This window comes from Anas acuta, chromosome 1 (assembly GCF_963932015.1).
Source record: "Anas acuta chromosome 1, bAnaAcu1.1, whole genome shotgun sequence".
In the NCBI taxonomy this organism is placed as follows: Eukaryota; Metazoa; Chordata; class Aves; order Anseriformes; family Anatidae; genus Anas; species Anas acuta.
The window spans coordinates 143405990-143547703 of NC_088979.1; the positions used below are offsets into that span (position 1 = coordinate 143405990).

Below are 141714 nucleotides of genomic sequence, written 5' to 3' on the forward strand. Positions count from 1 at the left end.
CTCAAAAGGGAAGAACAGAAGACAGTTCCTCTCAATAATAGAAATGTCTTTCAAATTTACTGATTTTCCAGATGCAAGGAAAATAAAGAATGAAATTAATAAGGAAAAAATTAGGAAAAGGTAAAAACTCAGCTACGGTGCCTGATATTCCAAGTTTTACCATCACTGCATCATTTCTTTCAACAAATTAGTGTGGTTAAAGTAACAATTTCTTAACTACAAATTTCTTGCCAGCTCTACTCTTACCACATAAAGAAGATGAAATATTTTGTTACCCTTTAGTAACTTAGATGTATAGTATTAATTAGAAAAAATGTACACGTGGCATTCTATAAGAATTTTCTGTGAGAGCTGTGTTGTTTGTTTTTTTTTTTTTTAAAATTCATCTGAAAAATCGTAGAAGTACGGACATGCTTCATAAGAGTGGAAGATCATGATGGCAGAAACTAAAAATGGCATCTTTTTACCTGGTTTGATAAATAAGCTGCAAGCTTAACATCTGTCACAGGTTAAAACAGGACTAATCTGATATACTGTTGAATTTTTAAGGGATGAGATCAGAACAGTGCAATTAATGTCAGTTAATATAATGTTGCATCAGATCTATGGCGGTTTATATTGATGACTGGGAAATAAATATGACATCAAAGCTGTTACAGTGTGTGGAAGGCACAAAGAGACCCTTGGAGGAGTGAGAACTAAGGGGGAGCAGGTGGTTTCACCCTTCACTCTTGTTTCTACAAGATATTAAAATCCTTGGTGATCAAATGCATTGGGTAGGGCAGACTTTGAGCACTAATAAGACAAATCTGTACTGGAACATTCTTTGCTTTCTGCTTCCCAGATGACCTGAGTTTTACATAATCACTTGGTGATACAGGGAAGAGGTGTAGCCTCCATTCATAGAGAAAAAGCAGTGTGGATGTGGGGGTGGATCACTCCATGTACCTCTTATTAGATAAGCTGGAAACAGAGACAAACTTTGCTCTTTCTTTTCTCCATTTACTCTTGCACAAAAGAATCCTCCAACAGGTTCCCAAAACATCTTATTTCTTGTGGCCTTAGCTTTAATATTGAAGAGCAGAGAAATGAACCATAAAATGGATATTTTACCTAGAAAATTGCAATGAAGTACCTGAAAAACAACTCTATCTATAAAGTTTATTACAAAAATACTGGAAGGTTACTTGCTTATAGTGTACATGTATCTTCATGGGGAAACAAATAAACAAACAAAACATTAGGAAATAAAGGAAGTTCTATAGAAGAGCACAGTCAGAACTGGTGGCTAGAACCTGAAGTCAGACAAACTCAAGTTATAGACTAAAAACATATTTTTAATAGAAAGTGACTAATTCATGAAACACCCTATCCAGGAAAATTATAGATGATTCATTTTAAGACTTCTCCATACCAAGAAATATCTTTCTGGCAGATATGATTTCATTTGACAGAATTTCAGCATAGAAATGACCAGTGAAGTGTAACAGCCTAAATTGCACTGAAGATTGGAGTGTTTTTTCTGATTGTTACTTATGACATTTATGAGTTTGGGAATCAGAGTCCAAGCTGCTGTGGTGTATACAACTGCAAGATAGCTATGCGATAAAAGATGTGCTGAACATTGAATTTTACATTCATGGACAAATCTATCTTTATTCTTATTCTTTTATCCTTATTATTTTATCCTTATTCTTTTATCCTTATTCTTTTATCCTTATCCTTATCCTTATCCTTATTATTTTAAATTGAACTCCAAGAAAACAAAAACAAAAACACCCCCCAAAAAAGTCACTTAAGTTAATTAAAAGTAAATTAGAAAACAAAAACAAAATGAACACTCTTCAAAAACATCATTCTCAGTTTTCCTGTGAATTAGCATTTCCCATGCAAAACCTCACTCATATCATCTGAGATGGATGTTTTTATACCCAGGCTCTGAGTGCACAGTCCTGAAGTCCCAACCCTGTAGAAAGAGTGACTGGGAATATGGAGATCTGTGGCTGCTTAGGGTTCCCAGGACTTCCAAGACTTTTGGGATGCTGCCTCTCCAAGGTATGGCATCCAATAAGTAACCCATGCAGAGCTCCCCTGAAGCCTGCTTTATATCTAACAAAGATTACATCAGATGAAGATATCTTGGCGCCAGTGATTTGGCATTTCCTTGAGAAACTTTGTCTCAGTAGAAATTTTATGGACAGCTTTAATATTAAAAATTTACAATAATAAAAAAAAAAATCCAGCCTATAAGCCCCCATTATTTTATTTTTCTTGAGCACAAGTCTTTCTCAAATTATGAAGAATGCAGCTAATGTAGCAAATGTGTTCCAAGCTCAGAATGTGTGCTCAAAAATACCATTTAATGAAAAGAACACTTGATGTATCTGTTGCCATAGCAACAAGCCATGTTTACACAGAAGCCAAAATGGAAAGTAATATTTGTGATTGGGGTTCCAAGAGCTGAGTGGAATACTGGAATTGCATGGTCTCTGCACCTTTATATATTCTGGATTTCCTTAATTAATTCTGTGCAGGGATGATGTATGTGCAATGCTGTAGTCAGTTGCACAGAACTGTAGAAGAATACTAAGTGCAGATGACATTAAATTGTGAGAGGCTGTTGACTTCATCAACGGTAGAGAGCCCTTGCAGAGAGATCTAGACAAATTAGAGAGCTGGGCAATCACTAACAATATTAAGTTTAACAAGAGCAAGTGCCAGATTCTGCATCCGGGAAGGGGCAACCCTGGGTATATATATGTGCAGACTGGGGGATGAGAGACTGGCGATCAGGCCCGCAGTAAGGAATCGGGATTCTCTTTGATGGCATGTTGAATATGAGCCAGCAGTATGCCCTGCCAGCCAGGAGGGCCAACCATACCCTGGCACGCATCAGGCACAGCATTGCTAGCCAGTAGAGGGAAGGGATTGTCCTGACAGCTCTAGTCTGCACTGGTGCAGCCTCATCTTGAGTGCTGTGTGTAGGTTTGGGCACCACAGTGTAAGAAGGACATAAAACCATCAGAGTGTGTCCAAAGGAGGACTACAGAAATGGTGAAGGTTCTAGAGTACAAGATGTATGAGGAGTGGTTGAGGTCACTTGGTTTGTTCAGCCCAAAGCAGAGCAGGCTGACAGGAGGCCTCATTGTGGCCTGCAGCTTCCTCACGAGGGAAGTAGAGGGACAGGTGCTGATCTCTGCTCTCTGGTGACAGTGACAGGACTCTGGATATCGGGGAAATATTCTTCACTTAGAGGGTTGTTGCACAATGGAACTGGCTCCCCAGTGATGTGGTCACAGCACCATGCCTGTCGGAGTTTAAGAAGCATTTGGACTGTGCTGTCATATGGTCTGAATTTTTGTGTAGACTTCTGTGGTGCCAGGAGTTGGACTCAATGATCCTTATGGGTCCCTTCCAACTTGGGATATTCTATGATTCTATGACCCAAGGGAATGGCATGGATGTGTGACGGGGAGCGTCAGGTTGGGTGTTAGGAAATAACTCTTCACCCAGAGGGTTGTCAGGCACTGGAACAGGCTCCCCAGGGCAATTGTCACAGTATTGAGCCTGCTGGAGTTCAAAAAGTGTTTGGACAATGCCCCCAGACATACAGGTTTGTTTTTTTTTTGGTGGTTGTCCTGTGTGGGGCCAGGAGTTGGAGTTGATGATCCTTGTGAGTCCCTTCAACTCAGAATATTCTATAGTTCTATGATGCTATGATAAAATAACGTGCAACCAACTACATAGTAAAATGCCAATTACTGTAACTCAAGATTTCTGCTTTTTGCAAGGTAAAAAGTATTAGCAATCAGTCAGGCTCTTACTTGGCAACATTTCCAAGAACTCTAGTACTAGCATTTCATCACTCAGACTCACCACCAGAAGTACTGTCATGTTTTTTTGGGTACCAAAATCAGAGGCCAGCTTCTAAGATGCTCAGAATGTCAGGTCTTGAGAGACTGCCTGATTAAAAGATGTGGAACAGGATGAATTTAAAAGTTCAGAAAAGAGTGGATTTAAAAGTTAGCTATCTTTTCTGCCCTTCATGAAAATATCAAATTTTAATTTAGTAGGTTATTTTTTTGCCAAATACCTCTATCTTTGTTGGAAAAAAATCATTCACCTACACTGCCAGAGAGAAATCTTGTATATGCAATTTACCACTTAATCCAAAACAATCTTCACGGTCTACCTTGAAAACTACAAAAGAGTTATGGTATTGTAACCCAGCTGAAGACTATACACCCCAGCATGTTGGGACCAGCCTCATGGTCCTGCAAAGAAGCCTCCAGATCTCATGTTCTGACCAGTTATGCTGTGGAAAGAGATTTATTTTTTAATTAAAGCTGAGCCAAGTAGATCCACTAGAGGCAGATCTGTGTCTACTTGCATAAAGTGATAATCTTATGTATTTACTTCCTTCTTGCTATCTTTTATGACTCAGTGCAAATATATGATCATGTCATCTAAATGCAGGCCTGTGAAGTTAAGAGTTTTTTGTTCTTACTGTTTTCCCTGAGTTTAAGAGCAGAGGTTATTGTATGTCACCATTCTTTTTTAAAGCCACCTGATCTTTCAGTGAGGGGTATATCTACATGCCTATCAAACCCATAAGACTCAAAAAAAACCCCAAACCATCTAGCTACTATTCATAAAATACTCAAAGAGAAAACTGGTACACACTGAACTTGGTTCATTACTGCATTTCTTGTCTAGCTCTGTTGATGGAGTAACAAGATGCTGAAGCATGATCAATATGGTCAACCTCAAAAATTTCCCTGAATAAAAAATAATTAAAAATAAAAATAAACTTTAAAAAAGCCCACTCCAATATGAAAAAAAAAATAAAAGGAAGAAGAAAAGGTGGTTTCTTTCTTGGTTAACTCAGTTGTTCAGTCATTAAACTTTAGAAGAATAAGAAATGCTGCAGAATATTTGCATTCTGGATACCAATCAAAAATCAGTTTTTAACTAGAAATGTATTTTGCCCATTCTTCTTCTTTTTCTTTTCTGAAACATGTTTCATCCAGCAGTTGGTTAGGTCTTCTTGCTTCAGACATTAACCATTTCTTTATACTTCTGCTTATTCAAAGCTTCAAGTCAAAAAGTGTAATGTTTTTTCTTGATAACCAGAAAAATCAAGAACCACTGTTTGATTAACCTTTGAAACCTTTGAAACTTTTGTCCCCACAGCACATTTGGGGGCTTTTTGTACTACCTGCATTCTAGTACGTTCTAAGTTCTTGTGGATTTGTGCAACTCTGGCCTTTAATTCCTTCTTGTTCTATATGGCTTTCTCCAAAAAACTATCTTTAGATTGAGGAACTTATTGATCCAGTCCCTGGTTTCTTAATGATTCTTCTGGAAACATTTCTACATAGAGGAAACACCTAAGCAGATCCCACCCTCTCAATGCTTTCACTAGCATCTGACTTGGGAAGAAAATAGAAAAAAATCAGGACAACATTGCTATGATTTTCGAATCAGAGGTTCACAGAAAGCTGGATTTAGTTCATATTTGTTTACTTCACCTTTTTCCAGGGCACAGTTAAGTTTTTCTTGTTGTTGTTGTTTATTTTCCTTCTGATATGTCCTTAAAAGAATTTGATGCTTGGGACTGCATCACTGCCTAAGACAGCTTAGTACTTTGTCATTAGAAAGTAGTCCTTAATAGATAAACTGATCTTGCTGACTTTTCCTTATTTGTCCTTAAATGACTAGTCATTCAGTACCTTCATCAGCTTGTCATTCTTTAGCATATGTCCCATAACTTTCCTATGTTTCAAATAAAGAATAACACCTCCTTCAGAAGTCCTCAACTGGTTCTTGATTCTCCTCTTTGCTCTTCTCTGGACGCTTCCTGATCAGCTCAATCAATATCTCTCCATAATTGCAGTGCCCTAGTCTGGTCATCTTTCTCTAGCTGAGCACAATTAGAACAGTATGATTGATTATTTTTTTTTCTTATTTTTTTCTGTGTATCTGTGTTTATATTTCCTTTTCTCCATATAGATTTTCAAATTTCTCAGCATCTTCAAAAAGTCATGCTCAGCTTCTGATTACTAAAGGCAATAATCCTGTTGGCCAGTGATTCATAGTCCTCAGTAGAGGTGGCTGATTATTCCCACCAAGGTGCAGTACTTTGCTCTTGTCCCCATTGAAAAGCATCCTTTTTTGCTTCTAGTTGTCAGGAGAAAAGAGTATGTTTTTATTGTCTCAGTATGTTAGGCCACAAAGTCTTTGAGTGGCCTCCATTATGGCACTAAATGGTTGAACCTTCCCAACACCATCAACTTTTATTTTTCCATCTGGCTGAATAAAAGAACAGGCCTTTCCTTGATTTTGCTCTTATTACGCCTGCTAATATTTTATTGTTACTTTGCATTTTCTTTTTGAATATTAGTTCATTTGGTACCTATTAAGGGATTATTATTATACTACAATATAGATAGGTAAAATAGATACAATAGAACAATAGATAAAAAACACTATTATTTATTTATTTATTTTTTAAGTAGTAAGTTGAGGTGCAAATAATTGTTGTTATTAATAAGCTAACTGCACTTCTGGTACTTGATCTCCTTTCTAAGATCTTGGTATGTGGACTGTTGTTTTTCCTCAGAGGGGAACACTGTGTCTCTCCCACTCTGATGCACAGCCTTGGGCCGCAATGGCCCAACACTAATTGAAATTGTCTCAGCAGGTCTAAGTGCTGTTTTGCACTTTTGTTCTTTCCAGAAGTAGTAACGTTTTAATAGACTGACCAGACAGCCTTCTTAAAGACAAGTATTATTTCTTTAGAACCAAAGCTTTTCAGCGAAAATCAATCTTTATGCAATAAGCTGTCTACTCACATCTTTAGCTCACTGGTTGCCTACATGTGGTTATCTCGATAGGATAAAGTTTACAACAGACCCTCTCAGAGATCTGGGCACAATGATATCTTCCTCTAGATGGAAGATCAGCTACCTTATCTTGGGAATAAAGACAAGTATTTTTGTACAGAGAAAAAACAAAACAAAACAGAAAAAAACTACATCGTCCTCTTTTTCAGAGATGAAAATACTTCATAAAATATTTTTTACTAGCTTTTGATTCATCTGTTTATAGTATGGGCAAAACAGTTTTCCAGTTTTGGGAGATGCAGCACAGAGAGTAGCATGGATCACCCTCCATCTTCCCATTCCCATTGTGCTCATTTAGAAACAATTTATCCAGATTCAGTTTTTGCTTTTCTCCTTGATCATTATAACTATTTTTACCAGTGGCCTACTAATAAGAAAAATCAATACCTTCTTTACAGGATATGTGTCTCATTGGCAAGATTGCATATAGCACTACCAGTATTTCTGATTTCCGTGTGGTACTTATTCAGCTCCTCATCTTATATTATTCTTGTTTTCTATGTTATGAGATTAATTGTAATGACAGTAAGTTTCCTGCTCCAGGGAACATGTTACTACTGTTCCAGAAGACTTGTTCACTTTAATGCCTAAAATGTGTCTACATTTTAGTAAGAGATGGAATAATTTTTTTATTTTTTTTGTTGTCCCAGGTCTGAATATGCATTTTCCCAACTGACTTTTCAGGTACCTCTGGCATCTCAAAGGCAGGGAAAAAGGTCACATTGAGTTTCTATCAGTCAATGCTTTGAAAGGGGAAAGGCTTCTTCAAAGGTTTAATATCACTTAGGTGACTCCTCTTAAAACAGCATCATTAGACTTTATTCATCAAAGAGGAGCTGTAGGGTGTGTGGTAAAAAGGCCACTCAAAAGATCGTGATGACCCACTACATATAAAGAAAAAATATCAACACATCAAAGCAGATCAATCATATCAAATACATGTATTGTACTGGAATTGTAGCTGGTGTAGTAAGTCCATATGCAGAAGTTGGCTATACATTGAGAGATAACGTGAGAAATGTGAGACGAGAAGCCCTAGCTTACTAGAGAAACTACTGAGAAGCTGGGAGTTACAGCTATAGGTGTGTAAGAATTATTATTACCTTTTTTTTTTTGGGGGGGGTGCGGGGAGGGTGAGGAGTGTGGTGGGAGGGAGGGAAGAAGGGAGATACCAAAATCACACAACAGGTGAGTAAGAGGATTTATGGCTGGACAGCCAAATTCTCTTTGAGTGAAAAATGGTGGTGGAAATCTGAAACAAAACAAAACAAAACAAACAACCCCCCCCCCCAAAAAAAAACAAAAAAAAACACATGAAAATCAGACCTGCAGCTATTAAGTGAAAGTACAAGAATATAGTGGGAGACCCCAAACTGATTAGGAATTAGCTAGGGGTAATCCTGAGCACATCTATACCATTGACAACCTGCCTCTCTCTGTGCCTAGGCCTTCCGTCTAAGTATTAAACAGGATATATATTTTTTTTCTTCTTTAACTATAATCTTCATGTGCTAAAATATTCTCAATTCTCAGACTTAACACTTCAGTACATGTGAATAATGCAGCCTTCCTGGGATTCTCCTAATGCATCTAATTTATATAAATGAAATATTGTGATGTTAAAAGGGACTTCCAGCTGACTGCATGAGGTTAAACAGCTGCTGCTTGTGAATGGAAATAGGCTATTTAAACATCAGACGTTGACTTCATATGAAAATGTTAAGGCAAGCCATAAACACTTTTTGAGACCACTGCTTATTCCTAGTATTTAGCCTAATCTGAAGGAAAATGGAAGTTCCTATGGTATGATTTTAGGCTATTTACAGGGAAAAGCAAATGCTGCTGCTTTCTACTAAGTAATTTGCACCTTGAATTTATATATATCTGTGTATTTACTTTATAAATTTTTGCTACCACTGACTAACTAGTGCTCTTCATGCCAATTTTTAGTGTGGATGCGCTTATTTTTCATTGCATTTGAATAGGATCTGGATTTCTGTGATGTTTACTTGCAGTAAACTCTATGGTTCATCACTGTGAATCTGGTTGATTCAGCTGGGCTGTGACCCTGAATGAAAATTACTAAGTGAGTAACACCAAATAATAAATTTCATGAATTTTGAGCAATTTTCTGTTCCACAGAGTAAAACGTGGGACCTGTAAAACCTGCATATCTTTTATCAGTGGTCCTAATCTGGCAGGGTGAAGGACACATACAGCTTTTGAGACGCCATTGAGAAATCTGCCAGAGGACATCTCAAACATATTTACTGCTTCTTCCTGATCTGCTGCAGTTCATCAAGATGACAGCCTGTATTACAGAAATTATACGCTGAGAAGAACTTTTGTAAATGGACTGACTATCTAGTCTGCCTACTCTGAACTCACGGTATTTAGACAGGAAGTACCACATGATTTACTGTCTTCAGGGATGGTGAGAGGGGATACTGAGAGGACAAAAAGAAAGAACCAGAGCTCCCACCAGAGTTTGGAGGGATACAGATGCAATCCAGTATTTGGGAAACTGTCATCTTCAATCAGGAATTGTGGAGAGAGGCTGATGGGATGGACATGAAACTATAGAAAACATCTCTCTCTATAGCCCGATCAAACCAGTCAGAAGCCTTTCTTCTCCTAATTTATATTTAAGTTAAAATTCTGCCCTTTTGTGCAGAATTGAGACAGATTCTGGAAAAGGTGCATTTGGTAATTTGCAAATGTGATGGACTAACACATCAACTGCTTGTGTTGTAAGCTAGTGGTTGCTGTTTGCCATTAGGAAAAAATCCTGACTGCATGCAAGGTTATTGAGATATGTTTAGTGCTACTGTCTAGAAAAGCCAATGGAGACTACCCCAGGAACGTCATGGTGCTGGCTGCTTACACTGCTGAGGCTATTATAACCTTGAGATACAAGCTATGTAGCAGTGAATAACATATATTTGTCTAATAGCTGATACTTAGACCAAACACTTGAGTACAAGAGTAGAACTGCTCACTGGGTGTCATTGCAAAGATTGTACATCTTAGCCACTGGTGGCAGCTTTTTGTATATAAGCTGCACTTTTTATCCCTGGGTAGAATAAAGATCACACAGCAGCCAACATGCTATAAAAGCTTAGAGAGCAAATATGTATTTGGCTTTATTTTGCCATTCTTCCATTTATATTGTGATCAGTACAAAGCCAACTTTAAAAGATTAGTGTGAGAAAGTCATACCACTAATGTAAAGTGTTAGTATATTGTCTAAACCCCTGACTGACTGATTTTTCTTACTAAGAGTCCCATAATTATTAGCTTGCACAGAACATTGTGCCTATTGTGACTGACGAGGAAATGCCTATGAAATATTTTGTTGTCAAACAAACTCCACCACCCCCCCACCACCCCAGCTCCCAAATTTAGGCAGGAACAAAGTTTAAAAGGGTCACCACAGGCTTGCCTGGAGTTATTCACTTGGTAGTTCCTCAGTCAGGATGGCAGAGGCAAAAGTTTTGCTGAACACAGGCACCCTCCATCCATGGGAGAAACACATGCATTATGTCTACAAACCTCCCCTAGAGAACAAGCACAAAACTGTGTACAGATCAATGCTTTGCACTCAGCAGTGGCTCTCAGATCAAAATTAGATTTTAAGTTCCTCCGAAAAGATAATGAGGAAACTATATGTCCTTCTTTGCTCCACTCTGAAGGAAGAACTTTGCAAAAGTGCAGTCTCTGGCGGAACAAAGAGGAACAAATGTACAAGATATGTACCTGTAGGCTTAATTTAATTTTATTTGTTTATGATTGATTATATGAAATGATAAATAGATCTTGGACTTTTTTTAAATGACAATAATATGATTCCACCTACCAAAACTGTCTGCCACATTGTTTACGCACTAAGGCAGTTACTTTTACCTCATAGACTGTCATGTCCTCAAGGTTGCATGGGTTGGATTGCTGTGTATGAACAATGAAATAAAGTGAATATATTTGTTTGGATTGATCATGATAAGAGCTGTCCTGTTGTTTTTCAGTATGATTTGTGGGTGATTATACAAGAAAAAACAAACAAACAGATAAACTTGCATTCAGATTTGCTTCACTGTCAGAGGATTTATGAGCTTATGCACCTGATGGAAATTTGGCCCTAAGAGACCTAAAGCAGAATTAATGTTTCAAAATAAATCTTCAAGTAGCACTTTCATCTTTAAAACTCCTACGCTGAGCAACTGACACTCTCTTTCACATTGCACCTAGAAGCAGAGTAAGTTCTAAAACAGAAGTGACAATTTCAGATGATTATATAATTCTTCTTCATTTCATTTCATGTAAGTCACTGTTATGTTTTATGCCTAACAGTCACTTACTCCATCTTGAAACAATTAATCTTGGTTATAGTTCAGAAGCAAGTGTGTGATCCTTGTAGAATGATAGGTGAACGTAAACAGAGAAGATGCTTACTCACTAATGGTGTTCAAACCACTCAACATTATATTGGGAACATTGTGCCAACTGTTGCAACAAACATTTCTGTAACATGAAGCAACGCTTCACAGCAATGCCCTTATCAATACACCAAAAGGGAATCTAGAGCACTCTTTTGGCAGTTCTCTAACAAAACTTTCTATCATTCAGTGCTCTTTTTCGAGACACACATCTATAAAACTGACAGGAAAGAAAACAAATTGTCTTAATTCCCCTCTGTACATATATAGAGATCATTGTGTTCCTGGAAATTCTCCAATGCCATCTCTTCCTCTTATCGCTATGTCTGCCTTAGAGACAAGTACTGCCTGGAGACTAGTTGGTGTTTTTACTACTTTTTATTAAAATTAAAAAATGTGTATTTTTAAATATTTTGCTTTCATATTTTATGAAAGAAGACTCTTTTTTTTTTTTTTTTCTACTTTGATCTGAACTCTTTGGTGTCTGGAGGAAGAGGCAATACTGTTTCTCTCAATAAATTTTGATGAGGTAATGCACCATGTTTCTAAACAGATCTAACGTCAGGCTTACAGGACTCTTTCAATATAAACCATAACTCAGGATAAATTCTCCTTAGTTTACCCATTGCAGTCTGCAAAGTCTTTGCAATCCTCTTCTTATTTGCCCCATGATAAGAAAAAATAAAAAATAAAAAACAAAGTACAAAATCACTATGTCTTCCTTTCATTTGAAGGCACAAAAACCACCAGGAAAATCTCAAGTCTCTCTTGCTTTTGAAAGCTGATTCTTAGTTTTTTAACTCTCACTGGACAACTGACAGAAGCTGTGATGAACAAAACCTGTCTTTCAGATTCTGAGTATTGGTATTACCAATTCAGATGCCTTTTGGTCTAAATATGCTATAATGAAGGTGAAAAAAATAATTCAGGGCATCTTCCTTTTTAATACCAATTGAAACAGCAGTCCTTGGTCACAGGACAGGGGGTAGGTCAGGCAACTTTGGGGCTAAAAAAATCCCATTATTTCTATACATTTATATTAAACAAGAGCTGATGGAAAGGGCACAAAGTTTTCCTCTCCTATAAAAGTTTGCATTTTGGTAGTATGAGAGGCTTTGCAAGGGGGCAAACTTCCATCTCACTTTTCCACATCTTTTTCTGCTTCCTCATTTGTAGCTTTATGATAGGAGCCTGATAGGGGCATTTAACTAATGCCATGAAAGTGATATGTGCTCTGAAACGTTGCACTGCAGAAAGCGTCAAGTTGAGCTAGTCAGAATATTTTAATAATTGCACAGCATTATATTTTTTGTCCAACTCAAAGCAGTTTGTGGAGTCTTATCTTACAAAATTTCAGAAGGGCAATGACTAAGGCCTAGGGTTCTCTGGTCATTTCTGTTGAGAGAAAGGAAGTATAGGAAAGCTTAAAACTAACCTTTCAAATCTGGAAATAAGTTTTTGTTGTATTTTAATTTTGTCTGAGGATCTTTTTTTTCCTCATCAGGAAACTATTTTTCTTGAAACATCAAAAGCTGTAAAAATTGGAATTAGTGTTCTTAAGACATCTTAGTTTTCAAAATCAATGAAACATCTTCCTTAGACACTAATGGGCTCTTTAAAAAGTCCCCTGTGCAACAGAGTTGAAACACTACATGAAAATTATTTCTCTCCCACATTAAAAAAACAGTTTTCTCAAATACAGCACAAAATGAAGCGGTAGTGTCAGATGATGAACATCAATGACAATATGTCTCTGTGAAACCATGGATAACTAAAAATTCTGTATTTAGTGAATCAGTATAGATTCATTATCAAAATGCTTTCAGCACAGGAAATCTGAAGTTGTTGCAAGGTGCGAAACCTGTGCATTGTAAATGAGCATCACAGTTTATCTGCCAGATGATGTTTCTTATTTTTATTTATTTATTTACTTATGGTTGGTTGTTTTATCTGGAGCTACTTAAGCCACATCTAACAGAAAAAAAAATATTTCAAGACTCCTCCCCATACACATTTTTTTTTTTTTTTAAACAAACATGGTCATAAGGCAGTCAGAACACTGTGAAAAGAATTATCTCTGAGATGTAGGAAAATCAATTTGAGCCAAACTCTCAGTTTGGTGAGATAAATCTAAGCATGGGGCTTCTGTCTAACACCTGTGTGTCAAAAGAATGCCCATAGGACAAACTGAAAACTGATACTGGAGAAAAGTAAGGCCCACATAGGTAAGACATGCAACCCAATGAAGACAGAGCAGGTCCAGCCTCTGTACAGTATGAGCAATGACTCCATTTGAGGATTTTGCTCACCCAAACCAGCAAGCTGGAGAAGCAGTATGCTTTTGGGGTGGCCATAGGATCCTGACTAGAGCTATTTGTTTACTTGAGGATTTGGGACTTGGTTTGAACAAGTGTTGTGATGGGTTCTCAGTTGAATTCTGCCCTGTGAGGCACCATCAGCCTTCACAACATATGGTCCTAATCTGCGTCACTGTGAAAAGAATCCCCTTTACTTTAATTTCTCTCCCTCACTCCAAACTCAAGGGAAAGGATAATAAAAAGGATAATAAAGATAATAAGAAGTGTTTTGTTTGTTTGTTTGTTTGTTTGTTTGTTTAAATATATAAACAGTAAAAGGAAGACTAGAAATAGTGTGTGCCTCCTGCTGAATGATGGGGGTGTCCTGGTAATGGGGGATGCTGAGAAGGTGGAGATACTGAATGCCTTCTTTGCTTCGGTCTTTGCTATTTAGACTACCCTGTGGGACTCCTGGACTCTGGAGGGAGGAGAAAGTGTCTGGGAAATGGAAAACTCCCCCCTGGTTGACAAGGGAGTGATTTGGGAGCATCTGAGTGGGATCAACACACACAAGTCCATGGGCTCTGATGAGATGCAACCATGTGTGCTGAGGGAATTTGCGGAGGTGAACGCCAAACCACTCTCTATCATCTTTGAAAGTTTCTGGAGAACAGGAGAGGTGTCTGAAGACTGGAGGATAGCCAATGTCACTCTGGTCTTCAAGAAGGGCAAGAAGGAGGATCTGTGAAACTACAGGCCAGTCAGTCTCACCTCTATCCCTGGAAAGGTGTTGGAACAGCTTGCTCTGGATGCCATCTCAAAGCAATTGGAAGAGAAGAAGGTTATGAGGAGTAGTCAGCATGGATTCACCAAAGGGAAGTTGTGCTCGACCAACCTCATTGCCTTCTATGATGGCATTACCAGCTGGGTAGATGGGGGGAGAGCAGTGAATGTCATCTACCTTGGCTTCAGCAAGGATTTTGATACTGTCTCCCATGACATCCTGCTAGCAAAGTTGAGAAGGTGTGGGATAGATGAGTGGATGATAAGGTGGGTTGAGAACTGACTGGCTGAGCTCAGAGGGTGGTGATTGGTGGCGCAGGGTCCAGATGGAGACCTGTGACTAGCGGTATTCTCCAGGGATTGGTGTTGATCCAATCACTTGTTCCGGTCTTGATCTGGTCTTGTTCAACATCTTCATCGATGACCTTGATGAGGGAATAGTGTCCACCCTCAGCAAGTACGCAGATGATACAAAGCTGGGAGGAGTGGCTGACACACCAGAAGGCTGTGCTGCCATTCAGCGAGACCTGGACAGGCAGAAGAGCTGGGCAGGAAGAAACCAAATGAGGTTGAATAAGAGCAAGTGTAGAGCCCTGCACCTGGGAAGGAACAACTACATGTATCTGTACAGGCTGGGGGATGACCTGCTGGAGAGGAACTCTATGGAGAAGAACCTGGGGCTCCTGGTGGATGATGGGTTGACCATGAGCCAGCAGTGTGCCTTGGTGGCCAAGAGGGCCAATAGGATTCTGGCATGCATTAAAAGGAGTGTGGCCGGCAGGTCAAGGGAGGTGATCCTTCCCCTCTGCTCTGCCCTGGTCAGGCCTCACCTGAAGTACTGTGTCCAGTTCTTGTCTCCCTGGTACAAAAAAGACATGGATCTCCTGGAAAGAGTCCAGCAGAGGGACACAAAGATGATACAGGGCCTGGAGCATCTTCCCTATGAGGAAGGCCTGAGAGACTCGTGTCTGTTCAGCCTGGAGAAAAGAAGATTGAGAGGGGATCTTATTAATGTTTACAAATACCTGTAGTGTAGGAGACAAAGGGATTTGGCCAACCTCTTTTTAGTGGTTTGTGGGGATAGGACAAAGGGCAATGGCCACAAAATGGATCATAGGAAGTTCCACACCAACATATGAAAGAACTTCCTCGTGGTGAGGGTGACGGAGCACTGGAAGAGGCTGCCCAGGTAGTTTGTGGTGTCTCCTTCTTTGGCGATATTCAAGGCCCGTCTGGATGTCTACCTGTGCAACCTGCTCTAGGGAACTTGCTTTGGCAGGGGGGTTGGACCCGATGATCTCTTGAGGTCCCTTCTACCTCTACAGTTCTGTGATTCTGTGAGAGTGATGGCATATTCCAGGATTATCTCTGCAAACCCATTTCCATTAAAGCCAAGTGGGAACTTTTTCCTTTCAATCCCTAAACTCTTCAGTTCTGGAAAATGGAAGTAATCTTGAGTTTTTCTGGTGTTATTAAATGAGGAAATATGTAGCAGAATGATACACTGCCTGTCATTTTATCTGAGTTTAAGACACAATATGTTTTCTAACCCTATGACATTCCTTTGTGTTCTTCTTAATTAGAAAAAAAGTTGGCATTCAGATTCAGCACAGTTTTGGATATCAAAAATTGTTCATTTCTTTTAAAATCTTTAGCTAACTAATTAGTTTCCAAGGCTGAAATCAGGTGTTTATAAGACATTTAAGCAGAAGAAATCAGTATTCTATTGAGAATGTTGTTGGCCAAGCTGTTCACCAAGCTAAAGCTATTCACTTTGCAAATCCGGAAAGTAGCATCTTTATAAATATGAGATCTTCTAAAAAAAATAAAGTTTCTATTTAGTATCATCCCCAAGTCCCTATACCTTTAAATAAATAAACACCTTCTAAATATTTTTTAGACAACCTCAAAGGTAATGTTTACAATGGAAGGTGTGAAAGCAACAGAAAAAGTGACCAAATAAATTCCTGAAAGTTATTTGAAATAAGCCTATTTATACTAGAATGCTTTCCTAAAAAGTAGATTTATCATTGATTTTGTGGTGATAAAATATTATTTATCCTTGTCAAGAGCGGCCAGTCTTTTCAAATTTATTTTAAATGAAAAACACAATAAATACATTACTGCAGGTGATGTAAACTAAACATTATTAGTTATCGTCATAGCAGAATAGAAAATATCTGAATAACCTGAAATATAACTAATTATTGATACTAGTTGATCAGGATGTGGTGGAATGATATGGCTGGAAATTATCATTTGAATTCTCTGATTCCTGCAGGCTTCATTGTCCTTGAAACTGTCAGCCAACTCACACAAATGAACATATGCAATTCATACCGTACCTTGAGAAAATACTGTAGGAAACTTTTGCTACACATTTCTGCTTTTTTCCTGGGTTTCATTTCTTTTCTCTTTGTACTGAACTGGAGCAGAATAGAATAAATCAATTTTCATTCTTTTCTTCAGACTTTTCAGTCTTTCCTCATTCATTGCTCCCAACAGAACTATGAGAAAATTTCTCATAGTTTCCAATCACCAATGGTGTAGAAGAGAGGACTTCTATCCTGCGACCTCATAAAAGGAGTTCCACCTTGTTGACTCAGGCATGTATGGGAGTAAAACAGTGGAATTTTCAATTCACTGGCTAAAGAAAAATCTCAACATTTATTAAAAAGAATTGAACTTAAGTCAAAAGGAAAATACCATGCTTTTTATTATTATTATTATATTATTATTATTATTTATTTTTTGTATTTTTTAATTTCAGCAAAAACACATTATATTTAAAATAAAATTCAATATCTCATTTTCCTTGGATAGAATGTAACATTTTTATGGATATAAAAATTATGATGATTTTAAAATGAGAACTAAACTTTAAAATTTACTTCTGAGAAAGAAAAAGAATAGAATTAACATATTTTTTTCCTCATTTAAAATTCCAACATTTGACAGAAAAAATACTTTATTGCTAAGTATATGAGTAATGTTATTCTTTCTGAAGTTACTTTAGCTAGCAAAATTACTTTTCTCACAGTTAAAAAATATCTCCTTAGCTCTCTTTTGAAAAGTACTTTAGTGGTTATGGCTGAATCTTCAATGAACAGCACTGGGAGAGCTATCCTTGCTGTACTTGCAATAAATTATTATCAGAGGTTTTCCTTCACTTAGTGCCTGTTAAGGAAATGATGTACAACAAAGGAAAAGTAAACATACCCTGGTCCATCTAATTCCTATTAAGATAGTCCAGAACATGTCCAATTTTCAATTCTGAAATTTCACAGCTTGAGTAACAAAAGCAGGTCATCTAACCTTTTTTTTTTTTTTTTTTTTTTTTGGCTAGTGTTATGATGGATAGGCTTGCTGCTAACAGGGACTATGGTCTACATCAGGATTAGTTCTCATGTATTTGGTTATACCTGCTCTCTCCTCTCAAATAAGGTCTGCTCTTTTTGCTTCTCTAGGAGCATTGGCTTCTCTTGGGAGCAATCACCTTATTTTCTGATCCATAAAAATGCATTGGTCTTATCAATGTTTTCCTCTGGGAACATCAACAGAGAAATATTGTGTGCTAGGAGCTTAATTATTCATTAGTTTATGGCCAGCTTCTTCATAAAACTTCCTCTTTTATAATCATCATTTCAGCTGATGTAATAATAAGAAGACAATAATATTGTGCCTAAAACAACTCCCCTACTAAGAAAGAAGTGGAAGCAGATGTTTAGAGTGGATGGCTGGTGGATTACTGAAGTTCTTTTCCATTGCTATAGAAGCCCTGGGTAGACATGCATTCAATTTAAGTCAAATAATACACCTTGCTTTAAATTACACCCCCTGTGCATTTTGATGCCAGGGAACCAATTCATAAGGGTTCATCATGTGTCTACAAAATAAAATCATTTTTCTCTCGTGAGTTTCTAAAGCTTAAAATATATATTCCCAGAACAGGCCCAGTAGCATGAATTTTTTAGTACACTTAGTGTAAAATGATAAATGATACAGTATCAATGACACCATGCATCCTATTTTTCCTCAAATCACATATGAATATGAGTTTATCCACCTGGATTTTTGTTGTTGTAACAGAATCACACTTACATCTGTTTCCCATCACGTTTGGGTTTTAGATCTCACAAAGTATTCAGTGGTGATAGTTTTATCTAACAGATCTTCTTTTTAAATTGCTCTGTTTATGCAAGCTCTATATTAAAAGCATATATATAAGTGTATATACGTGGGTGTATATACATATATATGTGTGTGTACACATACATACATATAAATGTACTTGAAGTTCTTACAGGCATTCTTTCTCTTCCAAAATGGTGATCTATTTGACTATGGAGCAGGACTGTATCATCAGGTATTATGTATTATCTACATTAGTTTCCTTTCTACCTGCAAGATTATGATAGATTTTCAGCAAATTTATATAAAATGCATATTCTAATGCATCAGATATTTTATTGTTTAGCAGCCATCCAGTATACAAGAGACAAGAAAGAGGACAGAGATTGGCTGTTTGCTGGATATGGAATTGGAAGAGTTTGGCTTAATTTGCAACAAATAATCAGACTAGGTATTGGAAAAATACTCAAAGGCAGTGAAGCTCTGGAACAGGTGAAGTGGAAATGCTGCTAAATTTTGAAAGTTTACAGAACAGGTTAATTAAAATTTGTCATCTGTGGTGCAAACACAGCTGACCATTTTTCAGGACAAAAGAGGGAGCTTACAGGTATCCTGATGTTCTTTCCACAGACATAGTATTCGCATGTATGGTAATCTAAAAATCATTTATGGTAACCCCATTATATCCCTGGTTTCTGCTGGTTACATAAAAATTTTATTGTAAATTTGCAGAATTAATCATCAATAACTGATTACCCGAATTTAGAAAGTGCCATCCTGAAAAGTTCAGTAATTTGAGGCATGCCACTATTCAGAGACTCAATTTAGTTAATCATCCCATGTATATCAGGGAGATCTAAATTTCCAGAGTTTCTGGTGCTTCCCTAGTAGCTCAGACTCATCAGGACATGTAAAAATCAGGATATAAGTGATCCATAATGGTAACATCTAATATTAGAGACCTATCCAATCTTAAAAGCCTAACTGATGTGTTTGCTACTTTCTGGCTCTTACCTGAAGCCCAATAAAAGGGAGTCTTTCTGTATTTTTGTTTGACAGCGTTACAGAGATGAAAATATGAAATAGTTAAAGCATATTTTGAAAACTGGCATATGTTTCCATAGGTAAATCAAGCATATCTATGTGCTACAAAATATATTACTATGTGGCTGAAAAGGAGAACGAAGATGAAATCTGAGATGGCAAACTGTTCAGGTACATGTTATATACTTATAGACTCATAGAATCATTTAGGTTGGAAAACACTTAAGATTATCAAGTCCAACCATCACCTAATACTACCAAATGCTCCACTAAACCATGTTCCTAAGTGCTACATCTAATGCCTTCTGGGTTGGCAACTCCACCACTTCTCTGAGCAGCCTGTTCCAATGCATAATTACCTTTTTCATAACTAAATTCTTCCTGATAGCCAACTTAAACCTTTCCTGGCACAATGTGAGTCCATTTCCTTGTGCTCTATCACTTATCACCCCAGAAAAGAGACTGACACATTTGCTGTAATCTCCTTTCACGTAGTTGTAGAGAGCAATGAGGTCTTCTGTCAGCCTTCTCTTTTGACTAATCCCCAGTTCCTTCAGCTGCCCCTAATAAATCTTGTTTTCTAATCCCTTTGCTAGCTTCATTGTTCTTCTCTGAACGTATTCCAGCAACAGAATATCTTTCTTGTAGTGAGGGGTCCAAAACTGAACATAGAATTCAAGGTGGGCTCTCACCAGTGCTGAATACAGAGGGACAATCACCTCCCTGGTTCTGCTGGCCACACTGTTTCTTCCGCAAGCCAGGATGCCACTGGCTTTCTCGGTCACCTGGGCATGCTGCTGCCTCATGTTCAGTTGGCTATTGACAGAAAAAGACAGGTCCTTTTCTGCCAGACAACTTTTCACCATCTCTTCCCCAAGCCTATACCACTGCATATGGCTGTTATGTACCAAGTTCAGCCTTGTTGAATGCCATATAATTGTTTGTAGGCCATTGATATAACTTGTTTTTTTACAGATCCCTCTGCAGGACCTTTCTATCCACAAGCAGATCAACATTGCCACCCAACTTGGAGTCATCTGAAAAGTATTGAGGGTACGCTTGATTCCCTCATCAAGATAGTTGATAAAAATATTAAACAAAACTGACCCCAATACTGAGCCCTGGGGAACACCATTTGTGACTAGCCTCCAACAAACCCATGTGGATCAGGTCAGATCACCTGGTTGCCCTTTATGTACTGTGTCATAACACTCAAGATGATCACACTTATACATATGCATTTTATTGTCCTCTGTTCAAAGCAGTTAAATGACCTGCACAAATTGCTCCAGAGCATTGTATTCCTCGGACTATAAAAATATTATAATAGATAAGCGTTAATGAAAGAGAGGTGACTGATCTTTTTGAACTAGTTGTTTTATAATTAGAAGTACAACTTGCTTAGGAGAGTTCCTTAGTTCTTAGTTCCTTAATTATTTCATGTCCTCTGATGACCCTCCTTTCTCATCCTGTAAATAATTTGATTTTCTTCTAAGTAAAAAATAATAGAAGAGATGCATAAAATGAAACCTGTAATGCAGCCTTCAAGCAAGAATGTCTCAAAGCACCAAAGAAATCAAAGCATTGGTTGCCATCTGTGGCAATTCCATTGTTTACAACTGATATGATCTTTGAAAGCCTTATCTGTCAACACCAAAATGACATAACGATAATTCAATAGGGATATTCAAGTTCAACAGATTTATTTGAATGTGATCTGCATGGGGCAGCTGTTCCTAAAAACTGGCTTATCAGATGATAATATTAGTGACAAGCTCATAATACTTCATCATCATAAAAAGTGTATGCTTATTGCTAATACAGCAGTCTGTTTCTTCTCATTCACAGTAATTTCAGTGATGTGATGTGTGCTGTCTCTGCTTAACATTTTTTTTAAAGAGCCATTAGTCTACAGGGGAAACTATACCACAGCAAAAAAGTCCTCAGTTGGAAGTCAACTATCCTGAACACAATTTCTAACTGATATTCTAGAGGATTCTGATGAAGAGACACAATTGTTAATTTCCCAGGAAAATAATTTAATTTAGAAAAGAGTGTAAGCAAGTGGAAATAGGATAAAAAATAGTAGCTAAAAATCTTGCCTTCCTGTACAGTTTTGAGGATTAGTTGCAAAATGCTCAGCTAAAAACATTTAAAAATCATCTTGATTTTTAAATATTTAATTATTCGTCAAGGTCAACTTAAACTTATTTATTTAAATAACAGTCAAGATCAACTGTTTTCTTGTTCTTTTCAATTCTCTTTACTGCCATCGAATTCTTTCTCCTGCTTTCTCAAGGTATGTACAAAGGCACTGAGTAACCCCTAATACGAACACACTCACTATCAAACTGGAATATATCTATCAGGAAACAAATAGTGATTGGGAAAGTTATGGTGTCTGACTTGCTCTGTTCCTCCATGTAAGCAGGCCATTTTTTCTGTCTGATTAGGCTAAGAGACATGAGTGTTACTGCCTGCTAGCAGAAGGAGCATTCCCAGAAGTAAGAAGTTAATGTGGCCAGGTCTGTTGTACCTACAGCTTCAGTTGCTTCCTGTGAAATTTGTTCTGCTTGTGAATAAAGGAACTCAGCTGATCGGAAGGACTGGAAAGAAAAGGATGTTTTATGCAGTGATTTTGTCATGCTGTGCTTGAAAGTATGCCTAATAGAACAAAAGCTTATAATTTCTGTATTGGTTACCAAATCAGTGCCTGAGAAATACTTCTCCGTTGCACTCCACTCCATTCCATTGCCTGAATGGAATGTTCATTCATACAGAACCTTGTTGGTATAGAGCTCATATGAACAGGTCTTCTTTTTGCAAGCCCCAGTTTTAATTTTTAAATTAAATTGAACTATAACCCAGAACACCTAGCTCAGATGTCTGGCAGTGGTATGCACTAGACAGTTTCTTATGCTGCAAAAGCAGGTAGGGAAGAACTTCAACATAAACTAAAACTACAAGTTATTAATAATACATTTTTCGTTTCTTTTCTGAGGACAGGTCCATGCACAGCTGTCTGCAGGCTGCATAGGTGCCCAAATCATAGTAAACTTGGAAAGATGGAGAAAGAATGTAGTCATATTTAACACTGTTTCCTGTATATATATTTCTTCCCCCTGAAGACCTTTCAAGCTGTCAATGTTTCTAAAAATAATCAAGCTTATGAGCAATGTAGTAATGCCTTTATGGTTGGTGATGAGAATGAGTGCCCAAAGGCAAACAAACCCCCTAGGCTGCTGTCACATTACACTGTTAAATTGGTGAAAGTAGACATTTCTTAACCCCAAAATGTTGACCTATGGATGAAAAAGAATAAAAACTACAGTTTTGTAGACAAAAATAATACTTCAAAGAAATGTGGGAAAAACCCTAACTCCTGAATCAAATACTTAAGATGAAAAACAATTGGATTAATTAAAAGAGTAAGAAAAAAAAATAATAATTTAGACTGAAATTAATGTTGTATGTGGCAGATGAAACAAATCAGGATGAAAAACAGAAAGTTCTTGCTACATAGCAGCCAATGCCTTCTTCAGCTTCAGCTCTGAGGTATGAAACATGGGAATTAACTCTATTTCAAAACAGAAAATATGATTCCTAACAGGAGCAGTCCTGGAGAAGTGGATGGATATGCTTTGTAATTGCTTAAGCAGTAACATTAATTTTAATCTTTGTATATCTTATAAAGCTGCCAAAAACTTCCTGAAGAAACCATAATGCAATTGGTATGCAAATGAGGTTGGAGATCTTTGACTTATTAAGGTCCAGAGAATAATAAACCTCTTTTTTTTTTTTTTTAATTTTTCTTCCTGACCCAGAGGTCAGACACAACCTTTTGCTCTTCTTAAAAGTGTTTCTATTCAGCTCTCTAATCTAAACTTCTCTAGACTATCCACCGTTATTGCTTCAATTTTTTAAATAGTTATATTTTATAAAATGAACAAATTCCCCACTTCAGGATCCTCCAACATTTTTTTTTCTTTCTTTTTTTTTTTTTTTTTTTTTTTTTTTGTCTTTGACACTTTAAACTGGGGCACCATGTTACTAGCCCAATGAATAACCAATGCCTCTTTCAATTTATTTCATTCTCTGGCTTTAGAAGACATTTTATTATCCAGAACACAAGAATGCATAGGTAATGTCAAGTGAAGTGAGTTTCTTAGTCTGGACAGCTTGGTGTAGTCTCTCTATGTAGGATGATACTTCTTGAGTAAGTCTGGTAGCATTAGCCTATGAAAAAGTCTTTGGCTCTGTATATGTACTGCTCTTCAACAACTGAAACATCAGCATATTATCAGCATTTTTCTCATCCTAAATCCAGAACACAGCACCACACTAGCAACTAGAAAAAAAGAAAGAGAAAGGGAAAGGGAAAGGGAAAGGGAAAGGGAAAGGGAAAGGGAAAGAAAATAAAGAAAAAGAAAAAGAAAAAGAAAAAGAAAAAGAAAAAGAAAAAGAAAAAGAAAAAGAAAAAGAAAAAGAAAAAGAAAAAGAAAAAGAAAAAGAAAAAGAAAAAGAAAAAGAAAAAGAAAAAGAAAAAGAAAAAATTAACTCTACCCCAGCTGAAACCAGGACACCTGCTCTGCAAGAGAGGTTTCCTTCCTCCCCAGATGTACTTTGTGTTGCTGGCATTAAGTTACAGATTACAGTTCTAGCTAAGACTGTACATTTTAATATAATTATTCTCTTCCTTCTGGTTCAATCATCATTCCTGCAACAGCAGTGACCAAAGCATTTTCAGAAAATAAATCAGTTCTAAAGTCCATGTTCTCATGAGAAAAAGCCAGGTGAAACACTCTGAAAGTCACCAAGAGTTTAATTTCTAGTGCATATTGTCCTACTGTTAGATTTGAAGATCAAGTATATCTCAACTGCAGAAAAGTGTAAAACTAGCATAGTTATTTAAATTTAGTTTCTGATCTCTAGGCTTGATCTTCCTCTTCTTCATTAGAGTAATTTAATTGATCTCATCTGGGTTCTATTTCTAGACAGGATGACAATGGCAGTCAATGTCCAATCCTGCCAATCTTTTTCTCAGATTGAAACCTACATGTATATATTTTGTTTATATAAGATAAATGAAAATGAACTGACAGGCAAAACTGAAGAGGAAAGCAAGGCAAAATAACAAGTAGAAATCCAAGTGAAGATAGCGGTGTGCTTATGCAAAAGATAAGAAATTAATGAAGAGAAAGTAGGTATAGATACCATCCATCAGTTGAAACAGATTCTAGAAAATTTAATTTTCATACTCATGGCAAATGCAGGTTTGTGTATACTTAAATGATAGATCTGAGGCAAGAGTGGTTGCTAAGATCTCAGTGGAGTGATAAAGCTCTTAAGAAAATCATTTGAAAGAAGAGCAGCATTGCTCCAGCTCGTGTTTGACTGGTTTTATGAAGGAATAATAGGTGAAAAATGTTAAGATATTGTCTTCCAATTTTTGTTCAGATTAAGGTACTCTGCAGACTTTTAAAATAATATTAATAAAAAACAAAACAAACCAAAAAAAGCACAACTATATTATTCTAGCTCATAACACATTTGTGCTTGTTCATTGTTTTCATTATTAATCGTTATTGATTAGCAATGCACAGTGTGTTTTAGAAATTATCCAATAGACATAGTATTCCAGTTGAAGGTTCAGGCTCAGCTGTGTCTGCTTACAGTACATAGCTTAACTGTGGTTCAGACTATATTTGGCATAGCCAACTCATGCCATGACTTCCAATGTGCAGATACCACACCAGCAAGGGCTAATGGGGACAGGGGAAAAGAGCTTTTGGAAACCTAACTCACCCTTTATTACTCCATTTCAGTCAAGCTAGGGCTTTATTCCCAAAAAGCGCACCAAGTCTGATTTTTGTTTTCTTTTTAGTGATTACTTAAAAGGGTAAAATAATACATGTATATACATTTTTTTTTTTCCCATGTTGCTCCAGTTTTCTAACAGTGGGAATGACAAAGAACATTCTGTTTCAATATGTGAAGTGAGTCTACTTTAAGTAAGATATTACTCAGTGGGGCAAGTCCAGGACTTTCATGCTGTCCAGCAATTTTGTGGTTATAGAATTATTAACTTTAATTTTTCCTGCATGTTTCCAGATCTTCCTAATTTTTCTGTCCTTGCCATCCCTACTTACAACACATCCATGACTACCAATGCAGTCTTTGCTTAGCTTTGAAACATGTTGTAATGAAGCATACTGACATAACATTATATTATTGGCAGCCTTTCATAAATCATGCACCAAACTGTGGCATTCATGGACTATGGGTTCTGTAAAAGCATACTTTTTATTATCACTATTATCAACACTGCAGATTTATGGATGCATTTGAGTTTATAAATGCAATTTGTTTTGTTACTTTAAGCAGTTAACTGCATCTCTTCAGTCCTATCATGTGGTAGACTCAGAAATTTTAATCATGAAAACGAATAAAATTATTTTTATTCACTTTATACTATGCTGTTTTATATCTGTATGTGTATTTCTTTGTGACAGCTACTTTCTTCCATTATTTAGCAACATGTTTATAAAACTGTGATTTAATGATAATAGATTTTCCTGATTCCAGGAATACAGTTGTCTTCATGGGAGATTAAATAACAGGCAGGCTATGTTATGAATGGGCCATACCCTTTGAATCTTCCATGTAGCTGCTAGGATATATATCACATCTTAAATGAAGATCAAAGGACTGAACAGACATATTGTAGCAATGTGAAGGGTTTAATTATATGCATGGCTCTTAGAGATGGTTCAATAATATATTATAAAGGGTATTTTAACACAAAAAGCGCTTGGCGGAAGCTTCAATTGGTTTAGGACTTTAAATATTTGATAGACTGTCTGTTGGTGAAACCACAGAAGAAAAAAGGCTGCTCCATTTTAGCTGGATATGGATTCCTGAACAGTAAAGCAGAGACACTTATTTCAGATCCTGAAAAATGGACAAAGATGAAATTAGAATTTGAATCTGTTATACCACAAATCAATAACATAACCAGATTTCTAAGGAAGAAATTTTCTCAACATATGTAATGCAATTGCACAAAATGGACATGGTGGTAGGCTCATACACTACTATTGCTTCCTGCTCAAATCTAGTATGAAATGTGATGGGCTACTTCTCATTGACAGCTGCAGCTGTAAATATCTTTTCTTTTTTTTTTTTTGATATTCCACATTATGAAACAAGAATATTTTCTAAAACAGAAAGTAATTGGAAAAAAAAATTAAAAAGGAAATCAGGTGATGTGGAAAAAAAAATCTGAACTGATAATAAAATTGTCAGCATGCCTGTTTCTGTTTTGTACTAACTAGAACAGGTTTGTGTAAATATTTCTAGCAGAAGTCCAGTGTTCATGGTGGAAAAGACAGCTTTATGTTTCTCTGTATTGTATAAAATCTGCTTTAAAGTGCCCTCACTGTGTCTGGTTACTTACTGCATTACATTTAAGCTTTTCATTCTTGCTTTCCAAGCTAAGCAGAATTCCACAGTGTCACCTACAGCTCTGTTCCTCTTTCATTTTACACCCACTCTTTTTCTGCCTTCATTAACTCCTAACTTCTCTTCATGTGTCTTCTTTGTCTATTTTAGCTTATCTTAGTTGTGATTCATTCCTCAGATGCTATGTCTACTTTGTATTTGTGCTTGTGTGTACAGTTGTAATTATACAAATCCCAGTGTACTGTACAATCTTCTGGGTAGGGATCTGTCTTCTAGGAAGCCACACACATACGTTGTACCACAAGTAATGACTAATACTAAAGAAGCAAAGTAAGATAATTTTAAAATGTAGTATTGGAAGTAAAAGACTAGCATGCAAACTGTGTGGCTGATTGGAACAAAGTATGACACTCAACATTTGGTTCTTCCTAGACCTGTTCACCCACTTCAGATTTCAGATGTATTTGTGTTTGTACTCAGACATTATGGCTTGCAGACCTTTATGCTTGAGAAGAGGAAAGATAAATGTGGAAAGTACTGAAGAAGGCAAGCCCACTCTAGTGTTATCAAGTGTGAAACCAAGTAGTCCTTTCATCTTTGTTTCAGGTGAAGTCTTATCTCTGTATAGCTAGGTAGAGACTTATTCTCTATTAATTTCTTCTTAAATTTCATCCAGGAGAGAAGGAAAAAGTCCTGGGCTGGAAAATATAAAATGGTAAGCAGCTATTGTGAAGAATATGGTTCCTGAAATCCCTTAGTAAAAGACTTCATGCTTCAGTTTGGTAGTCAATTAGTCTCTCCAATTAAAATACAAGTTGTTTTTTTTTTTTTTTTTTTTTTTTTTTACACAGTGGTGATCAGATAAAACCCACAGCTGGCCCCTGAACTCAGCTGCATACATCAATGGGGTGCTGAGAAATCCCCAGGAGAGTATGAAAGCCAAGGGCTGTGAGACAGAGCAGACGTATGCTTTGCCTACTAGTGAGTGAGGGTGAAGCTGCAGTGATCATAGCTACTACTGAACAGCCTCCACAGCCAGATACCCAATTTGGTGACAGCTACTGCAAATTACTGATGATGAATCAATGGTCTGCAGATGAGTTGTTTCCAAGCCTCTCAGCCTCTTGCCCATCAGAGTCCCCTTGTATTGCTTTGTTATACAAATATGCCTGGTTCCGGTGTGCCAGACAAGTATCACCAAGTACTCTTAAAAAATGAAATAATTACCAGTTGTCTACTTTGATACAGATGCAATTTTTGTTATTGTGAAAAGACATGAAAATCTTGCTATGCTTCCAAAGACCAACAAAGCAGCTGCTTTGTTGTTGTTGTTCTTAGTTTTCCCTTCCCTTCCCTTCTCTTTCCTTCCCTTCCCTTCCATTTTATTTCATTTTTATTTATTTTATTTTCATTATTTTTATTTTCATTATTTTTATTTTCATTTTATTCATTTTTCCTTTTCCTTTTTTTCTCCTGCCTGTATAGAGAAGCAGGAGGATTTCTCATTTAGTGTATTCAATGTTATCTCTATTTAAGAAGGATCAGGAATCAAGGGAGAGGACACTTCAACACAGCATTCTTTCACATTTTAAAACTGATTCATCCCATAAGGCACAACAGAGACAAAAAAGATGTTTTGATTAAAAGAGGTAGGTAGGCAACAAGGGAGCATGGGGGAATGGGAGTTTGGTTCAGTCGTTTCCTAAGATGAAAGGCATATACAAGATCATTTATTCAGTGAAAAACATGCTGGACCAGGCTGACTGTTGTCTTTGTGGCCCCATGGATGTAAGCACGCCCTTTTGGCAAGGAAGTCACCTGTTGGCAGAAAAGGTAAGGTTCCCTCAGAACATGGTCCATATCTAAGTGGGCCACATCTTGCCTCTCAACTCCAGATAGTTATTTCAAGTGGCAGTTAGGTGACCTAACAAAACTGGATATTGGACTTAATTTCCCTGCAGTCAGAATTTTGAAACACCTGAATTCAATTTTTTAAAGAAAGGCAAAAATGTTTGAGCTTTTATGTCCCAGTTACATTTAAAAATAGGCTTGTACTTAGTAAGCAACATAAGCACTAGAGGAGCTTCCATGTTCCTAGTTTTCTGAACTTCATATTATGTGTGGGTATTTGTTGTTGTTGTTTGTTGTTGTTTTGTTTTGTCTTTAATTTTCTCTCAGATCAAGAGCTGAGGCTGTGGTTCAGAATCACTCGTTCAATACCACAGGCTAAATACCTACAGAGACAACGTAGGACTTCCTCACAGCTCTTCAAGTGTAAGAAGCTGTCCGATGGGATGAAGTCAGTCTGTCATAAATGGATGTTGAGTGCCGCGATGTGACAGATGAGCTCAAACATTTTTATTCTGTCAGTTTGAGTGATATTGCAGACCTGAAGGCTTCCAACTGGCTGCGTTTTAATCACTGAAGTAATTTTCCACATGTGTGTTTCCTTGCAATGTTGCATTGGAAATTCCACAGCTCTTAGTACAGACTGTTGGTGATTCCATTTATGAGAAAAATCTCTGTCTGGTTTAAGACCCTAGCGGTTTACCAGAGACATAAAGTACAAGACTGACTTCACCCTCATGCCACGCACTGAAATCAATGAGTCCTAAGAATTAGATAAATTTGGTGGGATTTTTAGGGATGCCATTTCTGGTTGACACTTGAATGGAACATATGAGCAAAGGTATACACTGTGCTGTATTTCTGCTGTAGCAAGAAAAATTGTGTAAGTTTCCTTACCATAAGGATGTAGGATGGTCAGTGACTGCACTACTGTACTAGTCTTGCCATGACTTAGAGAGTGTGAACAAGGATTTACAGGAGCACAACAGCCCTGTACAAGGGTGAGGTACATACGTACACTCCTGAGTCCAAAGTGCTTGGTATCTTGTGGACCATGTCAGGATCAATCTTCTGATTCTCACAGAAATTTAGCTTTAAATGGGTAGAAATTATTCTTCAAGGACTTCCTTTCAGATGGCTAAAATATATTGTTTTGATTGGTCTTAATAGCCTGTTAGAAACCATTCAGTTGCTATATTAACCTTGTGACTCAATACAATACCTCACAGATAACGGGAAGAAGAGGAGAAAATACCTTGACACATGGTATGGAATTGAACTAAGAAGTATTTCAGGTTAATGGGTTCTGGGCTTGCTTACTTTAAAAACTCTGCAAGATACGAAAAAAAAAAAAAAAAAAAAAGCTTTAATTATTATTCATTATTGACATTCATACGTATTTCATTTTGGAAAAGTCTCATGAGAACCTTCTGTTACAGAATAGGCAATGCTGTCAGACAGGGTAGGCAACATGACAGCTGGTTAATGGTCAAAGTTGGCTGATGGCAAGAGTTAAATGATCCAAGATTCACTGAAGTTTCTGTGCTCTCCTGTCAGCAAAGGTTTTGGGAAGATGTGCATGGGTCTCAGTACAGAAAAGTAGGTCGAGCGACCACTGAAACACAGATCTATGGCCTAAAGCTGGCTCTCATGGCTTATTAACAAATGCTACTCAACATCATCCCACAAGTGCAAGTGGATTAGAAAGTTACTGACTCTTTCTTTCAAGCCCCCGGAAGTCAAGGTAAAATTAAAAAGTAAAGCTTGCATAATTTTGATGACTAATATGGCTAATAAGTGGTCCATGAAATGACAGTGAATTGTAGACCATAATAAACTGTTTTTAATGCTTATTTTCATTCTCATTTGCATCAGCTGATGTGAGCAGTGAGACTGCTATTATCAGGCTAATATGAGACCGGTGTTCTCAAACTCTGAAGGATCAATCTTTACCTTAGAAACACTCCGCATTTTTTCTTTTGTTTGTCCATTTTTGCCAAAGAGACGTTTTAATTCCCAGTGGTGGACACTAGAATTTCTCAGATTTCACCTATTCTGATCTTCTAAATTCAATGTGAGAATAAGGTAAAAGAGCAGAAAAGTATCTTCATGTTGGCTTAGAAACCCTGAAAGTCTCTACACACAGAGAAGAAAACAACTTACTTGTCTTTCCAGTGACTCTTCAGGATATGTAGCTTCAATTAAAATATTGATTCATATATTAATATCAGCTGATTTTTTCCCTTTTCTAACTGCAAACAGTATATATGATGTTATCATCTGCTGTCATTCAGAAGTAGGTAAACAGTTCAAACCATGCAGCCAGCTCAGTAAGTTTACAGAGTACTGTTTCTTCTTAGACAAATGTGGATTGAAAACAGGGCTGTCAGCTGGCTGTATGGCAGTAGCACTGAAGGGTACTAACAAGAATCTGTGGAAAATGTGATGAAACTGCACCCTGACAATGACACAGAGGAAAAGTACTGTAACCCAAGGAAATCCACAATGTGGAATGAGGTCCAACACTGAAAGACGAACATAAATAAAAGTGGGGCAAAGACACACTAGTGGTGAGGGGGTGGAATACTTGGTACAAAACACCTCAGTTACAGCAGATTCACCTGGAGACTATTGTTCAGTCATAAGTTTTCATAAAGGTTGTCCAGTGGAAGTATGGCTGCCCAACTCACTACCTTCCCATCTAGTCATAGTCTGGGCTTCTTCTGTAAGGGAAATAATGTGCTCACTGGCAGCATAAAGAATGATTTTCTCCACAGTGGGCAATCCCAGGTGAAATCCCTGAATGGCCCTATGAATGGTCAGGAGAAGGGCCCCTTCTGACCTGAAGATATGTGCTTATGTTATAGTAGAACTCCATATGAATGTAGGTTTCATTTTCCTTTATTCTGACTCATTTCATTGAAAGAATTTTAGAGCCATCTAACCTCTGGCTGTTCTTGAAAGCAATATAAAGGAATGCTCTTTCAAAGAAGCATTTCCATAGCAGCCAGATAGATAAGGAATAGGAGTAATTTCTGAAGCCCTCCCTGCATATTCTCCCAGGACTTGCTATTTTTTATATATAGTCTGATTTTCTCTCTGGTGTTCTTAAGCTGGTTTTACTACCATTTGCCATGCTTTAGATAATTATTTTTTTCCCCTTTCTCTCTTTTTATTTTATTTTAATAAACGTTGTATCAATTCATTAAAATAATACAATAATGTCTTTATATCTCTTGAGAATCTGCATTCTTCTCTGAAGATGCCTTTGGGCTTTAGATAGCCCTGTTTAGAAGCCAAATATTTTTTGTTGGTGGTAGTTTGGTTTGGTTCAGTTTTACGCCTTATACACTAAAATGCATGGTGCAGTACCATTACAAAAGGCTACTTCAACCTTTCTAAACATTATGAGGATGAATACATGAAGAAAAATAAAACAAAACAAAACAGCTGTGGGTATTCTCCAGACGGTAGTTGACTAATTTTTCCTTTTTTTTTTTTTTTTTTTGGTCAACAAGTGGACAATAGACAAATTAAGTATCATTGATATTCTAGATTGATGTTTTGAACACACACCAAAAAGCCCACCCTCACCCCCCCCAAACATTTTTTATGATGCATTTACCTCTGTATTTTTCTATTCATTTAATGTATCTGTAGGCATTATAGAAGCCCTCGGACCCTTTCATTTCTTGTTCCAGTATTATCACATTCTGTCACCAGTATTAATACCATGAAACTGGCAGTGAGCACAGAGATATATTTGATGCTTTAGAAATAATGAAATGTCACTCGCATTACAGAACAATGTGGCATTTAATGATTTAATGGGACTATGCAAAGTTTATTTGCATTATTATTCCACTGCAATGATTTTTGGCAGTCAAAGCTTCCAAAAATATCACTGAATATTAATTCAGATGAACTTTAAAGGCAGCTACATAGGGAGTGACCTGAAATCAAAGCTCTTGGTCCTAGCCTTCAAAGGAGTCTACTCTGGAGGGTGTCATTAGAATCCTCTTTTAGCCTCACAGACTTCAAAACTGAGAAGAGGACATGGAGAAAAAGACCCCCCCCACACTGAGCAGGATCTGTGTCATTCTCAGAAGCAAAAATTAGAAAGCTGTAATTAACTGGCACAGGTAGAAATTCTGCTGGATTTAGATATCATTACCAGAGCTAATTAATTATTGGAAAATGTTACTTGAAAATATTCTGGGAAAAAATAAAGTTCCTATTTCCCAGTGATGGCAATTTTAGCAGATTTTGCTCATCTTCCAGTGTTAGCTCTGCTGAACACTACCAATTCTAGTTGTGTTGACCCCTTAGTTGTATGAGTGAAGGTTGTTAGAATGCATTAATACAGGGCATTGCATCATTCATCATAAAAAAAATACAAATAAGCTTTTTGGAATGTATATGATGTTTGTGGCTGAAGCACTGAACCTGTTACTTTGGAGGTCCCTGTTTTACTTTGCTCTCTGAACATATATCATAAATGAACTAGTGCACATTCCAGAGGAGGGGTTTAGACCAAGGGCTTTCATTTAGCTCCCCGTTCCTCCCCAGCCCTGCCTTCCTTTCCCTTCCCCTTCTCAGCCCACCCCTCGCCTCTCTCTTCTCTAGATTTTTATCCATTATCTGGATGCAGGAGTGCAATGCATCCCTAGTAAGTTTGCTGATGATAATAAAGTGGGTGGTGCTGTTGAATCCCTGGAAGGACAAGAGGTCTTACAGAGGGATCTAGATACATTAGAGCATTGGGCAATCGTCAATGGCATGAAGGTCAACAAGTTAAATGCCAGGTACTGCACCTGGGAGAGAGTAAACAGAGTAAACAGAGCTACAGATTGGAAGCACAGTGGCTGGAGAGCAGCCTTGCAGAAGGGAATCTGGGGATGCTGGCTGACAGCAGGCTCAACATGAGCCAGCAGTGTGCTTTTAATAAAGTTAATACTAAGAAGTTAAACTGCATATTGGGGTGAATTAAAGAGATCATAGTCAGCTGATCACAGGAGATGATTCTCCTGCTATTTTTAATGTTGGTACAGCCTCACCTTGAATATTATGTGCAGTTTTGGTCACCACAATGTTAAAAATATATTAAAATGCTTGAAAACAATCAGAGGAAGGCAACAAAGAAGGTAAAAGGTCTGGAATGCATGTCCTATGAGGACACTTGGGTTGTCTAGTTTGAAGAAAAGGAGGCTGAGACACAACCTCGTGGCTCTCTGCAAATTATTGAGGAGGGAAAGTGGAGAGGGAGGTGCCAGTCTCTTTGCCCTGGTCACCAATGATAGGATGTAAGGGAACAGAACAAAGTTGCACCAGGGGAGGTTTAGACTGGACATTAGGAAAAAAAATTTACTGTGAGGGTGGTCAAACACTGGGACAGGCTTCTTAGTGAAGCCTTGTGGTTGATGCCCCATGCCTGTCTGTGTTCGAGAGGCATTTGGATAACGTCCTTAGTGATATAGTTTGACTTTTGCTTAATCCAGAAGTGATCAGATAGTTGGACTCAATGAGCTTTATAGGTCCCTTCTAACTGAACCATTTAATTCTAACTCTCCAGTACAATACATAGAGAAACAAAAACAGATTCACTAACTTTCTTTTTATTCATTTAGCTTAGAAAGCAATTAGGACCAGCTCTACCTAAAAACAAAATAAAGCTCACCCCAAAAAAACAGTCAAACAAAACAAGACTGAATTTTTATCTCCTTAGCACCAGGAAACCAAATGAGTCTTAAGAACACAAATCTGAAAATGGTATGCCAGAATTATTATATAAAGAAGACCAAAAAGAGACAACCTTATTGCTGCAGTGAGGATGTGTGTAAAAGTCAGAAAGAAATGCAACTGGTGCATTCTTTTTAACATTTATTTATTTACCTATTTATTTATTTTATTTAAAGCAACTTCTCAGTATCTTGGTTGGAAGGCTAATTATCTTAACAGCAGGATCCAGGCTGAAATCAACTGTTAATCCAGTGTATTTGTTAGGATCACAGGTTTCTCAGGACCTATAGAAAGCAGCTCAAGCAATTTAATTAAGCTCCCACATACACATGCATACTGACAAAGTCTTTAATTAAATGTTTGCACAGTATTTTCCCAACTGGAGCTGTGGTAAATCAATGGCTTTTGGAGAAGGAAAGGAAGAAATTCTTGCCAGCAAGGCCTCTACCTGTCTGGCTGCAGTAAGGAAGACACTTAGAAAATGCAGCAGGGAACATCAAGAAAAGCTGATTTTGTGAATGGGGAGCAGGATTCTTTCCTCATCTCTGCTCATGTGGTAGCAGCAACAGCCTTTTGCCAAGTTCTGCATTTGTAGTTGTAATACTGTATCTTTACAGGCATCCACCTGAAGTGTTGCTTGTCCTAGGGGACTTGAGGAAGCAAAAAAAATAAAATAAATAACAGTGTGCATTTTTTGGGTCTAGATACTGAATTGATAAATATGTGCAGAGTCCCATACAGTCTGCTACTAAGTACTCACAATAGGGTATCTACAGTCATTAGTCTACACAGTTAAATTAGTACATTTGCTCAGAGAGTTGAAGGCAGAATTTGCAAATAAAAATGGGATTGTGAATATTTCAACAAAAAAAACAATACAAAAAAAAAAAAAACTTGACCCTGCGCAGGATTTGCAATAGATCACTACTTTTCTATGGCATTTAGCACTGTAAAAGATATTAAAGATATTATTTTTCACCACTTTACTCCTGTTTCGAAACAGGGAGATGGCTGCAATCAAGTGATAAATAAATTTGTTGTAACATCATTAGAAATAAGACCCAACCCCAACATATATACATCAGTATATGTAACATAATTCAGTTAGCTATTACATTACAATAACTTGTCCTTGGATATTACACTGTTGTTATATCAAAGATGTGGAATTTATAGAAGGTGGTGGTTTTTTTTTTTTGTTTTTTGTTTTTTTTTTTAATACTTATATGTATCTGATCTACTTTGGAGACTAAAAATTACTGGGTACAGACTTATTAAAAGACATAAAAGACAAAGCAAAGAGTCAGATGATTTTCCAGATTCAGGATAGTCACTAAAGATTCACTTCATCTAACTTTAGCCATTTAAAAATTAGGTCTTTCTAGCAGGAGTTAAGGCAACTAGGCAATAGCAAGAGATCTGTACTTTCATGGAGTGATTCATTTTGACTATTTTAGAAGCTTCTTTAAGAAGGGATGTATTATACTCTTTAAATGCACTTCTGTATGCCCTGACTATAGCTGAGCCTAGATGACTAGATTGCATTAATCACCTACATTTTGATAGCTGAATTTAGATTAAATGATTCCTAAGTGTGTGTATCCTTGGTATACTGTCGTGCTCAGGCACTGCAGAGTGTCCAAGAGAACGTCACCTTCAGAAGAATGAGACCCATTTATTTTAGAAATTATTAAATCCTGAGTGCCTCAAACACACAAAGTAAAATTAGTATGAACTATGGTGAATTGGTGAATTTGTAAAAAGCTTTCCATCCTGTGTTTTGTAATTAACAATTCTTGTCCAGGGGTCTGCTTGCAAAGGAAGATCTAAAAATAAAAAATAAAAAAATTCCCCTTCCCTTCCCTTCCCTTCCCTTCCCTTCCCTTCCCTTCCCTTCCCTTCCCTTCCCTTCCCTTCCCTTCCCTTCCCTTCCCTTCCCTTCCCTTCCCTTCCCTTCCCTTCCCTTCCCTTCCCTTCCCTTCCCTTCCCTTCCCTTCCCTTCCCTTCCCTTCCCTTCCCTTCCCTTCCCTTCCCTTCCCTTCCCTTCCCTTCCCTTCCCTTCCCTTCCCTTCCCTTCCCTTCCCTTCCTTCCCTTCCCTTCCCTTCCCTTCCCTTCCCTTCCCTTCCCTTCCCTTCCCTTCCCTTCCCTTCCCTTATGTTTTGCAAGGTCACAGGTCTATTTAAATAAAAGTTTCTGTCAATAATTTCTGATAAATTATTACTTTAAATTGAAAAGGAAGGAGCATGAGAAATTGAGCAATCACAGAAATGCCTATAGAATTTTTAAAACCATAAACTCTCCATATGAAAAAATATATATTTTGCTATGACATATAAAGCTTATTGTTATTTCTGCCTCCAGAATCTCTCAATCATATAATGAGAATCTATTAAGAACAGTCATGTAGTGCCTCCCCACACCCCTCTTAACTGGTAAGAAACAAAACAAAAACAAGAACTGCAGGTTGGTTTACTTGTATATTCTGACACTTTTATCATGAAGAAAGTGTTCTTCACAGAAATAAGGAAAACTAGCCCATAAAGCATAGAAATAATAATCTTCCATAGTAATAGTTTACTTTTGGGAAACAAATTTAAAACTAACAAACAAAGCTTCTCTCTACCACTATATTTGTGCCTCTATTAATAAAAAATATGTATCACAGATCTCCCCAGATTCTTTGTTTCTGAACACACAAACAGGCTAATGAAAAGGTAGATTATCATCAAATAGGACTTGGTATATCTCTACTGAGGTCAGTGGTGTGTTCCTTATATTTATTTGCAGAAAAATTGGCTCAGTCTTCTCTAGCCACATGTGAATCCTTTTAATAACCTGTTGACTTATATTCTTATTATGCTCTGCAGTGGTGAAAACCTCTGAGAGATGTTATAATGTGACCCATAATTAACATTTGACATATAAAGTAAACTCTAACAGGACAGATCAAATACAGTTCCTTGACGTCTTGCTTCTAATAACTTAAAGAGAAAGATCAAGTGCCAAGTTTCCTTGATCCTTCTCAAGCAGCTGAAACCCATGGAGGGTGGTGTTGGCTGACAGTAAAGCTCCTTTTTGTGCAGCCAAACACAAGGTCTGCATATCACTCTAGTCCTTCATTTGCCACATTTTCGAGAGTAAAGTGAGCTTAATATGGCATAGTGGCTTGCACAAAGGCAGGCTGCCTGGGTAGATTCTGGCATGTTTTCCCAGCATTTTTACTTCTCTGTAATTTGCCAGGTGTTTTGGAAAAGCTGAAATATATCAAGGAACAATGTTTAGCTTTGTATTCTGACACAAATTGTAAGTCATGATACTTCAGTTTTGCACAGAAACCATTCATACCGATTTGAAATGTAGAAAAGTTAGTCAAAAAAACAAAAACAAAAACAAAAACAAAAATGAAAAACTTCTGTTTTGAGATCATTTCAACCAAACTACCCATTCAGATACTCATCTGGCAAACACTAGTTTACCCTCACATGACATAACTGAGAAGCTCATAGATTCTCACCTTCATTTCACACAGAGAGCCTGAACTATGGGAATAAAGGTTTGGCTCAGCTGCTCACTCATAGCCATTTAGTGCCATTTGAGATGCTGCTTGGCCTCCAATTACTATTCCTGGTGGATGTGTACTGCCTATAGTTATATATTATATCAAACAAGCCCCACAAAGATGGTTTCACACAGCTCAAATGGAACTTGACACCAAAATGCAAGCAGCTGAATTAAACCATGGGTGACTTCATAACTGATCTCTGTGATGGAAGTGGAAAAAGACCTGCATTTCATGATGTGTAAGACAAACTCTTACAAATGTTGTATGTTCTTTTCTGTAACTATTCTAAAATTCCAGATTGCTTTTAAAACTCGTGTGCTGTCTTGTAATTACTGAGTTATGGGATGGGGGTCAGCTCCAGGCTCAAAAACCTCAGATTATGTGACATGTCAACAAATTAAGTGTCTATACTTCTCAAAGACAGTGGGGAGCTAGTGAATACTGTCAGTGGAGTCCAAAGCACAATTAAAGTGTGCTCATGCTAAAGCATGTATTTAGTCAGCTGAGCCCTCCCCTGTATTATAGTTAATGCAACCAAGACTACAACCAGCCTTCCCATATTAGACTAGTTCTTATTTGGGAGCACCAGGTTCAGCAAAGACTTCCCCTGATCTCCTCCATTACCTGCATCACAAATTGTCCTTAACATACTCCAGAATCCCACCAGAGAACTCCTCTGGTCCCCATGCACTTCCCCCTTCCATGCATATCCCTGTAGTCACTCATACTGTGATAAAAGTTTACCTCACTGTTATCATTGATGATGAGGTTTCATGGGCTGAACAAGCCCTCAGCAACTTCTCCATAACAGACTGGATCTGGATTCCAGGCAAGGAGCAAACTTCAAGCAACAGCAGGTCTGACCAGTGGATGAATGCTTCTGTGCATTGACTCTTGTGGATCAGTTTGGCTCCCTCAGATATCTCTACCACCAGTGTTTTTCCCTCCTCTCCTGTTGCCAGCTGACATATTCCTTCCATGATAGCATGTCTGGTAGGAGATCACAAGCTCCCAGACATCCTCCACCATCATGGGACCCCCACCTGCTGCTCCCAGTTCTGATCAGCATAGGGGACTATATCCTGCTGCATGCCTGCATCATTGCACTGACGTGTATGGTCTCATGCAGTTTCTTGCAGTGCCTTGGGGCTCAGGGCATGCCCTGCTCCAGGCCAATAGCAACATTAACTCCTTGGTACCCCTCTGCACTCCCTGGTGCCCCTGTAGAAGGCACAAGGCTGAGCACAACTCCATGCCATACTCTCTTAGAAGATCACCTGCCCAGTAATTTAATTTTCATGTGTGATATTTTTACTTGGTATCCATGGCACCTGGAGTCTTGGTTAAGTGCTTCATCTCTGTATTATGCAGAGAAACAAAGACATAAATATTGCTGCAGTCTCTTGCTGCATGCTCTGTGGGGTTTACAGAGACATGGGTACATTTGCTGACAAGAAGATTCGCTGCTCTGTTTGGTCTTGGTGTTTCTGTTGTTGTTTATTCCCTGAATAGCAACCAGTGAACCTCAGAAGTGAAAGAGGCGCATTGGAGCTACTTCAGTTAGAGCAGAATAAATACTTAGTTGTGACTGCTGCCTGCTTGTGCCATATTAACATGTAAATCATCCTACACCTGTGCTTAGGATTGCCCTGGGGCCCTCAGTCTGGGAGTGGGAAAAGATAAAATGAGCACTCATTAAAAGAGAAGAAAAAAGTCACCCTGTCACAATCCATCACTCTTTTTCACACAGCTCAGTGTTGCACTAATTCAGTATACCTGCCTCCAAGAGGGACAAGCTGCCTCTGGGAAATGTGGCAGTTTCCCAGAAAACTTCCCACAAAAAGACAGTGTCGTATTTGTGGTACTTCTGTGGAAGGGTTTAAAAAAGGACAGACTTTGTGCATGGCTCTTCTCCAGACTGGGCTGGGAGATAGCCACTTCATTCCTTCAGCAGAAGAATCAAACTAAATGAGTATGATTGCCATAATCAAGACATTAGCAGGATATAAGGGAGGCAAAGTTTGCAGGGAAATGAAATATCCACTCCCTAAAATGCTCAGCCAGTACTTCATAATGAGTAAGTCACCTGAGACTTTTTCCAACTTTTCCTTCTTTGTGAATCATCCCTAAATAGATTGAAAATTTCTCAAGAGGATTAGTTAAATAAGAGTGCTAATCTTAGCACTGTATCTTTATAATTCCTCTTCTGTACCTGATTCACCTGACTATGACTATCTGTTATTAAGTATTTCAAGGAACTTTTGCATTCTTAAAGTATCAGTAGTCTGTTGATGCTCATTACAATTTCAATTTTTACTTTCTACAAGCATTTTCCAACATTTTTTGTACAACTCACTACATTATTGAACATTCTTGCAAAGAAATTTGGTTTTTTTTTTTTTTTTTTACATTTGGTAAAATTTTAACTGAAAAGACATCTTCACTATAAATTCTGTGCATAGTATGCCAGCTGCATACAGAAAAGTGTTTTAAAGGAAGATTTAAGTTACAGAGTTTTAAATGTTTGGAAATGTCATATTCGTGGCTATTCTTTGTTCGTTTTGATGCCTTAGAATTTTATTATTATTTACTATTATTGGTGTTGTTGTTATTTTCTATTATGTTTTCCTTGTTTTTATTTTTTTTTCTATCCCAATTCATATTTATAAAAATTACAAAGAATTAGACAGTCGACCTGGTCACATTCTTTTAATTTTCCTCACTTCGACTTATGGGACTTATGGTTACCAAAACTGTGTAGGCATCAGGGAAAAAATAAAAATAATTTTTAAAAAGTACTCAATGATTACTAGGAATATTATGATGCAGGCATAATCAAGAGTAGATCTTTCACATAAAATTATTAGTAATGCAATCAATGAAGGAAAAATGTAGCAATAAGTCATATAAACTTTTTTTTAGACTAAGAATTATGAAATGTTTGTCCCCCAAAATTATTAATTAATCATGACCATGAAACATGGTGAAGAATAAAGGATTATACAGGAAAAGATAGTTAAATCTAGAAAAATAAAATAAAATGAATGGGAGTCTCAGCAACACTGCTGTAATAAGTCTCATAGGGGTTTCCAAGAATATCACATACAAGGGAGGGACATTTTTCACCAAATTGTCCAACTATATGTGTAAAATGTTCATTTCCATGTGTAAACTGGAGTTACAGAGCAAGTGCTAGCTCATTAGAAGTTGCAATTTCATGTATCTATTTGTGTATTGAACAACCTATACTTTAACTCTGAACTTTCATCTTCTACATGGAATTGCCTCTGTTTTTTTTTTTTTTTTTTTTTTTTTTGTATACTACATATAAGAGTTCATTTTAGATTTCTGTGGGAAAACTTTTCCTTGGATGTGTTGGATGTGTTTTGGAAAGGACCAGATTATAGTTTAGTTAACCAAATATTTTCTGAAATCACCCACATGCATAAATAAATTAATAAACAAATAAAACACAAAGATAACTTCATATACCTATGAAGTTATTCATATGCCAGCAGTCAGCTGCTGCCATCAAAAAGAAAGCAAAAATCATAGGAATACAAGAGCAGTAAATGTGTTATGTTGTCATGACAACTGCCATTTCTAGTCTGGAGAGCTGAGAGAGAAAACATGCATGCACAGTGGAACAGGAGAGAAAACTTTATAAGCATAGATATCCAGGCCAAAATTAGAATTGAGTCAAATCTTCTCAAGTATTTCCAAGGAAAGCCAAAAAGCATTTGCTCAATTTATTGAGTGATACTTAAAAATGCTAAGAAATATGTAAGTGCAGAAGAAAAATCACTATCTTGAAATGTTAAGTAGTTGTGGAGTGTTTGAAAGGAAAGGCAATGTTTTTGTGAAAAGAAACAAATCTGAATAGAAGTTTCTATCTTTCCAGGTTTCCTGAAAGCAAAATCATTCTAGTTATCAAGGTTTAATCAAGTCATGTATGCAGTGCCATCTTTATCTAACATGCTGTTTGTTAGGACAAAAATATCCTTTGTGCATTTCCAGAACTTGTCTTAATTATGGGCAGATACTGTAACACAAAGAGGGGTCAATTTGATATCCAGTAAGGGAGATGGCTTCCATGGTTGGTGTTTATCATTTCATTTGTTTCACTTAGGTGAAGCACTAATGAGTTACTTTTTTTGGCACCACAGTTCTTAGAGTCACCTGAACTTACAGATATTCCTATGAAGTTGTAACACTGAGTCTAATGAGACAACATCCTATTGATCACATCTCATACTATGAGGGAAACTTGAAAAGTGAAGATCATGTCTGAGATACAAGATTTATTTTTTTTTCCATCAGTCATTGAATGTATTAAAATTATTTGTAGTTGGTAAGCTTATACTGTAAAGCTCAGGCAAATAAGCAGAAAAAAAAATCTCAAAATTTAGACATATATCAGACACAAGCCATAAGAGGATAAAGTATGCCTAAATCTACCTTGCAACTTCATGGTTTACAGACATTTATTCATGTAAACAAATAGTACTGAAAAGCAATGAAAAATTACAAAACAAAAATATAGAGAATAATATGAATACTTATTTTAAAATACTTTAAAAGTGACTTGTGTGTTGCCTCATCATTAAGCCAGAATAATAAGATCTTTCAAAGAGTGCCAAACTGAATTGACATTACAAAATACCTTAGTTCTCTCCCACTTTCCAAAATGGCATTAGGAAGATCTTTATTTTGCTTGGCAATTCATACATTTTACATGAAATTTCATATACTTCTTCAAATTGTGCCTCAAACAAAACATTTCCCTGTGCTAAAGCTAGTCTTACTGATGAGGTAAGGAGAAAGCTAGAGGTATTAATAACGAAACAGAGGACCTCTGGGAGCAGGAGGGAGCCAGGAAATCACTGCAACTAGTTTTAGAATCCAGAAGACAATTACAGCTTTGATAATAATAAAAGATTCATAAGTAGCAAGGTTTCTGAAAGGCTTTGCAGATAGTTCCAAAGTGAAAGGAAGGAAAAAGAAAAACAAATTCATTACTTAATAGGACAGGAAACTAAGTAGGGAGTGATGCAAGCTTATGTTCTCAGTGAACTCCCTGATTCAATTTTTACACAAAGACATTCAGTTGCAACCAGATGCTTAATGCAATTATATTAACAGTGCACAGGTGTGCAGATCAGAGTAGGAGAAAGGAATAGATAATTTCAGTCTATTACAGAATTTATTGTAGAGTGTATTCTAGTTTGTGGGGCCTGATGAAAATCACTGATGGGACTAATTAAAACAAACTTTCTTCCTCTTCTTCCTCTTCTTCTTCTTCTTGGCAGGAAGGAAGGAGGGAAGGAAGGAGGGAAGGAGGGAAGGAGGGAAGGAAGGGAGGGAGGGAGGGAGGAAGGAAGGAAGGAAGGAAGGAAGGAAGGAAGGAAGGAAGGAAGGAAGGAAGGAAGGAAGGGAGGGCCCGAAGACTGGAAAAAGGGCTTTTTAAAATCTATTTCTATATAGTGGGATAAAGTATGAGAATTAAGACAATCTTCTCCAAGTATAAATTGATTTAAATGATTCAAAAAATAAACAAGTACAAGCATGTAGGAGAGACTAAGGAATAATTAAAAGAACAAACAGCTTTTTTTAGAATCAAAGCAGTCAAGAAAATCATGTTGCCATGAGTCTGCTGTACACATCAGAGCGGAGAGCAGAAGATGGCCTAGGTGCTTCTCCCCGGGCTGTGAACCTCTGACTTGAGGTTAACAAACCCCCTTCTCTGCTTCACAGCAGCTAAAAGGAATCACCCTGTTTCCAGATGTGTGATCAGGGGCTTCCCACCAAAGGGCAGGGAACAATAGTTCTCCATGTCGTTGTAGCAGCACTAGGCACAGAAAGGCACTTTATTGTTGGTGTAGATATTTTTATAATGGAGACTGCTGAAAAAGGCATGGTGAAAATTATTCAGGGGGTTCAGACTAATGATTTATTGGAAAGAATTAAAACTCTGATTCAAGAAGATGCTTACGCAGTATGTGGCTTGAACACTTGAGTCCTCTCAAATTATGTTATATTCTAATTCTTCATTAGAATACAAAGACTTCCATTATATTCTGGTAAATACCAAAATTTAGAGTAGAACTCTCTTCCCTTTTGTATATAAAGTCTGAAGAGGCAGAACATCAGAAAACACACTTTTGGAAAATATTATTTTTTTAGGAAGTTGGAATAGACTGCCAGAAGTGTCTCTACCCACCTCAGACTTTCTCTATGCCTGTGTGCTATGCTCTTATTAATTCTATAGCTCCATCAAATACTTGCATATGACCATTAACATGCAGCATCTTTCCCTATCCTTTTTTTGTACAGATATGTGTCTGTACCTTTCACCTCCCCTTTCCTGCACCCTAATTATGTACATACCTTTTATTTCTCACTCAAACTCAAAAGGACTTGCTATTCTACAGTAACAAAGCAACAGTGATTTATTCATACAATATAATAATGAATATTTTAAAAACTCAAAGAAAGAACCAAATAGTTCTCAACATTCTAAATTTAACTTCTTAACTTCTTAACTTAACTTAAATTCTTAACTTCTTAAGCTTCTCCTGGATAATATTTTTCACTGCTTTAATTCTTGCTTAATCATTTATGCCTTTTGGTTTGATAGAGTTTGATGTCTACTTTGGATCATTGTAAAGAAAATGCCCATTGTAAAGAAAATGCCCAATATTCTGCAGACAGGAAGGAATGTGAGGTGCCTTAAAAATAATGTGAGTTTATAGTAATAAATGTACTCATTAATGAACTGCATGGATCCAAAGCATGAACCTGCTTAAAAAATCAGAAAAATTTGTTTGTATATTTGAATAAAAAATGAAATTCTAACTTCAAGTTATATACTGTGAAAGCAATAGTAATTATATTTACTTTGCAAGGGTAATCATCTCATTTAGTTTTCTTACCCTTTCATCCTTATTGCATGGAGTATGTTGAGCCTTCCTGTGTTTTGCTTTCAGATGTACTTGATAGAAAAGAAAAGGATCAACGAAAACATACTCTGAAGTACTATGTGACACATAGCTCACTGATGTTTATGTCATAAAATTAAATGTATTTCCTAAATACAGAAGTTCAATAGTTTTTTAAATAAATGACAATTTTGAAAAAGATTTTTTGTCAAGATGAAGAACAAGGAATGATAACAGTTCTCTAATTCACTGTGAATGTACATGCCTGTTAAATAGTCCCGGTGAATGTAAAAAACAGCCACAACAGCTAAAGAATGAAATGAAAGAATACAGTATTCATATTTATGGCTCATATGAGGCATTAACACAGTCCTTAAGCAGGAGAAATACATCATCATTCAAAATAAGTATCTTACAAAAAGGTATCTTATAGATAGAAATGTTGACTGTGCTTTGCCTGGTCTGATGAATATTTGGCCATTTGAGAGATAAGGGGAATTAGACAGTAGTTTGACAGCTCTCTCACAAAGTTTTAGGATATAAACCATATATCACATATATTTGATTTATGTAATGACCAAAATGCATCAAAATAAGCACAGGGATAGACATTTCCTGCTCAAGCAACCTGTATTGGAACCAGTCAAGAACTTCAGCATGATACAAAAGCTATGCAAGTGTAGGCATGCTGTTCTGAGAACTGAGCTGCTGTGCAGTATTCCATTGTGAGGCTTCATGAACTAGCTTGGTTATGTTCTCAGGGATGATGGAGACTTTTCATAGCGTGGACAGGTTTCCTTACAGTAAAAATTATCATTAAATATCAAAACAAGTTCAAGGTTTTGGTTCTAATCTTCAAAAGTCTGTCCCCAAACAATCAGCAAACAGGTCACACTGAGTATGACCTCCCATAGTAGCTTTGTGATGGCACTGTAGCTTGTGACGGCATAGTAGCTCCATTGATGGTGCTGTTTAATATATCAGAAAAAAAAAAAAAAAAAAAAGCAGGTCTAAGAGACATGAGAACGAACCTTATGTACTTATAGAGAAGTAAAGAGCCATGGACATACATGGACCATTCATGTCTGAACAAATGTAAAAGACACTTCTTCATCTAAGCTTTGTGTAATACAAATTTCTTCAATATAAATGGAGGAAAAAACATATTCATTTATAGAGTGATAAAGCCTGTGGAATTATGATGAGTAGAAGAGTAGAAGTCTTTCTACACAAAGCTGATGTGAAAAATCTTTTATTATTCAGGCCAAAATTGGAAGGCCTGGAAATGTAAAATGAGGAACTATCATTAGAAACATTAATTTTCAGTGATTGCATCCACTCTTGCCATTGATTTATTGGGTTGAGCAACTGAAAACAGCTTTTAACAGCATATTTTTGACTGTAAACAATTTATTAAATATGAAGAGAGGGTCTCAAAAAAAATTAAAAAATTAGACCTAGAGCACAAGACATTACATCAGAGTTCTATAAATTTGCAGTGTGTGTGTTCTGTAGGCAGAAAGAACATTTATGACTAGAATTAGAATGACATCTATTTGGTGTTGTGAAGTGTATTTTTATTTTATGTTCTTGTCTTGTGTGGGAAGTAGGTATCACAAAAAACTGTGTATTTAACAATATGATGCAGTTAATACATATACATGTAAGTTTTAGGGATTTTCTTGTACATCATTCTTCATCATTTCTGATGATGAATGGTTAATTGGATAATGTGCTCTAGTGAGATCATATAATGATAGTAAACTCTCCTCTCCTCTCCTCTCCTCTCCTCTCCTCTCCTCTCCTCTCCTCTCCTCTCCTCTCCTCTCCTCTCCTCTCCTCTCCTCTCCTCTCCTCTCCTCTCCTCTCCTCTCCTCTCCTCTCCTCTCCTCTCCTCTCCTCTCCTCTCCTCTCCTCTCCTCTCCTCTCCTCTCCTCTCCTCTCCTCTCCTCTCCTCTCCTCTCCTCTCCTCTCCTCTCCTCTCCTCTCCTCTCCTCTCCTCTCCTCTCCTCTCCTCTCCTCTCCTCTCCTCTCCTCTCCTCTCCTCTCCTCTCCTCTCCTCTCCTCTCCTCTCCCCTCCCTCTCTTCCTCTCAAGAATTTACCTTGATCAAGGCAACTTACAATTGATTATTTTTTTAACGTTCAATGTTTTATTAAACAAAATGTGAGATGTTTTTTAGGTATTAGGCAGTTCTGTAGAACAAGATACAATGCAGTTCTCACAGTTTTTATAATTATCTTTGCAACCTTATGTATTTTTTAAAGCCCAGTTCACAAATCCATTTGCTTAATGAGCTTTGAATCAATATTCATCAATGCTGTAACAACTGATGGTCTAAGTCAAAGAATAACCGAAAATATGTTTTAATGCATGGCAATCAAACAGAACACAACCGTTTAGAACAATTCCCTATCTGAATTTTGTATCTGATTCCAAAAACATATCTGCACATCTTTTTCTCAGATCTCAGAGCTTAATATAGCTACATTTCAATACCAGAACACTTTACTATATGTCATTATACATACATTGGAAAATATTTGAAAAACATTTTGAAAAACATTTGAGAAATATTTTCAAAAGAGGGAATTTTGATATGGATTCTCAGCTGCATGAGTGGAATGAGAATAAATTCCCTAATACATATTTAATGACAGTAAATTCTCATTTCATTCTTCCCCAGACCCAGAAATCTACAGAAGTTTTTGGAGTTATGTCAGTTTGTATTGGTTCTGATTCAGCGTTTTAATGTAGGTACTTCTGTTCATAAAGCACATAGTGATCCCGAACACATTAGTACATGCTGGATGCTTAAATTTAAGTCTTTTTAAAGTACTGTGGGTTAGAAATTCAAAAGCTGAAGAAGAAAAAAACAATTTAATCATGCAGTGAAGTGTAGTCTGTCCATTCAAAGTTTTGTGTTAAGGGTCATTCTGTTTGTTTCCTGAAGAGAGAAGGTACTGCAGGAAAAATCTAATAGAATTTAAATACATTGCCTTTCTATTAAGTATTTCAGTGTCAGCTTCTCTTTCTAAAGAACAGAGCAGTGTGAAATAGGAAGCTGTAGTTTTTTATGTAAGATAATACTGTATGGTTTGTTTCTGTTATTGTTCCAATTCAGCCTGTCTTCATTAGAGAGCAGCCCCATTGATATCTGTGGGAAATTATATAATAACTCCTTTGTATGCCTTCTCTTAAATGTTAAAAGTAATTATCCTGTCCCTTCACAAATCATTCTACCATTATTCAGGAGAGATCTCAAGAAGTCATGGCCTTATCATAGAACGAACTATGTTTTGTGACCAACATACCTATTATCTGTGAAGGAAAAAAAAGTATAATTTGTCCTTTTGTCTAGGGCTTTCTGGCATATTGCACAGCACAAACTCTGAGGGAATAACTTCATTTGTACTACCCCATTTTGCCTTCAAAAATAGGCAAATAGAAAAAATGAGACCGGAGTAAAATTAATCTAACCTACAACTACTCTTTCACTCAGGCACTGAATTCATTCGTATTCCTCTTTAGTATAACAACATTTTCATACAAGACAAAAAAAATCTTATTATTAATATGTATATCCTGTTGCAATATGATTTTCTCTGTTGAATTGATCTCGGTAGAGCATTCCACAAGGTTCATAGTACTGATTCTTTGCTTTTGTTTTGGACTTTTGTGATTGTGAAGTTTGCAGTCCAACTTAAATCACAGTTTTCGTGATAGAAGAAAACTGAAGAATTCTTTTGTTATTATTTTGAGAAATATTTCCAAATTCTTGCAGTAGTCTAACATACGTTAAATTGTCTGTGAGAGTTTTTGTGTATATGCATGGGTTGAATCAATGGTTTTCAACCTGAAGCCCTAGGGGCACTTATTGAACTGTACACTAAAATTCATGGTGAAAAGCAAGACAATCACAGTAGGCTTAAATTTGCTGTGCAATGGAAACGTCTACACATTCAGTAGAGCTTTTTTTTTTTTTTTTTTTCATCTATATATAGTTATTAGAATAAACTTTTCTAATGACCAGAATGACATCTGGATTTCTCACCCTTTCTTACAGTTTTGGCATGCTTTTTGAATTCTGATTTCCACCATTATTTTGAATGTCTAAAATAACACTGTTTGTTAGACCTTAGGCCTGACTTATTATGGCAGCTTGAAGATAATCCCTAAAGCAACGGGAGACAGTTTGCTTTAAAAGTGATATATGACAGCATATACTTGGGCTTTCTTCTGCTCTTATGAGAGAGGATATTATAGGTGTAGAGGGCTGGTGAAATTGGTGATCTGGCAAATGGGCCATGCACCTGATAACAATTTTATTACTAGTGCAGACCCTGGAAAAAATAAACAGTCTATGTTTTCACATATAAGTTTGAAAGAAGGGAATTTCTGCTATTGCCATTGCACCATGAAATAGTGACAGGACTGCATAAAGGGAAGGTTTATGAAGAATGCAGCCCAGTAAAATGATTCACCTGTCTAAATGGTCATTCAGAAATTACAGAATACAACAGATTGCTCACAACTGTCTCAGAACACCATTCCTCAACCTTTCTCAACCGAAAGACTATCCAACCCTTTTAGAAAAATGCCCCCAAACTAATCTTAGATGAAACATGCCACTGAAAGAGGAATGACAAGGAAAGGAGAGGGAAAGCTTGGCTGGAAATGACCTGATAATGGCTACCACGATCTCTGTGACCAGTGAGTACCTTACACTGATATGGTGTGTGGAAATGGGACCATGAAGGTGTAGCCCAGAAGGAGATCCCTAGACATTGAATCAGTAAAGGTTAACAGAAAAGACAGTGATGCACTAAATTAGACTGGCCAGGAAAGTTGCTGGAAGACTATTAGAACAGGAAAACAAAACAAAACAACAACAAAAAACACAAACAGAGCACAAGTGGACGTAAGTGTGTTAGTGTAGCTCAGACAGGAAGATACACACCTCCTCTTTCAGTCTTATTTAGTGTGATTTTGGGGGGTATGGTTTTAACATATACAATGCTTACATTTTTTAGACAGCTGCCCAGCAAAGTGCTCTGAAAGAAGTAGCATACACAAATCGATTTAAAAATCACATTCTGGTGTGTTTTGAATTTATCTACTGACAAGGAAACAAAAGTGTGATAAGTGTAGTATTTATAATTAAAGGATTCTCTAAAACGCTTTGCTGATTCTTTTTAAGTCATATCCATTTATGGAATAGATGGTTCTGGTTCAGGATTCATCAAGACTGATCCATGAGAAAGGACAGCTTGCGAACTGAAGCATGTCAGAGGCTCTGTCATTTACAGGAGATTTCTGGAGTAGAAAGGTAAAACTTCTCCTATGCTGCTTCCTGTCCACTATCATCTGAATGTCTCTTCCTAGCTATAGGGAATATATTTTAGGAATAAGGGATGTCCTTATCATGAAGCCATTGCCAAGACAAGTCTGGGGAAGTCTAATATTCAACCATTACTAATAATGGCAGTTAATGTTAACACTTTTTGAGCTCCCTTCTTCCAGATTATGTTCTTTCAACTTCCTTTTTTTTTTTTTTTTTTTTTTTTTTCCGGTGAAATCTTCTTCAACACAGTTGACTTCAGATCTGAAATTTGCTTCAAGATTGTTTGTTTCTGTTTTATTTGCTCTTTTTCTTTCTCAGTGATCCAAGTACATATTGTTTTGAGTATAATTAGAAAATCAAAAGTCACCATTTATCTTTTTCCCATTACGTATTTTCTTCCTCCACATGTCAACAAGAATTCCACAATTTTAAGATTAGAGTTTAATCAATCATTGTATTCCTTAAACTGATAATCATGAAAGCACTTATGAAATGACATTTTACTTTTCCAGTAGCATGGCAGCAGGTATTTGGACAATGCTAAAAATGCCCTCAATAGTGTTTTTGTATTCATTGCTTTCACAGCTCAGCTATTAAATGTTTCAGTGGCTGGAACAATTTCATGAACTTTCTGAGACAGCTTAAAAGGAGTGTTGTTTCCCAAATTCAGTGGCTCTATTCCCAATACAGTAACTACAGATGGGACAGTTAGCATGTGAATGATGTAGAAGTAGGACTGCTGCTCATTGACCTTAAACTTTTGTGCCAGTGTATTATTTGTTCAGTTCATCTTGGAGTTTCCCCAAAGAACTGCTGGTTTTGAACAAACTGTGATTTATTTTATTGTGGAGAAGAACATCACATGACATTCCATGACAGATAGGAAATAAATAATAAATTAAAAATAATAAAGAAGAGTCATAAAAGAAGAGTCTTTTTTAAAACAAACAAATAAACAAATTTTGCATTTGAAATAAAAGTACTTCATTATTAAAATGCTTAACAAACATAAAAAAATCTTGGTTTGCCTGGCAAAACAAAAATGCTAACATTGGTAATTATGTCTGTCTTTAGTTGCCTTTAGTACATCCTAAACCATTCCACAAGGATGATTTCTGTTCCAAATAACCCATAGCTGTAGAAAAAAGTGGGCAGAAAAGGAGACAAAGAACAAAGGTAGAAAGATTTTAAATAGGCAGAAGCCTTACTAATGAGTTCATTTAAGGTGTGATGGGCCAGAGAGACCTCTTTGGGACAGAACAAGGCTAAGCTGAGCAGTCATAACAATGCACTAAGAGTAATCTGTGGTTGTCTGGTGTATTATGTTTAAGGCCAAAGCATTTATATAGAAACATCATGGATTACTCTGTTTTCCACAAAACTAGTTTCACAACAGCAAAAAGCCTATCACTGTAATATAATTGATGAGTTTTTCTTAGTAAAATCAGGGTGTTGAGTGAAGCAAGGAATACATTAACAAAAGTAGATGTAGTCTACTGAGGGATGTGGTAAGAGAACCACATATAAACTGTAATAGATATTGAATATATTTTATTAGCTTACTGTCACTGAAACATATGGTCTGTGGAATATAATCACACAGTAAAGAGAGTTTTCTTCCAAATCCTATGTAGAACTACAGAATTTTGCTACCATTGGTAGCTGGATTTTTCCTCCTTTGTATAACTTAAAGGGTACATATGCCTTAATTTGGAGACTGGCCAGGTGAATAGGAAGGGGGCATGGTTAGAAGCTTTTATAGTCAATGAGAGATCAGAGAGAAACAAGAAAGCTGATGAGTCTGGAAGCCTTCCCTGTAAAGGATGAATAAAATGTACTGCTGCAAAAAGGTAAAGGTATCTGTCTATCTTTAAGAAAGTCAGTATGTTTCCATCAATTAACAAAGTTCCAAAGAGTAAATTTTGCTGTCAACTGACATTATGTCTTCCATACTTGTTGGAGAAGGGGCTATTCTTTGTAACATGAGTTTTAGTCACATATATTGTAAATCTCTTGTGAAAATGACAGTCACAGAAATCTTTCTTACATGTTAACCTCCAAGGATTTGAGCCCATAGTTGTCCCTGTGTTCTCCCACTCCCACCCAGTTGAGGACAGAACAAAGTGACAAAGAGGGGGAAAAAAAAAACACACACACACAAAAAACAAACAAACAAACAAACAAACAAACAAAAAAACACAATCTGTTAAGGCACAGGGGAAAACACCCATGCTATGACACAAAGAGTACTTTAATGTAAGGAAAATGTAGCCAAATCAATCTGCTCAGTGCTGCAAGAGGCTAAAGAAAAAGGCTTTTTAGCAATTTAATATAATTTAGAAAACATCCAGAACCTACTTTAAATAGTTTATATTTTAACAGTAGCAACAGTGTTCCAGAGCAGAGGGATCTTCTGTTCACCTCTGGAGCTCTCAACAGTTTAGCTCTCAAAATCTTCCCTGGGTTGCACTATTGTAAACTCACCTCTATTGTGAAAGCACTGTTGTTCATAGCACTTTAGTTAAAGGCATACTGAATGCTGCCTTTCCTTATTGTGAGGAACATTTTGCCTTAATGTGTCACACGAGTCATAGACTCCACTTAGAGGTACCTTAGAGGTAAAGATTAACCATTAATTGGTTAATCTTTAGAGACACTTTTTTCCTATGGCTCAGATGCAGCCTTCCTGTGGATATACTGTCTGCTGACTTGATATTCTTCCCTCAGGCCAAAGAGATTTTTACCTTCCTGATTCAGAATATCAGAGCAAGTGAATAAAAGTCAACAGGGATCTGATGTTTCAGGAAGGAGACGGTGACAGTATGAACCACTGCTCTGTTTCATGATCTTGAGAAGTAGCTATTTAGGGAATAAAATTAACTTGAAACTACTTTCTCACTTTTCTCATATTTCACCTAGTTGTTTTCAACCATTAACTTTCTTAGCCTGTTAATGTCAGTAAAGAATATATGTAAAATATGTTATAAATAAGGTCATCAAGTTTGTATAATCTAATAGAACAATGGCTTCTTGTCACAAAGAACAAGATGTCAAATTGTGATGGGGCAGGCTTGTATTAACACTTGGCTCTTTCTCCCTTGTCAGCACAGTGATATATTTGACTTTTTTTTTTTTTTTTTTTCAATGACAACTAAAAATATCTGATTAAAAAATGTCCTGACATTTAACACTTACAAAAACAGGTTAAGGAGAGACAGGGTAGGTCAGTCATATAAAAGGGTGATCAGGTGTTGCAGAGAACACAAACTCTTATTTGAGGCTTGCCAGGCTGTTTAGAAATCTTTGCCATACCAGACACAAAAACAAATCATCAGGTAGAGACAAGGAAGACAAGCTGAAATGAAAACAAGAGTAAAGAACCACCATCCTATGACAGAATTTCTAGCAGTTTCTGAGTTCTGGCACTACCAAACCAGTGCAAAAAATTTGCACTCAACACCTGAGAGATATTTCTATCCCATTGAAAATTTAGGCACAGAATAATGATGTTCTAGATATCTTTGCTTTTATTTTATTTAGATGAAAGGCAGTGATACTCCTTCTAAAAGTGGCCAACACACTACATGTGGTTGTCTGGTTTACTGCAATGGCTGATTTTGAAATCCAATTTTCTGCTTTAGTTTGCCAGTTGTTTGAAAGGAAAGCTGCTACTCTTGCTTGGCTTAGAGGTACTTTACACTTGAGAAAGGTCTTTTTGCTTGTCTTAACCTCATTCTAATGTCTCATCCAGTGGGAAGGTGCTGTTGGCAATAGATGATGTATTTATTTATTTATTTATTATTATTTTTTTTTTTTCCAAAAGACATAATCTAATGAAAGTTTGCAATTAAGCTTCTAGGTGTTTATAAAATGGAGGAAGTAACCCAGTTTAGACCCTTCCTTCCTTCCTTCCTTCCTTCCTTCCTTCCTTCCTTCCTTCCTTCCTTCCTTCCTTCCTTCCTTCCTTCCTTCCTTCCTTTCTTCCTTCCTTCCTTCCTTCCTTCCTTCCTTCCTTCCTTCCTTCCTTCCTTCCTTCCTTCCTTCCTTCCTTCCTTCCTTCCTTCCTTCCTTCCTTCCTTCCTTCCTTCCTTCCTTCCTTCCTTCCTTCCTTCCTTCCTTCCTACCTTTTTTTCCTTCCTTTCCTTCCTTTCCTTCCCTCCTTCCCTCCTTCCCTCCTTCCCTCCTTTTCTCTCTTTCTTTCCTTCTTTTCTTTTCATTCTTTCTTTTGAAAAAGCTTAGTGGAGGAGATTTTTATTCTATGTATTTGGGACCAAAGTGTACAATGGTACATGTACAATGTCCTGACCTATTTTATTCAAATAACAAAACTTGCCAGACTGATAAAAGTTTGTAGCTTTAAATGCTTTAAATGCTTAAATGCTAACGGGCAGGGCCCAAAGGGTTACGGTAAATGGGGCTGCATCAGGCTGGCGGGCGGTCACCAGTGGGGTCCCTCAAGGCTCCATTTTAGGGCCGGTACTTTTCAATATTTTTATAAACGATCTGGATGTAGGAATAGAAGGTATTTTGAGCAAGTTTGCTGATGACACCAAACTTGGAGGAGTTGTGGACTCGAATGAGGGTGGAAAGGCCTCGCAGAGGGATCTGGATAGGTTGGAGAGCTGGGCGATCGCCAACCGCATGAAGTTCAATAAGAGCAAGTGCCGGGTCCTGCACCTGGGATGGGGAAACCCTGGCTGCACGTACAGACTGGGCGATGACACGCTGGAGAGCAGCCTAGAAGAGAGGGATCTGGGGGTCATGGTAGACAGCAAGTTGAATATGAGCCAGCAGTGTGCCCTGGCAGCCAGGAGGGCCAACCGTGTCCTGGGGTGCATCAAGCACGGCATCGCTAGTAGGTCAAGGGAGGTGATTGTCCCGCTCTACTCTGCGCTGGTGCGGCCTCACCTCGAGTACTGTGTGCAGTTCTGGGCACCACAGTATAAAAAGGACATGGAACTGTTGGAGAGTGTCCAGAGGAGGGCTACGAAGATGGTGAAAGGCCTGGAGGGGAAGACGTAAGAGGAACGGCTGAGGGCACTGGGCCTGTTCAGCCTGGAGAAGAGGAGGCTGAGGGGAGACCTCATCGCAGTCTACAACTTCCTCGTAAGGGGGTGTCGAGAGGCAGCAGACCTTTTCTCCATTAACACCAGTGACAGGACCCGCGGGAATGGGGTTAAGCTGAGGCAGGGGAAGTTTAGGCTTGACATCAGGAGGGGGTTCTTCACAGAGAGGGTGGTTGCGCACTGGAACAGGCTCCCCAGGGAAGTGGTCACTGCACCGAGCCTGTCTGAATTTAAGAAGAGATTGGACAGTGCACTTAGTCACATGGTCTGAATTTTTGGGTAGACCTGTGCGGTGTCAAGAGTTGGACTTGATGATCCTTAAGGGTCCCTTCCAACTCAGGATATTCTATGATTCTATGATTCTAAAACTCGACATTTACCATGCACTTATAATGAAATTACCTGGAAGAATTACAGCAGCTTCTAGCAGACAGAATATTCAATTCTGAGAATCCATTTTAATTATGATTAATAACTTTCTGGTGCCAGTTAAAGGTTACCAGGCTAAGCCTTCTAGTACTTCAAGGTAGATAATCATATTGCTTTAATGTAGACATTTAAGTTAGGTATCTGAGTAAGGAGTCTAATCTCCTTGAGGTGTATCAATAACCCTCTTCTGCAGTATAATTACCCTCCAGAGGGTAATTGTAGTGGCAAGGTTTCAGTTGCAGGGGGCCATAGAGGTGGCTTCTGTGAGAAGAATCCAGAAGCTGCCCTATGTTAGATAAGGGTCCTGCTGCTGGCCAGATCCGGGCCAATAAGCGATATTGTTTGTGCTTCTGTAAAAGCATATTTAAGACAGGGGAAAGAAAAAGAAAGAAAGAAAGAAAGAAACAACAACAACAACAACACTGGGGAACAGCAGCTGGGAGAGAGAGGAGGGAAAAACAGCCTTGCAGGCACTAAGATCAGTGAAGAAGGAGGGGGAGAGGAGCTCCAGGCGCTGAAGCAGAAGTCCCCTGTGGCCTGTAGTGAGGACCATGGTGAAGCAGGCTGTCCCCCTGCAGCCCATGGAGTACGACAGCAGAGCAGGGTTCCACACTTCAGCCTGTGGATGAGACCACAGTGGATCAGGTGGACCTGCACTGACAGAGAGTGTGGCCTGTGGAGGACACTCGCTGAAGCAGATCCTGGGCTGCACCTGTGGCCCGTGGAAAGGAGCCCACGCAGGAGCAGGTGACCTGGCAGGAACTGCTGCCCGTGGGGGACCTGTGCTGGAGCAGTTTGCTCCTGAGCGATGGACCTTGTGGTATGGACCCATATCTGGAACAATTCTTGAATAGCTGCTGCCTGTGGGCAGCCCACACTGGATCAGTTTGGGAAGGCTGGGGAGGGACCCCACGTTGGAGCAGGGGCAGAGAGTGAATGTGAAGTCGGAGATGAAGTGCTATAGACACCAAAACCCCCATTTCCCTGTTCCCCTGTGCCTCTCAGGGGGAGGAGGTGGAAGAGGGTGGAAACAAAGTGCTATAGACTGACCACAACCCCCATTTCCCCATTCCCCTGTGCCTCTTGGGGGGAGAAGGTAGAAGAGGATGGGTGGGGAGAAGGTGTTTTTGGTTTCCTTCCTCTGTTTCTCACTTCTCTAGCTTGTTAGTAATAGGCAATAAATCTTACTATCTGCCTACTCTGAGTCTGTTTTGCCCGTTACAATAACTGTTGAGTGATCTCAACACTTATCTCAACTTCCTTATCTCAACACTTGAGGCCTTTGCATTGTATTTTCTCCCCTTTTCTCCTTTGAGGAGGGGGAGTGAGAGAGTGGCCTTGGTGGAGCTCAGCTGTCCACCAGAGTTAAACCACCACAGTAATTCAGAGAATCTGAAATTTAAGAATTCCAGAGAGAAACTGAAATTAGATGTCTAAGTTAGGCAGAATTCATCCATCCACTATCTTTGCAACTTGTTAAGGGAAGAAGAGAGGAGGAGAGGAGAGGAGGTGTTTCAAGGGAATCCAGTCATAAAAAATATTGCCCAGAAAGTCTAAAGCTTTTAATATTACATGAATTATAAATTATGGAAAGTAACAGTCAAAGGATTTCCAGACATTTCCCTGCTGATGTACAATCTTCTATCAGTCATTGTCACTTTGTGTTTATATCATCCCATGCATCACAGAACTGGCTTCATCCCACAACAGTTAATTTGTTAAGTGCTTTTCTACCAAAGATTCAGCATTGTTGTAATCAAAATGTAACAGAAAAAAAATGTGGTAAAAGAGAAACATATTTTATCTGTAGTTCATCTCAACACAGCTTTTGCATTTCACCCATTTTGTAACAAAATAATATATTGAGAAATATCAATAAATTCTCAACTTTCATGGTGATCAGCAAATTTACACCACTTGCAAAATAACTAACAAAATAGAAGATTAGCATTTACATGCTTCTGAGTTTGCTGTTATAGATCCACAGATGGAGTTAAATGAATCAGTTGTGATAGTTTATATCGTTGAAGGATCTCCTTGTGCTTCTTTTGTTTCTTCTCTTTCTGTTCCCTTTAGTCCAACAGAGTTTTCACTATCATCTTTCATCCTAATAAGAACAGCCTAACAAACCTGCATTTGCTCACCTAATATAAATGTCATAGTTCTTTTGATCTGTCCTATTAGCTGTTGTACAAATGACAAAAATTTACAGTGATGACTTTAAATCTGAAATATCCTGTCTTTCTTGGGTAATAAATATGCCAAAATGTTGAAGCAATTTAGATCAAACAAAATGTAGATCTTCTTTCTAAACAATCTTTTAATAACCACCTACTCACTTATATACAAGGGACTTCCATTTCCTTTTTGTCTTCTTCTTTCTGTTTACTTCAAAGTATATTAAAGTGGTAGTGCAGTATACTATTTTCTCTGTTTGCCTTTCTTTAAAGATTTCTGTCTTTATTGATCCTCTTGCAAGCTGGCTACCATGCTTAACTAGGGAATTTCATAGCCAGCCTTGTGCTCTGATGTTTAATGGGAGTTCATTAGAGGAACACAGGCAATTTAAAAATCATAGTTTTATATCACTCAGCTTCACTCCAAACCCTTTTGTGACTATTCTGTTCTAGTAACCAAGCTGCTGAAAGAAGAGAGAAAAGATAATTCTGCTTCTGGTTCTTGCTCAGTACCTCTGATGCCTTAGTCAGTTCTTTGTCCTCCTAGCAGGAGCCTCCCATGTGTTATAGAGCTGCTCCTATATTTCAAAGTAGTCACTTCTATTTTCTTTCTGTTAATAATTGCTTCATAGAACAGCTCATAGATAAAATAAGCTTGGGGAAAAATCCTGCTAAATACCACATTTATTTTAGGAACCAAAACTTTTGATTTCCCACTGGGAGGGAGAGGTACAGAAGGGTACTTTGACACTGCATCTGGGCATCAAATGGCAGATTCAAGAAAGAAACACTGTACTGCAACATAAGTAAACATTGCATCTGTGTTTGTTTTTCAGAAAAGGTACTATCTGATTCAGCTTATTAAGCCTGTATGTATATCTTTCCAAATTCATGAAAAGAATTTCTGTCTCAAGAAAGTTAAAAATTTTTTAAATAATACAAACATGTAATCAGACAAATCTGACAGCCTGAGTGACAGTAATATTCTGGAGATTTTGTTTGATCCATCATATGTTTGATCCATCATATGTTACTTCTTGAAGCAGAAACATAGGTAATGTGAAAAGGATGTTTACAGTTCTTGTAGTCTCTTAGTCATAAATAAAAGCCTCTTAGGTTTTAGTCTTTAAACATACACCACTATGTATGTTGAAGTATATATTTTTTATCTTCTTAAAATTACGTTTACTTCTTAAGTATTCGGTTACAATATAGGATCTCATGCTATTGTATCTCTAAGGTGAGGAACAGAAGTGGTAAATCTTGTATACTGGTACTATCTGGTCTTAAACAGTCCTATTTCTTGAAACACAATATAAACACCCTGTGAATAAGTATGCCCAGAAATTGCAACAGCACCAGCATGCTGGACTGCAGATTTTGGAAAAAAAAGGAGTTGCCTTTTACACTCAGTGAAACCTGTTGTTCAAATGGCTTGACATGACCTATCATAGTGTGTGTTGCTTGGGAGCATATGTATGACTGTGCTACACAACATTCTTAGTTTTTCTTCCAATTTACCACTCTGACAGACTTCAATGATTTTCATAATTGGTTTCGTAATTGTTTTAGTGCACAATGATTCATTGGTGTCCATAAACATCAGTATCCCATTGTGCAAAGGCACTTTGATTTAAGACACTGCTGTTTTTACAGAAACTGTCATAACTACCTTCCAGCCTCTGTTATGATGCAGTTTCTTCAGAAAGAGCTAAAATCGTATTGTCTGCTTTCTGGAGCTGCAATCATGACTCTGCAACAGAAGGTATAATGTCTTGAAGAGTGTTTTCTGATGCTGTCTTAGCATCCCAGACTTTTCAAACATGTCTGCTTGGTTGATTTAGGCTCTTTCTGACGTGGATGAAAATTAAAAAAAAAAACAAAAAAACACATGTTGCAATAATTAAAGTATTTTTGCAGTCTCTCAAACTTCATTTGAGTTTTGTTTAGCTATCAAAGGGTCATTAACTTATCTATTTATTTTTTTTTTTTTTGGCTACATAAAGGCCTTCAGAAGAAAGTGGAATTACTTCTACAAAACAATCAAACAAACAAAAACCACAAACAACGTAAGAGTCACTCCTGCAATGTGCAGCTCCATTACATGTGAAACAAACATGCTTTGTTAAAGAGCATGTCAAATAAAAAGGCCATTTCTAATTTCATATCTTGTTTTGAGGAAAGTTCTGTTAGTTAGCAGAAAGATTGACTCTAAAGGTTTTCTACAACAAATAGTACTATTTCTTGACTTAATTGAATGTTTTGATATTTCAATTTATTTTTCTTCTTTTATTTTTTTATTTATTTTTAGCTGAACTATCGTGAAATTACACTAACAATGTTTTTGAGTGAAATCCTTTAGAAAAAGGAGACAAAATATAAAATTCAGAGAAATCATTGATGTACATAATTAAATATAAAATGTGCAAAAAAAAACACAACAGACAAACAAAAGGAATAAACCAGAGAATAAATATCTCTCCCCCTTTCTCTACCCCCTCCACTTTTTTTTTTTTTTTTTTTTTTTTGATTTGTTCTTTGTTCAGTAAAAAGATTATGGGGAAAAATCAACAATATATGCTTATCTAGACTGCCTCATCTTCAATGTCAGCTCTAGAGAGAACTTTATGTAATGGAACTGATCCAAAAGATATCAAATCATCTGATTTTTTCAGAGCTCTCAATGATCTTTATATTTTATGCAAACCACTTCTCCTGATCTCATAAGGACTTTAAGTAATAAAAGATATGTATTCCCTGAAAGTACCATGAAAACTATCATTTAGTTCTGTGGAAAAATCAGAAACCTGAAATGAGGACAGTTTTTGAAAAAAAAAAAAAAAAAAAAAAAAAAAAAAGGAAGGTTACATATATTATTCTGGTGTGTCTACTGCTAACTCTACTTTGGAGTAAAAAGTAACAGTCAGGAATTATCTTTAACAGTGGTTAAAGTGGTTTTGTGTTGTCTCTAAGAATATGTTTCCATCATTTCTGCCTAGCTAATTTCAGCTGTCACCAACGTCAAGAGAGTACAATTGGTAAACAGCAGAGAGATAATAATAGGCTTTCTGGGCAGTCCTCAGGAGGTCTGGTTTGACTGCTTTCAAACATCTGGTTGAGCAATTAAACAGAAAGCTAGCTAAAACTGATCAAGGTCACATCCTTGTGAAGACTCATTTTTCTGAAAAAAATCAAGGAACATGGGGTGTCAAAGAGCAGTGTGTGGGGACATCCCAGGAGGGGATGGGTCAAGGGTGACTTCTACCAGCTAGGCTCTCACCAAGAGGCCCATCGACATCCCCAAGCACAGTGAGGGATGAGACAGGACCAGGATCCAACCAGGAGGTGGGGATGGAGACCACGACTCCATAGGAGAGTTCAGGGAGGAGCTGATGGCCCTGGGCTGACCTGAGATGGCCCCAGAGATGAAGGATGAAAGAGGGGGGAGCCTGAAGCTATGGCCTAACTGGTACCCTTGGAAACCTTGTTGGGGTGTGTGGGGGGGAGGCTGTGAAGACCTTTCCGTGGGATACAGTGCACTACACTAAATTAGAATATAGAGAGTAATGTGGATGTTACTGTGAAATATATGACATTACCTTACATCTTCACAAATAATCCATACTTAAATGTATTTGCGTATGAACACATATTCTGAAATGGCAAATGTTGCCTAGAAACTTTACAAAAGACAATTATTAATAAATTGGAGTGAGGAAAGCTTCGTGATCCAAGGGGTCATTACAATTAAAAAAAAAGTTTTAAAACAAAACAGACAAATCTCCAATTTTTAATGCGATTTTCTATGTGGAAATGACTGACTTGCAGTTTTCTGTCCTTCAGATTTATTTTAAAATACTTAATATCTTTAAGAACTTTAAGATCCAAAACAAAACATTTACTCTATCCCCAAATTACTTTTTTTCTCCTTGAGTTATCACCAAAACGTGAAACTGTTTCCAGTTCCTCTGTTTCAGGGAAATTCTTCAGGATTGACAGAAAACAAACAAATTAAGCATTGGTATAATTCTAGATGAATTTTAATGACATTTTTATCTTACCCCCGTAACAGTTGTTTTGAGGTTTAAATTGCATTTTTCATGCATTTTAAACATTGAAAAATCAATATAAGACATAAATCATTACAACATAATGGTAAACATATGAATAAAAAAATAGATATGTGTAAACAAAGTATTAAAAGTTGTAAAAATATCTAAAATGTTATTCAGTTTAAAAGGATCTTGACACAGGAAACTACTGTCCTCTTTTAAGAATTCATCATGGTTATTTTCAGTTGGTAATCTCTCCTCTACTTAAACACCATTAATTCCTTAGCTACTAAGAGAAAATTTCTCACAAAATATTACAATTAATTTGTGCACACATTCTTTTTCCATTTTTACACTTGAAACTATTTAATTTGTATGGTTCTGTAAGACAGAGGAATATGAGCTATGTGAAAGAACGATTATTATTATTATTCAGTGAATCAGATAAGTCAAACACTGAATTTTGTGGTCCAGGTTTTTGTATCAATTACATCCTAGTAAATAGCACTATTTACTGAATTTATAATTGAAATCACAACCTGATCTCCAACAGTAGCATGGTATTTTAAATAATACTTTCTAGCATTGTGCATTTACAAATGTTATGCAGTACTGCACAAACAGCTTTGGAGCTTAGGGATATGGTTTAGTGGGGACTGTTAGTGTTAGGTCAGAGGTTGGACTTGATGATCTTGAGGTCTCTTCCAACCTAGAATCTCTGTGATTCTGTGATTCTGTGTGAACTTTGACATGTCAACTAACTGCAAAATGATATACTTTGAGGAGTAGAAAGAAGTCTTTCTTTGTTATATCTTTCATGTGCTTTTATTTTTAAGTGTTATCCTGAATGGATACTACCAGAAACCACATAGATTTGCTTTTCAAGATGAATCAGAGTAGAAATCATTGAAAGAACGTCTGTTGTAATGGTCTATATGGACGAACTCAATATTATCTGATTTTTCAAATTTACCATTGACAGAGTTGATGAAAAGGTGAACAAAAGAAATAATTTTTCTTTCTAAATGAAAATTGGTATTTCAAGAAGCTAGCATGTGAATTAGCCAAGCATTTCCAAAACAAAAATTTTAAAAGATTGGAAAGTAAATATTCAAATTAATACTTCATGTAAATTCTTTTGATATTTCTTTAAAACAAACAAACAAACAATCAAACAATTTGCTACCTTAAATATATCAAATTCAGAATAATTTTGTAATTATTTCTGGTTCCTTCAAGTTTGTTTTGTTAAATTCAGTTGTTAAAAAGCCCTTTCATTTTCATACCCACTGTCAGACTAAATCTCAGTTTTATTTTTTGTTCGTTTTTTTTTTTTTTTTTTTTTTTTTTTCTCCTTAGAATTTAACTTTAGTTGATTAAAAAATGAACCTGAGGTATTACACTGACCAAGTAGGTCTTAAAAATTTGTTTTTATCTCTCCTGAATGCTGAGAAAATATTGAATACATTAATTATGAAGTGTCCATAAGGAGAATAAAATGAGAAAAGGCATCATCTGAATTGTCTTTTCAGTTTTATATTTTGAAGTTAGTCCTTCTGACTTTGGATATTTGATTCATGGTTTCAACACTTGCAGATAAGTTTCAGTTTCCTCAAAGTGGAGAGCAGTCATTAGCAGCAGGGAACATACATTTGATCTCTGCAAGGAAAATTCTCATATTCCTCCCGAAACTAAGAGTAAAGATTTCTGCTGAGCAGCTCTTCTCAATTTTTATTTGAAATATAATGTCTAACCATCTCTGTGACAGCACTTTCACTCTTCATGTGAATTTCTAGGTCAGACTTGCAGACAGAAAAGAGATTTTGGACAATTTGGTTTTGTTTCAGATAAGCTTCAGCATGTCTGAGTGCCTGGCATTTGAGCATACGAACGATTTCAAGTGCATGGTACACTACTTAGAAACTGTGTCAATCTTCCAGGCTGATTTATTAAGTAAGGTCCTCAGCTGCATCCTGGTCCTATTTGCATGCATAAAAAGGCTAAAGCAGTACACAGAGGCTCACTGAAACCGTTATTTATTCATTCAGGACTGTCACCTCTACAGCACAGGCCATATGGGAGATAAGCTCACAGGAGTCCCTCCCAAGCTCTGCTCCAGGTATTGTGCCAGAGCAGGAAGCGTGCAGCAGAGCTTACAATACCGCCATTGTTCAAATGACATTGTGGTAAGTTCATTGATAATGCAGCCAAGTCAGATAGGCCTAATATGATTTTATTTTATTATGGGGGTGGGGGGGGGGGAGGAACATAAGTCAAATTCTGGTTACTAGAGCAACCCAGAAGTAGCAGAGCATAGAGATGACTGAAAATCATTTTCACCATTCCACCTCAGTGCTAGGGACTTTAAAATATACAGCTCAGAATCACACTTGTTCTGCTTAGGTCTGGTGAAGAAATATATTTTCCTACCACCACCACTCAGAGGACATGGACACTATTATATAAGCAGCTGTTGAAGGTAACACAAGTCTAGAACAGTATCAGGGCAGACTTTTTTTTCCCCCTCCAGATGGAATTTCTCTGGTGCTTTGTCTTCATAAAACACATTACTAAAAAAAAAAAAAAAAAAAAAAAAAAAAAAGTAACCTTATTAGAAAAATCTGAAAAAGATAGCAAGAATGTATTTGAAATAAAAAATTATCTCATCTCATCTCATCTTTCTATCATATATTAATATTCTAGCTTCATGTTGAGGTTTCTTGAGAACTTACAGGTCCCCCAAGGAATAAATACACTTTACATTATATTCAATTTACCAGTTCTGTTTGAAGTATGTGTTGATGACATACATGCTTAACATTTAACTTCCATCTTAACCCATGCTAATTCCTTATAATGCAAACGGCATTTATTAATAACTAGCATATCTTGTGCAAAAGTCATCTATACAACTTCTGCATATCTTCCAAGAACTAATTACATGGATATATGTAAACCTTTCTTAGAAAACACAAGTTTTAAAGCTTGTTTCTGTTCTTTTCAGGAAACAAAAGACAGAGGAGTAATTGCTTCATTTTCAATTATTCAGTCAGCTTAAAATGCAGTATAAAATATTAAAGGGCAAACCTTTCTATTAATTATGATTGGGTACTTTTTGCTTAGCTTCTAATTCCAGCAGATTTAGACAGTCACCTCTTCATAATTGTTATCCTTTTCTATTTAGTGTAAACCTAGATTAGTTAGTGTAGCGACACTGTAAAGAAGAAATTCTCTTCGTGACTGTCCTGCTAGCAGCCCTTTTCTCATAGAAATCCATTGTAAGAATCATCTGGGTTTGACTGAGGCAAGTAGCACCCCAAAAAAAAGGTAGTCAAAAAGACACTTGCAGGTGTGAGTATTGTTTGACCACAGAGTTGTAGGAACTTGCAAGGTCATTTGTGTTGAAGCACCAGCTCAGTTCCCCTAAAGACATTGAGCACTCAGATAAGACACCAAGGAAGCACAAACTGCTCCTTGTGGGCACCATTCAGGGCAGCCCTTGGAAATAGAGCAGGTGTTTCACAGGGAGGGAGATGCCTGCACCTCCCAGCTGTGGAAAACTCACCAGCTACCACAGCAGCTGCCATACAACTACATGGGAAAAAAAAGAGAGAGGATGGATGCATAGCTGAAGACTCCGAAAACCATCATTTTAATGGAAACCTTGGTGATAAGAGTCAGAAAGCGTGGTACTCTGTGGTCAATTTCAGTATTCTGATGGAGATAGGCTAATAAAAAATAATTAAAATAAATAAATAAAAATAATAATAATAATAAACTTGCTCAGAAGTGACTTTTATGTGAAAATTTATGTGAAAAGTGAGATTCATTTTAAATAATATTGTGATTTGAGATATTAGAGTGAAAATAAGAATTTCTAGGTGTCATTATAGTAGGGTATCTGCTACAGGTCACCTGGTTAGGAAGAACAAGTGGATGAGGCCCTTTACAGTCAGATAGGAGGAACCTTACATTCACAAATCCTGATCCTCATGGGCGACTCCAACTACCCCAATATCTTGTGGAGGGACAACACAGCAAGGCATAAACAATCTAGGAAATTCTTGGAATGTGTTGATGATAACTTACTTCTCCGAGTGATAGAGAAGACAATGAGGAAAGGTGCTATGTTGGACCACATTCTCACTAACAAGGAGAAGCTTCTGGAAAATATGAAGGTCAAAGGTAACCTTAGCTGCAGTAACCATGAACTGGTGGAGTTCAAGATCCTTAGGGCAGAGAGGAGACACACAGCAAAGTCACAGTCCGGGACATTGGGAAAATAAGCTGGCCTTTTCAAGGATCTTCTCAGTAGAATGCTGTGGGATAAAGCCCTGGAGGGAGGAGGAGCCCAAGAAAGCTGGTTAATATCCAAGGATTACCTTCTTCAAGCTTAAGAGAGATGACTCCCAACAAAGACAATGTCAGACAAAAAATTCAGGAGGCATCCATGTATGAACAAGGAGCTTCTGGCCAAAGTCAACCACAAAAAGGAAGCCTAAAGAGGGTGAAAGCAAGAATGGGTAGCCTGGGAGGAATACAGAGATGTTGTCCAATCAGCCAGGGATCAATTTAGGACAGCTAAAGCCCTAATAGATTTGAATCTGACCACTGACATCAAGGGCGACATGAAGGGCTTCTACAGGTACCTCAATGACAAAAGCAAGAGTAGGAGAAATATGGACCCTCTCCTGAAGGAAACAGGAGACCTAGTTACCTGGAACAGTGAAGACACTGAGGTACTGAATGCCCTCTTTGCCTCAATCTTTATCAGGAAGTCTGGTCTTCAGGAATCCCAGGTCCCAGATGCTAGGCCGAATGGCTACAGCAAGAAAGATGTACTGTTGGTAGAAAAGGATCAGGTCAGGGAATACTTGAGCAAACTGGGCATTCACAGTTTCTTGGGCTCTGATGGGATGCATGCACAAGTGCTAAGGGAGCTGCAGATGTGATTGCGAGGCCACTCTATAATCTTTTCTCAACCATTGCAACTGGGAGAATTACTTGAAGACTGGAGGAAAACAAATGTCACTACTATCCTCAAAAAGGGCAAGAAGGCAGACCCAGGAACAACAGGCCAGGAAACCTCACCTTGATCCCAGGGAAGGTGATGCTGGAAACCATTTCTAAGCACATGAAGAAAATCATTATGAGTAGTCAGCATGCATTCAGCAGTGGGGAATTGTGCCTGGACAACCTGATATGCTTCTACAATGAAATCACAAGCCTGATAGGTAAGGGGTTGGGGTGAGCAGTAAATATTGTCTTTGTGGTCTTCAGTAGGGCCTTCAACACTGCCCAGCATAAGATGCTCACAGAGGAGCTATTGAAGTTTGGGCTGGATGAGCAGATAGTGATGTGGATCAAAAATTGGTTGAACAGCTAGAACCAGAGGGTAGTGGTCAGTGGTGCAAAGTCTAGTTTGAGACCAGTAACAAGTGGAGTATTCCAGGGGTCAATATTTGATTCAGTCTTGTTTAACATCTTCATTAACTATCTGGAAAACAGAATGCACCCTCAGCAAATTCACACTTGACACAAAACTGGGGGAAGTGGCTTACTCACCAGAACACCATGCAGCCTATGTGCCCTTGCTGCCAAGAAAACTGATGGCATTCTTGGATGCATTAGGCAAAGTATCACCAACAGGTCAAGAGAGGTGACCCTTTGCCTCTACTCAACATTGCTGAGGCCACACCCGGAGTACTGGAACCAGTTCTGGGCCCCCCAGAACAAGAGACATGGACATACTGGAAAGAGTCCAGAGTAGGGTCACCAAGTTGATCAAGGGACTGGAGCACCTCTCCTGTGAAGAGAGGCTGAGAGAGCTGGGACTCTTCAGCCTGGAGAAGAGGAGGCTCAGGAGTCTTATCAATGTCTATAAATTTGTAAATAAAAGGTGCAAAGAAGACAGAGCCATGCTATTTTCAGTGGTGCTCAGTGTCAGGAGAAGAGGTAATGGGCACAAACTGGAACACAAGAGGTTTTGTCTAAACAAGAAACACTTTACTGTGCAGGTGACAGAGCACTGGACCAGTAGAGTCTCCCTCCTTGCAGGCCTTCAAAAGGCAACTGGGCATGGTGCTGGGCAACCTGCTTTAAGTGACCCTGCTTGAGCAGGGGATTTAGACCAGATGAACTCCAAAGGCCTCTTCCAACCTTAACCATTCTGTGATTGCGATTTTCTAACAGTCACTCTGGAAAACATAGGCTTTCTGGAAGCATGACACTGTCTTTAGGAAGACAATGAAGCTATCTGGTGTTTACTGGTATTATTTCAGTTGCTTTGGGGATTAATTTAATAATCTTAGGGGCACTTGTTGGGAGATAAGAGGACTTTGCACTTACTGGGAATCAGAAGAATTTTAAGCTTTTTCTCCATAACTTGATGAACCAGAAACCCATTTCAGTTTGCAAACACTCATTCTTGCATATTTCTCTGTAGCTCTATGGAAAGCATTAAATTTGCAGAATTGTTTTAAAATCTGATTTGATGCACTGACATTATCATGAGATTAAATGGCTTAGTTTGTAAACAGTTTTAAAAGTCTACAACATGACTAGTAGCACAGATTTTTGTGCACTCTTACTGACTCTAGTTGAAGGAAAATAGAGAAACGAATAAAGTACCATGACAGAACCAGCAACACTCAGACTTAAAAGGTATTTCTGACCCATCGGGCACACTGTTTTATCTTGGTGGTTTAGTCACCTCTTAGTGATGAAATTACTTCCTGACCCCACAGTGATACTGTGAAAAATATTCCTTGTCTTCCTGAATCAGCGAACTGCTTCAAGAACACTATAGGAATGCTGTGTAACTATATAAATAATTTACTGATGATAAAGTTCTATCATATTGCAAAGAAATAAAAGAACATTTTCTTTTCTGGCCTAGTACGATGGATAATTCTGGGATAGAGAGACAAGTACCATTTCTACATCACCCTGTGAAAAGAAAATTAGCTCAGGAACGCTTCTTATTTCCCAAATAACTGAATCCCCTCCCATTGTCTGTCAAAGCAAATATGACAAGATCATGAATTACACTGATATCATGCAGTTTAACCTTTTTCTAAATGTATTTGCTCAAAGTTTCAGTGAAGGGAAAAAGAAACAAGACCTATTACAACTGGAATAAGGCAACACCTAGAATCTCTTTGACCTCCCTTGAATTTTATGTAATGATAGGGGCTCATAAAATGAAGGAGGAAGCTTGTTTTCTTCTTTGGCTTTAAAATCCCCAGTTCGCTGAAGCCTTAGACTGGCTATATTTCAATTTGCATAGAAGAGGCTACTATGGTAACCCTCTGTGTTGCTAGGGGAACCATTTAATAATTAGTTCCTTTAAAACTAATTCACCTTTAATAGAGTTAGAGATTACACACAACACTTCCAAAAGGTGTGAACTTTGTGGGAAAGAGTCATGCTACTGTTTATAGCAAGTAAGAAATGCACCTTTTTCTCCTTTAAAAAAGGAAGCACAATTATTCCTTTTGTAAAGTCCCCAGCTGTCCATCCATATATATTTATACAACTGGCATCCCATCTCCAGTCTCTAATGTTTTTATTGTTTGGAAAAGATGTACTAAATATTACAAAATCTCAACAGGACTGCACCAATTCAGACTTTTCTCAAATCAGTGTCTTCACATCTCTATGGTATTCTGCTCTAGCAAAAAAATGCATGCAGGACAACTCTGTTCTTCCACCATCTTCAGTAAAAGGGATGAAGTTTATTACCAGCAACAGTACAGAATAGACATATGGCATTGGACCATGTACCTCAGGTCAGAGAAGGCCTCAGGATGGCTGGGCAGAGCCATGAGGACAGGGACAGCTCAGTGGGGCCCATGGCTACACAGGGCTGTAAGGAGCTGAAGACCAGCCCTACTGCATCAGGATTTGACTGCCCAGTGGGCTGAAATGGCATCCCGGGCCATGGGCAAATGGGGGAGATGGGCAGGGCTGGTTGGGCCTGGCAGAGCCCTCAGGGCCCAGACACTTTAAACTAGGCACTTGAAGCAGTTTTGAACTTCAGGAAAAATTGATTTCAGGTCTAGGCTACAAGGCTCAGATGTGAATTCCATAAATGACAATTCAACAGCTGTGAAATATGAATCTGAATGCACGCTTACTGCCTAATTTACCCACTAGGAATACAGCTTTTAGAGCCATTCTCTACTTGCCTCACTGCTCAGTGGGGTTTGGAAGTTTAGGGTGAGAAAGGCCCACCACTGATGACATTTTTACTTCTAATCACCATAGTTTAGTTTGATACCCCTGCAAGCTGATATGGTCCCCAAATGCACCAATCTGTCCTTGCTGTAACATGAGGCTGAGGCTGACACAATTAATCTGACAGCCTGACGGTCTTTTTTTTTTTTTTTTTTTTTTTTTTTTTTTTTTTTTTTTATGTATGTAGCTATTACTAAAGACATCCCTTTGAAATGTGACCAGAAAAATAGTGAGGATGCATAAATTTTATAATCACTGCCAATTTGTCTGGCTTTTCATCTCAAAATATTAGGTAACATCTGATAAAGAACCCTCCTCCCCATTCCCAGCACTTCTTTTCAAGCAGAACCAATGAATCTGTCTGACTCTAGGAGCTATAAAAGCAAAGCAGATGGCACACTTATCACCTAGAAAACCAATTGCACAACCTTGTCCTTTAGAAGCGTCTCTAGTGAGGAGGGAACTTGCTAATGACAGCAATTAGCATCATGGAAATACCAGGAAGGCTAGAACCTTGCAGACAACGTTTCTGATAAACTCAGGGATTGATGCTTTTGAATCCATCCAGACAGGTAGAAACCATTAGTGTCTAACATTAATTCATCACAACTAATCAGCTCCTATGGGTTTTTAGTTTGGTGTAACAGTAGCTTGTAAGTAAATGACTCTTCCTAAATCAAGGAGAAAAGTGGAAATCTTTGTCTTCTGCAGGAGTACCAGAGCCTCCCGTTTTCATTTATTACTTTCTACTGTACAGGCATTCAACATCAAGCTGTCTTGTATGCTGTGTTTTAGTGAAAGTCACTCTTTCTCCTCTAAATAGGAGAAGAGAGAAAGGGAGAAATGCTCCACAATTTAGTTGAATGAACTGTGTGCACAGAAACTTATTTCTATATGGCTTTAGCCTGTGATTTTATTCTGTAGTTGCAAGACTCCTTGAGAAAGTTGCAATGATAGGCACAGAAGTGCTTGGTTAGATCAGGACACGGTTTTCAAGGAACTACAGTGTGCAGAAGACTAATTTGGAAGGGCCTTTGCAACAACATATATAAACTGAGCCCTCTTACTAATCTTGATTTATTAAAATAAGTTGCAAATGTTGCATCTTATAAATTATTTTTCTTAATAACTGAGTTGCATTATAAGTACATTTTTTTCTTGGTACAGCTCACAAAAACATTTTGGTCACAACAACAGTAAGCTGACTTTTTCTTGAAGTCGAGGAACTCTATCAATTCCTTAATGAGACACGTCCCTTTTTTTTCTTTAGCGCATATCCCAGGCTAAGTGCTTTCCCCCTTGTAGGTTATGGGCCACGTAGTGAGATTAAGTCTTGTTCCAGCAAGTAACCTTGTGTTTTGCCCTGGTGACTCAGTGGGAGAAATCCAGAAAAATCATAATTCTAAAAATTCTCCAAAATTCCAAGTAGTTTGAGTGGTGAAAGCTCCCAAAAGCCTAAAGTAAAACAGTTCACTAATGTTATCTTCCATTTAAAACTGAATAAAATTTGATCTCTATGCAGATTTATTACACAGGTAAAAAACTCTACAACACTCATTAGGAAAAATATTTGTCAAATAAAGCTGAAATAAATCAGGTAAATCTATTTTAAGTTCAACTATATTTATTCTCTGAATCTTCATATTAGAATTTTCATCTACAAGTTATTTTTCTTAATTTAGAGTCATTACAGGCTCATTTTAACCTGAAAAAATGTGTTTCTTATTTTATTAAGGTGAATTCTTCACAATTGCGTAATTCCTTATTATTAAAAGTGGGACTAAGGGAACATGAATGCCTGGAAACAATGATCATATATATATATAGACTATATATATATACAAATATATATATACACATGCCTGTTTTTCCACTTTTGTTGAGTGGTTCAGGTCTTGTGCCAGGTCAACAACCTGTGGCTAAATTAAAATTCTATCCATGACAGAAATTCATCAGTACCTACAGTGACTCTGGGACTATCGAGGGCCTGGACAGATAAACTGGGAACTTTGACTGAGCTGTTTGATCTCTCTCAGTGCTTTCTCCAGTCAGAAAAGTGGTACATTAACAAGGCAGTGTCTGGCATCTCACACAGTCACATTTGTTCAGAAGATCAATAAAAGACCCCTGTTCACAGGGAAGTCTATCTGTTACCTTTTATAAGCCCTGAATTCACTTAGCAAACCACAAAGAACAAGAATACAATAGAAATTCATTTACTTTGATCACAGCCAGATCTTGACATTTAGTTTCTACTGTAAGGACAATAATTCTGAATGGTTCGATGTTTTTCCCCTCCCGAGCTATAACACTAAAAAGCCAGTGCTAGTAAGTACTGGAATAAAAATAATTTTAACTCAAAAGATATGAAAATCTAGCAAGACTGTTCCAAGACATAAGTCATATTTGTGAAGCTTTGGTCTACTAGTTATTTTGAATATCTCTTAAGTGTTGTTTTCCACACATCTAGTAAATAAATGCACCTTAAAAAATTGCCACAGGCTATAGCTCGACTGTAAAGAAATCTAAAGATCTCAAATTGTTTACATTCAGTCAGTAAACAAATAGTTTGTGAATTAAGACTACTGTAATAGTCAGAAATTCACAGCAACATGAGAGAAGAGTGTGCCAAAGTTCTCCCCTTGAAACACTAATGGTCTTACATGAATAGAAACATGTATTTCTGATAAAATAAGAGTCATTGACTTGTTTCCTTCATCGTTCTCAGTATAATTCTCTTGCCATGAAAACAAAAAACTTTCAGAATAAAAATATTCTGCCCATGACAGGGGGTTGGAACTAGATGATCTTTAAGGTCTCTTCCAACCCAAGCCATTCCATCATTCTTTCTAGACACATTTTATTTTATTTTATTTTATTTTATTTTATTTTATTTTATTTTATTTTATTTTATTTTATTTTATTTTATTTTATTTTATTTTTAAAGGATACTTTTTCACAACATAATACACTTTCCTTGTGGTCTTTAGAATTTTTTCTTTATGTGTTGTTGATCTTGTAAAAAGCACCTTATGAACAATAGAGTAATATTAATGTAATTGTAAAGTCTTCTGGCTTTCTTAGGCTTTTATTTTACTGGGATTTGTTATTTTGTAACTTCACACATTTCTGATGTCAGTTGTATTAATCACAATAGGAATCTAAAAAGCAAGCATCACTCGGGAATCTTGTGTTCACCATTTGAGATTGCTCACAACTCTCAGTAAGTACATCGTTAACAGGAAAACGGCTCTCTCAAAGCTGCTCACAAAGATTTCAGAGTAGCTAGCAGTGTAGAATATCTCAGACATTGACTTCCCCAGCTATGATTTTATCTCTTTCCAGACCTGAGAGTAGACTAGACAGCCAAACCAATTTCTATTTTACAGCATCTTACCCCCAAAAACTGTGTACTTCCCCACAGTTTCAGTTTAGATTAGGTCATGACATTTCTTCTGGTTGAATTTACTGTAAAGCTGATCTCTTGCAATCCCTCCACATCCCTCTCCTTTTTGCAGAAGTCTGCAAGACCTCTCATGATCAAGCTCCATGTCACTTCTCCTCTCATAGGTTCCCCAAATCCCACATGGCAGTAATGACATCTGCTTCTTTTTCTTCCTGTACATCTGTCTATGTACTGGACAATATACTGCACTTTTTTTCTTCTCTCCCATGTGCTTGAGTTCAGAATATCAGTCCCTCTGCTGTGTACAGTCTATGTACATTTTATTTCCTCTCTTCATAATTTCCAGTCATATACCTAAAATGTACCTAAAAATCTTACTGACATGCTTCTCACCAGAAACCTTTTCACCCCCAAACCCCTTCTCTTGTGTGCTGGGTTTGGCTGGGATGTTAACTTTCCCTGCAGCAGCCCATACAGTGCTGTGCTCTGCACTTGTATCTAGAACAGCAGTGTTATCACACCAGTGGTGCGTCTGCTGCTGAGCAGTGCTGGCACAACATCAGGACTCTCCTTAAGCCTCTTAAAGGGTGGGCAAAAAAAAGTGAGAAAAGAAATATCACCAGGGCAGCTGACCTAAACCAATCAAAGGAATATTCCATATCATATGATGTCACACTCAGCAATAAAAGGTGGGAACAGAAAGAAGAGGGGAGAGGTGGGCTCTCATTGTGAAAACATTGGACCTCCTCCTGAACACTGGCTACATGCATTGAGGCCCTGCTTCAAGGACGTGGTCAAGCATTGCTCATTTGTGGGAAGTAGAGAATAATTTCTTTCATCTGCACTTCCACATAGCCTTTATTTGTTTTGTTTGTTTTGTTTCTGTTTTTTTTTTTTTTTTTTCCCCTCCCTTTTCCCCTTTCCCTTTTTTTCCCCTTTAGTTAAATTGTTTAGTTAATAATAATCTTTCCCTATTAATAATAATTATTATTAATTATATATAATTATTATATATAATTATTATAATATATTATAATAATTATTATATTATATATTATATATTTTATATATATTAGAATATATATTATATATTATATATATTATTATTATTATTTTCCCTTTAAATTATCCTTATCTCAACCTATGAGTTGTTCTTTACCTTACTTCTTCCCCTCCTCATCTAAGGAGGGGGAGTGAGAGAGCAGTCGTGGTGTTTAGCTGCCTATCACAATAAAACCACCACATCTTGCCAAATAATGTATATTAATATACATTAATATACAAAAAGCTGAATATACAGCTTTTGTATATTAACCCCATTGTGTCTGGCCAATAGTAATGGAAATCACTGATCTGAATAGCAGTAAATATAACTCGCTCATAGATAAGTAATTTATATGTCTCAACAGTATGTTTTCTATTTCTTTGCATAGTTTCTTTCTGATTTCTTTCCCCAGATGAATAGCCTATGACTCAATAACACTATAAAATCCCCCGAGATTATAAATTCTAGTACAAAGTTTAGAAGTTGCCATACTGAGTCCATCCAGAAGGTTGAAGAGGTGTCAAGTTCCTGAGAATTGTGACTGTGGTCTCACTTTACTTGTCATGGGGGATAAGATTTTGGGATTTTGTTAGCATGGACCATGGAAATCTCATATAGCACAAAGAACTGTAAATTTCACAAATCCTTGCAATAGCTTTATTTATGACATGCGTTGGTGATGAGTTTCAAGTTCATAAAGTAAATACTTTGTCCTTCATGAACTGTACAGTTCTTAGTCCATCAAATGACACTATGTAGTGTCAGACTGTTTTTGAAGAAGACTATACAATAAAACCTATGCTGTGCTTGCCCCAATCACCTGCTGCACTTGCAGCTCATGTTTCTGCTTTGACCCCAAGAACATCTGGCAGAAACTGGTAGTCAGCAGTTTGAGAAATAGATAACACTGAAAAACAAATCAGCTAACATTTTGGACAAAATTTTCTTAATAACAGAACTAAATGTAAGACGTTAGTGTGTTACCAGGCCTTTGATGAGATCTTAGTGATATGCTGCCGAACTAACTGCATTTAAGTTTTGGTTGAGATCAGGAAACAAATTGCATTGTGCTCAGGATTTTTCTTCAGCCAAGCATTTAATCCTGAACAAGAGATAATGAAAGTATTGATGGCTTTGCCAACTTTTGTTTCAAAACTCATTTTATGAAATTGGCTTATCAGGATTTGGAATTTTTCCCTCTTAACTTTTTACAGAGTTTCGTTATAAATGTAATTGTGTCAGAATTTAAGCCATAAAGTTATATGAATCATGGCTCTCAAACATATTTTTTCTAAGTAGCTCATGATGCAGTAAAAGGAATTTACTCCACTGTTTATTAGACTTATAAATCTCTCCATATAAGTGCCTGAGTCCACCACTTCAGGATGCATCCATACAAATACCTTACTTCTAAGTTCAAGCTGTTATTCAAGCTAAAAACCCTCTATTGACCACACAATGTGTTACCTCAGATTTTGGCTTTAGTCCAGAACAAGGCAAATGGCAGCCCTAGCAGAAATATTTTGTGCTTAAAGGGAAGCACATTTCTGTTTTTCAAACACAGAAACACAAATTTTCTGGCTTCTGCAGAAATTTTGCCTTCTTCAAGCAGTGTTGAAGAGGTGTCATGAACAGGTTGGTGCTGGGAGACAGAGCCCACATTTGTCAAGGATGCACAGAGCGTATGTGTACACAGTGAGGTCAAATGATTCTCTGAAGTGAGGACACCTCAGAGAAGCAACCAGTAAGACAAACATTTATGACAGAATATTGCTTATGTGTCCTTAATTCCTAAAAGCCTAAAGGATGATAAGATTTCTGTATGATAACTTGCTTTGGATGGCCATCATGACTGTATATTTAAACAGAAAAATGACTGACACCTGGAATAACTTACTGCAACAAGTTCCTTAAGAGGCAAAAAGAAGCTTCCAATAGATACAGCAGCATACCTTAAATGTTTTGTGGCTAATGACCCAAAGGAATAAAGACAGACCCGGTTCCTCGTTCTCTTGAGGAAACTAACAGGAGGAGACTGAAAGGGCTCAGGCCTCGAAAGGTCAGTGAAAAAGAAATTCTCAATGGCGAAACAACTTTTATGGTTAGTCCTTGCACACAATGAGACCTATAGTTTCTTAGGAACTTGTTCAATGAGATTTCGACCCCCCCCAACCCCCCCCCCCCCCCCCCTTTTTTTTTTTTTTTTTTTCTGCTACTATCATTGTCCTTCTGGGAACAGAACTGATGTCATGCTGTATTGCTGGGATTTTTGCAAGACATGGAATTCCCTGGGACATTTATTTATGAAGAAAATGGACTGTGGAAAGGTGACATAGAATTTGAATTCTGATGGCCACTGAGGTCATGGGAGATGATACAATTCCCTTTACCGTTCCTACCTGCCTTACACATTCATCACTTCTCTCTTGGGAAATGTTGAGACTTTTAGAGCATCTTATGGGCAGAAGATTTCCTTAAATAACCATGAGAATTAGTGAAACTATGGGTTAGGAAGTTTGGCAGAATTGCATGGGACTTGCACATGCAATGTCAGAGTTCTTGAGATTTATTTTGCTTTGTTTTGTTTTTCCTAAAGTGTAAAGAGGAAATGGCTAATTGGCAATCATTGTATCATCTTAAGTTGAAAGTGTGAGTGTAGTAGAAAAAGTGCAACCATTTCCTTTCTTACTCAGTGATTTTCCTTCCTGTGTGATTTTAGTCTTACGTACCTATTTTGCAGACTAAAATAAGCTTTTAGCATTATTTACTGCTTAGTCCTGCTGAGCCAGCACGCCCCCAGGGGAGTGAGCTGCACTCTATTAGGACTCCCACGTAAGCAGCAACATGAATAAGTGAGTTTGAATCACATAATCTTTTCTACTGAGGGTGTTCGTGACTGTCTTGGTAAGAACCTACTTGCCTTTTCAGTCCCAGATCAAGCTTGCAGGGCTGGCAGTCAGGAATACTACTCTTTAAGCAGAGTTTGATTTACCACATTCAGTTTAATGGAAATGTCTGGGGAAAAAAATTAGTGAAGAATTTATATTTGCATTAACTGTCAACAAACAGGATCAACACAGCCTCTTGGAGATAGTTCTAGTACAGTTTTGATTACATGTTATTTGAGAATTGCAGATGATAATTAAACTTGAAATAAGCTTAATATAATTCACAGAATATCAGTTTTGTTTAGCCTGGTGAGATACTCCTATACTCTTTCTATTCATGCATCTTTAGCCAAATCTACACTTTACTCCGCTCTGATGTAAATATTAAGAACAAATCTGCATCTGGAGATCTGCAGACTTGCATTAGAAACTGTGTCAGAAGAAAATATATACCGAAGTGGCAAATTGAATGACTGCTTTAAAAAATGAAGGGGAAAAAGAGATGGGAAACCACTGAACTATAAATGGAGGGGGGGTAGGGGGGGTGGAAGAATATGATGCCTGTAGGAAGAATAACATTCAAATCTGAGAGGAATGAGTGTTGTAAACAGCTTCTTTTTCTATCTTTGGGTACTATCTTGTGACATTAGAGAGAGAAGTTATTAGACCAACATAATTTCCAGATGTGTTGAGCTACCTCACTTCAAGATCAAGTCCTGCAGTCAGAACTGAGTGAGATCAACTATGAAAAGCATCAGAGGTCGACATAAAATATTTTGTCTTGCATCCTGTAGTTTCAGTTAGACATATATGGAATTATAACCCCAAGTCTACCTCAACTCCATTTCCTGGTAAATCTTATTGTTTTATTTAACAGGAAGAAAGGACTACTGAAAGAAATAGGAAGCCAAAAGAGATCAGTGAAGAAAATAAATCTTCCAACATAAGAAAATATAAAGCAGGTAAGAGAAGGGAGGTAAGAGGGCAATAGAAAAAAATGAAATAAAATGAAATTTCATAAACATGGGCGTAAATGTTTTTTTGTCTCTTGAAGGAGCATTCAACAATATGTGACATTGCATATAATCAATTCCAAGCAGGACATAAAACACTTTAGAAAGGGTGACAACTAATTTTCTAAGTGACTCGTCTTTAATGATCTCTTTTATTCAGTTTATTGTTACAGCAGACATTTTGTTGCTGCACTGAACTTTATAGATCACTTATAGCCAAAACTGCATTATTTTCCATGAGAAAGGATTCACTTACTTTTATTTTTGCATGCTCTTTGTTCTTCTATTCTGAAAATGAGCTTTGCTACTTCATGTATTTCTCAACTCAGTTACTGCATTGCTAAAATATTGTTTCTAGCTTGTTTGTTTCTTTTTTATTCCCTGCATTTACCACATTAGTTGTTTAATAAATAAATAAATAAATAAATAAAAAGTAAAAATTGACCAAGTTCTTTTGTCCCCTTTATTCTGAACCTTCAATTTCCTGTTTGCAGAATCATTTCTCAGATATAAATTCTTGGTATTGAACAAGAACAAGATGTCTTTGTTACACTGAATTATCTAATAGTAATAATAGAATTTATTAATATTTTATTGGCTTGCTTTCAAAAGGTTAAGAGCTTCAGTAAAGCCATGGCCTCCTGTTCCACCACATCTTCTCCTAGTGTTGCTCAGCCTCCAGGAATTCTGTGTCACTGTGGTCCTCCTTGCTGTGTTTGTGTAGATACTGTGGAGACGGCTCTCTCCTGCAACCAGACAGAGTGAAAAGACAGGGAGAGATTTTTTTTGCCCCAGAAAGTGGTCTTTGTCAGGATTCAAAATGTCTTAGCAGAGTTGAAGGAGCTTTTCTGCTTGTGAAAGGAAGAGAGGAGTAGAGAAGAGGAAAAGCCAGACAGACACCCTCAGCCCAGGGCATTCATAGGGTCACAGAATCACAGAATGGTTGGAAGGGGCTTAAAGATCATCTAGTTCCAACCACCCTGCAGGTACACCTTCCCACACCTTGCTCATCCAACCTGGCCTTAAACACCTCCAGGGCTAGGGCATCCACAACATCTCTGGACAAACTTTCCCAGTGCCTTACCATCCTCATAGTAAAGAATTTCTTCCTTCTGCCTTTCTGTCCTGTCCTGTCATTGAAATGTACCAAGTTGCTTGACTTTTTTTGTAGTCTCCACAAAGGCAGATCACTTATTTCCTCTCGGCAAAATAAATTGTATCAGAAATATCCATCAAGGAATAAGACATTAAGGAAAATATCTGAAGGGGCTTCAGTTTGGCTCGCTCACCTAAAATAAAGATAAAAAGGTATATAATCTTCCTTCTGCTCCTGAATAATATTGAATTACTGCCATGCATTGTGGTTTTTACTGAGGTTTTGCCACAAAAAATATCTTACATGCATGGGATTTGAGCAAAAGACATCACAACACCCACTTATAATAACTGCCATGTGTCAAGACATTATTTCATCTGCCTGACATATTTTATTCATGCATATTTAGGAATTTCTGCAGAAACCAGTTAAACACTGGGGATGATTTGAAACCACTGGAATTAAATATGTGCTGTTCCATAATGAGATATTAAGGCAGATCTATCCCTTGATAAGGAAAAATGTATTTTCTGAAGTGAATCCCAACATAATTTTCAGACGAGAACAAAACACGTTGTAAAATGGCGGGGAAGGGAGTTTGAAAGAGAATCTTAAAATCAAATTGAATATTACTAAATGAATGCAGAAAATTCAAATGAAGTTCTAATAACATTAAAATGTGGTTTTATAGCATAAGAACAATAGCTATTTTTAAGCTCATTTTCATAGTTTATTGGTTCTTATATAAACACTGGAAGCACATTATTTTTCTTAGAATTTAGATAAAGCGTATGATGAGAGATTTGATGAATACTTGAGCAATACAGATTTGTTTGCAACATGTATGTAATAGCCTTAGTAAAATCAATGGATTTAAAGCTGTTCACACCACCTGTGGACTAGGCATTATTTATTTAACTGATTCTCATCTAAATGAAAGGCTGATGGAGCAAAGTAGCCTGGGAATCTCTCTAGAAATATTTCAGAAGTGCTTCCCCCTGCTTCACCTCTTGTCCTCCTTTACAGTACATATTATCTTACTATATTGAGATATTTTATTTTATGGCTTTCCAAGAAGGAACAATGAAATAATTAATTAGACAATGATAGCAATGCCTTTTTAAGCTTGAAACCATTTTATCAGTGTATTGACTTGAAGGCCAAGAAAAATAAATATTATTTTAGAACAATAACAGCCACAAAAATAATTTAATTCCATAATTATCTGCTGAGGACAACATCTTGATAAAATTACCAAAATAAGGTTTTAACAAGACAAATTGGACTTTCAGACTTAGAATGTAATCTTATAGATATGTTCACAGGGGTTGATAACAGTTTTTATGTCCAAAGGATCTCATAGCATGTCTGAGAGAATGACCAGACTAGTTCTCTTTCTGGCTACTAAAAACATGCACAACAATTCTTCTTGTATATTTGGAGAGACTAACTTTTTAGTATAACTGCAATATAATAGCTGCTGACTTCCATAACAGCCTCTGAAAAACTTTGGGTTGTTGGATCTTTCTCATTTTGTAAAAGCATTGCAACATGTTGGTAATTTCACTTGCAAAGATCCCAAGGCAGAAAAAAAAGGTGTTCAACTATAGCTGGAATCCATTCTGTCCCATTTCTGCTTTATCTTCTGTTATTGCTGAAAGGTTTGTGTGAAAAGAAAGGTCTTGATCTGAACTCTGAGTGTAGCTGGGGTTTCTATTCATTCTAACACCTCTGGCAAGGTCCCAAATCCAGGACCTCCAGGCAATTTCAAAAGGAATATAGTATTCTTGGCTGTGGTACTATCTCAAGTTAAAAAGACCAGCAATAAATTTCATAAGCTTTTCACTCTTTTGGTGACAATGATGAGGAATATCAGTGGAGGATGAGATCAAGATACAGTGTCTCTGCTCAGCCTTGTTCAGGCTTAATTTCCTCTGACTGCTTACTTGTCATGAGGAAGCAGAAAAAATCTCCTGAATCACATGTGAAGTATTGAAAACACACTTGCAGAAGCCAGTGTTCCATTTTACTGTCACTGCACACTGCTGTTAGTGTGTCTTTAGCTACACCTATGAACAACTTTTCATATCTGGCTAACAATATATTCAATATATTTTATGTATAAGTTCTATGGCACAGTGTAATATGACAGAACTGTGGAAAAAGTTCAGAGTTCTTGTAGGATAAAGGGTACACACAAATATTGAAGTTTATTCTAGCAAAAATCATTGCCAAACAAACAACTTGTTCCCCATGCTGAAAAGGTCACTGGCAAATGAAATGTTCCTTAAAGGATTATGTAATTCCTCATATGGGTTTTAATACCAATTTAGTGAGTGCTGCCTCCAGGTTCACAGAGCTTTAGATTAGATTTTCAAGTTAGTAATGGATAGAGATCTATGTCACTTCTGCAGTCAGAAACTGCTTGAAGTAGCAAGCAGGAAAGCATCATGAAATGAATACAGTGGGCATTTATCTTCACAGAACCCATTCTTTCAGCATAGCATATCAAAAAGCATTACATTCAGATTGTCCCCATCATGCAACATAATCAATATGGAATTGACCTTTTGCATTCCTTGGACAGTTGCAGTGTTCTAAAGCATTAAAACAAATAAATAGATGCTCTCAAAAGATGGTAGATGGCTGCTCTCTGTGTCTTCTGAAAATAAATAAATAAAAGATAATAATAATAAAAGAACTTTCTATTTAACACTTTAACTTCTATCTCATTGCAAAGCATAGAAAAACAAAGATTGCACATCTTACATAAGAGACCAGTCCAAAGCTTTCTTGATTCAGAAGTGTAGAATTCAACTTGAGTTTTGAGTCTCATGTAATACACAGAAGAATTTGTGTCTCAAATTAGAACCAGTTGCATTTTAAAGCAATATCTATGTGAGCAGAAAAAAATGTGTTGAAATTATATTTTTAATTGAAAGTATTTAAAAAGTCATTTACAGAACTTCTTATAAAGATTCTATGATTAAGACTTTATGAATTAAACTTTAGAATTTAAATGAGTGTGATATGAACCTCAGATACATCACTCATGAAGGTAAATAACCTGTCACCTGCAAAGGAACATCTGTTAATTCTAAATTAAATTTGTACTACACAACAAAAGATTAATTAGCATCCAAAATAAAACAACAAAACAAAACAAAATGCAGCTTTTCTCTTAAGACACTTTATTTTTGCAACTGATTTTCTTGTGTACTTAGAATCAGTTCTGCATATATAATACAGAGCTTTTGTACTCTGCTGTGCTTTCTCCATTCTGTGCTATGTTCTGCATTCTCAAATTTCAGAAGAGTTTTTTTACAATATATTTCACCATCTTCTTTGCTACTCACTATTACTTCTGTGTTCCCAGATGTTTGAATTCACTCAATCTTTATTTTTCTTAAGTGACTGAAAAAAATTCTTCCCTTTTTAAAGCATCTATCTCTTATCCTTGCAAATGCAAGTCTAGCCCTTCAGCATTCTAGCAATGTCTCCTTAAATTCCGTTCATTCAGTAAATTCCCTCTGACACCTGAGGTCTTGCTCTCTCCTTCCTTGTCCTCTGATTACTTATGTGCTTGAAAAGTATCTAATTAGATATGTTAAATATAAGACATAATAATCTCATAATTCTTTAGGATTTTCTTTCCCAAAACTTCGTTCCTCCTAATTTATTTTAGTAGTTATCACCTTGTCATATCTCTATGCTTTCTTCCATCCCAAGGTCTGTAACTCCAGGAGCTGAGACTGTACAGTTTGGTATACCAACGATATATCTCCAGTTACTGTAGGCTATGAATATTTCTTCTTTGCTGAGCATTTTCACTCTCTGCGTTGCCCCACAACACAGATTGGAACTCACAGCTCAAATTTTGACTTTGAAAACCTGTTTAAGCATTGATGTGATTACGAAAAATTCAGAATGTCCACTGTTATAGTGGGCTTCAAAGTCACTCCCAGAGTGGTTGAGAGCTTGGTGCTGGAACAGATGGTGTCCAGATAACAAATACACAAATGTTGCCTTTGTAGGCATAAATCTCATTAGCAGCTGCAGGGTTCTGAGTTCTTTAGAAATTCAAAGAGGCATGTGACTACAGACTTCAAAAATCCCACCTTGTATTTCCAGTTTTTAAACCCTAGAACTGCAGGTAAAACTTGCAGAATGCCATACAATTTATGATTGTAAATGATGTTAATATTCAATGCTTTTGGTCTGGAAGATTGCTATAACAACACACATTTGTATTTCTTTCTCCTGTTGGTTGTAGTGCTTCTTGTTTTCTTGATTAAGAGCGGAAAGCTTACTGAAGAAAGCAGTACCAAATGGTCATATAATGATCCTAATGTTGCTTAAAGGTTCCTTCAGACACAAATCTGAGCCGTAATTCACTAGTTATCAGCCACTGCTAAAAGACAAATTGAGAGGGTTGTTCATACTATCTATAAGTAAAGCAAAACTTAAGGTAAGGTTGAAACTGCTGAGGTTGAAACTACTACATGTCTTTTATTAACTGTGGGGCCTGATGGGACTTTTTCTAGGCCTTGGAGCTTGAATTGAAAGAAATCTAAATTTCTCTTCAGTCTAATTCTCCCATTATTTTTTGTGCAGCTGGCTGCACTGAAAACATTCTATTACTTGTGAGAAAATGTGTTTGCTATTTGTGTAGTCCTTATGATTTTAGAATGATTTTAGAGTTATAAACACTAATTTATTTTTTCTTACAGTAACTCTGAGGGGTAAGAACTATTATTCCATATTTTTCCTGACAAGAAATGAGAGATCAAATTAATTCCACCAGATTGTACAGAAAAGCCAAATCAAAGCTCTTGGGCAGATCTTTCCTAGGTGAATGGCTGTGAAGAGTGGCTGCAGAATTGGTATTGGCATTGAGAATGAGAATTTTCAAATACTGTAATCCTAGTTCAGAGAACAGTTGTTATTGGAATTTTAACTAAATGGATGAAGAAATGTTTTAAGAAATAAGTATCAGCCTTTCCTGCTCATTATTTTGGAACTGATCAAAAATTAGTGATTTAGGCATTATGACTCTTAACTGAATAATCTTGTAAAAAAAAAATCTATTTGCAAAAGATTGTCAAAATATTGTCAGACTGTGATCTTTTAATCCTACTTCCTCATCTATTTTTTTCTTGAATGCAGTATTTATTAACTCAAATTCCTTACGATGGATGCTTCAAGAAAATTATATGAAATATGTTATGTAAGACTAGAAGAGAGGAAGTGATGAGGAACAATAATGGTAGGTGACCCTGAAGAGAGGCAATTGCCAATGGAAAACATTTTAGAACAATTTGAAATAACTGTGGACATTTATTTATCTGAAACATCTGGACAGTGCAGCACAGTGGCCAAATTAGGGTGATTTAAAAAGAGATAGATCTCACCTCTGAAAATAGCCATTACCCTCTCATTCCACATACAGCAGGTAAGATTTTGTCATTACACATAGGCAGGCATATTCTCAGCCCAAGGAATTTGAGCCCCACTGCTTTCGTCCCGTTTTCTGCTTTTTGAGTCACTTCTATATCTCCTTCTCATTCTATTAATTCCTTCTGAGTCACATTTTATTCCAAATATAAACTCTTGAGCAATGAATGTAAGATCCAGAAATACTGAGATGACAAACATTTGCTAGTGTAGTCTAGATTAGTCTTGGATATTTCATCTTAAAATTTTCCTTTCCTGTGTATTGTATATGGTTTGCAGTAGAGAAGAACAGAATTATATTTTTCCAAAGTGTCTTTTATTCCATTCCCCAACGCATGCTTCTCTTAATATTGTCCTCCTGATGAATTTTTCATTGTTTTCCTAAACTTAACTTTTGACCTTTGCAGCAGTTCTGCACTCATAACTTTCATGACATACTGAGTTCTTCTCTTTTCCTTTAGGCAAAAATGTACAATGTACCTTCTATCCTGTCAGACAGAGTCTGTCTGTCTTCTGTTTGGTAACCCCTTGCCATTTATTACTGGCAATAACTATTTTTTAGATATCTATTTTTTATCTACTTTTTACTAAACATCATCTTCAGAATATAGCTCACCTAAGGTCATGTCAATACTGGCCTTTTTCTCTCATCTGTCTCTCCTCCCACTTTTATTTATCCTTGTATAGGCTAAATAGGAGGATGCTTTTCCTCCTGACTTCCTTTATTTTTTCCTTCTCCTGTAAATATAAGTGTCAAGGTTTAGCTCTCTTTCATACATAAACCTTTTCTTTTTTGCCCCAGTGTAAGTCTGTGCTACCAGTAAAGCCTTGGTTATTCCCCAGTAGCTTTTCCTGTATCTTTTTTCTGTACTCAGAGCATTTATGGAAGAAAGGCCACAAAATATTTACCACATCTTTTCTGTCCTCCTTTTCATAAACAACTCTTTTCCCATTTAATGGGTTTTCTCATCTCAAATATCAATCGCCTTGTCACTGCCTTCAAGACTTCCCCTACTGCAGCCACCTTTTCACATGTTCCACAAACAGTTTCTCAGTCCAAGAGGAACTGGACCAAACTGAGTGCCTTTGCCTTCCTTTTCTTAAACTATTGAACTTACCTGTTAAAATATGATGTTTCTTGACTGTCCTTTCCCTAACTCGTTTGCTTGTTCCAATGACCTCACTGCATAACCTGTCCTCGTCATCTTTTTTCATCTTTCTGCTTTACTGTTTTCACTACAGAACAGTGCTTCCTGGAATGTTTTTTTTTTTCTCACAAAGGCATCTTTATCTTTTGCCTCTGAGACATCCCTTTTCTGCATCATTGCAGATGCTTGTGATCTGCCATTTAAATTTGTAATCTAGGTTTAATCTTTAATTTAGAGTGCTTCTTAACAATGAGATGCAAACCTGTCTTTAAATGTGGCAGATACTTTTTTGGTGGTGGTGAGAGCTTGCAGAACACTGCAAATATAGAGTTTTGCCGTCCATTTTAATTCCTAAAGCTTTGCCATCTTACATTTCAGTTACTGTGACATCATGTTATCTGTTTCTGTCAAAGGCAGTTTTGCTCCCTGTGTGCATGTAGAAGGCTGCTGCTAAGGTCATTTTCTTAGTCCATCATTTTGATTTTCACACTCCGCAATTGCACTCTCCTTCTGTATTGCACCAAACAACCCAACCTTTTTTTTTTTCTTTTTCTTTTTTTTTTTTTTTATTGGACAAAACAAAACAAAACCTTTCCGAACTCTCTTTATGCCTTATTGCAGTATCAAGTTGTCATTTCCCACCTCCAGTTGGGCTTTGAGGCCAACTTTCATAACACCCATATTAAATCCTCAACTGCATACATTCAGGCACTGAGTGACACCTTCATGCATATTTTATCTCCCATGGTCTTCCATGAAGTTCTGTTATTCCTTTTCAAGCCACAATTTAACATTCTCCTTTGGTGTGGTGCTCACAAAAAATGGGGATTGCTGAGCTTTTGGTGTTCTGAGACCAGAATCCAAGCACACCCACAAACATTGCCTCATTGTTTTCCTTTACTCCTCCCATCTGTCTCTGTCCATCTGTTTTATCATATAGTTTAATTCTAGGCAATTGAAGCAAAAAAAAACAAATTTATATGTCCACAGTGTCACTACCTACAGCACTTGACACATTGGCATCACAATCTGTGGCTAAAATCCAAATCTAATCCAAATCTAAAGGCCATAAGATAATGCAAACACATAAAAGTAGATGTAGATGTAATTATTATGAGGTGTTTACTAATATTTTACCGTTTTTCTTTCATTTTCCTGAAGGTGATATTATTCATTTATTAAAAAATATATATTCTTGTCTTTTACCTGTTAATTTAGAACTGCAAGTGTTGCTTATTATTTTATTTATTTATTTTTTTTAATCTTCTGTCACAACAAGCTATTCAACCTTAGTGTGTGTGAATTTTGGCAGAATTTTCTCATCAACTGTTCATGAACAGTTTCTCCAAAGCAGTCTGTAATGTGGTGACACAAAATGTGTTAAAAGGACACATTAACATTCCTGCCAATGATGACAAGAGGGAGTTAATCCATATGTTGATATGCTGTCATTCAAAAGCAATGTAAGAAATAAATTTATCTTTAGGCAAAAAAATAAAAGGGACATTCCTTGATTTTATTGTTTGAATGTTGTCCTCCCCCATGAGTTAGAGTGGCAAGTGTTCATAAGAATAAATACCCTGGCTCTTGCTAAACATGTTGTGGTCCGCATCTCAGGAAGATGAATTAAGTTTGTGTGTCTTTTTCTGAAAGCTGTTCTCATTGCACAGTCTAATATCTTGAAGTAGAGAGGAAAACATATAGTTTGGTGTTCTTTCTTCTTCCATTTCCTCAAAACCTTCATTGGAGATCCATGTACATACAGTGACACTTCTACACACAACTACTTGCCCTGTCCAAATCTCAGTGGCACAGGTGTGTCAGGAATGATGACTAGAATGTAAAAACAGCAGAGCAGCACTTTTAAGGACCAAACTATACAGGACATACTAGTGTTTTCAAACACTGTTTTATTTTATATCTATTTTATTTATATTACATTATTTTATTTATTTCATTTCATTTTATTTTGATAAGGAATATCAGTTGTAATTATATTTTTCCAGCATCTGGATCTCTCTAATGTCTACTGTGTTTTCCTAAAATGCTTTACAGGGGGGAATTAAGTCCCACCAAGGGACTTAATCATGTCTTTAAATGATTTGATGAATTCAGAACATGGTTTTATTCATGGAAAGTTATGATAATCTTTCATGTGTGTGCCTTAGTTAACAAGGTATTTTGATAGAATTTTATCCTGATATGTAACGTCAGAGCCCCTAATGTCCCTAACCTCTGAAACAATTTGTATTCTAGATAATGAAAGCCAGTGTCTGCCTGTCATATGTGTCTTTGAAAATGTCTCCTGAAGCCCAGCAATATAATGGAGTGCAGTTTTGATGCTGACTGCTCAGAAGAACAGTCAGTCAATGGTGAGACTTTTTCTAATCTGGACGCATGAGATAAGTCTGTTAACAAAGCCCAGTGAGCTCACTATAATGGCAAGTGTCAAATAATTTTGTCGTTTGATATAACCAAGTGTTCTACAAAGTTGGATTTGTCACTGCATTACTCAGTAACTTTAGAAAGTGCTATCTGCTTCACCTTAATTTGTGTACATAGATATGAAGTTTCTATGTCTAATGAATTCCTCTGCTAACTCCACTGCGCAAAAAGATTCCCTCCATCAGACAGTGACAACTCAATCACAATGTTTAAGCATTCCTATTTCCTAATGGTCAGAATATACAGCACAACCACTGCCATAATAAGAACCTGATGGAATTACTTAGTCAGACCGCTTCTGGTTTGCATTAAAAATAAAAATAATAATAATAAAAATAAGTTATAAAAATACCTATCTTTCTGTATTAATTCATTTCAGTCCTCTTTGGACCCAGGGGATCCTAATCAAAAAGTATGATTTGATACTGACAGAAAGAACTGTTGCAATTCCTCTTTTCCCTCCCCATTCAAACTGTATCTGTACCCACACTGACAACCAGTACCCCAAATACAACAGAAGAAGTGACAATCGATCCTAAAAATGGGAAGTTACAGATTGATGTGTTTATAGGTAAGGTTTCACCTTAACCTCCAGTCCTAGTAGGGGTTTTCTTGTTGACTTATAATGCATTGGGAAAGAAGCAAGATCTATCTTCGACCCATGCAATTCAGTGTCATATTTCCTTCTTGAATTCAGTAAGGATACATGTTTTCTCTGAGACATTCCTCTCAGATTTCTCTCTAAAATTCTGCTCTATCTGCTTCCCCTTAAGAAATTAGGCCAACCATCTCTGGAGTCATTAGCAATAGCAGAAATGACCTTTAAGGTTAGCCAAAGAATTTTATGGAAATCTTACATTTTTCTCTCTTTCTATCACTGTCCCAATACTGTTAGTGAACAAGATCCACACCACTTGATGTGTGAAAGGCAGGACATTTGGATGTGTAATGGTTATTATTATAGGTAGGTCTTGACAGATATAAACACATAACAGTCAACAAATGAAAAAGTGACAAACAATACAGCCCTCTAATGGTAAAAGTGAATACTAACATTTCAAGGAATGAATAATAATTATATGAGAAAAAAATATATAAATCATACAAAATGTAGTATGCTTTCTTCGGTACTGCTGATACCAGCCAAGTTTAAATAAGGAAGATGTTAAATCCGCATAGTGGAAAATAATGAATCCCAAAGCCTAGCAAAAAAAAAAAAAAAAAAAAAAAAAAAAAAAAAAAAAAAAAAGCCCTTGTTTAATTTTAAAAGGTCAATAGAAGTGAAAAAGGCAGGAGAAGCATGAAGGATGCAACACTTCCTCTGTGATTGTTCTCCATAGCTGCACAGCTCAGAATCTTACACTGTGCTTTGGGGACACCTTTGCCTGGTTTCAAAAAATAATAATAAAAAAACCCTTAGACCCACTGGGGACATTTTTTCATCCTAAGCTATACTGGGATCTGACTCTGAACTGAATTCTACTTTTAAATGCTGATGTCTGAGCCTAAAGCTGCTTTGGTGGTTGACTGTACATATGGTAATGCCCTACAAATTCTGTTTTCCAAGACAGTGATCCTGCGGTGCTATAAAGGCAACAAGTAAAACTAGGGCATTTTGCTCTCTTTGTGAATGTCAGAAAACATAGCTGTTTAACTAAAATGGAATGGAGATGGTGTTAGAAAGTATTCAGAGTTTCCTGGCTTTGTTCTTCATCCATATGTCTGATCTGCTCACTTGTCTTGCAATCTAGCTTTTCCATTGTGGAACAGAACAAGGGTAGGCAGAGGCTATGTGAGAAACTGAATGAAGATATGTCTTAATAATATTGTTTATGTGGAATTATTGCTGTTGTTATCTGAGGATAAAGCTTCAGTTTTAAGGATATACTTCTCCCTGTAGAGTTTTCTGATGTTTTTCTATTTCATGTCCTTTTAGGTCCATCTCTAAATAAAAGGACTACGATCAGTACTGAAGTCCTTGCTAACAGTCAAGCCTAAGAGCTTCATCAGTATCCCAGTACCTATGTTTTACTTTCACACCCTCATGGCAGCCTCAGCAAATCTGACAGGCTGATATGGAATCACAGGCAATTTGCTCTCTTACCTCATGAGGAGTTTACAAATGAGGAGTTTAATATATTTTGTATGTTTAAATCCAGATCTTTTTCTACTGGAAAGCTTAGAGTTGAGTTGTAGCTGGCCAACAGTCAGCCAGTGTATCGTACGCAAATATTAAGAACTCCAGGAATAACCACTGTTATCACTTTAATCTCTTGATTTCTATGACATCCACATATTACTTCACACAATTGCAGTCTAAGTTTTTATGTTTGTGGAATAGAACACTGACTTTCTGCTGATAAAACTAGGTGATAAATACATGTACGTGAATGAAGGACTAAACTGTGTTCTTGCAGCAATCAATGAATGTAGTTATTTAATATCTGGACAATCTTTTAATATATTCATATTTTCAGCTGGAGGTATCATTTGTTTTCTATAAAATTTAAGCTGTTTCAGGGTTGATAAAGCCTTCTGGATACTTATTTAAGCTACTTTTTGAATTCAGAACTTGTACAAACACTGATTATTTTGGGGTCTGTTACAATTAGAACCACACAGTGAGTCTTATGTTACTGAAACTCTTCAGTTAAAACACAATAAACAAGACATACATGTACAAGTTTGCATAGGGCACAATAGTTTAGAATTAGTTTGCACATTCTCTAGAATGAGAAGAGACAGCAAATAAGGACATTAGTCTAATCAAAAACAGCTCCAGAAATAACTACACTAGAATTGCATCAATGATATTTCAGCTCATTTCTCAGTTCCTCTGAGCTTGAAATGCAAGACAACCAGACTTCAGCAAATAAACTAATAGCAACATTTGTTCAGTTTATAATTCAGAATAAATTAAGGATGAACATAAGTGTGTGAGTGATACCAGCAGTGACACTGGTGAAATAGAATTTATCATATTCTATTTATCATATTCCACAGTATGCCCCATACCATACAGCAGAGTACTGCTTTCTCATCTACTTATATTTTTAATACCAGTAATTGTGTTTTCATTCAGAATCATTTAACATGTCTATGGCTGTTTTATCTATGAGAAACTGTTATTAGGGGAACAAATTAGTTTTTCCTCTTCAGTGTTTTCCAAAGCAATTTAGCAATTGCAAATTAAAAGATGAGAAAGCCAACTTTTTAGACTACATACATGGTATTATGGATCATGTCTGGAGAATTTGTGATTTGCATATATATATTCTTTGGATTCAAAATAGTTGATTTATGGAAAAGAAGGGCCTTGACAAGACAACTTATGTTTTCATCCTCTCAATAAATTGTTCTCTTCTCATTTCAATTATGAATGGCTGTTTTGCATGGATACTCAATACTAAAGTTCTCTCTACTGATTAAAATCTCAAATATTTTACAATCCATTCCAGAACAGGAACTTACATTGTTCATTACAGTTTGTCTTCTCAGCTTCTGATCTATGTAGTACATTACGTTTTATTCCAGAGATTACCTGTATATAGAGACTCCTATAGATTTCTTCTGTTTATATTCAGGCTCCTATAGATTCCTTCCATTACATGAACTAATTTCTATGACAAACAAGTCTGTTAGTTCCTTGTAGTTTTACTCTTATAAGTACAATTAGACCAATTTCCTCTGTCCCTATTGCATTTGTCTGAGACTCTTACATGGGGAATTTAGTAATGCTAATTGATCTCAACAGTAACAAATCCAACTTTAAATATCAATCCAGACCTGATGCACTCACTGGAAATGTCTCTACCAACCCATTGATTTTACTGGGAACACAAAGAACTTCAGCTCTAAATGCAAACATTACAATTTAGTGTCTTAAGTAGGGTGAATCCAGGCTCAAATTTATGACTTTCCCTTAAAGATGTTCTCCAATGTCATCTTTGTTTCTTTGAAGGCCAACCTTAGTGGAAGAAAAATTGTCTTGAAGACACCTAAAGATGCTTGTAAAATAAGTTATATTTGATTTTGGGATTCAGGAGACTCAGGACACCAAACAGGAATTTTGCATCCTGTAATATGTTTCAAAACAAATTTCAAAGCAAATTTTTGTAACTAAGTAAATTTTACATTATTAAAACCCAGAGGCAGTATTTCAGTGTTTCTAGCTGCTGAAAACCTTCAAGAATGTGCTGCTCTCCTCACTTCATCACACATTACATTACAAGGATGAATTTTCTTTCACCTCATTTTCCTGGTTGTATACTGTCATTACAGTATCCAGTCTGTAGTTGAACAACTGCAATAACAGTGGGTTCAGGAGGAATAGGTGGGTGGAAACATCATTTATTTCTCATCATGAAGACACATAATCACATCTAATTTTTTGCACGAGTGCTTTTTGCAGGAGGAATGACAACAGACTATTGTTTTGACTAGGACTTTTTACATGCAGGCCTGATTTGTAAGAGGTGTCTTTTTCTGCTGCCTAGATTTCTGTGCCTCACTAAACCAAAGAAATCTATTTGGTCAAATCTAATTTGTAGTTTTGGTTTTTCAGTTCAGAGTAGTATAATTTGAGCTGTAAAAATGTAAGACATAACACTCACTCCTCTTTTTTTCCTTATTTGCAAAGGTGAATCAAATAGACAAAGAGCACCCTGACACTTTGTGGGGTCAAAATGTAAATGCATTTTCAAGGTATTTTCAATAATCACCACTGACATTAGATATAAAGCAACTGCACAGAGAAATATTTCATCTCTTTATAGTAACGGAGGCTGTGTCAAGTACTTTGACATTTATTTAGAAAATGATTATTATATGCTGCCATTTCTATAATTTATTATCTTTTGTTTGTTTGTTTGCTTGTTTGTTTTATTTTCTTTTGGCTGAACCTTTGATTCTGTATTTGCATTTCATTTATGACATTTTAAAGAATCCCACTAACCAGCTCAAAGCTATGTAACATTGCCTGCAATGAAAGCTATATATCATTTTCCTGTGGCATTAGTGAGACATTTTTCAGGAAGCCACCTGCAGTCACAGGTGAGCTGTACACTTTCTTCCATAGTAGCCTATGGATGATGAAATCCTTTAGAGAAAGAGAGAGAAAGGTCATTGCATTGGGGTGCCTTCTTGATAAAGCCCAGTACTCTGCAGTTTAACCCTTGAAATAGAAATTAAAGGAATTTGTTCATTCAATAAGTAATTCATTTGGGAGGTTGCTTGTAGAATTCTGTTGGGAATGTGGAGTGTTTCTAACCACCTAAGGCTTTGGCAGGACCCAGACCAGCTAGTGATGCCAAACTTGGAGACCAGCCTACCCACAGCAGAGAGTGAAGGCAAAACAGACAGCCCGAAAGAATATCCTTTGCATATGGATAGGAAAGAAGCAATAGGTGCTACTCTGACAGGTTCAGAAAGAGTTGGGGCAGCATAATCACGTGGCTAGATCAGCAGCAATTTCCACACAAACAGTCTGAGAACTGTGTTAGAAGATTTTGGTTCTCAGACTGTTTGTGTGGAAATTGCTGCTGATCTAGCCACGTGATTATGCTGAGTGTCAAATGTTCTTCAAACTAACTATAAAATAGACTGCTTCCCAAAGAACAGTCTGAACTAGCTGGGTGAAAACTGACAGATATGATGTAGAAGGACAGCTAACAAAAGCCTTGTTCTGAAAGTTCTGAAAGATAATCTGAGGTATCACTTTTAGATACATGTGAAGATATCTTGCATTGTTGATACTTTCTTCACTGCAGAGCAAGTTACTAGAAAGTAGGAAGGCATACATAAAATGAATATGATCTTTGAATCCCTAACTGATTGACTGACAATCCCACAAACTGCCTGATGTGATAAATGTGATAAAATATTTAAATTACATCTAAGGAAATAGGAAGATTAATATTAATAAGTTCTTATTAATAGGTTATAATTATTAATTATAATTATATCTATTTTTATTAGATTATATCTAATCTAATCTAATTTATTAGATTATATCTAATCTATTATTAATAAGATCTTATTAATAAGTTAAGAGATTTAAATGCCATTCCCAGGTTCTACCAATGACACTACAAGTAAACTTTTTTCTGACATTAGTAGAATAAAACTGATTATTCCTAATTGAGTTTCCAGCAATAACAGTCCTCTTAATTGATCTCTTGTGTAACAAGATATTTCACAGAACGAAATGATCACCTGTGTGTGCAAACATACTTAATAGGACCAACTGTGCTCACTGTGATGACTAATGCTTTGAAACCCAGAAGATTTTAGTATATAGACACCTATTGAAATTTAAGACATTATAAGCTTGTGAGGAAGAGAGACTCAATGCATCTGAAACAAAGATTTCTAATATCCAGCAAAATAATGTATGTGATAGTAGAAAATAATCCCACAGCTGGGGAAAACAGCTGAAATCTTAAAATTGAACCTGCAGTGGGGTTCACTAGAATTATTACACACAGAGGTCAAATCCCAAATGAAGTCTCTATTTATCAGTTTCACTGATCAGTATCACTGATACTGTCTGAATTCTTTGTTAATGACCTGAACGAAAGCATGGAACACCCACCCAATGGACTGAGCAAATAGGAGGAGTGACTGATTATGCTGGAGTATTGAACTACCATTCAGAGGGACATTCACAGGCTGGACATACCATCAAGAACCTCATGAACTTCAGCAATGACAAATCAAAGGCCTGCACCAGGATTGTAATTACCCCATACAACAGAACAGACTTGGGACCAGCTAAATAAGTAGGAACTCTGGAGAAATGACTTTGGCAGTCCTGGTGTACAACAAGCTGAATAGTAATCACCAGTGTGTTCTTGTACTGAAGGAAGCTGTAAACTGGGTTTTATTAACAGGTACATAGTCAACATGTTCGGAGAGAGCTTATGCCTTCCTCCTTCTTCATTTAGCAAGCTTTTTATTCATCACCTCACGCTGTTAAAAGCTGTGGGAGCATTAATGAAAATGTGAGCTAGATAAATGACAGAAGTGTTTTTCCAATCTGATTACTCAATAGAAAAAGTGCATTTAATTTGAACACTCCTCTTAATTTATGTGATTCTATCATTTAACAGGTATTTATGTTTCACAGGGAAAAGACTGGTTAGGATGGTTTTTACAAACTAGGTTGGGCACTATCAAACACAGCAAAGAAGGAGATTTTGTTACAGAACCTCAGAAGATAGGTCACAAAACTTGTGTGCTCACAAAGAAATTCAGGGAATTTGCAGTCTCTAGTGCATCTAATATTTTGGTCAGTGTCAGGGCAAGGAAACTGAAACCTCTTCTGTAATGAGAGCCTCTCATTGTGGACATAAAAGGATATGAAAGCTGTAAAAACCAAATCCATAATATAACATAATATAATATGATATATATATGATATATATAGATATATATAATATGATATAATTAATATAATACATTAATATATTATAATAAAATTATGATATTATATATTATGTATAATATTATATTAATATAATTTATTATTATAGTATAGTGTAGTATGTTAATTATATTATATTATATATATAGTCATGTCTTTCAGTGCCATAAGGAAATGATTTCTTTCAAAGTTTGCTTCTTTCCCAGGAATGCAGCTGATTCATCACTTATGACATTGAGCTGGGTTTCTGAATTGCATCTGAGGCTTGTTCATGCTAGCGGCAAAGTTCATCAGTACTCTTTCATAGCCAGAGTTCTTGCCACAGTGGGTGCTGACTTTGCCAAGAGTATCTTTCTAATGTAGTGGCTCAATGATTGATGATTTCCAGATATATAACCTAAAACAACACTAGAATCTTTCTCTGTGGTCCTATCAGTATCTCTTTTACTTCCTTTTTCATGAAAAGATGTTTACATTCTCCTTTATTGATTTATCTCTGAATACGATATTAACTGGGGTCATAGCCCTGGTTTGGTATCATAGAATCAGAATATCCTAAGTTGGAACGGTCCTACAAAAAGCATTGAGACCAACACCTGGCTCTACACAGGACCACCCAAAAATTAGACTATCTATCTCAGAGCGTTGTCCAAATGCTTCTTGAACTCTGGCAGGCTCAGATCGCTTCCCTGGGGAGCTTGTTCCAGTAAAACTTAAAGAAGCAAGTGAGGTAGGAGGACTTTCTAGAAACATCAGTAAGCTCTGAGAGTCACCTACACTGACCTTGGTAAATGTTTTCTGTATCTAGTAAATACAATACCAACAGAGGTTTTATGGTACATGCTAATACACTTAATGCTATTCAGCACCAAAAGAAATACAACCCTCACAGGGTGAGTAGAAACAAAGCATTTCCATTACACGGTAGCTGAAACTTACCCATATTAAATGTTTAGTAGATATTACCTGTAAAAGACAAGAGCAACTGCAGTTCAGTCCCATGGCAAGGATGGCACTGTTTTTCATCTCCATCCTGTTTTTGAATTCAGCATCTTCTGGCAGGGCACAGCTGAAGTCTGTCCATAGCTTTTATGAATATTATAATTGGAACAAGGAGAAGGAAGCCATATGGCCTTTTCTTCCCCTCTCCCATGGGCCAATTTACAGCTGGTGACAGAGATCTAGACTGAAAATCTGAGCTATGTTAATCTTCTTTTTTTTCAGTTCTGTTTCACATTTAGGATAGGAAAAAGCACACAGATGGAAAAGTTGAAAAGTATTTGTGTTTTAGACACAAGTTGAATATAGGTTTTAGACACAAGTTGAATATCCAGCCCCTGAGTTCCATGTGAAGACTGGAAGGAAAAAAATAAGGATTATTTTCAGCATATTTTACTACTTTCTACTTATCAAGTTATAAAAGAAAAGCATCTGTGTTCCCAAATCACATTTATAGGAGAAAAAGTGGGGAGATCAGGCAGATACATTTAATAATTTTAGAGGAATAAATACTGTAAGGGTATAAAGTTACTGCAGCTGAAACATCTAGAGACCTCACACTTCCAGTGTAGTTCTTGGTAGGCTATTGGGAGTAACATAGATAAAAAAGCTGCAATTACACAAGGAAACAGCAAAGTTATAGGAAGTTTAATCACAATTTCCTTAGAGATCAGTTAGAGATTGGTATTGCTATATGAATTTTGCAATACCCAACAGTTCTTCTCTAGCTCTTCACTAGGTTCCTGAATGATAGTAGCTATTATTACATCCCAGGATAACAGTGTGACTTTAAGTATGCCTATTTACATCATGTTTCTTTATCCTTACCTTTTACATGAAACAGTTCTACCCCATGCAAATTTTGCATCTCTGTCTTTTGTCTTTTTTTTTTTTTTTTTTTTTTTTTACTCTCTGACTGGACCTTTAGTTCTGCAATGGTTGTCGTCTGAGAGATACCTTGATTTTTGTACTGTAAGATGGACCTCTAGTCCTGACAGGGGAAAAAAAAAAAAAAAAGGTTACACTGCCAACTCTTTTTCTGCTATGCTTGTGCAACAGTGCAACATTTGCCATAAAAGTTTTGGTCAAGCAATTCTCCCTTCTTCTTACTCAACCTTAAATCATCCTGAAATCATCCTGAAACCTGGTGAAAGGAATAGGGCTAGGAACTAAAGAGTGATCTCAGCTGAACTTATTGGCATTTTAATGGCTTTATTTTGATTGCTGTCATCTTCCAGCTCTTCAGTAGCATAATCCAAATGAAATTGAGCCATATTTAGAATATCAATAGTGGTGTCATGATCGATTTCCAATTTCAGGAAATAGTGAAATAGTGAGTAGCAAGAATTCTTAAATCCTGGAGGAAAAGATAAGTGCCTCTCGCCAAAAATAATACTCACCTTTACTACTTTTTTTTTTTTTTAATAATAAACAAAGAAGAAGAAGAAAGGGGAAAAAAGATTAATTGTTATCAAAAAAATCTAGCAGAATAGATGAGCTGAACATAAGTTATATTTAGTAAGCCTACAAGCAGCTCCACATGGTATTCCTGCTCCCAATGTATTATTAAGATGATTTTTCAGAAATGAAAATCATTGAAATTGACATTAGAAGAACCGACAGCACAGAATAATAACCTACAGCTAAGCTACTGGTTTCTGACTAAGGGTTTCTAATTCTCCATAAGCTCTTTTCAAATTCCTGTTAATATGGCCAAAGACATTCACAAATTGGAAAAGCTTCAGCCAATAGAATATGGCTTATGGACTTAGTGTGAGAAAGAGTTGGCACAGCTTCACAAAGCTCCCTCAAGGCTCTCTCAGGAGAGACTGAAGTGACCAAAGACAGTGGCTTCTCAGACACTCTTGTCTTTAATAACTAAATCCAATATTAGTTCATGATCCCTTTAAAAGTCTTTTTGAATCCTCTAGCAGCTGTATGTCTCAAAAAAGCCAAGGAATTTTGAAGCGAAGTGGATTTCTGGTGGAAGCACATTTGAATGAGAAAAATGTATTTCTCTCACACACAAATAATAATTCTGTTCAAATTCTACAGACCAATCGATTTGCAACACAGAATATGCAGCATTTTGGAGAACTCTGAATGTCCTTGTAGAGACTAGCTTTAGTTTAATAGCTGTGTAGTCCCATTGTCAAGAGAACTATTGTGCTTCTATTGCTGTAAAATTTAATTTTACTCTCCAGTTTAGTTATTATACAGTAGTGAACCCTGTTACAAAGATACAGTCATTTTTATTATAAATGGTGATAATAATTCTGTCTATGAGACACTCCTACTTCATGCAATGTATTGCACTGTCCCAGGATTAAGCACACTCTCTGTTCCAAATCACTGTCGAATGTAATATATAACATAGGGCTCCTTTTTACTATATTCAGCATCTTCAAACCCTTTCAGCTGTTTAGAAGTCACTGGTGTGTTTTCTTGTGTAAAATGTTCCTCCCTCCTATTTTTTTCTAATTTTGCTGGTATTTTAATTCTCATCAATAATTTCAATATAATTAAAAAGAGATGAAGAAAACCAACCATTGTGGAGAAAAAGTCTAATGATCTCCACAAAACAGAGTAATTGTGGTTCAGCTTTTGTTGTTGTTTTGTGGAAATGTTCTGGCATAAGATACTATGCTGAACTACCACCTATTTACTGGTAGGTTTGTGCTTTGTTTTAAAGCACCTATTGTGACAAACAAAATTTCATGCCAGGCCTCAATCCTGCAGAGGACTGTCATTACAATGAGTTATACAAAATTCGTTGCAGGGTGGGAAGCTGAACCAACAAAAGGAAAATGGGGGAGTGCGTATTTATCACTTCTACTCCCACTATTTCGGTGGAAAACTTATGTGCTCAAAAGATAAAATTGAATGTGATGAAGAAGAGGGACTCAGACTGGTTGATAATCTGAACCATGTATAAATCGATGCAATATGTTCTTGTGTCTATAGATGCCTTGAAACAATAGCTCAGAGCAGGATGAACCACTATGCTCACTTCTGTTAAAAAGTACATAAACACAGACAATACAAAGACATTGTTATCTGTAATCCTCGTTTTGTATTTCTTCTCCATGGGATTCATCTCTCTGTGGCTCAAGGCTTAGCTCCAATGCAGCCTGGCTACTAAACCTTGAGCTAAATGTCAGAACAAATTGTTTTGTTGTGAGAAAGGTCTGTGAGGAAGTGCACAGAGCCATCCAAGATAAAGAAGCTTAAACTGAGAATTCATAGTTAGCAGCTTGAGGATTTAAGAGGAAAAATATGAACACAGCATGCTATTGCATAAATTCATAAAAGAACAAAACAAGGAGCCAGAAGACAGCAAACTAGCAAAATCAAGGGTGGAGGCTGACCTTTCGCCCCTTTGCTGATGAGTGGCTAGCAAAGACTGATAGGGTATCTTGTTGGGAATGTAAATATATTAATGCATAGTCTAATGGCTTGGCAAATGTAGTTATTTATTGCATGTATTTATTGTGTGTAAAATCTTCTTTGGACTTTTAAGCTGTGTCTGAAGCTCTTGGACACATAGCAAAAGCTGCCTGACTCAGTTAATGATATTGCAAATAAATTTGTAATTTGCAGTTTGTTTTCTCCATCTCAAGGGAGTGGGGTTAGCTATTTGTATAACCACAATTCAGAAAACTACTAACAGCTTTTGTTTTCTATACTAACCTCTGACCACTTAGATGGGAATGGAAACCAACAGAGAAGAAAAAATAAACAAACAAACAAAAACTTTGTCAACTGGAATAATTCACTGTAGTCTTTTATTTGACCTTCTTTCCTAAAGTATGATTAAAAAAAAATAAATTGACAACTTTTCTTCCACCACGTTTGCAACCTTCTGTATTTCTGACATGTTCGCCATTGTTCCTATCAGTATCTAAAGCTCTTAAACATTATAAACATGATATAGAATTCACAGATAGGTAAAAAATATTCTAACATGGAAACATATACTCTATGGAGAAAGAGAGAAAATATAAATAAAATTATACCTAGAAAGGTGGTCTTGCCAACCAGTGGGGGAAATTTGCAAATTACTCCATCTTGCTGATTATTTTTGAAAATCTAGGATATTAAAAAGAAAATAAAATTATTCAAAGAATAGTTTCTAACTTTATATCCTGAGTGAGAATAGTGAGAGAAATAAACTCCAATTTTGTTTAACTGTCAGAAACGCTTCAGAAAGATGGAACTAAACTCTCAGGAACTTAGTTAACATTTGGTCTCTTTTCATTATAACATTTATTTTGTTTATTTTCTTGCTCAGAAAAAAAAAAAAAAAGATGGCAGAAGATAGAGGTGAGAGCCAAAAAAAAAAAAAAAAAGTATTATTTGGATGAATCTTTAAAGTTCTTAAGCAGAGTTGTGGAAGAAAATAGAAAATGATGCTTGTATAAGATGTAAAGCATATCATGTGTCCGTCAGTTTACAGTAATACAAAATATGATGGAGAAGACATGCTTTGGGGTAAAATTGCATACTAACCACTTTTGAATGGAGGCAATGCAAATGGAAATATTAAAATGTAATAATACCTTTATTGAAAAGTCAGATGAGAGAAAAACCGTCTGCTGCTATTTTCTTCTCAGATCTTTATGTGGTCTGACATTTCTAAGCAGACTAGCAGCAAGCAGCTGAACAGCTCTGGGAGATACACTAACAAAGATTGCTCTCCTGTAGAGCTGAGCCATCAGGACAAGCTTCTTAATATTTCTGGCATGAAACAGAGATCTTTCCTAAGATTTCTCTAGAGCCTGTGCACAGAAACAGCTGACACCATGTGGGCTCCCTTTAAACAGTTTTGAAATACACTATGTTCTTCCACCTTTGGCCTTTCACACTGTAAACAATACATTTACGTCTTTGATTTTAACAACTCTGATCCTCCAGGCCTGATTGTTACATCCCCACCCCTGATAAATGGGTCTCACACCTCACCTCAGCATCTCTTCTGTTTCCTCTTTCATGTCTCCTCCATGCCCAGGAGCCTTTCAGATTCTATCTTCAAACTATCATGAAGCCTCTGAATGTGTTTGAGCTGGACATTACAGCAAATACATCTTTGTGAACTTTGTGATCAAAAGATATCGGGTAGTTTAACTCTACTGTGATTACATTCAACACACGGCAAAAATCTTGATTTAGGATGGATGCTAGGGTGTGATATGATCACTTTGAACATGCAATCAATCAATTATAGTTCCAGAAACACACGCAGATCACTGAGGAGAATTACCTTGCTAATGAAATGCCCATATCACTACAGCGGAAAAATAGCAGACCCATTTTTAACATATTTCACCTATGTGTGAGGGGTGAGTAGAATTAAGGCAATCTTCTTATACTCAGCTGATGCCCAGATGTATTTTCAGAGTGCTGGGTTTCTTAGTAGTTAGGGTGGCCTAACCTCTCAGACAGCTTCCTGGTAACAGAAAAGGTTTACATTATCTTTGCAAAGTCCTCCTGACCGGTGCAATGTGCTTTGCAATGATAAAGAATAATTGTCCCCCAAAGTTGTTCTTGTACTCTTTTTTTTTTTTTTTCTTTTAGTGACTCCAGCACTACTGTTCATAAACATTTCTAATGTAGCAAAACACAACCATTTTTAAAGAGAAGGTTCTTAGAAATTGATGAGGAACTCCATTTTATTTCCATTCCTGGATTTGGATCTTTCTGTTCCTCCATGAAAATAACACTACTGGATCGTATGAGAAAGTTTTCCCTTGCATGTCAAAAAATATGCTTCAGACTGTTTGTTTCATGAACCTAAAAGTATCAACATAACAGCATTCTCATGTCATTTGCAAACAAAACACAATTATGTAATTATGAGATTTAAAGTAGATCTGGAATAAGATAGTAAATTTAATTCCCTTAGAAATTATTCTAGGGATTTGCAAGAAAATAATGAATATAAAGTTAGAGTTCATTTTCACCAATATAATACTCCTCATAGTCAGATGAGTACTTTATAGATTTATATATTTTTTTCTCCAGACAGTGTGATATCCTAAGACTGTTTTAAGATGCTTTGTTGTCAGATTTTTAAATAGAGATGTACAGAGAAAACACATTTTGAAAACAATACACTATAAATTTAAAATCAATGTTTTCCTTGATTGCATGTCTACCCAGGAGAAAAGTTCTAGTTCATTTACAGGCTATTAGGTTCAAAACAGAAATGACTGGATGAAATTCAGTGAGTCAGATGAAGTGGTAAGTCAGAATAAATAATGCTTATGGCTTAAAATCTATTCAACTGTTTAGAGGGGAAAAAAAAATCAATCCAGATAGATTTGTAACATACAGTTTTTTGTTTTGTTATTTTTAAGGGAAAGAGAGAAAGATCTAGTCTAGAAATACACTCTTCCCTGGGAGCTCTGCTTGGTTTATCACACTAACAGTGCATTTCTACATACTTTTGAAGACCAAGAATAGGAGCTGAAAACTTGGGCACTGATTCAGCAAGGTACTCAAGAATGAGCTCAGCCTTAAAATTGCTCTAATCAAAGCAACATTCCTGGTGCTACTGCTTGATTTTAGAAAGTAAATTTAGCAGTAATGAAAAGATGCCAGAATGAAAGAAGTGAAGGCTGTCATCTCTTTATGCACAGAACAAAATGACAATGGAAGTAGCAAGGAAAGCTTTTTTAAGACTTTCCCCTCCACCCCATGCTTATCACCCCTGTCCTCATATATTTAAACTTAATTTGCTTTCTGATGCAGTCCTTGAGATGCCCAACAATTTTAGTTAGTACCAACTAAGTAAGGCTATCACTGACACCAATTCAAACTAATAACGTAAAAGGCTGTAGCTCTAGTCCTATCAACTAGCCAATCCCCTTAACAATTCAACATCTTTTTCCCTCTCTCCTTGTCACAAATTCAGTGCTTGAACTTGTTGCCCAGAGTTCCCACATTACCAACACCTCAGCACAGTGTCTTCTACCTTTTCTGTCTCTGGGAACATGTCAGGATATTTGCCTGATTAACAGGTTTAATTATGAGTAGCTGGAGAATGATAGGGTCAAGGGCACAAAGGTGACAACGAGAAATGAGATTTGGGGTTGATTACTGGGGGCCTTCAGTATCATTGTAAGCTTCCAGAGGTGTTAGGTTGTGAAACAAAGGTTTTCTTGGTGAAAATTTTTCAGAAGAAGAGTTTTGGTTTCTTAACAAGCACACTGCCTTCATAAATCTTAAAGAGTATTTTAACTGAGAAATAAAATTTTATACCTGCACAATTCCTACTTTTTGACATTGACACACTTCTCATCAGTACCAAGTAACATTTTGTCCCTGATGTAACACTGAAAATAAAACTCTTATCTGTGTTATAACATGGGAGAGGTTTTTATTTATTCATTTATTTTTTCTTCCAAGTCCCGCTGTTGTGAACAAGAAGTCTGTAACTGTCAACAAGATCTTACCAGACTTCCATTAAGACACCTTTTGCATTGTCATGCAGCAACAGGACAGGAATGAGATTCCTTCTGTACTTCTTGTACAGGACACTCTACAGGATACTGGACTGCTCTTTATTACTGTCCCTAACCTGAGGTACTGAAAAATTTCTACAGTCTTCTCAGAAACCTGTTCTCACAAGGATTTGGAAACAGGTTGGGAAAGAAATAAAAGCTACATCCACACTTCTTTCCCATCTTGCCCCAGGGAAAGATGCACAGGGAAAAAGATAGCACCAAAGCAAGGAGAGAATCATTGTCCCTGGATATTTTTCCTTACTTGGAGAAATTAAAAGTTACAGGAACTAGATGAGCTTGTCTAACTTTGAACATGATAATGATTTTTTTTTTCCCCATGACGTTCTCTGGAAATAAGGTTTCCATAAGGTCCAAATTACTAATGCATCATTTGAAAAAGAACTTCCTTATATTTATTTTAATTTTGGACAATGATCAGAGAACTCCTAGCTCTTCTGTTTTGAGTGTCTTATCTCCTTTTGGATGTTTCTTTCCAAGCTGAAAAGTCTTATTTTAGTTAGCCTTTCTTCATGTATGATTGTATTTGCTGGCCTACTCTGCACCCTTTTTACTGTATCCTCCTTGAGTATCTATACTAAGTATTCAACATATAGAATGCTTACATTTTGTACCATGGTGCAGATAAATTTTTTAAGCATTTTCTTTGATAACTTTTTTTTTTTTTTTTCCCTGAGTTTATGATTGTGTTATATTTATAAATTTGTTTTTCTCTGTCCATGCATATCAACGTGCATTTCTTAACACTGAATTTCATTTCCCATTTTATATCTCTGTAACTTAGTCTGATAAGGTCCAGCAAAACCTTAGGCATATTTAATTTTTACTATGATGACTAATTTTGTGTCAGCAGCAAATTTTATCACCTCACTAATTTCTCCTTCTTTCAGATCATTTATAAATACATGGAATAGCACAAGTTCCAGAAAAGATTCTTGGGTGTATCAATGGTAAACCGTCTATTTAACTTTGCACTAGCTTTTTGGAAATTCAATAATTGAACTGAAATTCAATAACGCTATATTTGCCAGAAGCCTTTTATCCCTTGCTTTATGACTGTTCCAAAGGATCTAACAGGTCTGTGAAGCATGACAACCATACTGATTTTTCTGTAATGTTTTGTATTTATGGATAGGAAACTATTCCTGTTTTATTATAATGCCTACCAGTTTTCCTACACCAGAAGACTTGTGGAGTTGTACTTTTCTGAAACGTCTCTTAAAAATTGGCCTAATGGTCTCTGTTTTCTTATACAAAGCTTAGCTGTACAAGTTAGATATATGTTTTAGTAAAACATTTTAGAAGTTATTAGTTGTGTAACTTTGTACTCTATATCTCTTAAGCCAATCCTCAAATTTGTAAAATTTTCAGACTTGTCTCCTCAAATCTTTTCAAACCTTTCTACAGTGGAAACAGGGACATTACAACCAAATTTAACTTTGTAACTTTTTTTTTCTTTTCTTTTTTTTTTTTTTTCACTATCACCTAGGTAATTTCATATCCTGACCGACTTTCTGGTAGGCTCCATTTTCTGATGCATTTTTAAAAATCCTATTAGATTTTTTTCTGCCTTTTGCAATTTTCTTCTCAAGGACGTTGCTGACCTGCTTCATTGCCATTCTGTGTATCACATGCCAATTTCTGGGTTTTGTTTGTTTTTGTTGTTGTTTTTATTTTTTTCCCCTTATTTGGACAATAAAGGGAACACAAATACTTGTTTTTCCTCTCAAACTGTTAACCACTGTCTGGCAATGCAGTGAAGGAATTCAGTCCCCCTGGATGAAATGTCTTCACAGAAAAACTAGGGAGGTATGTGAGAGTTTCTTCAAAGCAAAAATAGTTTTGCCAAGGACAATAGCACATCTCTAAACCATTCCTAGCACTGCAAAACTTCAGAAATGTAGCTGGTTTAATCCAGTAGGTTTAACCTTTGAGTAGAGATATTAAATACTGCATGAAATATGAACTGCTGAGTGACATTTGCCTAAAATGTCACCTTATAAAACTCCTGAGTTAGAAAGGAATCTTTAAAGATAGCATATAAAACTCTCTGTTAAACTGGCAGTCACATTTGTTACTAGTTATCACAGGTTTTTCATGAAAAGTGTTTTCAAGAGGTCTGCTAATTCCTGAAGTGAGAGTCTCTGAAACAACCACTCCAACTGGACAGCAGCAGAAGAAACAGACTTAAATTTCAGAGGGGGAAGGTTCTTTCTCACTCCTTTGCCCAATCACAGTGGACACCACATGGCTCCTCTCTAATCTGGTCATGGTCCTCTCAGTTTACTTCTCATTGATGAATCTTCCCTTTTTCACTTTCATTTCTCGAATTTTTCTTATTGATGCTCATCCACAAATACCAATACCAGAGGCCAAAGTCAAGTGAGAAACAAATCCTATCTTTCAATATCTTTTAATATATAATGTATATATATTCATACTTAGTTATACAAGAAAAATGGAATTATATCTGCCACATTTTCAGTGTCCCCTGGCATTACAGGAATTCTGTCCTGCAGTAGATCTCTGCCCTTCATTTAATTCACCTATTTCACTTTGATCTTCCTGGAAGGAAATGTTTCTTAAATGAATTCCAACTGCACTGCAGAGTTCCTGGCAACTGTTCTTGGATGTCCCCCATGAAGAGAGTAGAAGATTGTTACTCAAGAGCATGTTGATCTACTATGTTGATCCAAAAAAGTTTTGCAGTAGTTTGTGCTAATGGCATTACTTTTTACTTCAGCAAGGTAGACTTTTGTGCCTTACAATCACTGTTGATACTGCATTCCTAGTAATAGTTTTAGAGACTAAAAGCCCATTAAGAACAACAGGTTTTAAACTGTAAAATTATATACAGTGTAATTTTTGCTTTGTATTCTGTTACTGCAACTGTGCAATCGATGGAAGTAAGTCACCATTGTAAGTCCCTTGAATTTGCTGTGCGTACATGCTACAGAGAAGCACTTTTAGTATTAAATCCCTTTGTATTTGAAAGCAGCACAAATTGATAAAAATCAATGAGCTTTATATTTTAGATGGTAAAAAATATTATTGTTATTATTATTTCCTTATTTCAAAGCCAGAAGAGAACCACATGCATTTTTTTTTCCCTCCAAATTACACAAAACTCTTCATGTATGTACTCTGACGATCCCAGGTCATATTGTTTCTTTTAACAGAATTTTCAGAACAGATGAGTACAAACAACTCATGCAGCAAAGACCTTCATTTACCCCCCAATATATTCATTTTCTCAGGTTAATACAAATAACAGTGGATGAGGTCATGGTCACCTTATTGAGGCTTATGGATCACCTCCTGAGATTAACACTCAGTACAAAGCTGCCTACTTAGATGATACAAGCCATCTATGATGAAGACTGGAAATGCAACCTGCAGAGACTCATGCCTGCTCTGTAATCACTGCAAAACATAGGTCACACTTGACTTGGCCAAATATTCTGCTAGCTGATGAACAACCCCTTATCTAGCATACAACATGGAAAATAGCTAGGGAAGTGTGTCATTTTTAAAACTGCTTCTGTGGCTTAGAATTTGACCACAATATTCAAGGAAGCCTGTTGTGGGTTAACTCTGACAGGCAGCTAAACACTGCAAAATAGCTTGCTCACTTTCCCTGCTGCAGGATGAGGAACAGAATAGAAAGAGTAAAAGTGAGAAAATGTGTGGGTCAAAAGAAAGACAGTTTGATAAGTGAACAAAAGTGGCACACAGAAGCAAAATGAAATAAATTATTCAGTCACTATTTCCCATTATCATGCAGGAAAGCAAGGCTTCTTTACATGTAATAGTTACTTGGGCAGACCAACACCATAACCCTGAATGTCCCCAGGGTTAAAAGAAACCCTTCTTTTCCCCAGATTTTGCTGCTGAGCATGGCATCATATAGCATGGAACATCCCTTTGGTCAGATGGGGTCAGTTATCCTGGCTGAATCCCTTCCCAACTTATTGTGCATCCCCAGCCTACTCATGGCAGGGGACAAAGGACAAAGTAAGATACAGAGAAGGCCTTGATGCTGTGTAAGCACTACTCACAACAGCCAAAACTGCTCTGTTATCATCAACATTGCTTTGGTCACAAATCCAAAACATAGCATAATATGAGCTGCTATAAAGAAAGTAAACTCCATGCCAGATTAAAAAAAAAAAAAAAAAAAAGTATGATCTCTACTCTATCCATACCACCAGGGATTCTGGGATCTAAGCATGACATAAAAGATCAAAAACGCACAGTTAGGGAGCTTAACAAGATCACCAGCCATTCTTCTGGTAATGCTACTGAGCTCTGACTCTTTCTACAATATCTGACAAATATATTTTCAAAAAATAGCTATTTAAAGAAAGATCTGAAAGATCTGAGGTGACTGGACCTGCTGACAGAGTGAGATACTTCGAAGGAGACATGCTGGAATCAGATTCCCCTTGGATGCATTTTCATTTTGCAGGGAAAGAAGGTCTCTCTTAGAACTGTGTTTGAATGGGAAATAGTACAACATTTTTCCTTTTCTACATGGATCCTACTCTGTCATTTCAACAAGGAGACTGTACCCAGCATTACCTTACTCAATGACATTGCAAAGTCTATGATCAGTTTAAAACATTCTAAATTTGTCTCTTCTCTATGTTTAGTTATTTCATCTAACATTGGCTCTTTATTAACATATAAATATAAACATAGTTATTGATTCTTCATCCAAAATCATTGCTGTAGACTGCTCTAAATCTGAAACAAAGAGTGGGGTTCTAAAGATTAAAATGATTACTTTGGTACTGGCAGTAAAATGATATTGTATTCAGATTTTTCATCACCCTGAAGGAGTGGGGGGTGAGGGGGAAGAAAAGAAAGAGAACTTTAATAATGAAAAGTGCTTGCAACAGCTTTATGCATAAGAAGGAGTACCAAAGGTGATTCATGTGACCCAGGGAATGAAGAATAATTAATAAAATACAAGAGAAATGAGATTTGGTTCTTCTGGGAGAACAGTTAGAAATCTGAGGGGAATAAACATAAGAAATACAGAAAGAATAGTTAATTGTTAGATAACATTGAAACATAAATTAATGTTCTAATAGGACACAATCAAACATACATTGAAACAAGTTTACTTTCCAGAATATAAACTTTAGCATAAAATGCTAACAATGACATTCAAAGAAAGAAAAATAACACACACACACATAAATATACAATGAAGTGGGAAAAAAAAAGTTTAGGAAAAGTCTAGGAATACAAAGGAAGTCTAAGACTGGCATTTTGTTTTCATTTTTCTTTCAGTATTCTAGAACACTATGCAAGAGGCCATGCATGGGGTAAATTTCTTGAGAAAGTCAAACAATCTTCTGTTTACTTATTTATTTGTTTATTATTACAGGTTTCCAGTATGTAAGTATAACTGTTTACACAGATGCCCAGAAGACTTAAGTCATCACTAAGTTCCTGATCTTGTAGAAGTAGAAATGCTTGGCTTCTGTATTACTAAATAATTTCTGTTATCTAAACGCTAGCAAAACCTCTGTCCAATGAAAAATTCTTAAAATAAGTCTCAGGAAAGGAAAGAAAGTCTTTTATCAAGACACAGCTACAGTGCTTTTAAACTTTGAAATAAAATTACTGAGAATATAACATACATTAAGTCCAATTTTCCAGAAAACAAGTAGGAAAATAAGTTTTTGCTTAGGAATAGAACTCTGTTTTTGCAGGCAAAAAAAAAAAAAAAAAAATAAAGAGTGTTTTTGGATTTCTCTCAAAGTGTCTCAAACACTTGTTGCTCTCATTTTTGTCACATACAAATGTTCACACAACCTTCCATAATCCATTTGTACCCTGGTGTCAGTCCTGGCAGCCAACCCCCAAAGAACCCACTCATCTATATTGTTCGCCTTCTGCTGAGCCTTATGCTTCCCTGCACTTCTGGCAGTGGCCTCCACCACACCAGCTGAACCACCAAATGCAAATTTAGACAGGGTTGAATAAGTTTGGACTCCCTGGACCCATTAGTGACAGCTGCTCTGGCACATGCTCTCTGGAGTCATATGGCAGGAATGCTCAGTGCTCCCCTTTAGAGACAGGTTGCACCTATTCCTGACTTCCCAAATGTTTAATTGCTCCTTCCACTGACACTGAAAGCAATGACCCAAGAGCGGTGATGACAATATTCCAATGTAATACAATTTTAGTTATGGGTCGTATGAAAATGTAATATTTTATTACATGCAAATTAATTTGGATATAGTATCAAAATGCATTCTTTACATCCAGGGCTCCTGGTCTCAACATCCTGTAACAAATTAAGGGATATCTCAGCAAAAGAGGGAAAAAAAAAAAAAAAAAAAAAAAAAAGATTAATCACTTCTAATTTGAATTATATGTGTTTTACTTATTGCTCACTATGGAGCTTGGAGAATCAAATGAGAATTTACTTTTTCTTTACTTTTATCTTTATTATCTTTACGTTTATCCTTATCATCTTTATCATTTTTATTTTTATCTTATCTTAATCTTTTTCTTTGTCTCTTTTATGTTTTACCATGGATTTCAAGTGCTCAGCAGTGTTTGATAGACTGAAATTTGGGGATTTAGGCAATGTGAAGTAGACTACAGAGTTAATTGCTTCAGTATCACCTGAGCATTAAATTCTCTAGTACTCCTAGGGTACTAATTGTACTTTGAAATCCCTCTAGTGATTGGTTTTGTCCTGGTATCTTATGAACAACAAGGCTTAAAAAACCCTTGTGAGATAGATTTCATTACAGCTTTTAAATAGTTATATAAACTGGACTGCAAAGAGATCAAGTTCCTTGCTCAGTGGTGTGCTGTGAATCAATGATAGACTCAGCAATAGACCTGAAATGACCTATAGCAGTTTCCTTTCCTTTTACTGACAGGCTGTATTTTCTCAGATAACAAATTGCACAGGCCTTTTTTTTGCCCTATAGAATACAAATTATCAGTAGCTGGAGTTAGACTTTTACTCTTTTTTAGGAGGCAGCATAATGTTTTCACAATTAGGCAGTTTCCTGATGGGAAAATTTTGCTTGTTTTTGTAAAGGTTTAGAGCTCCACAAACCTTCTGTCTGTTCTGTTATTTTAGATATTGTTTTTTTGTAAAACGAACAAACAACCAAAAAACAAACCTTTTGCTTTGTGCACATTTATTTTGCCTTCCTACTTTCTAGACCTGGTCTGGAAGTTGAAAATAGAAAGGAATCTTCCAAAGTCCTTTTTCAACAGTAGTGCTTATGAACAAATTGGTATGGGAGAGGAAGAGAGAGTTGTAATTCATTATAAGGACTTCAGAACAACAAACCACTGCCTTAGGGAAAAAGTAAAAAAATAAGAAATAAATAAAGAAAAAAGAATGTAGGCAATTGTGTCTTTCTTTCAGTTGTTAATAAAATGGAAGCAACATTTTACAAAGCTGTAAGAGAAGTTCTGTCAGAAATCTCTTTATCTGAGACATCAATATAAGGCATTAAAGCAAATTCTTCATTCAGATCCCATCCTTTTTCTCCATTTGAATCAGCACTATTTTCAGATCCAAACTGCCTCAGCGAGCACTTATTGTCAGGGAAATAGCTGTTACAAAATGAGATGCAGAGTCTAGAGTAGCGTCAACAAAATATTGCACAGTCTGGTGCAATAACAGTGAAGAATCCCTTTCACTTCCCACTAAACAAGCAAAATTGTGGAAAACAGCCCTAGCATTGAAGCTACTCAGCTTCTTAAGCACTGAGTGTTTGTTTCATTTCCTTTGATGGTATTTGTCAACCATCTTCTGTTATGCAACATAACAAATGGTAAGAGCCCGGTTTTGCACAGCTGACTTGAGCTGTCTCCAGTGACCAACAGCCATGAAATCAATGGCTCTTCATTTGCTTTTGATCTCATATCTCCTACATGTTTCCTAACTGATTGCTAGCTTTACCAGCCTGCCAACACACAGGTTACTTTCATTTACTATAAGACACATGTTCAACATACCTGTAAACAGTTTTACAATGATTTGTTTGTACACTCTGACTGTGTAATGCCATTCTTAGACTGGAAATGGTGTCTGTTAGCATTTGTTAGTCCTCCGCTGGGCAAGAGGTATGTTGGATCAATTAACGTATGGCCAGTAGCCTCCCTGAGCAACTAATTACTCCACCATTCATTGTCAAATAGTGAACTCTGGTGAGAAAGTTAGGTCTTTACCATATAATGCATGAGGACCCTGTTTAGATACCAGGTCAGCATGAGGTCACAGGTGTGATAAACACTCTTTCCTAAGCCAGTAAAACTATCATACTATGTTGGAACAAGCCTTAACCTTCACTGTACTGATCAGCCTTGACCTGTTTCACATTATTTTAAGATGCTCGAGGGATCAGTCTGGATGCTAGCAAGACAAACACCTACATAGCAGATGCTTCATGTTTCTTAAGGACAGTGAATGAAAATACAAAAATGGTTTAAGCATTGAAAAGATTAATTCCTTAGCCAGTTATCTTGCCTCCATAACCTAACTTTTGCTTTGTTCTGTTTCAGAAACAGGAATGGATGGAGGAATGAGAGGGTATTTATTCCATAGCTCACTGCTCTGGGCTATATAGAAATATCTGTTTGAGTTCTCAGTATGCTGACAAGCCCAAAGAACAGCTCTGCATTGTACAAAGATTTGACTAAGAAGCAGTCTGATTCCCATAAGGGTAGCTGCACAGCTTTGCAGCATGGCACGCAGTGCAGTGCATAAGCTGCTTACATGTATTAGCTTGATTGAAGATAGACAATCATGTACAGTAGTGGAGGTAAGTGCAGAGGTTGGTTTTGCTGCATGTGACAGACCTTTTTTTTTTTAACAGAATATGTCAATTTCATTACTTTCTTTTTGCAGGTAATTGAAGCTTCAGTAAATTCAAAGTATTTCCGTATAACATGGAATCCTACATATTTCCCACATCTACTCACTCAGTAGTTCAAAAGACTGAATGAAGGAAACTTGTATTGGTATTAAAACAGTTTAAAAACTTCACTTAAAAAGTTCTGTCTTTCAGCTGAAAGTTTTAGAGAAAAAAATATGCTCCTGGAGTTTAATAATTGTTTTTCAATAGGTCTGCATATCTTTGGAGTCCAAGTCCCACTGACATGGAATGAAAATTATGCTCTCCCTTGTCTTAGAGGACTTTAAAAATCAAGACAAATATTCCAAAATTACTGGAGTACCTTTGAAAAGTTTCACCTCAACCACTGCCGTGGACTGCTGCATATATATGAGATCAGGATTATGTTTCATGTTCTTGTTTCTCTTAACTAAGAAAATGATTTCACCTTCTTTTCACTGCTATAAACATCATGTATGAGTATAACTTAAAGGCAACAAGCTTTTATTTCCACTATCAGCCTATGGTTAAAGTGAATTATAAATGAGAAAAATGTCAACAATTCAGTTCACAGATTCTCTAGAGTTAACCTATGTGGCATTTTAAACCTATCATTATAGCAAATAGTCTAGCCTTAATAAAAGAAAGATAATGGATGCTGTAGTACATAAATTGTTAAAGGAAAATATTCCAGCCAAGTTAAAACAGAGAGCATTAAAAATCATCCTCTTATTCTATCTGTTAAGTCAGGTTAGATCAAATAAAGTGATCTTACGCTTTGATCAAAGATTTGTTTCTTTGAAGATATTAATTTTGCTGAAAGATTAACAAAAGTATATCTAGTGCTTCAAGCAAGATAGCACAGAAGGCATCACAGACAATGAGGATTTCACACATTACTCCTGCATAGCTACAGATGGGGTAAACATGGCACTTCTACGGATCATCTTCCATTGCAAGAAAAGCTAGATATCTCTTCTCAGTCATGCTGGTAACCCAGACTGAAATCTCAACCGACTGTAACAGGGAACATCAGGCTTGTCAGTGACCTTAAGGTGGGAAAGTAAATCCATCAAAATCAGGCCTTTTTGATCTAAAAAATAAACTATCTGGAGACAAATAATTTTTGTGCATGAGAAACAGCATCTTGTCCATAAAATACAGACTTTGTGGACTTCTCAGGAAACACACTGCTACTCAGTAAAGGTAGGAAAGCCTGTACATAGCCAGTGACTGCTTGTGCAGTGCCTTAGTTTACCTACCTACATTCCAGACCTGATTTTATTAAAGTTTTGATAATGCTTAGAGTTTCTGAGATGCAGAGATTCAAATAATCTCTGCATTCAAATAATCTCTGCAATATCTCATGATATTTTTATACCTTCTCATTTCTGCCATTTAGTTAGGTGTTCTGATTTCTTGTTCCCAATAAGGGCAAGTAGACAGACAGAGAAAATAAAAGATGAATTAGCTCATCTTCTTCAAGACCCCTGAAAAATATAAGCCTGAAATCAAAAAACTCTATCATATGTAATGAAAAGACTTAGGCATCAAGAAATTTCCCTTGTCAGAATTTTACAGGTTCTTTTTCCCCACTCTGCAGTCCCAAAAGCAAACTCCTGTCTCATTAGAACAGTCACAGGACCATGTCCCTACAGTTGCACCGGTATGTACAGCTTTTGGCATCAGCACCTCCCCTGCATCTCACAGTGCAGGCAGTGCATGCATCTGCCTGAGTGGGCACTTCAGTCCTGCCACAGAAGTTTGGGTGAGCTCTGGATTTTCTCCTCTCCTGTAAGATACTTGCACAATCCCTCCCTTTAAATTGCATAATAAGGAAAGGATTTTGCCAGACTGTAAAGGATGGATTGGTTTTGTATGCAGCTTTACATTTGTGTATATGTATATATTTGCCTTTCATCTGAATGCCATGCTTTGACATATCTACATAAACATGGATAGCATGTGCCCTGTCTGGTCCATATACCCAGTGCGGTGATGTTCCTGAGTGCAAGGCATAAAGCTCCTGTCAGCTTAAGGACAAAGCTCTGTCTGACTGAAATGTCAGATACTATATTAAAGAGGTAGCAGATTGTGATGATAATGAAGTGCTACAGCCTGTCGCTATGTTACCAACTGCTCTGAACTGACATGTCAGAAGGAATAGGAAAATGCCCAGAATCCCTGTTTGGATCCCCTTCCCACGCCTACCACTGACTGAAGTATTTAAAATATTTACAGATATAGCCAGCATGTTTTTTTACAAACAAAGCCTAAAATGATAAATATATCATCCCGGTGAGTCTGCTGTCTAAAATTATCCCCTTGCCTTTTCAGTTAGCCTCAGATTGCATCCTGCACCCTCCAACAGCAAGAGATCGATTTGGGAATGGGCACTTCTCTGCCCAATCTCTGTCCCTTACAGAGGCCAAATTCCCCGACTGCTGCATTGTGTTTAAAAGTAGATTGAAACAGGAGGAGAGATGGGTTCCTGCTGTTTGAGGATGAGGTGAGAGCTGTGAATGCTCTTTTAGGGAAAGGGAGGGCAATCTCCATCCCTCAGCCTGCTGATTCTGCCTATTACCGTCTTATTTATACCACATTAGCGTCACTGACCTGGGCAATGAGCCTTTTGGATAATAATGCTGGCTGCAGCTGGCCCTTAAGGGGTGAGGGCAGAAGTGAGGGTGGTGCACAAGGGCACAGCAAAAACATCACCTTCATCCTGCACAGAGCAGCGCTCGCAGCAGGCTTAATCCCTTCCCCTCCCTCAGCAAATCTACTGCTGTGCAAAGCAGAAAGCTCTCACAACCAAACCACTTCTGCTCTCATGGAAATTTTTTTTTGTAAACAAAGAGACCAAAACAGTGTCCTTATCACGGAGCTGGGGATGTGCTACGACTTGCCTGGCAGTTTCGATATGAGATGGATCTTCATCACAGGGTGTGTTTGCTGAGGAGAGATTGTGTTTGGAAGGGCACTGGATCTGGATGTGATTCTGTGTTCACAGAAGCCAATGTCATTTTTAAAATCCTCTGTCTACTCAGTCAAGCAAACAAGCTGGTTGGAGTTGATTGTTTCCTGCTGCACACTAAGCTGAAACAGAATTCTTAATTATTTTATCAGTTGTGGCTGAATTTTCAGTTACATAAATTGGTACGTTTCCCCAACATTTTGAAAATAGATCAGTTCTCTGAAAAGTCTACTACATTTAAAATAGAAATAGTTTTTTTTCTTTGTTTGGTTTGTTTTGTTTTGTTTCATGAAAATCTACCATATTGTTACATTAATTTGGCAGTGATCATTTTACACTGGTTTGGGGTGAGAGTAAATTTGTTCTAAAAATACAGAGCAGATACATTTTTAAGAGTTAATAAAACAACTATAGAAATAATTCCATTGTTTCTGAAAAAATCACACTCAAATATCAGGGACTGCTAGACATTTGAGTTCAATAATTATTATTTTTTTTTTTTCAAGACGATGTGAAGCTGAGCATCAGAAGGAGTCTGTAGCTACAATGCTCCAGGTACCAGATGAAATGGAGGAATCAGTGTGGTATGTTGCTTCGTGGGGTAGTCCATGGGTAATGGAAGTCAGGATTAAAAGAAAGAGGGAAAGAGAGAGAAAGAGAGAGAGAGAAAAAAAGGGAGAGAGAAAGAGAGAAAGAGAAAAAAAGAGAGAAATGAAGAAAGAGAGAGAGAAAAAGAGAGAGACAGAGAGAGAGAGAGAAAGAGAGAGAGAGAAAGAGAGAGAGAAAGAGAGAGAGAGAGAAAGAGAGAAAAAGAGAGAAAGAGAGAGAAAGAGAGAGAAAGAGAGAGAAAGAGAGAAAAAGAGAGAAAGAGAGAAAAGGAGAGAGAGAAAGAGAGAAAGAGAGAGAGAAGGAGAGAGAGAAAGAGAAAAAGAGAGAAAGAAGGAAAGGAAAGGAAAGGAAAGGAAAGGAAAGGAAAGGAAAGGAAAGGAAAGGAAAGGAAAGGAAAGGAAAGGAAAGGAAAGGAAAGGAAAGGAAAGGAAAGGAAAGGAAAGGAAAGGAAAGGAAAGGAAAGGAAAGGAAAGGAAAGGAAAGGAAAGGAAAGGAAAGGAAAGGAAAGGAAAGGAAAGGAAAGGAAAGGAAAGGAAAGGAAAGAAGGAAGGAAGGAAGGAAGGAAGGAAGGAAGGAAGGAAGGAAGGAAGGAAGGAAGGAAGGAAGGAGGGAGGGAGGGAGGGAGGGAGGGAGGGAGGGAGGGAAGGAAGGAAGGAAGGAAGGAAGGAAGGAAGGAAGGAAGGAAGGAAGGAAGGAAGGAAGGAAGGAAGGAAGGATCTGCTTTTTTTTTTTTTTTTTTTTTTTCTTCTGAATGCATGTGAAAAAAAATATATGCTCAGACCACAAAAGAAGCCCTGTACACCTAGGAGAGTCCTATTCCTGTCCTTGCCCTCCTGGTAGAAAAGGCATGTTATCACTACTATTTTTCTTCTGAAAAGAAGAGTAAAACAGACATTTAAACAACCTTCTGAGTAAGAGGCCATGAAAGCTTCTTGGCCTATCTCACTCGATCAACTCTATTCATCCTCAAGACACCTCAAAGCACTTGTCATCAGTCCTGCCATATAACACAGGAAAGTTGGAAGAACTTCTGCAGCCACAGCAATAGCATCTAGATGCTATATTTTCTCCGCTTCCAGCTCTGTTTTCTGTTCCACTCTTTTGCACCTACACTTGGGAATGGGCAGGCTCTAGACTGAGCTGAGACAAGAATCTGAGAAATTGTCTTTCTCTTTTAGCTCTTCTTAGCCACAGCTATCAGCAGGTGTATGTGACTACGCTAATATTGCATATAAACGAAAAAGAAAGATTACAAAGGCTAACTCCAACTGTCCACAGCAGCTTCCAGTTGCAGTGTAAAACTCTCTTGGGTAGACCAGGCCAGAGCTTCAGGTAAAAAGCATGTGATTTCTCATCAGAGATCTATTGCTACTAAGGAACATGATTAGATTGTCCAAAGAAGCTGTAGGATGTCCACTGCTCAAAGCAATCCAGATGTCCGCCAGCAATATTTTAGGCATAAGCTGCCTAAAATACCTCATGATCCTGATGATTAACTGAGGTCCCTTCCAGTTCTATTTTCTATGACTGTATCATTCTGATGCATATTGTAATGTATTTTCTGCCTCCTGTGAAAGTGGAAACGTTGCTGTCTTGTTTCTTTAATAGTATTTGGTGGTATACTTTTATTGACAGCAAGGCCCCTGGAGCTCAAGATGTCAGATGTATTGACTCAAATATAAATAATTTAAAGTTGTTTTTTTTTTTTTCTACTCCATTAGTTCTACCCAGCTCTTTACTCCGATCCTCCAGATAGATTTGTGATCAACATAATTGGAGCAGAGATTTTTTTTACTTTTCAGTAGAAAGTTTGGTTGTGTGTATTTTTTATTTATTTATTTTTCTTCCCCCACAGGACTTCAGTGCATGAGCTTGACAACATCAGACCAGTTGATTGAAATGTGCCTTTTAACTTTGTCTTAAGAGAAAACCTGGAGAAAAAGCATGAAAGGAAAACAACACTCTAAATGAAAAGTGCAAGATATATACTGCTCCACAGCTCTTTCCAGCTTCTGTGCTGAGTGGATCAACAAGGGTTGATAGAATAAAACTAGGGTCTGCCTGCACCAGGGAGAATTGTAATGAATGAATTAAATTACTGGGGGCTTCAGCCAGTTTAGCAGTAATGAGGAGAAGTCTTCTGTGGTCAAGGTTCTTAGCTTTGGTTGTTTTTATCCATTTGCTGTCAGTGCATGTTTTATAGATGAACCATTATTGGCAGGATGTCAGCAAGCACGTGTGCGCACAGTTGGACACCAAGGAGCCTCAGTAAATACTGAGATTATCCATAAGCACAAACAAAGCTTTGTGAAGATAAGTTTCAGCCATAGCAAAATCTGACAAAACATCAGTTTGTCACATCCAAATACATTACCATGCACACAGGAGGTGATACATTTGTGTTCTCTGTTTTCTTGAGCCTGAAATGTCCCTTGGATTATTACAGTTCATGGGGGTTTTCTGAGTTACTGGCAAACGAGAAGAAGCTTAATGGATGCATTCCCATTTTCATATTTTTTATGATGGGAGACATACAAGATGTATTTTCTAGCTTGTAATCAATAAACACTACAGTCAGAGAGAAAGTCTTTAAATAATTTTACAAATATAATTTCATAAATGACAAATATATACAGCATCTTATACTGTGTGATATAATTTCACAAAAGCCAGTGCTGTAGGATATAGATACCTGTGAACTTTTTCTATTTCACCCAGGTTCTGCACGGAGACTTTGTTCTTCTCCAGTTCTTGGAAGTGCTGATCTTTATGCATGAAAGCGGAGAACATTTCTGTACCTTGGTGTTTTAGAGCTCAAGTGCATCCTTAACTAGCTTTCTGCTCTCTTGTGAAGAGAATTTCACTTATATGGTTATCAAGTTTGTCATCTCTCCCCTCCGCCTTTGAAGCATCCAAAACATATGCTAGGGAGTAACGCTACAGTGTGCTACAAAGAGATAAAATGAAGAGATGATCAATCAAATCCAGAGATGGCATGGTTGAGAGCTAAAAGTCTGGTCCATTTAGGCTGCTGGTAACACACTCATCTCTCTCTCCCTCTTTCTCTCTCTCCCTCTCTTTCTCTCTGGATCTAGATCTTCTGGCTGTTCTGAGTTCAAAGCATGGCATTTAGATGGAAATTCTTTCATATTGGCCACTGTATGGTAATAAGGTCATTACCCTGGCTGGCCAGCCAGAGAGTGTGCAAAAGTTACTGCTTCAGAATGGAAATGAAGAGTTTTTTTTTGTCTCGAGAGTACAGACAGTTAAAGTGAAATGATCTGAACTGGGACTTAGCAGATCCCTAAGGACAACAGCCTGCCGAGCAGGGCATACTGAGTGGCTTCAAGTGGGCTCAGCCTCTTCCTGCCAGGACAGCATCCAAACTGACCCTTGTTATCTCCTGCAAAAGGAAGAGTGTCACCTCTAGTTCCTCCACAGCCAGCAGCCTATGGAGTTTATTTGCCTGAAAGTTCACAGTCTGCTAATAGCCCAATCATGTAATTTAGAAATGATAGTTTCTAATTATTTAACTTTGCAATATCTCTTGTAGATGTTGGGATCAAATTTATCCTCTGAGCATTTCATTTCAGTGCGTCTTTTCATATTTCCTTAAAGATTAACAGTGATTTCTCCAGGAAGAGAGAAGTACCTGAGAAATTACTGACTGACTTCCACAGTAGCATGGATATATTATGCTGACATTTCTAATGAAATCATAAGCAACAATCCAAAGAAAGAGGATACAAAGTGATTTCAAGATGTTCTGCTAGCCAGTTTCTAATTGGTTCTTGCTCTAGAAGTAACAGAGGATTGGAACAGCTTCGTGACAATTTAATAGGAAAAAAAAAAGATTTGTTAGTCTCCAAATTAATAGGAAAGTGTACATTGCTGGCAAAAAACACTTGGTCCCACTGTCTCATCCTCTCTACCTTCCTACCTACTATTTAATACTTAAAAATGTTCCTCTGTGACTGTAACAGATGTAATCATCTTGAAAGAAAAAGAAAAAAAATCAGTGTCTTATATTCAATACTTACTAAGTTATTATTTCTTCATTATAGCTAATATGAGTTTAATTTCCAGTGTCTGTGATAATAGAAATGTACCTCTTCAATGGAAAAAAAATATATGTATATGATTACATTTTACATTTGGGACAATTTTACGAAGGTTAACTTCAGTTTACCTAAATGGGTTCGCTGAAATTATAAGTTAAAATATTTTAAGAAGTAGCCATTGCACACACAGTCTGCTGTTGTTCTCTACTATATTAAAGTATTCTGTGCAAACATGACGAGCAATAATCTAAGATTATTATAAAATGCATGTTCATTTATCAAAAAAGCCTATTTTAGATTCTATAAGAATCCTGGCAGAAACTCAGCTAGAGCCATTTAGGTATTTATAAACAAATTAGCAGTTTGGAAGACAAGCTCAGATCAATATATGTCAGATCAGCAGGGTCTCTTGAAAAAGAAAAAAAAAAAAAAAGAGGGAGGATAGAAGGCACAACAGAGATTTGTTTTCTAATGGATTACAATGGTGAAAGTGATTAGAGACAAGATTATTCTGAACTCTCTTTGATAAATTGTGCTACTCAATGTTGTGCAGAGAAGGTGATTACTTGGTCTGAGTGAATAGTATGGAATTAGACTTCCAAATATCTCTAGAATATCTGCTAGCAATGTGTGCATGTATATCTACAGCTATGCACACGCACTTTAAATAAGATAATGTTGCAGAAAATGTTGGTGTCATGCTCCAGGCTCATGGGGCTGTGTTCTCTGTGGTACTACCAGATAAATGAGTGGCCTTGAATCAAACTATGTTACTTCTTTGTGCCTAGGTTTCCCAATTTACAAAATGATGCTAATCAGACTGATTTTGTCAGGCAGTGTATTGTCATGTGCTGATAAAAAAATATTTCTTGTTAATGGACTGAAAATTATTTACAGCTATTTCTCATTAGAATGAGGTAGTTAAAATTACTGCCAGGAGCTTGATTTCAAAAGAAAAGCCAGCACCAGTGTCTATATTTTTACCTCCCAGACAACACACTGTTTTTTGCTGTGCTTATCTTTTCTTTCCATTGGCATTGTGTTACAATTTAGAAGTCTTATCAGATCATGGTACCCACACAGAGCACAGAAAGGTTTCCTTGCCCCAAAGAGCTCAGGAATCTATAACAGGAGTTTTCAACGTATTTGAGTCAACTGGACTTCTACCCTTCAGCATTGCTTTCGCCACAACATTTCCAATATTGCTAACTTTCCTGCTGTTAATGTTTTTTTCTCTGAGGCTCAGGAATACAAGGGGGAAAAATAGGAACAAAGAAAAAGTTTCCCTCTGTAGTAAAAGCCTATTCACTCACTCCTTTTCACACTCCCACTCTGGCAGGCTCTGAACAGCTACCTGCCTGCCTGCCTGCCCTAATGATTTTCCTGTTCATCAAAATCTTTATTGCAGAATGGCTAATTGGTATCTTTTTAGATGTTGCCATACATCTCTCTCAAAGCACAAATGCATCTGAATAATGTCTGACAGCCAGCAGATGTGTGGTCTGTAGACACAAAACCATTTTGAAATTCTGCTTCTAACAACCTAACATCAACGTAGCCTCTCTTTGTTGCAAGATATGAAAAGCAAACAGAGTAAGAACTTATGCATGAAATGGGCCTTCTTTTCAATACTCAAATTTTCCAAGAAATTAAAATCCTTTTATATGCAGCATTCAGGTTGACTTTGTAGTTGTGTGGCTGAGGGAAGCAGGAACTCAGCAGGCTGATTTGGTAGCTTTTACGTTCCCTGTATCCCTTTATTTTATCAGGGAATCAAAGGAAGACGAGGTGAATTGGTCTACTGCTAAGCCCGATTTGATATTGCCTGGCTTGGTTTCTGAATCAGTTCAGTGCAGGATCAAATAAATGGTGACGTTACTGCAAAGGAGAGGGTGCAAATGTGAGGTTGAGATAATGTGTAGCACCACTTCAGCACCCTTGCCACCTCAGCCGTTCCTGACTATACACGGAATTAAATGTCCTTCAGCACCCTGACCCACAACACTTCCACAGCACAAGAGCCCTGCTCTCCTTTTTGTTTAAAGTAAAACACCAAAATCTTGCTGCTCCTCTTTCCATGTAAACTTATAGGCTGCTGGGAAGTGACCCCTGACTGCAACAAGCTCTTGAGCTCACATCTTGAATGCTGAAGAGCTTTGCTAGACTGCAGAGCTAGACTGCAACTGTGTGGGATCCTCTGAATGGGTTTTTCTGCTTCCACTTTAAGTAATGATACATTGGTCTGCTTGAAAGAAAAAAAAAAAAGAAAAGAAAAAAAAAGAACTGAAGGGCCACATAAAGTAAAGAAAAGCATCATAGTCATTACTGCCATCTCTGCAAAGAAAGCATTGCAAAGGCACTTTGCCTGTGTCTACTTTACTGTCTTCCTATGAAGAAATATATTCAAGTACTAGGGAAGAACGTGCTTGTTTTGCCTAGTCTGCAGCCTGGATTTTTCAACAAAGGCTCTTCTCTGTGCTTCTGAGCTTTTAGTCTTTAACCAATGCCAAATAGTAAAGGAGGTAGAAACACTGAAGTAGAAAAGTGAGGGTAAATTGTTTGGGATCCTTGGACAGTGGGAGTGGAGATAATGATGGGAGAATAAAATAAGTAATTGGAATGGAAGGCAAAGATAATTTATGAATGACAACCACAAAATAGTTTTATTTCTCCAAATAAGACTTACTTGCATTCTTCACCTCTTTTTTTGGATGTTTCTATTGGCCTTTTCATTTGAGGTAGAATAGGGCTTTGTCTGAAAATAATTTAGAATGTCCTGAGGCACTCACAATCATAAATAATATACTGCAGGCAAAATAATTATGTCTTACATGGAAAAATTAGGCAGTACTAGGATTATAGAGGGCTTTTTAGCTGTGTTTCTTCCCCTTGTGCAATTCTGCTCCTGCACAGTCATGTAAGTTTTCATTTCATGCTTACATACTGTTTTTCTCAACAGGCACTCTTCCTCCTATAAAGAAGTCTCAAGGCTCTCTGAAGACTGTGTTTAAGCATTCCTTCCTGGGGTCCAGGCTATCAACTCAATAGACCATTTGAAATGAACTTGTTTTCTCTGTTGCTGCACATCAACAGACTTAACAGGGCCATGTGGCACAACACAGCTGTGCTCTTCTGAGTGTTTTAGATCGAAGGAAAATGAAACTTTTGGAAAAACAAATCAAGATTCTGAAAGGGAAAAAAAATAGATACAGATCTGGTAAAATGTAAATAACAGGACGCTGTCTGGGGAGGCTTCACTGATTCTGGGTATTAAGGCAAACTGCTCTGATTAGCAGTACTGCTCCACCAGACGCACTTCATACTGTGCAACCTGTGACACTGCTCTGTTGCTCAGGGTTCACACCTCTTCATACCCCAGAGCAATGCAGGCACACATTTGTAGTGTAGGTTAAACCTCTCTGTAGCTCAGTAGTTATCTTGCTTGATACCAGATCCTTTACGTGCTAGTTCAAGAAAATGTGAAGAGAGAGCTGTTTAATTCCCTCTTTTTTTTATCATTAAGATATGACTTACAGTGTACTGTGAAGAACTCCGTAAATACAGAAGCAGCTCAAGCTTTTTTTTTTTTTTTTTTTTTTTTTTTTTTAAGCTGTGACTTAATTTTCTTCATGCTTCCACAGATGTGAACCATAATAATTAGAGCATAATAATTAGAGCTAGCTTTTGGAGTTGGCTGTAAGGGTAATCACCTGGGCACCCTGTGTACAAAGTGAGGATGGAGGGATCATTGAGTTTGCCTACACTGAGATGCTGGGTGCACCTTAGTCTGTGTGCTCCCAGACATGGCATGACCTCTTTTGGTGTTTCTGCTGGGATTTTCTTTCCCTGGAAATCCAGTTGAGATGAGGAGAGGAGGAACTACTGTGTGCACTGAAAAATGATCCTGGTTTTGCAGTTACCATATAGCAATGTTGAAAAGGAAAAAGAGATCTGTAAATTACTTTCTTGATCTAATGCTAAGATTCTCCTTGCTTTTTGCCAGTTTTCTGTTCTATGGATAGCTGGCATTTGCTGAAGGTTATATTGAAGGAAGATGCTAGAAAGTAGAACAGGGTTATATCTAGCCATCCTTCTTCATGATGGGTAAGTGAATTGTATGTGCAAGGCGTTATCTGGTGTACAGAAGGAACAGGAAAGGGAAAATAATTTTACTTTTGTAAGGCATGGAGTTGTTTTGCTGCTTTTTAACCTTAGAAAAATGTTTGCTTACCTGTGAGTTTCCACAGAAACTCAGCCTCAAATATAAAGTAATTTTTAATGAGGTTTTTGACCCTCAGTTGCAGGGATCTTAAACAAAAAGGATAGGAGAAAGTGTGGATACTTAAGAGGTGAACCACTGTGAACTCAGCCAAAGATCTACTGTATGCTACAAATTAGCAGCCATTTGTTCCTGCAGTTTTATTCAAAATCCAGTGAATGTTTCCATTTACTATAATAGGGAAGTAGCTGAATAGTTGAGGGTTAAATTTGCATCAACTATTGGGTTAAGATAAATCCTCAGTGGGGAGCGAATGGTTACTAAGGCAACAGGAACATGCATTCAATACCTGTTATTCGAGTCTATACCCTCATCCTTGTTAACTATCACATTGTTTATTAATATTCACTCTAAAATGACTGTTGCCAGAACCTCTTTGCTTTGACCTAAGTAGCAGGACATGAATTAGCACAAAAAGAACTTATAACTACTAGAGACATATTAAGATGCCTCTTGAGCAGCACAGGCCTTTGTATCTGAAAAACAACTTTTGTTTCCATGTAATAAAACATCAAAAAAGCATCTGTAAACAGGGTTCTGAAGGGAATTCTGCCTGGAAAACAGCAGGACCTATAAAGATGGGGTCACATCTCCTGAATCAACTAGTATGAAATCAGCAAAAAGCCAGACCAAAACACCCAATTAGCTTCCTAGCACCAGTATGTAGGAACTGCCACATAGGATCATGCTAAGAGTATCTGACTCTATGTGTCATTGAAGACCATGACCAAGACAAAGTGTTTTAGGGGAAGCTGGAGTACATGTGTTTCTCTATTTATTTATTTTTTTACTCCTGTGATAAATGAGATTAATATCTTTAGAAAATATATGCTACAATGTTGGCCTATGGTTGTTTGCAGACATTGGGAACATTATGGTAAGGATTTGCAAGAACTAGTACACATTGTACAATATAATAACACTTCACAAAGCTCTTAAGAAACCTTTGTCTAGCCTGCCACAAGCACACAGAATCAAATATAAATAGCACCTCATCTCCAAGCTTATTCATTCCTCTCCCATTCAGAAATTACATATCAACAGCAATAGATGCCTCAAACTGAAACAAATAAACAATTTTAAATGTTTCCTTAAAATTCTTCCTGTTCAGGGAACTGCTCTCCCTTTCCAATCATCAAAACATATATTTAATTACATTTAGATTTTCACACTGTGTTAAAACGTTTGCAATATTTTATACAATGTCACTTATACATGAACTTGGGGTGTTATTTGAATAGTGTATGTATATGACAGTGTGACTTACAAATTTCTGTTTGTGGCAAGCAGGAGCTTGCCTTGCTCTTTCTTGAAACAATACCAGAGAGGTTAAGGTCAGCTGGATCTTCTCAGTTTGTTATTTCAGTAACCTTTCAGGAGGCAAGGCATAACGTTATTTCCTTTGTATATTTGGCCTCAAATGCCCAATGCTTTTCTTAATTTTGAGTTAGGCCTTTAAGTCTATTGCATTTTGTCATCCACAGAGTTTAAAATCTATGAAGCTGAAATGCCCCAAAGTGTAACAGAGACTTATCTATCAATCAATCTTAAAAACTTGGCCATTGAGGCAAAGTATCTCATTCCTTATATCTAAATGGGTCTATGAAGATGGGAGCACTCAGCTACTGAAACAGAACTAAAACACCTGTTCTAAATGACATATTGCAGAGAAGTATAGTTTATAGTATATATAAACTTCCCTGTTTAAGCTAGAATTTCATATCCTCCAATATCCTTGATATAGGCTGTCTGAAACCACAGTGATTTGTATGCTCCCTGTAACATCACATTGGTTCAAACAGATGAATCGTTCAAAAGATTAAGAAAACCATTGTAAGAAATTTTTTGTACAGAGTATGAATTCCACATTGTTATTATATTCTCATAAATTATCCATTCTGTATGGGCAGCTGTAAAATGACACCTGGCACACACTGGAAAGCTGTTGAAGAGAGGTCAAGACGCCCTCATAGTTAGGATGCTTTTATCCAATGGAATAAATATAGTGATTATCAAACAAACATTAAAATCCATGGGGAAAAAAAAAGGATTTCTTACAGAGATTTAAGAAGTATCTGAATTTTTCACTTGAATTGGTTTTCAATTTCCTTCCTTTTGTTAGCCACAGACGCTGGCTTTCTCAGGCAGTGTAAAGATGAGACTGAGATTAGCCATATGCTAAATATCCAAGACTTCCTACAATTAAAACCAGTACCTCAGAAAGCAATCTGAAGTATTTTGGATTTTACTAGCAATTGAAACTCAAAATCTTCTTTGGGCTCTGTTAAAATATTTAGCCCAAACCCCAAAGACAAGAGAAGGCTTGTGACATTGTAGGGCAGGAGAGCTCTGAGGCTCCCAGGCATAGCAAGCAGGAGGCAGGGTCAGGACACTCAAAGAACATTCATGGTTGTGTCTCCCACATTTGGCCATCTGGGCTCTCTTGTTCAGTGAGAAACACTTGGGAAGTGCCAGCATAAAATTTCTTGGTAACTTTATAACCAGAAGCATTTGAACTCTGATTGCTTGCCATTGAGTATAACAGTCATCAAAGAAAGGAAGTCAATATCAAATATGTTTAATCAAATACACGTAAGTGGGGTTTCTCAGTCTTGCGTGTGATGTATGCAGGTTTTAATTTCCATGGAAATCCAGAAAGAAATATAAACAAGGTTCATCATAAGGCATTGCATTTGATTATTTTTTTTCCCATCAGAATTGAATTGAATATTTAAAGCTACAGTGACAAAGGCATGAACTCCGTGACTTGTCCGATGAAGTCAACTGAACTATCCCAATGCAAATGTGGAAGTCTTTCCAAGACAGAAGTTTTTGATTGACTTTAAAAGCAATTTTAAAAATCCCCTCTTTTTGTTATTGCTACTGTAAGGGGAACAGTTGGTAAGATATTCTGACCCTATATTCCATCTCATAAGGACTCATCTCATAAGGACTGTCCTTTCCAGTCTCGGCACACATTTATGCCAAATTACAGTATAACTTAACATTGCCTTGAAAGCATGTAGTTCTTCTGCACTTGAGAGAATAGTGAGCTCCTGAGTGAGATTCATTCATTTAGATTATTTTAATAAACTGAAGAAGTGAAGTCTAAGAAAATAACACCAGACAGTACAATTTTGTTTGTTTTTCACAAAAAGCAGAACAAACAACCTTATGATAGCAAAGGGGAGAGTTTTCTAATTCCAGACAGAAAATCTCTTGAAGAGCTTCTTGGTAAAGTGTGACAGAAAATTAGATTATTCCACCAAGTATAATGAAGTAGGTCAGTTAAACCAATGTCTCTCTGCCTGTTATGAAATATAGTGAACTTTAGGAAGGAAAAGTGTTTGCAACTTAGTTTTTAAATAGGTATTATCTAACTGTAGGATAAAAGATTGTAAAAGGTTGATAATATTTTTTGATTCTTTGAAAAATATGTCTTAAGTTCTTACTTGGGAAAAGAGCACCATCTACTGATCATCAACCTGAAATTCTAATGTGATGTTTCATTTACTTAGATTTTCTTGCATCAGTCAAATTGAATACTTAGACCCACAGTAACAAAGGCATGAGCCTTTGTCTTATGTATTTTACTTATATACGTCATAACCCTCTTTCTGAAAGCTTTGGAAGACTCTTGAATATGTGTGAAAGAAGGATTATGTATTTTTAGCTACCAGCTTAATGTGATGTTTTCTTGTTATTAGCAGCAGCAGAAAGCATGCTTAAGAACTTCAGAAACTATGGTGATATTGATAACCCCACATCATCATCAAAAGGATGGTACATGATTTCCTAGTACAGTTGATTGTTAGAGATGCCTGCTTCTTGATGGCACAAACACCTGCCTAGTCACCTGAAGAGCTAACCAAAGGGTAAAGGATGCTTTTTAAGTAGTACCCTTTTGTTTTCAGATGTCCCAAGGGAGTGAGGACAAGGACAGCCCTTTCCAATCTCTGCACAGATTTATGCCAAATTACAGTATAATTGTAGTTCTTCTGCACTTGAGAGAATAGTGAGCTCGAGTTCACCTCCAAAGCTCTTTTGAGCCTTTTTATTCTTTTTTCTTTTATTTATTTTTCTTTTTCTAGAGAGCCAGCTGTGACAAAGAATGGTTGATGGAGAAGTAGTCACCGGTGAGAGCAACACTTATCCAGTGCCATAAACACTCTCTCCACTCACACACATAAGATGCAGCTGTATTGAAATCTCAGGACATTACTCATTTGTTCTACCAGACATATTCCAATTATATTCTTTTAATTATATCACATCTTCTTTTTATAGCTGCTCTGAATGCACTGACTTTTCTTCCACAAAGATTGCCCAGAAAAGTTCTTTATTTTCCTTCTCTCTTATGACAAAGTGATTGCACTCTGACTCATTAGAACAAAGAAGCAGTCCAAGAGCATCAGGGTGGGATGTCCAGCAGCTGTGGGGAGGATCCTACCAGTAAGGGTGGTGGTCAAGCAGGCCTTAGAGGCAGAGACCTGGCTGAGCAGGAAGCTGGTCTGTGAAGATGACCAGGACAGCTGCAGCCTTGGTCTGGACAGGACCAAGGAATGGAGTGCCCATGAAGTCCATGAGCCAAGGCCTGGAGGCCCCCAGCAAGGTTTCTCACAGCTCTGTCTCCAAACCTGGGGGTGGGGGGCGTAAAAACTGCAGAGCCTGCTGGTGTGCTCAGTACCCAACAGTAGCAAGCAAGCTTAGCTACAAATGATTTTTTTATTTTTTGTCTTTTCTCATTTTCCTGCACATTTGATAGGACTTGAATTCTTAAAAAGCTCTAATGCTATTCCAGAAAATTAGCATGCTGGTGATTGCTGTCATCCTATGAGTGACAGGCTATTTTCCCACTGTCTTATACCTGATGTGATTGTGACAGTTGTCTCTAAACCAGAACATAGGGAGCTGAACCCATAGGGAGCTTCATGCTCCCACAGCTGCATGAAGTTACAGCTTGAAACTCTGAGCTGAGTATCTGTGACCACCACTTATGCTTTCTGCAGGCCTGGAACGGAGAGGAATTCATGACATGTTTATTATCTATTCATGAAATTATGACTTTCTGTGACCACAGGAAAATTAAGGTCCTTCTCATACTACTGCCCTTCTGAGACCACAGTCCATCAGCCAGAGCTAAAAGCTATTAGTGCTCAATAACTGCTTGCTTAACTAAGCCTTTTAAACATTCTTGAATTCCTTGTCCCAGAGGCATGCATTCATGTGAACATCTCAGCTGGGGAAGGAGTTGTTTAGAGAACATTTCCAGACCTTGTGGCTGCAGGGGAAAACTTAAAACCATGACTTATTTGCATTCAAGATACTCCATTACCCTGTCTATATATAAAATTGTCCTATGGTGTCTTTTGGGTTTGTGGTTTTTCTTTCTTTACACACTGGAACTTTTACCAGACAAGTTTGTAATTTGGCTGGCAGGGTAGACAAGTATTTCAAGATTTTTGGATGCAAGGTTTGTTGACTTAAAAATCTGTTTCCTCTGATAGAAGGAAGAAGAAAGAATTACTGGATCTAAACAGAAAGCACAGTAAAATCATAGCATAGGATGACTCAAAAGGGAAGGCGTCTCAGAAAAGTCTCTAGTCTAACTTTCAGCTACAAGCAGAAGCTCTAAGCTTGGACCAGGTTGCTCGGGGTCTTACCAATTGAGTCTTGAAAATCTCCAAGGAAGGAGATGGCAAGAGCTTGTCTTGGGCAACATGCTCCACTGCCTGACTGCACAGTAAAACAGTTTAAGGTTAAATGAGTCCAAGTAAGAATGTAAATCGCCTATATATATATCTATGCCTGGAAAGAATGGAGAGAAACAGACAAAGTAGAGCTATTTATATGAGGAAAGACAGAACCAGTGATGTGTGTAGTCAGATACTAAGCAGGTGAATTACAAGCATCTGTTGGCTATGCTAAGGGTGTATCACCAGGAAATGTACTTCAAAGGTATAGGATAAACTTATAGGTAGAGTTTGCAGATTTTTTTTGTTGAAAAGCAGTATTAAATCACTCTGGTAAGGCAGAATGAATGGCTTATCTGGTCAGGGAATGCATTTTCACATAGCTACAAGAATAAAGGCGATGTTCAATATTTATTTTTTCATTCAAAGTATTCATCTGAAATTTATGTGATTGGTCTGTTTTAGAAGCACCTGATTGTAATTACTTTGCATATAAAGAAGATTAATCTGGTATTTTGGTTTGTTGAGCTCCTTCTCAAGTCCAAGTACTTCCATTCATGAAAAGCAACTTGTAGGGTTACTCTAAAAAGGGGCAAGTCTTAATTTTTTAGGTTCATAGATTGAACCTAACATCCAGACCATGCCACTGGAACAAGGAGCAATTTCTCTTTTTGTGGGAAAATGCAGAAATAACCAATCTTTAATGATGATAGGCAAGGCTCCAATGTAGATGCTCAGCTCTGCCTTGGAAATAATGCTGTTCATCAGTCCTGCTGCTCAGGGACCTTCTGTAGGTTATAGCTTCTTTGTTTCTCCTGTAGCTCATTCTCCTCATTCTCTAAAGTTTCCCTGTTTCTGGAAAAAAGGACTTTAAAGACAAGGGAGAGCTCTGGAGTTCACTCTAGAGATTCCTGGACTGGGTGGTGTCTGACAGGGTCTCCCTGTTCTAGGTGTAGCTCTGGTGTTGGCCCATTGCTGCTGGGGCAGCAGAGAAGAGCAAACATTGCAGGTTATCACAGGACTGATAGGTCTACGCTGTGCTCTTGGTACCTGAGAATTTGGTCACACAGAGCTGGGCAAACTCAGTTGTCCAGTTAAAATAAAGAAGACTTCAGTATGCAAGACTTCACATGTATGGTAAGGAAAATGATATTTTTTATTTTTTTTCTAAAAACAAAAACAAACAAACCCTTTTTTGTGAAATTCATTTTTTCCCAAACTTCAGCCTTTCTATTGTATCAGGCCACATGTCTGTGTTTTGTGGTGCTAGGAAGTTTCTTTGAAATCCACAGTACTCTGTGTAATGATTAGACCTCAGAAGACTTAGCATAAATGACCATAAAACTACATTTGAAAACTTGACCTTAAACAACTTCAAACTTGTATAATGAGTCAGTGACATCTCTTATTTTTCTGTGAAAAATAAACAAAGTATTGATCTGAGAACTCCAGAGGAGCTCCTAAAAGAATAGAGGAGCTCCTAAGAGGATAGAGGAGGGAGAGGAAGTTAATTTGAAAATGATGTTTTCAACAAGTTTAAATTAACAACAAACTACAGTTCCACTGGAAAATATTTGAGGAAATATTTAGAAAATGTTTTTAGGCAGGTACTTATACTTGGTATATTTAAAGATATATTAATATATTTAAAAATATATGTGCATAATATATTCTGTGTGCATTGTATATTAAGATGTGCATGTCCCCATGGCAAGACAAAAGAAACACCTGTAAAAGTAGAGATCCTCAGAAACTGTTCAATCACAACACAAATTATATAAAAGGTATTTTAACAAGACAAAGAAAATTGGCAGAACTGAACTCAAAATCTGAAGGCTAACCACAATAAAACACAAACACAAATCTTAATATGTGGTTTTCTGGCTCCATCTGGTGTTTATTTAACAGAATGTATAGTTCAAGGAAATCTGATTTCTACTCCCCTTTCCAGCCCTATGTTGGAAACAAAGAGAGGTCATTAACAAGACACTTAAAATTAGGTAGTCCGAGGGCTTATAGTCAAAGTTTTGTATTTGCTCCTGTGAAGGTACAGGAATATTGTGTGTTTTTTTGTTTGTTTGTTTGTTTGTTTGTTTTTTTATCAGTATTTATCTCCTGTGACTTAAATCATATTCAGATCTAAGAAAGGGCTTTTCTTACCATTTCCCTCAGGATGCCAATCAGGCTGCTAATATACTATTCCTCTCTACCAACCTTGCCCCACAATATATCCTCATTTTGGCTAAATCCTGAGTACTACCTCTTTATTCAAGTTAAAAGTTAACCCCCAGACACTTGTAACACAATCATAAGTCTTCACATCTTTTTTTTTTTTTTAATTATTCCTGCTTTCAAGTCTGATAATATCATATTTATTTACTATAAAGGTAGTTGGAAGAATGAGAAGGCTACCAGTTGACCACTCACTGGACCAAATGTTTGTGGAGAAAGTATGTGTAAAGTCCAGGACAACTTTCTCCTTCCTTGTTAGTATTTTTCATGATTAAATGGCATAACACCCTTCTTTTTCTATTGGGCCTGACATACAAAACTGTCTTGTCCTGGTATGCTCTTACACCAGCAAGCTTCTTTAAAAAAAAAGAGGTAAATTATTTACTATCATTTATGAAAGAGATTCTTGAATTTGTTCCATAGAGAGGACTCTAAAAAGATCTGCCCATACATTAGACAATGATGAATACATTTTCAAATATGATTTGGTAATTGAGAATATTGTAGAATAGCCAGTACTTCCTGACAAACAAGTTTTCTGCACATGTCATCTGCTTAACTATACTTGTAGAGCACCTGAGTAAAGTAGATAGCATTGGGAAAGTCTTCTGCAGCAGCAAATGTATGAGAAATTATTTTTTTTTTTCTTTTTTTTTTTTTTTCAGTTAGGAAGATGTTTTCCTATCTTACTATTTCTAAGTACCTCACTTTTCATTATTGTCAGTTGTAAGTAACTATCTGTATCAATGTCACTGCTGCTCCTTGACTCATACACTCATCTTTACATTATAGATGTCCACACTTATGGCTTTCGACCTGTTGTTTTCCCACATAAAGAACTCTATTTCCTAAAATATGTGTGTGTGATGGTGGAAGTACCTAAAGCAAAGATGTTGTAAACCAGCTGTCAGTCTCTGTGGCCTCAGGTTTCACCAGGGCTTTCAGCTGAGGGCAGCCAGCTCAGTATCACAAGCTCAGCGCACTTCTGTTTGAATTGTTGCTCCTCCTCTCACCTTTATTCTTCACATTGCTGCTACCAGTCTTTACAGGAACAGCTGGTAGCTACAAGAGAAGAAGCTGCAACAGTTGCCCTAAAAGAAGACCCAGACAGCCTTGAGCCCCCGGTCTAAAAAGGATTACTACTTGTATCATCCCCTGACAAGAGAAGCAGGACATAAAAAAAAAACTCTTTCCATCCCTGAACAATGTCCAGAATAGCATCAGTGGAGTTGGAGTCTTTTCCGTGTCTCCCTGATTCCTTCTCTTCTCCAAAACTAAATAAATTAACTCCAACCAGAGTACAGTCAATGCTCTGGCTGTTTTGGAAAATGCCTCCTTGTGACACTTTCTGGTCTAAGGTTAAGACAAATTGGGGAAAACTCAAGAAGGGAAGGGCCGTTGATTCTTTTTCTTCCCTTCCCTTCCCTTCCCTTCCCTTCCCTTCCCTTCCCTTCCCTTCCCTTCCCTTCCCTTCCCTTCCCTTCCCTTCCTTCCCTTCCCTTCCCTTCCCTTCCCTTCCCTTCCCTTCCCTTCCCTTCCCTTCCCTTCCCTTCCCTTCCCTTCCCTTCCCTTCCCTTCCCTTCCCTTCCCTTCCCTTCCCTTCCCTTCCCTTCCCTTCCCTTCCCTTCCCTTCCCTTCCCTTCCCTTCCCTTCCCTTCCCTTCCTTCACTCCCTTTCTTTTTCTTTCTTTCTTTCTTTCTTTCTTTCTTTCTTTCTTTCTTTCTTTCTTTCTTTCTTTCTTTCTTTCTTTCTTTCTTTCTTTCTTTCTTTCTTTCTTTCTTTCTTTTCTTTTCTTTTCTTTTCTTTTTCTTTCTTTTCTCTCTCTCTTTCACTCTCTCTTCCCTCCCTTCCTTCCCTCCTTTCTCTTTCTCTCTTTTGTTCTCTCTTTCTCTCTTTTTTTTTTCCCTTCCTTTCCCCTCCTTTTCTTCCATCTATGAACGCAAAATAATTGTATTTATATGTCAGATCAGACTGATTTTTTTCTTCAAATAAAATATGCCATCTACCATACCCACCCTCTACAGTCTCTAACACAAAATGATTCAGCGATGGCTAATATAAACGGAATGGGCTTACTTTAAAGGAAAAAATTACTTTTGGCTGCCCATTAAATGTCACAGAGGAAATTCATGGCATGTAGGAAAACAACTGTGTACAGAACTGTTGAGCCAAGACTGCCTAGCAGATGTTGTATTCATTACAGTGTAAGCATTATAAAATCATTTCTAATGAGCAGAAAACAGGAAAAGCCTGTCTCCTTGTGGCGATACTGTGAAGGCATTACTGTTATTATAAGTCTTTTTTTCTTCCTTTTGATTTGTCATGTGCTAAGATTGGAATCTACAAAATTTCGTCAGTGCTATCTATACATGTGTAGAAGGCATCAGGATTTAGGAAAATAGTTATTACCAGGTGATTTTTTACTATTTCCAGAACCAAGGCAATTTCCAATGCTTTTGAGAGCACTAATCCAGAAGGCAGGCAAGGAATGTTTCGGGGAAGTGAGAAATTCCAACCCTAGCACTTGTGCCACACCAATACAAACCTCTTCTTTCTCTTGCCAGACATCAGCTCTGACTCAAGCAGAGAACCACAGCACAATGACTTTGGGATACCCTGAAAGTTGTCCCATGTCCAGCTCCTTGCTACAGCATCACCACCACCAAAAATATAATTTACTTAGAGTCTCTCTGTTTGCTTCCTTTTGGAAAATGGGTAGAAGATACTTCTTTGTATACCACTTTCTCACTGAGGTACCTGCTCTGGAAAAGCAGACTGCTACTCATTTTCTGATTAGATAAAGCATTTGAGCTTCCTGGAAACTGGTCCTCATATAGAGTTAACTTGGTTTTAGGGTAGAGTTGCCTAACAGTTCTACAATAGCCATGTGTTTTTTGTTTTGGTGGGTTTTGTTGTTATTATTTTGTTTTAATTTTGTTTTCTCTTTGTAGTTGTTGATGGGTAGCTATTTTTGGTTGTTTCTTTCAGCAGGACTAACCGTCCTAACTGACATTTGCTGACCAAGCCTTGATTAATTAAATGTAATATTTAAAAGAAATTAAATCCTAAGTGTTTCACAAAGGACAGCTATTCTTCGTTTTTAATTGTGCTGGTAAAAAAAAAAAAAAAAAAAAAAAAAAAAAAAAAAAAAAAAAGAAAGGAACACAGACTTTTTGAAAGCTTTTAAAGGATCATAGGATGATTGGGTGATTCAGGTGTAAATGGAAGGAGGCCTCAGGAAGGCCTCAGTCCAAACCAGCTGCTCTGGGCAGGGTCCATTCTGAGCTCAGACTGTGTTGCTCAGTGTTTTACCCTGCTGGATCTGGGGTAAAAGGATCTACCTCCAAGGGTAGAGATGGCACAGTCTCTCTGGGCAGCCTGTGCCGCATGCAGCATGCAGAATAAACAAGGGGATCTGGAGGTGTGAGTGCAGTTGCAGGGTTATGATCTTGTGGCAATTACTGAGCCATGGTGGGACAGCTCTCATGACTGGAATATGTCCATGGACGCCTTTATGCTTTATAGGAAGGACAGGCCAGGAGGGTGAGGTGCTGGAGTTGCTCTTTATGTGAGTGAGCAACTGGAATCTATGCAGCTCTGCCTAGGGGGTGACAAAGTGCCTGTTGAGAGCCTATGGGTGAGTATTAAAGTGCAGGCCAACAGGGTTGACACTGTGGTGGGTCTTCACTACAGGCCACCAGATCAGGAAGAGGAAGTGATGAGGCCTACAGGCAGCTGCAAGTTGCCTCATGTTTGCAGGCCCTGGCTCTTATGGGGGACTTTAAACACCCTGATATTTGTTGGGAAGACAACACAGCTCAGAACAAACAGTCCAGGAGGTTACTGCAGAACACTGCAGATAACTTCTTGATGCAAGTGGTAGGTTAGCTAACAAGGAGAGGGATGCTGCTTGACCAGGTACTAACAAACAGAGATGGTCTAGTTGGAAATGTGAAGGTTGAGGGCAGTCTCAGCTGCAGTGACCACGAGATGTGAGAGTTCAAGATCTCACGAGGAGGAAGCAGGGCAAAAAGCAGTACCGCAACCCCAGGTTTCAAGAAAGCAACATTTGACCTCTTCAGGGACCTAATTGGAGGAATGCCCTGGGCCAAGGCCCTAGAGGAATAGAGGGCCCAGGAAAGTTGTCTAATATTCAAGCACCATTTCCTCTGAGCTCAGGATAGGTGCATCCCTACGAGAAAGAAGTTGAGCAAGGGTGTCAGGAGACCTCTGTGGATGGGCAAGGAGCTCTTGGGAAAACTTAAACAGAAGACGAAAGCATACATGATGTGGAAGAAGGGGCAGAACGCTTGGGTGGAATATAGGAATATTGTCAGAGAATGCAGGGATGCAATGAGGAAGGCCAAGGCCTGGTTAGGGCTTCTTCAAATACATCAGTAGCAAAAGGAAGACTAAGGAAAATGTGGGTGCGCTGCCTTGAGTGCAAAATGAGGTGGGTGCCTTGGTAACGGCAGATATAGAGAAGGAGTTATTGAATGCCTTCTTTGCTTCAGTCTTCACTGCTATAGCTAGCCCCCAAACACTACTGAGACCAAAAACAAGAGAGAAAACCTGAAGAGAGGAAGACTTTACCCTGGTTGAGGAGTATTGGGTTAGAGGCTCAGGAGACCTTATTGCTCTCTACAACTACCTGAAAGGAAGTTGTGGGGAGCTGGGGGTCAGCTTCATCTCACAGATAACCAGCGACAGGACTAGAGGGACTAGAGGGACTAGACAGCCTTGATTTGCACCAGGGGAGTTTTAGGTTGGAAATTAGAAGATATTTTTTCTCAGAAAGAGATTGGACAGACATTGGAGTGGGTTGCCCAGGGAGGTGGTGAAGTCACCATCTCTGGGGGTGTTTAAGGAAAGTTTGGACATGGCGCTTAGGGACATGGTTTAGTGGGTGATATTGCTGGTAGAGGTATGGTTGGACCAGATAATCTTGGAGGTCCAACCTTAATATTACTATGCTTCTATGAGGAAACAGTCTGTCCTTAAATCCTGCCAAGACCTCATGTTTCAGCTTGTCCCGTTGTCTCTCATCCACTCAGCTGTGAAGGGCCTGCATCTGTCTAAGCGCCAACCCCCTTGTAGGCCCTGAAGGGGTGCTGTTAGGTGTCCCCAGCCACCTCTTGGCTGACCAAGCCCTGCTCCCTCAGCCTCCGCTCTCCAGCCCTGACCAGCTCAGTAGCTGAGCTCCACTGAGCTCCCTCTAGTTTGTGTGTCTTTCCTGCACTGGAGGCCCCAAACCTGGCTGTTGTACTTTACACATGGTCTAGCAAGTGCTGAGTGGACAGATACTTCTGTCAACCAAATACAGCCCTCTGTACTTTCAATAATATTCCACATTTTAAAATCCCCTTTTGGAAATTCCAAAGTGCTAAAGTACAGCCTCTTCTGCCTTTTTTCTTTTTGTATTTTCACATCTGAAAATACATCTTTCTTTCAGCATTGGCATGGGAAGCCGAGATTTCTGGAGGCACTGAGGCAGGACGCCCAAATCATTCATGATTTTGCCTGCATCTTGAGTTTCCCTAAAGCCTCCATCTCAAATTTGTTCTTTCTGTATTTACTTGGATTCTCATATCGGCAGTGGCAGGCTGGATGGCTGCCACCAGACACTTCCCCATATGTCAGGAGGCCTTCAGAAGGTGGCCAGTGGTCCGCTTTGCCCCATCCTTATCCCCCAAAGCGGCAGGGGGCTAGAGGAAGCGTTCCCTAAGACTCTGCCCTGCCGGGGAAGCCCAAGACGAGGACCGAGACTGTGGGGCCGCCCAGGGGCGTTGGTGGGCGCACCCGTCCCCGCGGCGATGAGGGCGGGCCGGGACCCGGAAGAGGAGCCGCCGCCGACCGCCTGACTTCCCAGGCAGGCAGGCAGGCAGAAGGGGCGGGCGCCATGCTGCAGTTCTTGGTAAGGCTCCGCCGGGCAGCGGCGGCGCCGCCATTTCGCGGTGGGGCGGAGCGAGGCGGCGGCCGGGGCGGCGGGCTGAGGGCTGCGCCGCGGGGCGGGCGGGGGCGGCGGGGGGGCCGCGCGTGGGAGGCTCGCAGGAGCCGGCGGTGGAGGAGATGCGGGGTGTGCAGCCAGCGCCTGTGGCCGAGCAGCCTCGCCTCGGAGCCTCCCGGCTCAGCGCTGTCAACACCGGGAGACCGAGTTGATCGAAGCTGCGAGCACGGTGTCCTAGTGTTGGTGGTTTCCTGCAGTTTCTCTTCTCCCGCTGCTTAAGGGCGATCCTGGCCGTTCCGGTCGCACCCCTTTTTGTCAGGGAGCTGCACGGGTGCTCAGCTTCTCTGTCGTGCGGTGCCGGCTGTGGTTCAGCTCCCTGCAGGGTGGCTTTTCAGTTTCTCTGAAAATAAGGATGTTATGTCTTGTTTATATCTAAATCACGCCCTTAGTTTGTCTTTAAGATTCAGCAAATTTTCGTTGCTCACGGTAATAACCTCCGGCTGCTCAAATGTCTCTGTACTCGTGCATACATGGACCTCCCTCTTTTTGGGAGAGCAGTTGCTTTCAGCCCTTGCCATTTTGAACACCTCTAAAAATTGATCAGTGGAGGTGCTACTTTGTGTGTGTTTAAGGTATGGCAAGTGATAGTGTTTCATTACTGCCTTTCTTTAAATCCCCATCTATTTAATAGATTTTATATTTATTTATTTATATTATTTTTATCTTATATTCCTTTCTGTCTTTATGCTTCCCTAAACTCTTCTGGATGTCTAAGGTTGGAAGCCTGTCAACTCTTAATTAAATACTTAATTAAATACTTAATTTTTACTGTCAACTCAGAAAATAAATTACCTGTCCAAAAATAAAAAAGCTGTACTCTGTTGTAACAAAGTACAGAAACAGTCTCCCATTTTTAATTCTAGTGCTGTGTGTCATTGAGGGTGGTGCTCTAGGTTTTCAGTTTTGTTCAGATGCTTCCCAGTCAATACAAACAATTAGTGGTATCCTTTAATGCTTTAATAGGGAAGAGTAAGTCTGTTGGTTAGTAAGTTTCATACAAAGTGTTGATAAAGACAAGAAGAAACGGCCCTTTCTAAGTTGAGACAGCCTTGTGTGATTCTATGGAATGAATAAAAAGACCCATTTCTTATCTCAACTTCAAAATGTAACAATAAGTTAATATGAAAGCCTCAGTAGTTTCTGTAGCAGTCTTTAGTTGTCTCTCTCCACTCAATTGAAAATACTCAGTAACACTAAATAACGCCTAGCCAGTCTCAAAGTTTGTGTTTATCAACTCTTTGCTTGCTGTTAATGGTTTTTTTTTTCAGTTTCTAGATAAAAGCCTCAGTATGACATCTCAATTAGTGCCTGAAAGTTTGAAAAAAGATAAATTAATTCTGAGCTTTCTTCTTTGAATGTAGATTGGGTGTTTGACTTTTGCTCTCCCTTGTTAGGGCTGTAACAGGGAGATAAAGGGATAATCTTGACAACCTTATTTTTTTGTTACCCAGAGTTAAGCATAACTTAACTAGGCATTTGCCTAAAATATGTCTCGAAATGCTGGGTAGAAATTGGATGACCCTGAACTTTTAGAAGCTTTATTGTCCTTAATTAATACACAAACTTTAATTGCCTTTATTTTTTGCAGTCCAAATTTTTTGAAGTCTAAATACTGAGATTTTTTCCCACTGTTTGAATTGACAGCTATTAAAGTAAATGTAACTGGGTAGATTGCTCTAGAATGAAATGCTAGACTTTTCAGTAAAAGAGCACACTTAAAAGGTGTACTAATGTCAGTACCATCTGTACCAAATAAGGCTTATCACATAGCAGAACAAGAGATAGTTGTCCCATCTTTGGAACTATTCTAGGTTAAAAGTCTAGAAACCTGCTAGCATCTAGTTTGTGTTTTCCAGTGAATTCCCAAAGATATGTATGCTGGGGACAGAGGAAACTTGTTTCTATTACAATGACCCACTACATTAAGAGGAATCACAAGACTGGTTTACTTCAGTGCAACATTTATTAATGTCTCTGAATAATTCTTTAACTGATAATTAAAATACAACAGCAAATTATAACCGATGCAGCACCCACAAAAAGAATTATGCTTCTTTGTAAATTATAAACACTATGCTCCTTAAAAAGTA

At 37.4% G+C, this 141714-nt stretch overlaps 1 protein-coding gene and 1 long non-coding RNA gene across 4 annotated transcripts in view; both read left to right on the forward strand.

Annotated features, from left to right (window-relative positions):
* The first annotated feature begins 78359 nt into the window (after window positions 1-78359).
* LOC137845393 (uncharacterized) lies at window positions 78360-121646 on the forward strand. Of its 3 annotated transcripts, XR_011090208.1 has the most exons (8): window positions 78360-78546; window positions 78664-78748; window positions 88754-88869; window positions 110186-110220; window positions 113438-113697; window positions 113784-116278; window positions 117250-117327; window positions 119208-121646. It is a non-coding gene; the product is annotated as an uncharacterized lncRNA (long non-coding RNA). The 3 variants fall into 3 exon arrangements; XR_011090207.1 differs by lacking the exon at window positions 78360-78546 and having other exon boundaries at window positions 78561-78748; XR_011090209.1 differs by lacking the exon at window positions 78360-78546 and having other exon boundaries at window positions 78561-78748; window positions 117250-117298.
* Window positions 121647-139376: 17730 nt separating this feature from the next.
* STMP1 (short transmembrane mitochondrial protein 1) overlaps window positions 139377-141714 on the forward strand; it is a 7111-nt gene continuing 4773 nt past the window's right edge. Inside the window, exon 1 of the mRNA XM_068662584.1 lies at window positions 139377-139531. Within this exon, the coding sequence (XP_068518685.1) occupies window positions 139517-139531 (15 nt within the window). The 5' untranslated portion in view covers window positions 139377-139516. The remainder of the gene's footprint in view (window positions 139532-141714) is intronic.